This window comes from Somniosus microcephalus, chromosome 15 (assembly GCF_052327205.1).
Source record: "Somniosus microcephalus isolate GS21.2 chromosome 15, FLI_Smic_1.0, whole genome shotgun sequence".
NCBI lineage: Eukaryota > Metazoa > Chordata > Chondrichthyes > Squaliformes > Somniosidae > Somniosus > Somniosus microcephalus.
Genome location: NC_141001.1, coordinates 45,443,157 through 45,558,654, shown reverse-complemented (window position 1 = coordinate 45,558,654; position 115,498 = coordinate 45,443,157). Strand labels below are relative to the sequence as shown.

Genomic DNA, 115,498 nt, shown 5'->3' with positions numbered 1-115,498 from the left:
ATTGGGCAGAAACAACAAAAACCCAAAGCAAACTCAATTGCTACTTGGCCCTAAACAGACAATACAACATAGCTGATTACCTGACCATGGTAAAGGATAACAAACTAAGAAGAACCTTGACAAGGTACAGACTTAGCGAACATAGCCTAGCGATCGAAAAAGGCAGACACAGGCAGACCAGGCTGCCAAGAGAGGACAGGATATGCTCTCACTGCAGTCAGGGAGTGGTGGAGACAGAGATGCACTTCCTCACAGCTTGTGGAAAATATCAGGGCATCAGGGAGAATTTCTACCAAAAATTCTCACAAATATGCCCTGATTTCAGAAATCTGAATGACAACCAAAAACTCCCATTCCTACTGGGAGAGGAGAGAAGCTGTATAACACTGGCGGCACACTATGTTACAGCTTGCCATGAACAGAGGGACAACCAGTAAACTAAGAAAAGAATATATATAAACAATGCGAATGTATATTTATACACTCAGGGATATACCTGTTTATACACTGTATGAATAGAACTGTGTTTATGTGCTAAACCATAAATGTATTTTGATGCTTTGGCAACATAAGATGTAACTTATCATGCCAATAAAGCGATTTGAATTGTGAATTGTGAATTGTGATTCCAGGGACCCAGTGTTATTTGGACGACATCTTGGTCACGGGCGAAAATGACAGTGACCACCTCGCCAACTTGGAGAAGGTGCTCACCAGATTAAAGGAGTATGGGCTACGAGCTAATCGCCACAAGTGCGAGTTTTTCCAGAAACACATCTCGTATTGTGGCCACGTCATCGATGAAGAGGGGTTACATAAGTCCCCTGAAAAGATTGAGGCAGTAGTCAAGGCTCTAGCACCGGAAATTGTGTCACAACTGAGGTCGTTCCTCGGGCTGGTAAACTACTACCACAAGTTCTTACCAAATTTGTCCACGGTATTACACCCACTGAACACCCTACTGTGAACAGGGGTACCATGGAAGTGGGATGACGAACGTAGACGAGCTTTCCAGAAGTGTAAAGAATTGATCACATCAAAAGAGGTGTTGGCCCATTTCAACCCAGCACTACCAATTCGTTTGGCATGTGATGCATCACCCTATGGTATTGGAGCGGTGCTGTCGCACAAATTCCCAGACGGGTTGGAGAGGCCAGTAGCCTTTGCGTCTCGGTCACTAACCTCAGCCGAGCGCAACTACGCCCAGATTGACAGGGAGGCCCTCAGCCTAGTATGGGGAGTAAAAAAATTCAACCACTATCTGCATGGGCAGAAGTTCACCTTGCTGACTGACCACCAACCACTTGTCTCCATCTTTAATCCTAAGAAGGGCGTTCCAGTGATGACTGCACAACGGTTACAAAGATGGTCCCTGCAACACCAAAAACGATAAGTTCAAAATTTGTGGCGTTGGGCGGTCAGGTGCCAATGCAGTGCAGCGAAGGCAGCAGGATGCTGTGGTATAAGATACTGGCTAATGAGTTTTGGATGAGCTGAAGTTTTTGGTGGCTGTTCGGATGAGAGGTTGACCAGGAGTGTTGTTGGGAGTTCTCGAGACCGGCATTTACGCTAAATAGATATGTTGAAACAAGTTGTTCCGTCTCTCCTGAAGTACCGAGCCACGCTTTGGATCACCAGCCTCAAAAGTATTGGCGTACTCAGGAGCCTGGATGTCACATTTTGCCTGCATTTGCCCCGATCAAAGATGGCCGGCGGCGAGTGAGGCCGCCGTGGCTCTGGCCCTCGCCACGTGACGCGGGCGGCGGGAGCGCGAGGCGGAGGAACGAAGAGCGAGAGCGAGCGAGCTTGTGCTGGTCTCAGCTCACAGCACGGGCCGCCACCATGTCCTACAACTATGTCGTGACAGCGCAGAAGCCGACCGCCGTGAATGCTTGCATTACCGGTAAATATTCTCAACATGAAAAGAAGCGCGTCTGCTCATTTCGCCTGCCCGGCAAAGAAATTTGGGTTTTGGGGAACTGAATAGCGGCGGTTTCGGGCTGGCAGGGTCAGGCCTCAAGTAAGGCCTAGTCACAACATTCAACACACTTTCAGCAGGGAGTCATTGCAGCAACCTTTAGAGCAGTTATGCACAATTTATAGTTAATTGATTCAGCACTTGATATTTATGGGGCTTAATGTTAATTACAGTAATATGTTAATGTTAAAGGAGCATTCACTACATCAGAAAGTGTTTGGCAAACCGTTGTTTATTACTTAATTTACTTAACTGGAAGTTATTTATAAACATGTTGGGGGAAAAAATCTTGGCATGTAAAACTGTTGTGACAAAATCCTCAACAGACAAAAGGAAAAAAGGGCCAAATAGCTTTTCTTGAAGATGTTGCTTCCTTTAATTTTCCTTGTCTGAAAGCAAATTGAATAAATTATTAGTGTAGGCAGCTTCCTGTTATTTATCTCAGACACTTTTTCAAAAACTGAAGATAGTGTTCACAGTTGTAACAGTTAATTGTAATAAGAGCAGGGCAGCGAGGAGCTGAAATCAGGCTGATAATTTGCTTCTCAATTTTCTTCCCTTCTGAATGTGCTGACTATGGGTGGGTACTGTGCTGTGGATGCCAGTAGCCCTTCAGGCATAGAAACATAGAAGATAGGAGCAGGAGTAGGCCATTCGGCCCCTCGAACCTGCTCCGCCATTTAATGAGATCATGGCTGATCATCCAAATTCAGTACCCTGTCCCTGCTTTCTCCCCATACCCCTTGATCCCTTTAGCCTTTAAGAAATATATCCAACTCCTTCTTGAATATATTTAATGAATTGGCCTCAACTGCCTTCTGTGGTAGAGAATTCCACAGGTTCACCACTCTTTGGGTGAAGAAATTCCTGCTCATTTCTGTCCTAAATGGCTTACCCCTTATCCTTAGACTGTGACCCCTGGTTCTGGACTCCCCGACCATCGGGAACATCCTTCCTGCATCTAGTCTGTCCAGTCCTGTCAGAATTTTATAAGTTTCAATGAGATCCCCTCTCATTCTTCTGAACTCCAGCGAGTATAAGCCCAATCGACCCAATCTCTCCTCATACATCATTCCTGCCATCCCAGGTATCAGCCTGGTGAATCTTCGCTGAACCCCTTCCATGGCAAGAACATCCTTCCTCAGATAAGGCGACCAAAACTGCACACAATACTCAAGATGTGGTCTCACCAAGATCCTGTACAACTGCAGCAAGACATCCTTGCTCCTGTACTCAAACCCCCTCGCTAGGAAGGCCAACATACCATTTGCCGCCTTAACCGCCTGCTGCACCTGCATGCTTACCTTCAGCGACTGGTGCACAAGGACACCCAGGTCTCGTTGCACTTCCCCTTCTCCCAATCTATTGCCATTCAGATATTCTGCCTTCCTGTTTTTGCCACCAAAGTGGATAACCTCGCATTTATCCATGTTATATTGCATCTGCCATGCTTCTGCCCAATCGCCCAACTTGTCCAAATCATCCTAGAGTTTCTTGGCATCCTCCTCACAGCACACACGCCCACACAGCTTTGTGTCGTCTGCAAACTTGGAGGTATTACATCTAGTTCCCTTGTCCAGATCATTAATATATATTCTGAATAGCTGAGGTCCAAGGACCGATCCCTGAGGTACCCCACTAGTCACTGCCTGCCACTCGGAAAAAGACCCATTTATTCCAACTCTTTGCTTTCTGTCTGCCAACCAGTTCTCTACCCAAGTCAATACCTTGCCCCCAATCCCATGTGCCTTAACTTTACACGCTAATCTCTTATGTGGGACCTTATTGAAAGCCTTTTGAAAGTCCAAATACACCACATCCACTGGTTCTCCGTTATCTATTTTACTAGTTACATCCTCAAAAAATTCCAGTAGATTAGTCAAGCACGATTTACCTTTTGTAAATCCATGTTGACTTTGTCTGAATCTGTCACTGTTTTCCAAGTGCTCTGCTATTACATCTTTTATAACGGACTCTAGCATTTTCCCCACTACCGATGTCAGGCTTACCGGTCTGTAATTCCCTGTTTTATCTCTACCACCTTTTTGAATAGTGGGGTAACATTAGCCACCCTCCAATCCATGGGTACTGTTCCAGATTCCACCGAATGTGGGAAGATGATCAGCAATGCATCTACTATTTCTAGGGCCACTTCCTTAAGTACCCTTGGATGTAGATTATCAGGCCCTGGGGATTTATCGGCCTTCAATCCCATCAATTTCCCTAACACCATTTCCCTACAAATACTGATTTCTTTCAGTTCCTCCCTTTCATCAGACCCTATGTTCCCCGACATCTCTGGGAGGTTATTTGTGTCTTCCTTTGTGAAGACAGAACCAAAATATGTATTTAATTGGTCTGCCATTTCTTTGTTCCCCATTATAAATTCCCCTGATTCTGACTGCAAGGGACCTATGCTTGACTTCACCAATCTTTTTCTCTTCACATATCTATAAAAGCTTTTGCAGTCAGTTTTTATGTTCCCTGCAAGCTTACACTCTCATTCTATTTTCCCCTTCTTAATTAATCCCTTTGTCCTCCTTTGTTGAATCCTAAACTGCTCCCAATCCTCAGGTTTACTGCTTTTTCTGGCCAATTTATATGTCCTCTCCTTGGATCTTATGCTATCCCTAATTTCCCTTGTTAGCCACAGTTGAGTCACCTTTTTTGTTTTATTTTTATGCCAAACTGGGATGAACAAATTCTGTAGTTCATCCATGCGGTCTTTGAATGTTTGCCATTGCCTATCCACCGTCAACCCTTTGAGTGACATTCCCCAATCAATCCTACCCAACTCGCGCCTCAGACCATCGTAGTTTCCTTTATTTAAATTCAGGACCCTCGTCTCTGAGTCAATTACTTCACTCTCCATCTTAATGAAGAATTCTATCATATTATGTTCGCTCTGACCCAAGGGGCCTCGTACAACAAGATTGCTAATTAATCTTTTCTCATTACATAATACCCAGTCTAAGATGGCCTGATCTCTGGTTGGTTCCTCGACATATTGGTCCAGGAAACCATCCCGTAAGCACTCCAGGAATTCCTCCTCCACAGTATTGTTACTAATTTGGTTAGCCCAATCTGTATGCAGATTAAAGTCACCCATGATGACTGCTGTGCCCTTATTGCATGCTTCTCTAATTTCCCTTTTAATGCCATCCCCAACCTCCGCATTACTGTTTGGAGGTCTATATACCACTCCCACTAACGTTTTCTGCCCCTTGGTATTTCTCAGTTCTACCCATACAGATTCCACATCATCAGAGCTAATATCCTTCCTTACAATTGTGTTAATCCCTTCTTTAACCAGCAATGCTACCCCACCTCCCTTTCCTTTTTGCCTATCTTTCCTGAATATTGAATACCCCTGGATGTTGAGTTCCCAGCCTTGGCCACCCTGGAGCCATGTTCTGTAATCCCAATCAAATCCTATTTGTTTACCTCTATTTGCACAGCTAATTCATCCACCTTATTACGAATGCTCCTCGCATTAAGACACAAAGCCTTCAGGCTTGTTTTTTTAACGCTCTTAGACCTATTAGAATTATTATCTACTGTGGCCATGTTTGATCTAAACCGTTGATTTCTCTGACTGCCACTTTTGTTTTTCTCCTTCCTATCTTTTGCTTTTATCCTTGTTTCCCTTTCCTCTGTCTCCCTGCTCAGGTTCCCAACCCCCTGCCATTTTAGTTTAAACCCTCCTTCAGAGCACTAGCAAACACTCCCCCTAGGACATCGTTTAAGTAGGCATCTTTGCTGTCTGAGCCTATACAGTAGTGTCAGCAGACTATTGCACTGGGGTTTCATCACAGCCAAATCCAATCCTGTGCTCACCTAATATATTTCATCACCTGCGCATGCACACTTTCAAGCAGGGGGTCCCTGTGTAGTGCTGGAAAGTGGAAACCTTGACAGATTTTTTCCTTTAGCTTTGGGTACTGACCCTTTATTTATTCCTCCATTATTTTCACCTCTGAGGTGCTTCGGGACTTCTTATTATGTTGAAGGTGCTGTATAAATACAGGTTCTTGTGTAGATATTTATCTACAGAGCCACCAGAAATCTAATTTTAATACTTTGTTTTATTACAGGAATATTGAATAAATTTGTTTGGCAACTTCCAAATCATTTATGTGGAAATAGATGATGTTTTGAATAGCATTGAAGAGCCATATCATATTGCATAATGCTAATCTCCCAAAAATGATTCATGGCTTTCTGTGCCTTTTGTCATTCCTTCAAATTAAAAAGGTTTGTTGAACATTTTCATGAGGCTGCTGCCCTTTGGCTCAACCAGTTTGGCACATGTCTCATGTTAATTCTGTTATTTTCCATTATGAGATGCTCTCCTCTTCCACAGTTGTGAACAGGATCTCATTTGGAAAAAAAACTATCAAAGTGAGGAATTTCAGCATTGGGGAATGGATTGCACATTTTAGGCACTCATTATCGGTATCCAGGTTTCCCAGGTCAGGTATGGGTTGGATGCAAAGCTCCCTATACTCTTGCCCCAACCCAAACCTCAGAGGAGTGTCCCCTACTGTAACACTCAATTTCTTTCCCGCAGAAGTTATCCACTGACTTATTTGAGTGAGATTTCCAATTTACAGGAAACTTTGTTATATCCGGCACCGACGGGACCGAGCTGTTGCTGATCTATCAAAACTGCCGGACGTACAAAGTTAATGTTGAAGCATATGGAGGTTTTCATCTCCGTATCTGACAACAATCACTGTTGCTTAGCAACAGCTTGTAAACAGTCAGCCCGTACCTTGGAAGCGTCTCTAGCTTAGCAACAGCTTCAGAGAGACTTTCCAGAGCCCGACTGTTGAAAACAAAGCCACGAGAAGAAAAAAAACCTAACAAAACAGCTCCTGATTTCTGCCGGTAGATTGAGGTTCCCGGACATACAACCTCCGGATAAACCAAAGTTTCCTGTAGTGCCAAATTTTAGGGGCAGCTTGGGGTGAAATTCAGTCTGGGCTGCATTTGAACCCAAATTCCAGAGAGAAAAGGATAGTAGCACACCCCACTATACCTTCCAGGCCCCTCTTCATCCCTTTATTTCATCCAGTATACTTCCTCAAAAGAAAAAGCACAGCCTCAAATTTTATTTAAGTAACTCTGCTTAAAGTAAGTAGTTCCTCAAAAACTTTGCTTTTAAGGAAGCTGCAACTGGAACCAGGTAAAATAAAGATACATGATTGTAATATACACCATTCCCCAACGCAGGTTTAAAAAAAATGGAATCCTACTCGCAACTGTGGAGAAGGAGAGCATGTCATAATGGAAAGTAACACAGAATTAATGAGATGTGTGCCAAACTGGTTCATCCAAAGGGCAGTTTCCTCAGGAAAGTCTAAAACAAACCTATTTTAGTTTGGAGGAATGGCATACATACACATGATCGTTGTTGGGTCAAAATCCTGGATCTCCCTACCATTGTTCCTTGTAAGCTGCGCTTTGTTCTGCGTGACCTGTTTCTTTTAATGCGCAGTCCCTTTAAATTTCTGCGCATGTGTGGTGTTTACTGTGTTAAAGCCGGGGAACGGTCTGCACGGGACGTTTTAAATTACTGTGCGGCCGCACGCACCGCACCTTAGTGGGAGCATTGCTCCCTAATTAACGGCACTGGAAGTTAACTTCACCACATGGATTGCAGTGGTTCAAGAAGGCCCACCATCAAAGCCTTGAGGGCAACTAGGGATGGGCAATAAATGTTGGCCTTGCCAGTGACGCCCACTTCCTGAGAATGAATTTTAAAAAATCGTCCTGGTTACAGAACGCAACCGCAATTGTGATTTGCAGAAGAGTTCCTTCAGAAGTGTTTTATTATTAACCCACCTTTGCAGAGAGGACAGTAGGAAATTCCTTTCTCTAATTTTCTCCCCTCTTCTGAAAGCACTACATGATGCTGATGTACAGTTCTACAGCTGACAGCAGCCCTCTAGAACCTCATCCGCGTTAAGTGTTGCCCGGGTGGGTGAGGTGCATCACGGCTGAGTCTCAACTCTATCCTGTTCTTACATGCACACTTTCCAGCATGAGGTCAGGAATGGAAAGCTGCCTGATTTTCCACCCATCCCTATCATCGGGTCCTGAGGCCACTTATAGTGCCTCCATCTACTTGGCATTTTTATCACAATATCGTGTCTTTGACAGCTGATCTGAGACCAGTGGGGATTTTGATTATTAGTTGGATTAGACTACACTTTGCTACATTATAATAGTGACTGCAATTTCAAAGTACAGTACTTCATCGGCTGTGATTCTTTATTTCTTTTCTTGGACTGATGATATCTGAAAACAACTACTGTATGTTGTACAGGAAACTTTGTGCTATCCGGAGGTCAGGAATCCGGCACTCTCGAGCTACCGGCAAAACCGCGCTCTGAAAACCGCACCTCAGTAAATGTTGCCGGTTACAAGTCCGAGTCTCCAACAGTTGCCGAGTTCGTCAGTGGGGGTAGTTCTCCAAACTGCCACTACTCGGCCTCTTGGCGCTATCGGAAGTCGGAACACCTCAGAAACCCTGCATGTGGAGTCTCACTCTCCCATGCTGCCGGATAGCCTCTTCTGATCAGTCATTTTTCAGGGTTCCAGTACTGTGTTTCTACAACGTTGTTACAACTCATTGGGTTGAATTATGGAAATCCCAAAAGATCATCCAACCAAAAGGAAGAGAGTGGTGTTAACTTTAAAGCAGAAAATCGATATTTGTAAACGACTGGAATTGGGAGCGAAGCGTGTGCACATTGAATGAATTCAAAATCGGTTCGTCAACAATGTACGACATCAAAGCGCAGAAGGATAAGCTGCTCAAGTTTTATGCAAGCTCGGAGACACCTAACAGTGTAGAGAAACGGCACACGCTTCATAAGCCTAAGCTTGAAGAGCTGGATACCGTGCTTTATGAGTGGTTTTGTCTGAAGCGTTCAGAGGGTGTTCCGATTTCCGGACCCATGCTAATCGAGAAAGGGAAGGATTTCTATGCAAAGATGGAGCTCACTGAGAAGTGTGCTTTCTCTGATGGATGGCTATCGTGCTTCAAGACACGGCATGGGATACGACGACTCGATGTTTCTGGGGAGAAGAAATCAGCTGATCATGACGCCGCAGAAGAATACTGCGAATATTTCAATCAGATTGTGAAGCAACATAATTTGTCGCCAGCACAGATATATAATGCCGATGAAACTGGCTTATTTTGGAGGTGTTTGCCAGAATCAACACTTGCTGGGGCTAGTGAGGCTAATGCTGCAGGTTACAAGAAAAATAAGGATCATGTAACTGTGCTAACATGTGCGAACGCTGCAGGATCACACCGGGTTAAACTTCTCGTCATTGGGAAGTATAAAAATCCCCGTGCATTTAAGAATGTGAAGCACTTACCTGCTGAGTACAAATCTCAAACAAATGCTTGGATGGATAAGGAAATCTTTTCAAATTGGTTCCATCATACTTTTGTTCCATCTGTGAGGGGACATTTCCGTAGAATAGGGAAACCTGAAGATAGCAAATGCATTTTATTGCTTGATAATTGTAGAGCCCATCCGCATGAATCAAAGTTGGTTTCGGGAAATATTTTCACCATTTATTTGCCACCAAATGTAACTTCTCTCATACAACCCTTGGACCAGGGCATTATCCAAAATCTGAAGTGTCATTACAAGAAAGACTTCCTACGTAGACTGAGAAACCAAGATGACAGTACAGGTATACAAGCATTTCAGAAGGCATGCAATCTTAAAGATGCCATCTTTAATGTTGCATGTTCCTGGAAATTGGTGAAAGGTCACACTTTGAGACCAGTCTGGTGCAAATTGTTGCCTTCTGTAATGTTTGCTGAATGTTCTTCTTCAGAGGAGGAATTTCATGGGTTCAATCTTTGTCCGCGGAAGACTGCAGTAATGGAAATGGCTGACATGGTGAATGATGTAGGCCCAGCAAACCCTCTACGTCACCTCAGTGAATGTGATGTTCAGCAGTGGGTTGATGCAGATAGAGAAGTTGCTGTTGTGCATTCGCTAAGTGATGATGAAGTAATGGAGAATGTTTTGAATCCAAAGAAAAAAAAGGAGTGTGATGGAAACTGACGAGGATGAGATTTATGAAGTGAGAAAGGTTTCTTGGGCTGCAGAATATTTTGAAGGATTACTTATATTTGCTGAAAGCCATTCTTGCTATTCTGCCCAAGAAGTTATGCAGCTCCATGTTCTGCATTCCAACTTTCTACAAAAAAGGCAAGCGTCCACGAAGCAAGCAGACATCCGGGACATGTTTAAGAAACCTTCCAAAAGAGTTGGAGCAGTGGAAGTGCCTGAAGAATCTGTTGAAGTGCATGATCCTGATGACCCAGCTGGCATGGATATTCCTGATGAAATAGTTGTCTTGGAATAGGTGTACAGTCAACCACTGTACAGTACTTTATACTGTACTGTACAGTCGTTTAAGTTTTGGTGCACTGCACAGTCGTTTATAAGTTTTGTTTTACAGTACTGTTAAGTCGTTTATAAGTTTTGTTTTACTGTTAAGTTAATAGAGTTATGGATTACCATCAACTGGCAGTACTGTACTTAATCAAGCATCTTTCACCATCCATTTAACACAACATTCTGTAGGTGAGTACAGTACCCAATTACTGTATATTGCACATTTCTTGAATTTTAAATTTTTCTTTGTTAAAAATAGCCTGGGTAGATAACCCGCTCAGGCATCCGGAGCTTTTCAAAAAACGGCAGTAGCTCGGTCCCGTCGGTGCCGGATAGCACACAGTTTCCTGTAATCAATTAGTGGCAATTGTACTATCTAAATACACAGTTTATGCTTCTAAGCAAATTTAATCAGGTGGGCTATTTTACCTGGCATTGGGAGACATTATGCAACTCAGAATTATTTAGTTTAAGTTATTTCAGTATAGATAAACATGATTCAGTATAGATAAGTGTGAGATGGTGCATAAATTGGGTAGAGGAGCAAAGGGATCTAGGGGTACATATACACATCACTAAAAATAGCAACACTGGTTAATAAGGCCATTAAAAAAGGCAAACCAAGCACTGTGGTTCATTTCTAGAGGGATAGAATTGAAACTGTACACAGTTCTGGTCTCCATATTATAAAAAGCATATGGGGGCATTGGAGAAGGTACAAAAAAGATTCACATGGATGATACCAGAACGGGAAAGTTACAACTATCGCAAAAGACTGAACGGGCTGGGCCTCTTTTCATGGCAAGAAGGCTGAGGGGTGATCTGATGGAGATCTTTAAGATAATGAAAGGGTTTGATAGAGTAGAAGTGGAGAAAGTATTTCCAGTTGTGGGGAGACACCAAAACTAGAGGTCATAAATAGACCTGAATAAATCCAACAGGGAATTCAGGAGAAACTTCTTTACCCAAAGAGTGGTAAGAATGTGAACTCGCTACCACAAGGAGTAGTTGAGGCGAATAGCAAAGATGTATTTAATGGTAAGCTAGATAAGCACATGAGGGAGAAAGGAATAGAAGGGTATGCTTGAAGGGTGGGAGGAGGCTCGTGTGGAGCATAAACACCGGCATAGACCAGTTGGGCCGAATGGTTTGTTTCTGTGCTGCAGACTCGATGTAATCGCCTCAACAACTCAAAAGACAAAACAACTCCATGTGGTAGCGAGTTCTACTCTCTCTGAGAAGTTTCTCCTGAATTCCTTATTGGATTTGTTAGTGACTATCTTACATTTATGGCCCCTAGTTTTAGACTCCCACAAATGGAAACATCTTCTCTACGTCTACCCAATCAAACCCCTTCATAATTTTAAAGACCTCTTTTCAGGTCCCCTCCCAGTCTCTTTTCTAGAGAAACCGTGGCTCATGCCATACTGGACAGTGCACTTACTCATTAAGTCAACAAGGCTCCTGGACATCCGCATTTTTGTTGTGGATGTTCTTCTCATGGGGTATTGAAAATTTCACTGGTTGATTTCTTGATCACTCTTTACCTTCCCCAGAGCTTTTTAGTTGTGTAGCTTCCACTCACAGTGAATCAACTCTTACCTTCACAACCTTCCTTCTGGGTTCAGTTTATACTTCAAGCCTGATGAATATGATACAAAGGAAGTAATTTTTTTTCTAACGCTGTTTTCATTTTATTTTTGCGTGGACTATAAATGGGGAAATTAAAAAAAAAAAAAAATAGTATGGTTGGTCTTCAGCGTCTGGTCACCTTAATTGTTTTCAGTTTTGCTCATCATTCCATTGGGGAAAAAAAATTATCTTGATACCTGCCGTGGCTTTCTCATTATCAGGTTCACAGGGTGTGATGCCATGTCTGAAAAATTTGGTTTAAATTTGTGCCTTTTTGCCTTAGGTCACTTCACCTCAGCAGATGATCTGAACTTGCTGATCGCCAAGAACACCAGGTTGGAGATTTATGTTGTGACTCCGGAGGGTTTGCGCCCTGTCAAGGAAGTGGGCATGTATGGCAAGATAGCTGTAATGGAGCTCTTCCGACCGAAGGTAAGATATGCAATGATGTGTTGGGCTTCAGCAGCAATTTGCTCAGATGTGTGAAACAAGTTTTTTTTCCTATATATTCTGCCAATTCTTTCCCCTTCTGCCCCTCCCTTCCTGAAGGCGCTGGTGACCCTCTGGTATCTTGCTCAATTTAGCATTTTTCATGAGAATTTGGACAGTGAATGTTAGTAGGTTATTCAACGGTTGGTGGACATCACAACTCGGTCCAATCCTGTCCTCATTTGATGTCCATATGCACACTTCTAGCTGGAGTCAGTGAATAGTGATCAGGACTGGGAACACTGGTCGATTTCCCTTCATCCCCCATCCTCTCAAACCTGCGGTGCTGAAGCTACTTGCAGTGCCCCATTAATGCTCCCGTTCAACTAATTCGGCACAGGCAGGGAATTGATCCTGATCTCTGTGATCTTTATGAGTTATTGGGGAGCCCAAGTTCTTTTAAGTCAGATTTTTGTTTGAGCTGAGGGAAGAGGGTATAGGAAAATATTTCAGCTCATGTCAGACAGGAAGGCAGCGTTCAGTTTGATTGGAGCATGTGCCTTTCATACATGCTTGACACCAGGATGGTATATTCATTTTTATCTTTTTCGATTGTTTTGTAATTTTTTTCCTGACTTCAGGGAGTATTCACTCTCTTTGTATTTTGTCCTGTATTGCGGCCAGTGCCTGTGGAACCATACCCCATCAAGAGTCAGTGCCTTTACAAGAGGAGAGAAAATGGGAATATAATTTTCTTTTTTCCCCCCAATGGAATGATGAGCAAGACTGAAAAAAATTAAGGTGACCAGACTCTGAAGATCAACCAGCTCCCACTTTGAGGGTAACTCCGGAAGCCAAATCTGTGGAATGCAAATTAAATTGGACTGGTCTCCACATGAGTTGCTCTTGATTGAAATAGTGAACAAAGTGTAAATCTATGAAATAGTTCATTTACAGAGCCAATATGTTCTGTACTGGCTTGACTACGTAGAACCACTTGGTAAACTGTGGGGATGTGCAGAGTAGCAATTTGAAGTAATAAAGATTCTCAAATCAATTTGACAGACTGTGCTTGGAAGCAAAATGAACTATTAAGTAATTGTAGAATGTCAGCGCAGTATGAACATGTGTGTCTTGCTCCAGTCCATGGGCACAACTCAGACCCTGGCGAGCTGTTAAATGGCTGGAGTCAGTTGTATTATGTAAGTTTTTGTTTATGTATGCAGTTTCTTCCTCCTGCAGTACCTTTCCTAGTACTTGGTACTTCAAGTACAATAGCTTAGGTGGCACCTGGGCTTTGCTTTAACAAATTTTCTGCTCCCTTCTTCATGGCACAGCATGGCTATCTATTGACCTTCGCCCATGCCTTTGTTACCTCTAGACTTGACTATTCCAACGCATTCCTGGCTGGCCTCCCACATTCTACCCTACGTAAACTTGAGGTCATCCAAAACTCGGCTGCCCGTGTCCCAACTCGCACCAAGTCCCGTTCACCCATCACCCCTGTGCTCGCTGACCCCCATTGGCTCCTGATTAAGCAACGCCTCGATTTCAAAATTCTCCTCCTTGTTTTCAAATCCCTCCATGGCCTCGCCCCTCCCTACCTCTCTCCTCCTTTAGTCCCACTACCTCCTGAGATGTCTGTGTTCCTCTAATTCTGCCCTTGAGCATCCCTGATTATAATCGCTCAACCATCGGTAGCCGTGCCTTCAGCTGCCTAGGCTCTAAGCTCTGGATCTCCCTCGCTGAACCTCTCCGCCTTTCTACCTTTCTTTCCTCCTCTAAGATGCTCCTTAAAACCTACCTCTTTGACCAAGCTTTTGGTCATCTGCCCTAATTTCTTATGTGACTCGGTGTCAAATTTTTGGCTTATAACATTCCTGTGAAGTGCCTTGGGATGTTTTACTGCGTTAAAGGCGCTATATAAATACAAGAAGCTGTTGTTGTGTTCAATGGTTAATGGAGGGAAGGCAATTAGGTATTCCTGTGCTGTGTGAGTTAATGGTACATAATTACAAAATAATTAAAAATGGACTGTTGTTTCTGGGATGGGGGGTTGAAGAGTTTTATCCATGGAAACACTGACAATTTTGTATCTGTATTCAAACAGGGGGAAGGTAAGGACCTGCTTTTCATTCTGACAGCAAAATACAATGCCTGCATTCTGGAGTATAAACAGAATGGAGAAAACATCGATATCATCACACGGGCCCATGGAAACGTACAGGTAAAAGAAACTTTTATTTCTGTATCTTTAAAGGACAAGATGAACATGGGTGTACTGGAGTAATTTAAAAAAAAAAAAAAAACTTCTTAAATGCCCCTCGGCGGGATTAGGATTTGTTTCAGCATCTAAAGTTAATGCAGGATCAGCACAGCAGTTGCAGTGGATGTATCATTGGATGAGGATTCATGTCTATAGTTTTCAAAACAGTACAAATGTAATTCTTGTTTATCCCAGTGCTCCTTCCTTGGTCCCCTTTATTCATCATATATATGTTGCCCTTCTGTAACATCATCTGCAAGTGCAGGTTAACTTCCACATGTACACTAATGACGCCCAACTGTGTGTCTCAACTGCCATCATTGACTCCAGGGCTGTGGTTATACTATTTGACTGCCTGTCTGATATGAAGTTCTGGATGAGTTGAAATTTCTTACAGCTGAATGCCAGCTAAACCGAGGCCATCCTGTTTGGATTTGCTGATACCCACATGCATCTGGTGTTGATTTGATCAATATCCCTGCTTATTTGCTCATACTGAATCAGTGTTACATAACCTTGGTATTCTATTCAAATGTGCTTTATTGAAAAGTATTTCTCAGCCTATACAGGTAGGCTATCCTTTATCCGAAAACCTTGGGACCAGCTGTGTTTCGGTTTTCGGAATTTTTCGGATTTCAGAAGGTTTTCATCTCCGTATCTGGCAACAAACACTGTTGCTTAGCAACAGCTTGTAAACACTCGGGCCCTGCCTTGGAAGCGTCTCTGAAGCTGTTGCTAAGCTACAGAGACTCTTTCCACAGCCTGACTGTTTAAAAAAATGCTAGGGGAAGAAAAAAAATGCTAGGGGAAGAAAAATAACCTAACAAAACGGCTGCTGATTTCTGCCATTCGATCGAGGTTTCCGGCTCCCCCTGCTCCGTATCTGAATTCCTTGACTTGGCGGGGGTCTGGGGCTCGACCGCCGCCGCCAGTTGTGGGAAAGCCGGATATCGGCTGACTCCTACACTAAGCTAGCCCGCAAATCAGGTCGGTGTGGGGCGGGGGGGGGTGGAGAAAAGACTATCGGACGGGCCGCTGTATTGTTGGGTTCACTCTCCCGGTACCTCCTTCACACTGCCCGGCTCGGCCTGCAATCTCCTACCCAGGAGGGAACTCTGTGAACCTCTGCCCTGCTCACAAGGAAAGGCAGAGCTCCCGGACCACTCCTGTCATGTTTGGCGCCACTCGGGTCATGTCGTGCGCATGACTTACGCTCCACGAAAAAAACTTTCGGTTTTTAGAGGTTTTCGGTTTTCGGAAGTGCGGATAAAGGATAGTCTACCTGTATTGTAAAATTAAGTAGTCAGTTTGAAGCCATGAGAGTGAAATAAATAGGCCAGAAACACTCCGTGGACAGTCAGCAAAATTAACTGCCACGCAAGGTTAATATTTACATTGCAGTTTAGCACAGCAGACATGATTTTTTTAACAGCTCAAGGAGTGTTAAACATAAAACTACTGTAAAATCCACAGTATGTCATTGCTGCTGTTCACTTAACCATTTATGATTTAATAAATCTGTTTGGCCTAACCTAACCCACAATCAAGTGAAGTGTATATTCCACTACCTTTTAAAATAAAGATTGATCACATGAGTGTACGTCATATAACCAGTAAGCTGAAATACAATAAAAAGAAGTTTGCTGTTTGATCCCTGGACAGTTTACAAATTATATATGTATTGGGCATGCAAAGGGATGCTGTGGGCCCGAGAGAGTGAGGGCTGACTTATGAGAATGGTTTGAGATGCTGACCCCAATTTTTAAAATAAAAATGTAGACTAAAGACCCAAAAATGTACACCCCAACCTGCATCGTCTTCTGATTTGATGCTTCAACCCCATCCTCTGTTCAGCCATCAAAGCTGATCTTTCAGCCATTATGTACCCACCCTCTGGAATTTCTTCCAAAACAACTTTGTATTGCTACCTATTTCTCTATTTTGAAAAGCCTCCTAAAGTCTATCTATTTGACCTTGTTTTCTGCTCACCTGCCTAAATGCCCCTGTTCATGCTGGGCTTCCACCTCTGCCCTTGTAAACGGCAATTCTATGTAATGTTCTTCTATCTGATAAATGCTATAAATGAAAACAGAAAATGCTGCAAAACAATCAGCAGGTCAGCGAGTATTTGTGGAGAGAGAAACAAGAGTTAACGTTTCCGGTTGATGACCTTTCATCAGAACTTTCTGTACCAACTATGCCAGACATTTTAATAATAGTCATCCTCTTCAGCTCCCTGTACACTCTCTAACACCTGGTTGTCATTCTACAAATGATGCTAATATCCCTTTGATGTTCCTTTCAGGATCGTATCGGCCGCCCCTCTGAGACTGGAATCATAGGTATTGTGGACCCTGAGTGTCGCATGATAGGTCTCAGGCTGTATGATGGTCTCTTTAAAGTGATCCCACTGGACAGAGACAACAAAGAGTTGAAGGCGTTCAACATTCGTCTGGAAGAGCTGCATGTAATTGATGTGAAATTTCTGTTTGGCTGTCAGGTCCCAACCATTTGCTTTGTCTATCAGGTAAGCAGTCAGAGTTTGGAGAGGACTAGGAGATGCAGTGGGTTAGACACTAGCCTTTTACATCTATTGCAAAAAGCAAGTGTAACAACAGGAACACATGCAGCTGTGAGAATTTTTATATATAAGATATAGGAAAGCTACAAAAAGGAACATTTGAAAGGCAGAGTATTAGCAAGAAAAACAAAGGGCAATAAAAAGGCTTTCTTTCGGCACATTAGTAATAAGATAGGCTGACCAGATGTCCATTTTCAGGGGACAGTCCCCGGATTTGGGAAATGTGTTCCCCAGGCAAACAATGTCCCTGGAAGAGTCCCCGGCTTAGAAATCTTGTCCCCGATACTGAGTCTTGATTTTTTTATCAGTGCTAATGCACAGAAACCCGTTTCTCGGAGATTCCCGGCCCGTTTGAGTTCGGGAACGAATTCCTGGAACGGGTTGAAGGAAACATCAATCGCGGCCCTGCCTTCCTACAATGCGGTGCGGCTGAGAAAAGGCCCTATCTATATCTCCGGCTGCACTGTAGGGGATTAAGTCAGCTGATCAGTATTTCATCCAATGGTGACTGGCCGGAGGGTGGGACCTTCAAATGCATGGGAGAAGCCAAGGGAGTGGTGAGAGCTGGTGGGTGAGTGGATTTGATTTACTTTACCAGTTTACCTGTATGGTGCATCATGGTTTTTTTTATTGAATGAATAAGAGAAGGCAGGCTCTAAATTCTCCCACCGGGAAGAGGTTTGTCAATCTGAAACCTGAGACCGAGGGCGTTTCATGGAAAATCTCAGTCTGTTGGGAACAGATTTAAAATTTAGGGTATTCAGGGACGAGTAGATGGTACAGCACTATTGCTAGAACGCATGCAAGATTCGTGATTCGGTGTATCTAAGCTGAGCAGCTGTCTGCTGGTCCCGCACAGCCCGGGACCAGCTTTTCCGATGTGAAATTTCGCACATGCGCACCTGGAAAAAAAATTGCGGGGAATGCTGCCTGAGTGTCCCTGGATTTGGTTTTGAAAATATGGTCACCCTATAATAAGAGGATAGTCAGATAGTGCCCACAGCACAGGACCGATTTTCCTCCTAAGCTGTGCATCAGTCGGGAGGTCCTACGCAGGCTGCTCACCAGCTGCTGCCGCTGGAAAAGAAAGAGTGAGTTGCATTTATATAGTGCCTTTCACAACCACTGGATGTCTCAAAGCACTTTACAGCCAATTAAGTACTTTTTTTTTATTGTAGCTACTGTTGTAATGTGGGAAACGCAACAGCCAGTTTGCACACAGCAAGCTCCCACAAACAGCAATGTGATAATGACCAGATAATCTGTTTTTGTTATGTTGGTTGAGGGATAAATATTATCCAGGACACCGGGGCTAACTCCCCTGCTCTTCTTTGAAATAGTGCCATGGGATCTTTTACGTCCACCTGAGAGAGCAGACAAGGCCTCGGTTTAACATCTCATCTGAAAGACGGCACCTCCGACAGTGTAGCACTCCCGCAGCACTGCACTGGAGTGTCAACCTAGATTTATGTGTTCAAGTCCCTGGAGTGGGACTTGAACCCACAACCTCCTGACTCAGAGGTGAGCGTGCTACCCACTGAGCCACAGCTGACGCCGCACAGCTAATTTAAAGGGACCAGGCACCCAAAAAAAAATTAGAAGGAACATTGCACAGGACTGCCCTTAATTCAACACTGTTTGGCAGTCTTACTCAGAGATGGATTGGGTGGGAAATGGAAACAAAAGTGTCACATTGGTGCAGCTGGCAATGCTGTGCTGAGGTTAAGGTGAGGCAAGTTGTTGCAGCAGAGTAAACGGAGCTTTGCTTTGCATCTAACCTGTGCTGTACATGACGTTAAGAGTACTTGGCTAAAACAGGTACCTTGATTAGCATGAAACTTACTAAAAAAAAATAAAGTTATAAAATGCTGAGGTTTGCAATAACTTGTTTTTCACATTTTTGTAATTTTCTTCATTTTACTGACCGTTTGTTTTTGGTCCAGCATCCTATCGCAAGTTTAAAAAAAACACCTGACATTCTCATCCATTTGGTCCTAATGGTACCCGAGCCCTGTAGGTTCTGTTTTATTTACTGAGATTCCCTCCTCCCTGCACACACTTTCTAAGGTTGCCATGCATCAGTGGTGAGGCAAGCAGGTGACCTCATCCTGAGGCCTCTGGTGCTCCAGAACTCGCTGCAAGAATGTGCAGAAAAGCAGTGGATCCTTGTTTTTTTCTTTCTATCCCTTTCTGGAGCTGGATAGGTGCTTTGGTTTTGCTTGGCTCCTCCCCTGACAGTATGACCTTGGTCAAGAACTTTTTTCATGGGGACTTGCCAACTTATTGATCCACTTTAAGCTTCCTTTTTAAGCTTTCTACGCTCTCCCTTTTAGGATCCCCAGGGCCGTCATGTAAAGACCTACGAAGTGTCTTTGAGAGAGAAAGAATTCAACAAGGGACCCTGGAAGCAGGAAAATGTGGAGGCCGAGGCATCAATGGTCATTGCAGGTTGGTATCTCCCCTTTTTAAAAAAAAAGTGCTCTACTTTAATCATTTATGCTCAACAGGTTTGTGAAGTAAAAAGCAATGTGGCTGAGGTGCTAGTGATTTCTCCCAGATTACAATAACAGAGGACAAAACGTTAAAAGGATGCACTGCCCAACTTAACACTTGCTGCACTAAAACAACAGTTGACTTTACGTTCCTACCTTTTGATCTCCTTTTGTGAAGGCAATGACTTATTCTGGTGTTTGGTTCCAAGGTGCAGACAGTCATCAGATACCTAAGGCAAGTGACCATTCTTCATGTCGGAGTCTGAACAAATGGTGTCGTTAGCCTAGTCATCCACGAAGGGCATCACAACAAAGCCTGATCCTATTCTCAACTGATGGACATGCTCCTGCACTTTCTAGCAGGGGTCACCAAATAGCAATCAGAATGGCAGTCCTGGTTAATTTTTTTTGACTTTCATTAGCCAATTGAAGCACCTCTCTTATTGCCAGGTGGAGATCAGCTAACTCACTCGAGACCAGGGATCGAACATGTGACCCTCCTGGTCCATATGGCTTAGTATCAAATCAAACCGTGCATTTAACCACTAGCTCTTTTAACCAACTGCTTAAGTACAGTATTTATAAAGTTTTCTTACTCTTTGATCGTAGAGCTTCTCTGTATTTTACTGATTGGTACCTCATGCTCCCTTTTACAGCCACTGTGCTGTCAAGTTAACAAAATATTACCACTGCTGTTTAATTTTCTTCAATAGTTGAGTAGCCTTGCTCCCTGGCATCCTTAAGTGGTCAAACATAGAAACATAGGAACAGGAGTAGGCCATTCAATGAGATCATGGCTGATCATCCAAATTCAGTACCCTGTCCCTGCCTTCTCCCCATATCCCTTTAGCCCTAAGAAATATATCTAACTCCTTCTTGAAAATATTTAATGAATTGGCCTCCACTGCCTTCTGTGATAGAGAATTCTACAGGTTCACCACTCTCTGGGTGAAGGAATTCCTCCTCATCCCTGTCCTAAATGGCTTACTCCTTATCCTTATCCTTAGACTGTGACCCCTGGTTCTGGACTCCCCGACCATCGGGAACATCCTTCCTGCATCTAGTCTGTCTAGTCCTGTTAGAATTTTATAAGTTTCAATGAGATCCCCTCTCATTCTTCTAAACTCCAGCGAGTATAAGCCCAATCGACCCAATCTCTCCTCATCCGTCATTCCTGCCATCCCAGGTATCAGCCTGGTGAATCTTCGCTGCACTCCCTCCATGGCAAGACCATCCTTCATCAGATAAGGCGACCAAAACTGCACACAATACTCAAGATGTGGTCTCACCAAGGCCCTGTACAACTGCAGCAAGACATCCTTGTTCCTGTACTCGAACCCTCTCGCTACGAAGGCCAACGTACCATTTGCCTTCTTAACCGCCTGCTGCACCTGCATGCTTACCTTCAGCGACTGGTGCACAAGGACACCCAGGTCTCGTTGCACTTCCCCTTCTCCCAATCTATTGCCGTTCAGATAATAATCTGCCTTCCTGTTTTTGCCACCAAAGTGGATAACCTCGCATTTATCCACATTGGGCAGAAGCATGGCAGATGCAGTATAATCACCCAACCTGTCCAAATCATACTGGAGTTTCTCGGCATCCTCCTCACAGCACACACGCCCACCCAGCTTTGTGTCGTCTGCAAACTTGGAGATATTACATCTAGTTCCCTCGTCTAGATCATTAATATATATTGTGAATAGCTGGGGTCCTAGGACCGTTCCCTGCAGTACCCCACTAGTCACTGCCTACCACTCGGAAAAAGACCCGTTTATTCCAACTCTTTGCTTCCTGTCTGCCAACCAGTTCTCTATCCAAGTCAGTACCTTGCCCCCAATCCCATGTGCTTTAACTTTACACGCTAATCTCTTATGCGGGACCTTATCGAAAGCCTTCTGAAAGTCCAAATACACCACATCCACTGGTTCTCCCTTTTCTATTCTACCAGTTACATCCTCAAGTTAAACCAGACAATCTTGAATAAAAGTAAAAATGCAAAGAATAGTTGCATTGCAGTAATGGTTGATGGAGATGAGTTTTCTGTTCAGTTCCAGAACCATTTGGAGGAGCACTAATCATAGGCCAAGAGTCCATTACGTACCACAATGGAGACAAGTACCTGGCAATTGCACCGCCAGCTATCAAGGTAGGAAACATCAGCAGGGATTAGTGTGAAATAATGGAAAACCTTTTGAAAATTTAGTTGGTAATGTGCTCAGGTTCCTCAGTCACTTGAGCATGACTTGCCTACTCTCTTCCTGTTTTCAGTCTTAGACTATAGCACTATGGTCCTTCGCCATTCATTTAGGTTTCTTCATATAAAAACAACTGGCAACAGGAAGTAGGGCAGTGTTTCTGGCTGACTTTTTATTGCGGCAATGTAGACAATATAATCTATACTTCGAAAAGTACGGCAGCAATATTTGTTTGTTACCTGTCAGAACACATCCTTACAGCAGTCTTGCAGAGATCTGTCATGTTGGGTTTTCACCTCTATATTCAGTCCTTGCATGGCCCATATAATGGAGAAAGACCAGATGCTTCCAGGAGTTGCACTGATGTGGAAAGTGATCCAGAGGTGCCGGACTTCTCTTACCCCTTGCTCATTCTCTTTCTCGCCCCCCGCCCCCCCCCCCCCCCCCCCCCAAAAAAAAAAAACCCAACCCTGGCTCGGTGGTACTGCATGCTCTGCTGATGGGGAGCTTTCCAGCGCTTTGTCATTCTTGATTGCCTCTCAGTTTTTAACTGTCAGCTGTGGCTCAGTGGGTAGCACACTCGCCTGAGTCAGAAGGGTGTGGGTTCAAGTCCCACTCCAGGGACTTGAGCACATAAAGCTAGGCTGATACTCCAGTGCAGTCTTTCGGATGAGCTGTTAAAACGAGGCCCCGTCTGCTCTCAGGTGGTCGTAAAAGATCCTGTGGCACTATTTCGAAGAGGAGCAGGGGAGTTATCCCCGGTGTCCTGGCCAATATTTAGCCCTCAATCAACATAACAAAAATAGATTTTCTGGTCATTGTCACATTGGGAGCTTGCTGTGCAAATTGGCTGCTGCGCTTCCCACATTACAACAGTGACTACACTCCAAAAGTACTTAACTGCCTGTAAAGCACTTTGAGACGTCCGGTGGTCGTGAAAGGCGCTATATAAATGCAAGTCTTTCTTTCAATGGTAGCACTGTGGCCTCTGAGTCAGAAGGTTCAAGCCCCATAGACAAAATTTAGGCTGACATTTTCATGCATTATTAAGGGTGTGCTGCTCAAGGTGCCGTCTTTCGGATTAAATGTTAAGCCGAGATGTTAAATGTTAAGTCTGTTCAGGCGGACGTAGAAGAACCCATGATTTTAATCGAAGAACAAGATGTTCTCTGTGTCCTGGTCGCCATTTATGCTTCACCAGCATCACTGAAACCGATTAACTGATCATTTATCTCATTGTGTTTATGAAACTTTGCTGTGCACAAATTGGCTGCCACACTTGCCTACTACACAATAACCGTGACTACACTATAAAAGTTATTAATTGACTGTGAAACACTTAGGGACGTTCTGAGGATAAGAAAGGTGCTATATAAATGCAAGTTCTGTTTTTCTTGATAAGTGGAATAGAGTTTTTGGGATAGCAGTTGATTTTTTGGCTAAAACAGAAATGCAGTTGATAGCAAAGGCCATTATTAAAAAAAAATTATTTCAACACTTCAGGGATCTGGTGTCAAGGGACTTCACACAACAGCTTTGTGCCACCTTCAACTGCGGTGGAGACTGGTTATTTGAGCATTATGGCCTGAGTTAGTATATAATGTAGGATTAGGAACATGGGCTAAATATAGCTCAAGTACCCTGTGCATTTATACACTCGAACTGTGTCTCATTGCATCTGGAAGAGTGGATGTCACTTACAGACCCCACAACTTGCAAGGTTTTAAAAATTGTGAGCCATAATTCTGTGCTGTTACTGTTGGATGTTAGCCGAATGTTTTTCCTTTGGAAAAAAATATTTTGAAGACACATGCAGGTGCAATAAGTTCTAATAGTGGCGTGTAAAATTCTTTTAGTATATCTGTTTGAACTGTGGAAAACCCTTAGCGGCACAATTTTAGATTCTGCCCTTCCAAATGTAGTTTATGTCAGGAGAGAGCATTTTGAACTGTAGAATACTGTGAAGTACTGTTGGTTACAGGTCTGTCACTGATGGTAAGAGCAATTTGAGGTGTTGGATTGAACAGGAAAAGCATAATGCACAATATTAAATATTGGTTTAAGTTTGATATTTCTATATTGTATTGGGACCAATACGCTGTCACTAATGACAAGAGTGTTGGTGGGAATAATGCATTGCTCCTTAGACCACAGTTGAATAAGTTACATACTTGAATGGTCCCTTATTTCTAGTTTATTCTGAGGGTACTGGATAGGCAAATCTGAAGAATGTAAGCACATATGATATTTTCCTCATGGAACTTGGCACTTTATTTGATTCTAAACTCTGCATTGAATAATCACATTGTGAAACCAATGATATATAAATGTGCTAAGTTTGCATGTTGCTTCGCTCTCCTGATAGTTTACTGGGTAATGGCATTGCATGGTATGCAGTGCTAAGTCATAGAGCTCCAGATTTTATATTGATTTACCTGATCTCCGCTAAGGCTGTGACAGTTGATCTCATTGCCCTGATCTATTAAGGGAAAAAAATCAGCTACAGTTCCATTTTCTGATCACTGTCATGTTACCCTGCCTGTCGTTACCCTGCCTGTCAACACTCACCAAATTACACATGAAAATGGCCACTTGGGTGGTGTATTGGAGGGCTGATGGAGTCGATGGATCTGTACCTCACCATAGATCAGGTGAAGGAGAGAATATGGAAGCAAAAATGTATTGCTTAAAGAAATAAAAAAAGAAAGCCTGCATTTATATAGCACCTTTCACAATGTCGGGACTTCCCAAAGTGCTTTACAGCCAATTAAGTGTGAAGTGTAGTCACTGTTATGCAGGAAACGTGACAACCAATTTGCACACAGCAGGGTCCCACAAAACAGCAATGAGATAAATGACCAGATAATTTGCTTTTTAGTGATGATGGTTGAGGGATAATTATTGACCAGGACACTGGGAGAACTTCCCTGCTCTTCTTCGAATAGTGCAGTGGAATCTTTGGCCTCCACCTGAGAGGGCAGATAGAGCCTCAGTTTAATATCTCATCCGAAAGATGGCACCTCCGGCAGTGCAGCAGTCCCTCAGTACTGCACCTGCAGTTTTAATATGCTTGTGTGAAGTAATCCCCTTACAGAGAATGTGTCTTAATGGGATAAGCTACTTGAAGACATGCCAGTGTGTGCTATTCCCAAGTGTGAGGAAACTGTAATCATTGATATGGATTACAAGAATGCTATTTAGTCCTGCAGAAGAAAATATCTGTGTAAAACATTAAGTGTATGTAGTGAGGTCAATGCTGAGGGGTGCAGAATCAAAGACAAGCTATGGTTAACAGATTCACGTGGTTGAACAGCAATCAAATGCAACAGGAAAGAAATGTGATAAGATAACAAAAATAAGGAGGTACTGTATACTGATTTCATTAGCAAAATAAAAGGATCTTGTTAGTGAGAAATTCAGCTTAACAGTTATTGAAAAGGTGGTATTAATTTATTCTTATGGAATTGTTTTTAACTTTTGTTATAACCATGCAATGTAAAGACTTGTTGATTTGTCATGTAATAAAGGCTAGAAAAAGGTATAAAAGTAGCCAACTATACTGTGAATTTGAATTTGAAGGTAAAAGTAACCTGTATACTGAAAACAATATCACAGCTCCTCACTACAGGAAACTCTCGATTTACTGGCACCTAAAATAACCGGAAATCTCGGTTAACCGGCAAAATTCAGGAGTAGGTTCAGGTAAGTTTTACTTCATACTGTATTTGCCTTCCTCGATCTGTTGCTGTGCAAGGGTGTGGCTGCAGCTGTTGCTAAGCTACAGAGACGCTTGGAACTTGTGGCCATTGTTCTGCACCTGTTGCTAAGCAACAAGGTTTGTTGCTTTATACGGAGCTCTCAGCTCTCCGTATCTTTTACTATAGCTCTCGATTATCTGGAATTTTTGATGAACTGGCACCACGTCGGTGCCGGATAAAAAAGAGTTTCCTGTAATTCCCATTCACTGAAGTAGCTGCCTTTTGAGATATAAGTGGAAATAAATTGCTGCTGACAAATCGCTGGTTTGTTTAGGAAAGGTATGGCCTTCAAGTGTTGTGTTTGTTATTTTGAATGTGAATAGGTTCTAATTGTCTTTTTTCCCCCACTTCCTGCCAGCAAAGCACAATTGTTTGCCACAACCGCGTGGATCCCAATGGTTCACGGTACCTGCTGGGAGATATGGAGGGACGTCTGTTTATGCTGTTACTTGAGAGGGAGGAACAAATGGATGGGAACATCACTGTCAAAGATCTCCGTGTAGAACTGCTAGGAGAGGTCAGCACTGTAGAACTACAACTTTAATGAACTTTTGTAGGCATGTGACTATTTGTCTGATATAAAAGCCTAGAAATTGCTGTTGATGTTAGCAATTTAACGTGCTTAAATGACATTGCTCTGCTATTTTAGCAAAGACTTAACGCATTTAAAATAAATGGGTTAATGCCCGCATTAAAATAGCTGATGATAAAAAGTCGAATGAACATGTTGAGCATTCACCATCTAATACTTGCCGACTAATTTATAGGCTTAAATGTTTTAAGGGAAATCAGTAGATCCTAGTTCTTGTACTAATTATTTTGTTATAATAATCATACTGTTATGTCGGAAAGTTTTTTTTTTATTGACTGGAGCTAGGTACCTATGTATCCAGACCTGATGGTGGCCATCACACCCACCAACTTTATGGGTTTTTTATGCTGCAGCACGCAAAACTTTTTATCTTTCTGGGTAGCTCTATTCTCGGGAGCACCATATGAATTTAGAATGAATAGCTTGGTTCACTGTCTGATATTAACCTCATACTAATGTCCTAAATCTCAACTGTCCTTCACAGACATCTATTGCAGAATGTTTGACATACTTGGATAATGGAGTCGTATTTGTTGGGGCTCGTCTTGGAGACTCGCAGCTTGTCAAAGTAAGTAATTTAATCACAGCCTGCCACAGTTGCACATATTTTACACATATGACACATTATTAACTTGGCCTGCATCCTGATGACACAACATGCTACTGGACTCCTAAGAACATAAGTAGGAGCAGGAGTAGGCCATACGACCCATTGAGCCTGCTCCACCATTCGGTAAGATCATGGCTGAACTTCTAAATCAATTCCACTTTCCTGCCCTTTCCCCATGTCCCTTGATTCTCTTAGTGCCCAAAAATCTATCAGTCTCAGTCTTGAATATACTCATCGACTGAGCATTCACAGCCCTCTGGGTAGAGAATTCCAAAGATTCACAACCCTCTGAATGAAGAAATTTCTCCTCATCTCAGTCCTAAGTGGCCGAGCCCTTATCTTGAGACCAAGACCCCTAGTTTTCGACTCTCCAGCCGCAGGAAACAGCCTCTCGGCATCTACCCTGTCAAGCCCTCGAAGAACTTTATATGTTTCAATGAGATCACCTTTCATTCTTCAGAGAATATAGGCCCATTCTACTCAATTTCTCATTGGACAGCCCTCATCCCAGGAATCAATCTAGTGAGACTGCGTTGCACCCCCTCTTAAGTCAAATATATAATCCTTCCTTAGACCAAAACTATACACAGTACTCCAGGTGTTGTCTCACCAAAGCCCTATATAATTGCAGCAAGACATCCTTACTCTTGTACTGCAACCCCTTGCAGTAAATGCTAACATACTATTTGCCTTCCCAGTTGCTTGCCTGCATGTTAACTTTCTGTGATTTGTGTACAACACCCAAATGCCTCTGAATACCAACATTTGCTAGTCTCTTTTTTAAAAAAAAAAGAAGCCTGCTTTTCTATTCTTCCTACTAAAGTGGATAATTTCACACTTCCCTACATTATACTCCATCTGCCACCTTGCCCAATCACTTAACTGGTCTATATCCCTTTGCAGCCTCTGTGTCCTCCTTGCAGCTTACTTTCCCACCTAGTTTTGCATCATCAGCAAAGTTGAATATATTCCACTCGGTCCTCTCATCTAAGTCATTGATATAAATTGTAAATAGCTGAGGCCCAAGCACTGATCTTTGCGGCACTCCACTAGTTACACCGTGCCATCCCGAAAATGACCCGTTTGTTCCTACTCTCTTTTCTGTCCCTGAACCAATCTTCAGTCCATGCTAATATGTTGCCCGCAATCCAAGAGTCCTAATCTTGTGTAACAACCTCTTGTGTGGCACCTTATCGGATGCCTTCTGAAAATCCAAATATACTACATCCACTGGTTCCCCTTAGCTACCTTGCTAGTTATACCTTCAAAAAACTCTGCCTAATCATAGTGATTTTCCAAATACCTTGTTACCACATCTTTAATAATAGATTCCAGCATTTTCCCTACTATTGATGTCATGCTAACTGAGCTATAGTTCCCTGTTTTCTCACTTCCCTCCTTTCTTGAAAAACGGAGCTTAATTTGCTACCTTCCACGGGGACCTTTCTAGAACCTGGGGAATTCTGGAAGATCAAAACCAATGCATCCACTATCTCTGCAGCCACCTCTTTTAAAACCCTAGGGTGCAGGCTTTCTGGTCATGGGGACTTGTCAGCTATTAGTCCCATTAATTTTTCCGGCATTTTTTCTTTACTAATATTAATTATTTTAAGTTCCTCACACTCATTAGACCCTTGGTTCCCTACAATTTGTATGTTTTTTGTGTCTTCTACTGTGAGAACAGATACAAAATATTTGTTTAACGTCTCTGGTATTTCCTTATTCCCCATTATAATTCCTCCTATCTCTGCCTCTAAGAGACCCACGTTTACTTTCACTAATCTCTTCCTTTTTACACACTTGTAAAAGCTCTTACAATCTGTTTTTATATTTCTTGCTAGTTTACTCTCATTCTATTTTCTCCCTCTATCAATTTCTTGGTCATCCTTTGCTGATTTTTAAAACCCTCCCAATCCTCAGGCTTACTACTCTTTTTGGCAACACTGTAAGCTGCTTCTTTTAATCTAATACTACCTTTAACTTCTCTAGTTAGCCATCGCTGTACCACTTTTCTAGTGGAGTTTTTATTCCTCAAGGGAATGTATATTCGTTAAGAATTATTTCTTTAAATGTTTTCCATTGCTTATCTGCTGTCACATCTTTTAATTTAATTTCCCAATCTACCTCGTCCAACTCGCCCCCCCATACCTCCGTAATTGGCTTTGTTTAAATTTAAGACCCGAGTTTCAGATTTAACAGCGTCACTCTCAAACTCAATATGAAATTCTATCATATTATCACTCTTTCCCCAGAGGATCCTTTACTATAAGATTACTAATTAACCCTGTCTCATTACACAATACTAGATCTAAAATAGCCTGTTCCCTAGTTGGTTCCTCGACATATTATTCTAGAAAACTGTCTCGAATGCATTCCATGAGCCTGTCCTCCAAGCTACTTTTGCCAATTTGATTTGCCCAGTCTGTATGAAGATTAAAGTTCCCAGAAATTATTGCATTACCCTTGTTACATGCTCCTCTAATTTCCTGATTTATACTCTGTCCAACACTATGATTATTGTTGGGGGGCCTATAAACTACTCCCACCAGTGTTTTCTGCCCTTTGTTATTTCTTCGCTCCACCCACACTGATTCTACATTCTGATTTTTCTGGGCTAAGATCCTTTCTCTCTACTGCCTTTATTGTCAGTGCTACCCCACCTCTTTTTCAATTTGTCCTATCTTTTTTAATAACTGGCATGGAGTGGATGTCCCATTGTAGCAAGTTTGTAGTCTTGCATCTCTGCGGTAGGGGTGAAGTAAGAGGCTCTACTTGCATATCTCCCTGCAGCCAGTCCAAAAGTAACATTGGAAGAGGCCTGGGGTGAGGTTGCTTCTCTCCATTCTTTGGGAATGATGTGACATAGGAAGAGGAAAAAAATTACATTACCAGCAACATTACTCGTGGAAGTCACCAATATGTTGTTTTGTTACATATATTTTGAGTTTTTCTACATCTAAGTTTTCCTGTGTAGCATTCTGTTTCCCTGATGATTTTTTAAAATTTCTGTCCTCTTTTGAGTCTTCCTGCTGAGAGCACTGGCTCCCAGGTCTCTGCTATTGAGAGATGCCTGATACTGACCTAGCATGACTGGCCCCCTGATTTTAACTTTTCCCCCCTATGAATAGGTGGGTTTTTGGCACCTGCTGATGGGACAACTGAAATTGGGGATGTAATTGTGTGGAAAATGTTGGGCATAGACCTGAATCCAAGAATTCCTAGTGCTGTGGAATGTTTCGCACCTGGTTTATGGAGCACTATGGCTTCAAGGGTACTCCGTGATGTGCAATGGATTTAAGTGGTTATAGCTGACTTTCAGTGAACCTGTGGTCGTGGACCATGTGGGAAGCTTCAGCAGATACTAAAACATGAGTAAGTGGGGTTTTTGAGATGCACAAAATTCATTTGTTCTACAGTACCTTTTAACTAGTGCATTTCAGAAATACAACCACAGGCCAATGTTAAGTTTACTTGCTCAGTGTATTGAACATGCAAATCAAAGTGGCATACAACAGCTTAACAAAAATTGTTCAGTTTTAAATCTGTGGTGTCTTTGTTGCAGCTAAACGTGGATAGTAATGAGCAGGGGTCCTATGTTGCTGGCATGGAAACCTTCACCAATTTAGGCCCTATTGTGGACATGTGTGTAGTGGATCTGGAAAGACAAGGACAGGGCCAGGTAAGCTGGAGGGTTTCTATCTACCATTCATTACTCTTCTCAGGTCTGTGGTTGGCTGTTTTGTGATTTGAGGGTGGGGTGAGCTGATTTTCTGTTCATCATTATTATACACTTTTTCCACAGTGTTGCAGTTGTAAAGTTTTTTGCATGACATTTACCTGGAGTGTACATTGCTGTTAAAAGTCTGTCAATATGATTATGCCTATTGGTACAGTAATTTTACAAGCTTGAGGATCAGGATGGGCATGGGATGTGGAGGAGTAGTTGGTCAGAGGTGCTGAAGGTTATCCTAATTTTTCTGAGGTGACGGTTTGGTTGGATCCCGATGGTTGTGCCCAGAAACTAGTCATGATGTTTTTTCTGTCTTTCTTGTATTAGTCTGTCTTCCCTTTGCAGGAGTGTGTTGTGGGGTTGGTTTTGCTCATTTGCTACTCAAGACCTGATGGTATTGGAACATGATAAGTCCTGAGAAATGATTCCTGCAGCTGGAGGCTGAGAGTGTGCTGCTGTTCGATATTCTCAGTGAGCTTGCTGATCTCAATTGAGAAAGGTCACCGGCAACAATTGGCCTCATTATCCCTGGGCTAGGGAGGGAAAAAGTTAAATCTTCAAGAAAACTACAAAGGGAGGCATGCTTCTACTATGAAAATTAAGAGCAATTTACTTGCAAGATGCTAGTTACACACAAATAAATGTAGTTAAATGTTTGAAAGAAAATCAGCCAATGTTTCCAACCCATGCAAGCAAATGTGTGGGTGGACATTGGATGAAGATGAGATTGGGTTTGCCTGTGAAGTCCTCCATAGTCAAGTAGCTTACCAGCACTCACTGTTAAGGCTCAAACACGAAGAACGGCCATTTTGATGAGATATAGGAATGCAGCAAGAATGAAGATAGGGATTAGGCTAAAAACTGCCTGTTAACTACCTGTTAACAGGCAGTTAATTGGCACTAATCCCCTTCCCGCCTCGGGGAGGCGGGTCCCAGTGCGGGTCGGGTACCCGCCTCCTTTGAAACTGCCAAGGGGGTGGGATGGGTTCGTGCCCCCCGATTTCGGGATTTTAATCCCCCACGTGTCTCCAATCCCGCCTCCACGGCCCAATGAAAATCCTGCCCAAAGTCTTGGCGACTTCAAACTTCAAGCAGTGAAACTGCACCTGAAACACAGTGTTCCGGCCTTTTGGTCATAACTCTGGGTTTTGCAGGAATGTTGTATGTGCATTTGACTGATCATGTAATCTTTCCCTGTTCATGCAGCTGGTTACTTGTTCAGGAGCATTTAAAGAAGGCTCACTGAGAATAATCCGGAATGGAATTGGGATCCATGAACATGCTAGCATTGATCTTCCTGGTATTAAGGGTATGTACTCCAAAAAAATAAAAATCACTGAATAAAAGGTGTAAAGTTTTTTTTACTAAGATTGAACACCTGTTTTATAAACGGTTCAGTGATATATTAGGATTTTATCCAGGTGTTTGAAAGTTTTGAAATGATTTTGATTCACAGTCTTGCTTGCTTTGCAACTCCTATACCCACCCAAAATGGACAAGCTGTTGTCCAATATTCTGTCTCTGACATCTTAATTAATCTTGTGGATTTTAATTGTATCCAAGGCATGGATGTAACTGATAAACTCTGAAGTAATTTTTTTTCTTCCCTTTTTGGAAGGTGCAGACTCTGGTTGGGGTGTAGCTCCACAAGCGCTTAGCAGTCCTCTGCTTGTTTAAACAACCATTTTTTGTGAATGATCAGTCTGGATCAAGACACTCTGGCTGTTTCTTTCTGTCACTATTCCAAGTGCATTGAGGCCAATCTTTTCGGCCCAACTGCTGCCATGGCTGAGACCAGCTCATCCAGCAAATTTCAGGGATCTTAGATGGGTGTGATCCTTTGGTCTGTTTGGCGTAATACCACAACACACGGTGCACTTACCCTCTAAGCACTAGTGAGGTGGGAGGGTGGTGTGTGAGGTCTTTAATTGATTAAATAGGAAAGTTCTAAGGATCTGATTAACTTCAGTGACCAGCTGGTGGAAAACTCTTGGTAGAAGTTAATTTTTTTAAGATTTTGCAGTGTACATCCCCAAAGTTAGATAACTTCCAAATTTGTTATTCCTACAACCAGTTGTAAGGGTGTCACTCACTGTCTAAGCTCACACATGAAGAATGGGCACTTGTTGAGGTATCAGAGGCCATTTGAAACTGTGCACCAGCTAGAGTCAATTACTTGAGAGAAAGGGAGAAAATTAGGAAAAAGGAATTTGTGCCCTCTTGTTTTCCTGACTCCGTAATATTGCACAATGGTACTTTTTTGATGGTGCTAGGAATCACTGAGGGAGTGCGGCATTATTGGAGGTGCTGTCCTTCAGATTGGACGCTGAATCGCAGCCCGGTCTGCCTGTTTTGGTTATTCAGGTGGTATTAAAGATCCGGTGGTACTATTTCAAGATGAGCAAGGTGCTCTCCTCCTGTCTTGCTCAACATTCCTGTCTCAACGAAAAGCACCAAAAAACAGATTAAATAATCATTTATCTCACTGCTGTTTGTGGGATTTTGTTCTGTGCACAACAGCTGCTCTGGTTTGCCTTGATTATTTGTGAAGCGCTTTGAGATGTTTATGAAACACATGATATGGTACTTTACAATGTAAATCTTTCACCTCCCGATTGTTCTGTCCCTTCTCAGGTCTGTGGCCACTGCGTTCCGATTCCACTCGTGATACTGATGATATGTTGGTACTCTCATTTGTTGGACAGACTCGGTAAGGAGCTGTTTCATAACTGCTTTATTTTCTTATTTTGGACATTTTCTTCTGCTTTCATATTTCTGGCATTATCAAATACAAACTTGTGCCTGTGGTTAGTTGGAAAAGTGACTAGTTTATTTTGTAACGAGTTTAGAATGAGAGGTTTCATTGTGAATGTTTCTGTGAGGAAAGCTGTGCCACTTTGGAGTTGAACCCTGTCCTCGGCCTCTTGCACTGTTCCAATGAAGCTCAACGTAAGCTCGAGGAACAGCACCTCATCTTTCGATTAGGCACTTTACAGCCTTCTGGACTCAACATCGAGTTTAACAATTTCAGACCATAATCTCTGCCCCTATCTCTTTTTTCCATTTTGTTTTTTTCTCTCTCACATGGCAGCTGTCGATCATTCTGCCATTGCCATTTACACTTCATCTAGAGCCATCTTTTGTTTCTTTACTTGTCCCATTCCCATCTCCTTTTGCCTTGCACCATCATCCCTTTTGTCTCTTAATCTCTCCTGCCTTCCATCCTATCACAGACCTTCCCTTTTGTTCTTTCCTTCCCCCCCCCCCCCCTTTCCCTGCCCCTACACTTGCTTAAAAACCTGTTCCATCTCCAGCTTTTTCCAGTTCTGACAAAGGGTCATCAACCTGAAACGTTAACTCTGTTTCTCTGTCCACAAATGCTGCCTGACCTCCTGTGCATTTTCTGTTTTTATTTTGTATAAGCACGGAGCTAGGCAGTGAATGAGTTGGAGCATGTTTGGTAAAAATAAGTTTTTTTCTACTGATGTCTTGCATTCTCATTAGATTTATATGATCAGTGATTAAGTATTTGGTTTTCAACTGGGGCAGGAGGTTTCCTAGTCTGCATCTTCCTCACCCTCATTATCACTCTCCTGAGTCATAACTTGCTGATCTAGTAGTCTCTTTGAACAGAGGACTCCACTTAAGTGGGCCCCAATCTACCCAGGAATCTGAGAGTATTGGAGTAGCCAAAAGGGAGAGGACTTGGAGGGGGAAATTTAACTGATGAAGCTGACTGAATTTTTACTAACTGATGTGTGTTGTCACTGCAGTGTGCTGATGCTTAATGGGGAGGAGGTGGAGGAGACTGAAATGCCAGGATTTGTTGACGACCAACAAACCTTCTACTGTGGGAATGTGGCCCGTCAGCAGCTCATTCAGGTGAGAGGCGCTCTGGGTGTAACATTTATTTGTCATGTGCAAACATGTTTTACCTCAGGATCCTATAAATCTGGGGAACCCTCTCCTAACTTCTCATGGGCAGTATTAGTTACCCAAAGGAAACATAAGAACATAAGAAATAGGAGCAGGAATAGGCCACTTGGCTCCCTCAAGCCTGCTCCGCCATTCAATAAGATCATGGCTGATCTTGGGCTCAAACCCACTTCCCTGCCCGCTCCCCATAACCCTTCACTCCCTTATCTTGCAAAAATCTGTCTATCTCCAGTTTAAATGTATTTAGTGACCCAGCCTCCACGGCTCTCTGGGGTAGAGAATTCCACAGATTTACGACCCTCTGAGAGAAGAAATTCTTCCTCATCTCAGTTCTAAAAGGGCGACCCTTCATTCTGAAACTATGCCCCCGAGTTCTAGGTTTCCCCACGAGGGGAAACATCATCTCTGCATCTGCCTTGTCGAGCCCCCTCAGTATCATATGTTTCAATAAGATCACCTCTTATTCTTCTAAATTCTAATGAGTATAGGCTCAACCTTTCCTCATAAGTCAACCCCCCTCATCTCTGGAATTAACCTCGTGAATTGTCTCTGAACTGCCTCGAATGTAAGTATAACCTTCCTTAAATAAGGAGACCAAAACTGTACGCAGTACTCAAGGTGTGGTCTCACCAATACCCTGTACAGTTGTAGCAGGCCTTCCCTGCTTTTATACTCCAACCCCCTTGAAATAAAGGCCAACATTCCATTTGCCTTTTTGATTACTTGCTGCACCTGCACGCTAACTTTTTGTGTTTCATGCACAAAGACCCCCAGGTCCCTCTGAACTGTAGCATTTTGTAATCTCTCTCTATTTAAAAAATAATTTGCTTTTTTATTTTTCCTGCCAAAGTGGATAACCTTGCACTTTCCCACATTATACTCCATCTGCCAAATGTTTGCCCACTCACTTAGCCTATCTATATCCCTTTGCAGGTTCTTTGAGTCCTCTGCACAACTTGCTTTCCCACCCATCTTTGTATCATCCGCAAACTTGGCTACATTACACTCGGTCCCTTCATCCAAGTCATTAATGTAGATTGTAAATAGTTGGGGCCCCAGCACCGATCCCTGTGGCACCCCACTAGTTACCGTTTGCCAACCGGAAAATTACCCATTTATCCCGACTCTCTACTTTCTGTTAGTTAGCCAATTCTCTATCCATGCTAATATATTACCCCCAACTCCGTGAGCTCTTATCTTATGCAGTAACCTTTTATGTGGCACCTTATCGAATGCCTTCTGGAAATCCAAATACACCACATCCACTGGCTCACCTTTATCTACCCTGCTCGTTACATCCTCAAAGAACTCCAGCAAATTTGTTAAACATGATTTCCCTTTCATAAAACCATGCTGACTCTGCTTGACTGCATTATAATTTTCCAAATGCCCTGCTACTGCTTCCTTAATGAAGGACTCCAGCATTTTCCCAACAACAGATGTTAGGCTAACTGGTCTATAGTTTCCTGCTTTCTGTCTCCCTCTCTTAAATAGGGGTGTTACATTTGTGGTTTTCCAATCCGCTGGGACCTCCAGAGTCCAGGGAATTTTGGTATATTGCAACCAATGCATCCACTATCTCTGCAGCCACTTCTTTTAAGACCCTGGAATGCAGGCCATCCGGTCCAGGGGACTTGTCGTCTTTTAGTCCCATTATTTTACCAAGTACTTTTTCCTTGGTGATAGTGATTGTCTTTAGTTCCCCCCCTCCCTGTGGCCCCTTGATTATTCATTATTGGGATGTTGTTAGTGTCTTCTACCGTGAAGACAGATACAAAATATTTGTTCAGAGTCTCTGCCATTTCCGTGCTGTCATTGCAGACTTTTAAATTTTTAAAATTAATATATAGCAACAGAATATGGTAATAAGTACGGACCGGGGTCAAACAAGGCTGTGTCATCGCATCAACGCTCCTCTCGATCTTCCTTGCGGCAATGCTCCATCTCATCCTCAGTAAGCTCCCCACTGGAGTGGAGCTAATTTACAGAATAAACAAGAAACTGTTCAACCTCCGTCGCCTCCAGTCCAGATCCAAGGTCGTCCCATCCTCTGAGGTCGAATTACGGTATGCAGACGACGCTTGCATCTGCGCACACTCGGAGGTCGAACTCCAAACCATCGTTAACAGCTTCACCGAAGCGTACGAGAGCATGGGCCTTACACTAAACATCTGTAAGACAACGGTCCTCCACCAACCTGCCCCCGCAACACAGTACTGCCCCCCCGATTATCAAAATCCACGACAAGGCCTTGGACAAGGTGGACCACTTTCCATACCTCGGGAGCCTACTGTCAACAAGGGCAGACGTCGATGACGAAGTCCAACACCGCCTTCAGTGTGCCAGTGTCGCATGAGGAAGAGTGTGTTTGAAGACCAGGACCTCAAACCCGGCACCAAGCTCATGGTCTACAGAGCAGTAGTAATACCCGCCCTCCTGTATGCCTCAGAGACATGGACCATGTACAGCAGGCACCTCAAAGCACTGGAGAGGTACCACCAACGCTGCCTCCACAAGATCCTGAAAATCCATTGGCAGGGTAGGTGCACCAACGTCCGTGTTCTCGCTCAGGCCAACATCCCCAGCATCGAAGCTTTGACCACGCTCAGTCAGCTCCGATGGACGGGTCACATCGTCTGCATGCCCGATATGAGACTCCCAAAACAAGCGCTCTACTTGGAGCTCCGACACAGCAAGCGAGCCCCAGGTGGGCAGAGGAAATGCTTCAAGGACAGCCTCAAAGCCTCCTTGGAAAAAGTGCAACATCCCCACTGACACCTGGGAATCCCTGGCCCAAGACCGCACAAAATGGAGGAGAAGCATCCGGGAAGGCACCGAATACCTCGAGTCTCTTCGCTGGGAGCAAGCGCAAGGAGCGCACATCAACCCAAGCACCCCACCCACCCGTCCCTTCAACCACTGTCTGCCCCACCTGTGACAGAGACTGTAGGTCCCGCATTGGACTCATCAGTCACCTGAGAACGCATTTTTAAGGTGGAAACATGTCCTCCTCGGTTCCGAGGGACTGCCTAAGAAAGAAGAAGTAGTAACCAAATACAGTCAAACATAGAAATCTAATGCCACATGACCCCATAGGACCCCAGTTTGAAATCCTGTGCCTGAAGGTTTTATGTAACCAGAGGGTACTGCATAATGACCATTCCATAACACCTATCTGCCTTATTCTAATTTATTTATTGCTAATCCTGTAGTACTAGTTTGGATAAAACCTTCTCTGAATATGTGTGGTGCTTCCTGTAAAAAGGGAAAATGATGTGGAAAATTGTCCAGGTATGCCCTGTCAGAAAAAGCAGGACAAATCTAAACCAGCCAATGACTGCCCTATCAGCCTACTCCCAATGATCAGCAAAGTGATGGGAGGAATGGTCAACAACGCTATCAAGTGGCACTAAGTCACCAATAATGTGCTCACTGATGCTCAGTTTGTTTTTCCACCAAGATTACTCGGCTACACACCTCATTACAGCCTTGGTCCAAACATGGATATAAGACCTGAATTCCAGCAATAAGGCAGGAATGACTGCCCTTGACATCAAGGCAGCATTTGACCAATGTGTGGCACCAAGGAGTCCTAGTAAAACTCAGGTCAATTGTGATAGGGGGAAAGCTTTCCAATGGCCAGAGTCATACTGAGCACAAAAAGGAAAATGGTTGTGGTTGTTGGAGACCAATCATCTCAGTCCCAGGACATCGCTGCAGGAGTTCCTCAGGGATGCTACCTCGGCCCAATTATCTTCAGCTGCTTCATCTTCTCATGACCGTCTCTATCATAAGGATCAGGAGTGCAGCTGTTTACTGATAATTGTACAATGTTCAGCTCCATTCAGAAACACTCATAAAGAAGCAGTCAGTGCCTGCATGCCGCAAGGCCTGGTCAAGGTGGCTTCCTTTTGCATTAGATTGGTTTGAAAGATATTTAATTTTCCATTTGTATTATCACTAACCTCACCTAATAGGGTTGCCCAATTGGCCTGATTTAAATCCTCTGCCATTTTTGCAAATTTAACCCTCTTGAAAGCATTACATTTTTGGCAATTTTGTATGACTGATCACGTTGAATCTAATGTTGTGCCACTGTTGCCCAGGTGTTTTCCCACAGAGGTTTGATACTACATCAGGGTCATTACTAAAGACTAAATCAAGTATGCAATTACTTCTAATCTCCTAATTTAAATGCAGTGTTAGAAAACAGCAATTTATAATGTCTACAAATCTTTCACTTGACCTGTACTCAATGCTCGAGGGTTCACCATTGGACCATTGAATGCTTGGGAAATTAAAGCCCCGCATTATGTAAATGTTACTCAACTCCGATACTTCAGTAATTTGTGTCCAAATTTGGGTCTTTTGGCCCTTTCCTCCTCCTCAAAATTCTTGTGTATTTTACATGGTAGTTTTAATCTGTCTGAGACTGAGTAGTCAGCTTGTATCCCCTATGTACAATTCATTGTTCAATGCCAAGAGTCAGTTGTAACATTTATGTAGAGTTTAGTGCCTTCCAAGTGCTAATAACTGTTACGCTATGCAGATAACGTCTGGTTCGGTGCGACTGGTCAGCCAAGAGCCCAAGTCACTGGTTAGTGAGTGGAAGGAACCAAATGGAAAGAATATCAGTGTCGCATCCTGTAATAACAGTCAGGTGGTGGTGGCAGTGGGTCGTGTGTTGTATTACCTGGAGATCCACCCGAAAGAACTCAAACAAATCAGGTAATCAACCAATTGTAATGGTGACCTTTGACTTCCTTCTCCATTTCACACCAGCCATCCTGTGACCCCTCAATTTAAAATTGTCAATTAGTGACAAATTGGAGGGGTGGCAGTTTTATGCTGTGGCCTATACACATTAAAGAAAGAGAGATTTTGCATTTATATAGCGCCTTTCACGGCCTCAGGATGTCCTAAAGCACTTTACAGCCAATTAATTACTTGCGAAGTTTAGTCACTAGGCAAACGTGGCGGCCAATTTTCTCACAGCAAGGTTCCACAAACACACTGAGAATAAATGACCAACTAATCTGATTTGGAGTTGATTGAGTGATAAATATTGTCCAGGACATTTTGGAAACTCCCTTTCTTTTCTTCAAGTAGTGTTATCGGATCTTTTACATGTACAACAACAACAACTTGTATTTATTTAGTGCCTTTAACGTAGTAAAACGTCCCAAGGCGCCTCACAGGAGTATTAAAAGCCAAAAAATTTGACACCGAGCCACATAAGGAGAAATTAGGGCAGGTGACCAAAAGCTTGGTCAAAGAGGTAGGTTTTAAGGAGCGTCTTAAAGGAGGATAGAGAGGTGGAGAAGTTTAGGGAGGGAATTTCAGAGCATAGGGCCGAGGCAACGGAAGGCACGGCCACCAATGGTTGAGCGACTATAATCAGGGATGCTCAAGGGCAGAATTAGAGGAGCGCAGATATCTGTGGGGTGGGATGGGGGGATGCTGAAGGAGATTACAGAGATAGGAAGGGGCGAGGCCATGGAGAGATTTGAAAACCAGGATGAGAATTTTGAAATCGAGGCGTTGCTTAACCGGGAGCCAATGTAGGTCAGCGAGCACAGGGGTGATGGGTGAACGGGACTTGGTGCAAGTTAGGACACGGGCAGCCAAATTTTGGATGACCTCAAGTTTACGTAGGGTAGAATGTGGAAGGCCAGCCAGGAGTGCGTTGGAATAGTCAAATCTAGACTTAATAAAGGCATGGATGAGAGTTTCAGCAGTGGATGAGCTGAGGCAAGGGCGGAGACGGGCGATGTTACGGAAGTGGAAATAGGCGGTCTTAGTTATGCTGCGGATATGTGGTCAGAAGCTCGTTTCAGGGTCAAATATGACTCCAAGGTTGCGAACAGTGTGGTTCAGCCTCAGACAGATATTAGGGAGAGGGGTGGAGTCAGTGGCTAGGGAACGGAGTTTGTGGCGGGGACCGAAAACAATGGCTTCGGTCTTCCCAATATTTAATTGAAGAAAAGTTCTGCTCATCCAGAACTGTATGTCGGACAAGCAGTCTGACAATTTAGAGACCGCGGAGGGGTCAAGGGTAGTGAGGTAGAGCTGGGTGTCGTCAGCGTACATGTGGAAACTGACGCTGTGTTTTCGGATGATGTCGCCAAGGGGACCAAAGATAGATCCTTGGGGGGACACCAGAGGTAACGATGTGGGAGTGGGAAGAGAAGTCATTGAAGGTGATTCTCTGGCTATGATTAGATAGATAAGAATGGAACCAGGCGAGTGCAGTCCCTCCCAGCTGGACGACGGTGGAGAGGCATTGGAGGAGGATGGAGTGGTCAACCGTGTCAAAGGCTGCAGACAAGTCAAGAAGGACGAGGAGGGATAGTTTACCTTTGTCACAGTCACAAAGGATGTCAAGGGCAGATAGGGCCCTGGTTTAATGTCTCATCTGAAAGTGAGAGTGCAGCATGTCCTCAGTAATACACTGAGATGTTGGCTTAAATTGTGTGCTCAAGGCTTGGAGTGGAGCTTGAACTTGTGACTTTCTGATCAAGAGCTTAGACTTAGTGACTACAGTGGAACTGGGTAAACTTCTATAGATCACTTAGAATGAAAGTCTGTTTATTGCATCATTCGAAGAGTGAGTTAAAGCCAGTTTCCCTCTGCACAGCCCAATTCCACCCCATCCGCCAAACCCAGTAACATTCATGACTTTTTACTTCCTAACATCAGATGGACAATTGCATTGACCTTAAACATGCAGCTTCAAAGAAGAAAGCAGAACTTTATAATATGCTTTAATAAAGTATTTAAACAATTTAAAAGAAAAGTGAGCGGCGTAGCATTCAAGGCCACTGTTCCGCATATGGACAGGTTGGGTGGTCTGCTTAGCTTTCTAATTTGAAGTTTCACAGACGACTTGTGGTAGTGTCGGAGAAGGTAGATTTACTGAGGGAAGACATGGATTCCTGACATGGAAGGAGACTTCTTAACTTGACAAAAAAACACCCTAAACCCATACTATTTATCTTAACAATTAAAAAACTTTCCTATTTCTGACTATATATCTTGAGTTCGGAGCAGTCTTTTACGAACAACAGTGGAAATTGACCAACTACGTTTTTAAAATTCCACCAGCTTTATAGAGATGGAGCATGAAGTGGCCTGCCTGGATATCACTCCACTGGCTGAGGGCAGCAGTATGTCGCCCCTATGCTCTGTGGGGCTTTGGACAGATATTTCGGCTCGGATCCTCAAACTACCATCATTTGAAACCCTGCATAAAGAGATGCTCGGAGGAGGTAAGAGAGAGGCAGCGTAACTTTCAACACTTGAATTTATTGAAGTTTTACTTGGGTTTCTTTAATATTTTATGATCCTCACCATTTTAAAAACTCTCATTCTAAACACATTACCCATTTGTTATTGTAGGTAAGGACACCTTGAAAGGAATTATAATTCCTCCAATTGTTGTATTTTATAACATACCATGAAGAAATCAAGGGAAAATATTAATATTTAAAGTTATGGTTTGGAAAAACTCTTGTTTAAAATAAAGACTAGTAATCTGGCTTTTGTGCATTACAGATTTATATTATACCTGACTTTTTGTCAACTTAGCATTGTATCTGGCAACATTGGGCTTGTCTTGATGAAACCATCTCTGTGGCTGAGTACAAGTATTTGTTTTAATCACGTGCTGATTCTTGTACCTAATTGTGAGAAAATGTGAGCTAGGAAGACAACAGCATAACTTCTGACTCACCATGAACAAAGCCATAAGAGATCATCTACTGTTCAGAAAATTTCAAGCACCCATCATTGCGTTTTACGGAGTGCGTGATGACCATAGTTTCATGCTTGAGAAGTACAAGGTTTCCTGTGAGAGCGGTACACAGTCCTTAAAGTGCCTATGTTTAAAATTAATTACAGCTATAATGTATCTTCATTGTGGATAAAATCTTTTACTGTGTTAGATCACAGAGTGAAGTTTTATTCTTAGATTTCTGACTTTGACAACAGTCAAAATAAAACTTTGTATTTTTGGCTTGACCTTTGCACAAAAAGGTGAGCGAAATATACTGGGAATGAGAATACTGTCTTTCTATTCCAGAACTCTGGTAATAATGTCTCCACTATACTGTTAATCTGCATTCTTTCATGTTCATATATGCACAGAATGTCACTGTTGCAAAATTGAAATGAACCAAAAATAAGTAGCTAACAAAATGCAGACTTTGAAGGGGGTCTGTGATCTGTACGTTGAAGTCTTAAAAAAAAACACAATGTTTTAGCATGGTTTAATGTCGATATTATGTATTTTTTTCTGTTTGGTGTAATTATAACTAGTCCTAGTTTACTGTTGGTTGTCTCTGAAGTGTAACTTCCTACTCAATTTCCTGCTGTTCCTATTTTTGCAGAGATCATTCCACGGTCCATCTTGATGACGACATTTGAAGGCAGCCATTACCTGCTGTGCGCACTGGGTGATGGTGCTCTCTTTTACTTCGGACTTGAAATAGAAACAGGTATAGTAATAATAGCTCCATACACCGGCAAATGTGACTGCACAGCTATGTGTGTTGTCTGGTAACAGTAGAAAGGTATCATTTAATGTCCTGACCTTTAGCTGATTATTTACTGGATAGGGTTTGACATCTTTACATCAGGATATAACATCATAGTGACATTGCCTTTATAGATAGTCATACTGCATTAAAATTGCTTTAAAAATAAATATGTCATTTTAAGAAAGGATTTAAGTTTATATTTGTGGTTTCGTTATATGGTAGGTTCCTGATTTCAGGCAGCAAGGAGTGAAATCTTGTGCCAACATGAAGAGCTTTTTTTACTTGCAAGACTTGTTCGAAAAATTGAAGCCCATGGGATTAAAGAGGCAGTGGCTGCGTGGATATGAAATTGGCTACGGGACAGAAAGCAGAGAGTAGTGGTGTTATTTTTCAGACTGGAGGGAATGGTGTTCCCCAGGGGTCGGTGTTGGGACCACTACTCTTTTTGTTATATATGAATGGCCTGGACTTGGGTATATAGGGCATAACTTCAAAGTTTGCAGATGACTCGGAAATGTAGTAAACAGTGAGGAGGATAATAACAGACTTCAGGAAGACATAGACAAAATTTTCAGGGCTATGGGGAAAGTGCAGGGGGGTGTGGGACTAATTGGATAGCTCTGTCAAAAACCGATACAGGCACAATGGGCCAAAGGGCCTCCGTCCATGCTGTATGATTCTATGTGGAGGGAACATTGAAAGGCAATCCATCAGTAAATGGTGCTTGACATGCTGATGCAAGTAGACTCAGCTTTTGCTTCACTGGATTGCAACATTACATTTCAAAATGCATTGAAAAGTTCCATATCAGGCTCTGCCTATGGATAAAAACTTAATGAAAGTGTCAGCATTTACCTGCAGTACTTCTTGTCTGTAAATGGAGCTGTAAATGGTTTTTCCACTGTCTAATATCACACAATGTTAGCTGTTAAAACATCAGCCAAATGGTATTTTGACAGCATATATCACAAAAAGGTTGAACAACCTGCATATTCTATTCATACAGTCTGGCTTTATTCATTGAGTGACATTGTGGAATGCACTAACTTTGTCTCAGACAACAGCCATGTTGGTCTAGGTAGGTATACCAGGTTTGTTTAGTAGTTTGTAAATAAAAATCGAGCTTTTTAGAAGGTTTTCTTTTGCCCCTGACAGCACCCCCATGACTGACTACAAGCTAAATCCCATCTCTCTGATGTAACACCTTCTGCTACTCTTCATGAATGGTATCCAGTGGCCCTGGTGGACCTGTCAGTAGCCCAGTCACTTGACTCTGGGCGCTTCTCTCACAGCTGGCCCCTGTGATTACCGCTCCAATTGCTACCGCCCACTTGCCAGGCAAGGCCTGCGATCGCAAACCTGTTTCCCAGCCACCCACCTGTTGTACCAGTTTTCCGCCAAAGCACTCACATGATAGATATAGATATATTGATACAGATAGTGTAGGAAATGTAACTGGCAACAGAACTACAGGAAACTTTGTGATATCCGGCACTGATGGGACCGGCGTGTTGCCGATCTATCAAAACTGCCAGACATACAAAGTTAATGTTGAAGCATACGGAGGTTTTCATCTCCGTATCTGACAACAAACACTGTTGCTTAGCAACAGCTTCTAAAGAGTCGGCTGCAGCTGCAAGCGTCTCTAGCTGAAGCTGTTGCTATAGCTACAGACCTTGCAGTGCCTGACTGGGGGGGAAAAAAAGAACGAGAACTAAAAAAAACCTTATAGAAAACGGCTCCTGATTTTTGCCGTTAGATCGAGTATTCCGGACATACAACCTCCGGATAAACCAAAGTTTCCTGTACAATGCTGATAACAGTTAAAGGCAGCCAAGAGAAACCAAATTACAAAAATTGGCCCTGGTGATTAAAGACAATAATATAAGACAATTGTGCATCCCCAATTTCTTTTGCCCCACCATTGGCAGCCGTGCCTACAGCTGTCTTGGCCCTAAGCTCTGGCCTTCTCTCCCTAAACCTCTCTGCCTCCTTGAAGATGCTCCTTAAAACCTACCCTTAAACAAAGCTTTTGGTCACCTGTCCTAATGTCTCCTTCTTTGGCTCGGTATCAATTTTGTCTGATTATGCGCCTGTGAAACACCTTAGGACATTTTACTACGTTAGGCACTATATAAATTCAAGTTGTTCTAAAATTCCTTCAATTGTAAGAGATTGTATCACTACACTGGGACAAAGAATCTGTGACCTATCTTTTTACCAACGAGCAGGATTTTGAGTGTTTTCAATATATTACTAGTGGATTTTCCATGGCATTGCTTGCAGTAAGCCATGCGATGTAGTGTTTGATCAGGACAAGAGTGTTACACCATGTAATGCAGAATATAAGGGAGCTGTGTCCCTTTTAAAGGCAACCAAGTCTAACTACTGTTAAGTAAACAGAAACTCCGGTTATTCAGAGTTTAATTCTTGTTCAGTCAGGGACCTTACAAATTAAGAGTTTTGGATCCAAATTACTATCACCTAGCATTAAGTAACCAACTTACAAAGTTTGTTTTGTGCCTGCAATAAAGTGTGACATTTGGAGTGCGATATCAGACATGCTGACGCACATTTTTAAAATCGATCTCCAGTGACATTATTCACAGTGACTCAAAGAATACGTTATTTTACAACAATAGAGGTATGTGTCATGTAGGGCATAACATCAAGAACACTGATTTACAGTAACTGCATAGCTCAATTCCATTTTTATTATATAGTATTCTGGGATTTTTGCCAGTGCCTGGGGGATGGAATTCCACAGCCCCTGTGAAAATTTAGATTTTACATACTAATCGATCTTCAATGCGTAGCACACACCATGAGTAGTCTCCAGTTGAAACAAGGCTAGAGACCAGAGGACAGTTGGACCATTGCACAGAGAAGTTACTCAGTCCCCAATTTAAAGTCATACACTCTGTCCTTATTATAATTCCATTAAAAATTCCTATGTCCTCATTTATAATAGAAACTGTGAACTTGCCACACTCCAATTCTAACCGCCCACTAGCAATGGTGATCGCAGGGCTTTACGTGTGGGGGTGGAAAAGAGAAACCAGATGGCTGGACAGTACTCAGTACTTCCAAAGGAATGCTGTATGGGGGCATGCCAGGAAAGCGGCTCATGGGTTTTGGCGGGGGGGGGGGTGGGAACGGGGGGAGGGGTGGGAAGAGAAAGAGAGCTGTGAGTGGGGAGTGTCGACCAGATGTACTACAGCCATGGGGCTAAAACAAGTACCCAGAAACAGACAAACCCAATTATGCTGATGATTATGGTTGTTGATATGAAAGTGGGAGAGTTGTGTTGTAGCTGCTGCATAACAAAAACCGCTGTGCTTAGAAAGGGGTTAAAACAAAAGGCTATTCACACATAGGCCTTCAAAGGGTAGGTTTTAAGGAGCATCTTCAAGGAGGAGAGAGGTTTAGGGAGAGAAGGCCAGATTAGGGCCGAGACAGCTGAAGGCACAGCCAGCAATGGTGGGGCGAAAGAAGTTGGGGATGTACAATTGTCTTATTATTGTCTTTAATTACCAGGACCAATTTTTGTAATTTGGTTTCCCTTGGCTGCCTTTAACTGTTATCAGCATTGTAGTTCTGTTGCCAGTTACATTTCCTACACTATTTGTATCAATATATCTGTTTGTCATGTCATGTAACACATTTCTAAGAATCTGAAAGCATACTGTATGTTTATCTCTGCGATTTGCATTTAAATGCAGCCCAAAGGCATTAAGATGGTTGCCAGCTATGATGGTGCAGAATCTGAGTTTGGGTAGATCTGAACCCAGCAAAAAAAAGCTAAACAAAGTTCACCATGTCACTGGGTCATAGAGAGCTGACATAAGAAATGTAACTGTCACACTGGTGCAATAGAGGATGCTCTTGAGATTGGCAGTTAAGATACATTGTTGAGACAGTTGGGAGATCTGATTCAGAAATGCTTGATGCTGACTTTGCATGCCAAAAGTTGAACTGTTCTATTCCTACCAGTGACCTCCCTCTCCCTTGAGTCTAAACCACAGAAACTATTAAAACAAATAAAATTGCAGTAAAAAAGTAAAGAACTCAATGGTTGAATGCACTAAGTGTGGAACTGACTGATACAGTTTCCGGTTTTATTTCTGATCTCTGCTGAATTAGCTGAACTGAGCTGGGGTAACATTAAAGATGCTAAATTAAGTGTCTGTCCATGGGCTAGTGAGGAGAAAAATTGCCCAGGTTTCCTGCTTCTGATCACTATCCAGGGACCTCTGCTGAAAAGTGCTTGTGTGTAGACATGATCAGGCTCAGCCATGATCCCACTTGGTCAAATAGCCTGCAAGCACTCTGTCTTGGTTCACCTATGCAGAACGGTCATTTGTGTAAGGTACCAGAGGGTAGCGGATGCCTTTGGAACTGTACCCCAACATGAGCCGTGTCCTTAAGGAGAGGGGAGAAAATTGGAACAGGGAAAAAATAATAAAATTAATTCTAATTATATATGTTACTGATGGCAAAAAACTAATGTTTTTATCTTGTATTTTTAATTAGGTTTGCTGAGTGACCGTAAGAAAGTCACACTGGGAACCCAGCCAACAGTGCTGCGAACCTTCAGATCTTTGTCCACCACAAATGTCTTTGCCTGTTCTGACCGCCCCACGGTCATTTACAGCAGCAATCACAAGCTGGTCTTCTCGAATGTTAACCTCAAGGAAGTAAACTACATGTGTCCTCTTAACTCCGAGGGATACCCTGATAGGTTAGTGGTGAATTAACACAGTCTCCGGAGGGTGGAGACACTCAAAAGGTTGATTCCTTTACTGAAGGCAATTTTCTGATTTCATTGAACCTAATTGTTGTACATGGGGATTTCTATGTATTATATTTGGATTTGATCTTGCATTTGCTAAAATTCATCCGTGCTCTGTCACCTCCAATCTTGACTTCTGCAATGTTCTTCTCACTGGCTTCCCCAGCTTCACACTGCACAAACACAAACTTGTCCAAAACTCCACTGCCTGAATCATATCCTGATCACTAACACTTGTCCTACTGACCTCCACTAGCTCCCCATCCTCGGAACAGATTGGCATCAAAAACCTTGTTGTAATTTACAAAATTTTTCATAGCCTCATCCCACTCTAACTCTGATCTCCTTCAGTTTTTTGTCTTGGTCCACAGCCTCTGCTCCTCTAACTCTGGCTTACTCCGCATCCCATTTCTCCTCTGCTTTATTACTGGTGGAAGAGGCTTTAGCTACCAGGGCATTACACCAATGTTCCTGTTAAGCTGCACAGCCATGCAGCAGTCTGGAGTTCCCGTGCAGGTCGCTCAATAGCTTCTAAATAGAAAAAAACGCGCATGCGTGGAAATTTTAATGGGCCACACAGCCAGTTAAAGGGGCTGTGCACCCCTCCCCCCCCCCAAAAAAAAAATTAGAGGGAACATTGCGTTACACCCTGAAATTGTCTTTCTAAAGCCCTACAGCTTGAATCTTCTCCAAGCTGTTAATCACCTTCACTTACTCCTGTTTGGCTATCATTTTCCCCTTGTGAAGCTCCTTAGGATATAGTGGTACTTTAAAGGTGCTATACAAGTGCAGATCTTGTAAATAAATTGGGTAAAAAGGGGGATTTTGTGCCACACACTGTAGAAAAGTGCTTTACCAGTTCTGGAGCCTCGACTCTAATCCAGCCCAACTGATATGATTTTTAAAAAAAAATCAATCTCAACGACTGCAACACTCCTAAAAGAAATGAATTGGGTCAGTCTGAACTCCATTCCCAGTAGGTGCAACCACACAGCTCTAGTCTCAGGTGCAGGTTTTTAAGTTTCAGGTCTGCTCAATATTCTTATTTGTTGGTTTCACAGCTAATCAGTTTTGTCCATTTGAACTGAGAAGGTTGTGGGTTCAAGGGCCTGAGCACATAATCCAGACCGACACTTCAGTGCAGCATTGAGGCTCAGTTCTGAGGGGTTGGTATTTCAGGTGGGTGTTAAGATTCCATGATGCTATTTGAAAAAGAGAGTGGTCTCTCAATGTTCTGGCCAAAGTTCCTCCCTTGGCCAACATCACCAAAAAAGTGCTGTGCACAAATTGAGTGCTGTTTCCCTACATAAGTCGCTACACCTCAGTATGTATTTGTATGTGAAACGCTCTTGCATCTATTATCTATCTGCTAATCTACCGGTGATCTCTTGCTTTCTCACTCAGGTTTGCCATGCCCCTTTGGTATCATCAAAAAACTTTAATATAATTTCATTTGCACTTGTGTTCAAATCGTTTATGTAAATGTTAATAAGAGATCCGAGCCCAGGTCCATGGGGCACATCACTACCCAAAACCTGTCGATCCAAAAAGCACCCATTTACCCCTACGGTTTGGGGGTATCTGGGCCTCCTAATGTTTATACTTTTAGCGCTACTGACTTTTTAATAGTTTCCTTCTGAATATTTATCTCCAGTAGTAGCTCATCCAGATCCAGGTAGTCCTACAGTCCCATTGCTATGTGAAAACTGAGGCAAAATACTTGTCTCTGCCAATTCCTCACTCTCAAGTACAAGGTTCCCCCCTCCCCTTCATCTCTTAAGTGGTCACACTTCTCCTTTGATTATCCTTTTGCTTCTTGTACATATAAAAGCTCTTCCCAGTTCTCCTTATTTTGACTATCAGTCTTATTTCATACTTCCTCTTCGACTTGCTAATTTCTCATGTTGATTTTATAATCATATAATCATAAAATACAGCACAGAAAGAGACCATTTGGCCCATCATGCCTTTTTTCCCCTTGAAGTACTTATCCAATTCCCTTTTGAATGTTACTATTGGATCTGCTTCCACCACCCTTTTAGGCAGTGCATTCCAGATCACAGCCATACTTTTTTTATTTTGGTCTTAAATGCATGGTACAGCAATAACCATGACATGGCAATAAAGACATTAGCAGCACAAATAACAAACTGAAGTTAAACTTTACACTTTGGGGTTGATTAGTGTTAGTGGGCTCATTAGTAAAATATGTCTCTCAAGGTTTTGTGTCTCAAAAATTCAGGAGGATAATGAGGCCCCAATAAATAAATCAGGAAGTCTTTGTTAGAGGTGACTCTGAGCGACCAAAGTGTCTCTGCACTCTTGCTATTCACCACCTAATCATTGTTTTAACCATTGTGATTGTTTTCTGATTGTGTCTTGTTGCTCTGTCTTACAGCTTGGCCTTGGCCAACAACAGCACTTTAACCATAGGAACCATTGACGAGATTCAGAAACTACACATCCGGACGGTGCCCCTTAATGAGTCTCCAAAGTAAGTGTTCCTCATCAACTGTGCTTCTCACCAGAAGCAAATATTAAATTGTTTCAAGATGTTGACTGTGTGTACAGTATTAAATATTGTAATTGCTTTGTGTGCCGTTATGTGGGACTTGGCGTACAGACTGCATTGCAGATAGCAACTCTGATAAATCTTATTTTAGAGCTAGTCAGCTTGTTACACCATTTGGAAGACTTTTTAAAAACAAATTGTTCTGTATTAATCATAGGTCCATTAAGACTATGCAGAGTACACATAACTGCTTGAGGAGCTTCTCTGTCTCAAATGGTGACTTATCACATCTTGAAAATACCTATTTCTGAGAATATTTTAATTAGGGATGGGACGGTAAAGTACAATCCCCAAACATACTAATTTTTTCCATGGAGCTAGTTTGACGTTTTGATTCTATGATTTTGTGGTTTGGAAGTGAACATTTAAAACAAATTTAAACTGGATTTCCAGCATTTATAGCTTCTCCTTTTTATTAAATTATGGATTATGAGTTTGGGGCTTATTGATAACTGCACAGCAGTTTTGTTGATGAGGCTAGATACTGTCTTTTAATTTCCCCGCAGCTTTGAGATCCCCACTATGGTATCATCAGGGCATTGTATGCAAAGAAAGAATGAAATTCATATAAAAATACTTGTTTGTGGTGTACCTGTTCACCTATTTGTTTTTTGAGACCCAGTGTATTGATGCAAAACTGCCAGTGATCTTGATGCACATTTAATGCACAAATCTGAAGGTTGCAGACTGTTCCAATTAAATATTTAGTGGAAAATTGCAGTTGATATTTCACTTGGTCTACTCTGGTTACAGTTATTAATGACACTCGGGGAAGCCAATCTAGGATGTTCCTAATGAAGCTTTGCTTGTATCTGGGCAGCAGTATGACTAATGCATATTGCCACATTGGGTTTTCAAGGAAATATGGGAACATGATTCTGTTACTCATTATTGTCAACCTGCTAAAAAGAATTTGCACCTGTTGGTATTCTCAGCTGCTCTCCAGAGTAAGCACTGGTTGTTTAGTTATAGTTATAAGATGCCTGTCATAAACCCTGAAGTGTTTTGATTCAAAGTGTTACTGAGTTTAGATTATATGGTCTCTTTTTTTAAACAGTAGTTATGTATTGAAACCATTTAGATGCACAAGTCTGTCATCAAAGTGTATTTGAAAATGACCTTTATTTTATCTGTGCATTCTATGGTTGGACCAAAGATGACCTTTGCTTTGAATTAGCTACTTCAAGAGATGGGCCCAGGTTTGAAGAGATTAAAAGCCTTTCACGTAGTAGCAAATGAGCACATCTTTGTAGAAGTCAATACTTCCCTTTTCAGAAATAAAATGCAGAGTGCAGTATAACAAAATATTTAGCATGAAAAATCTCACCCAGCACTTACTGGTGACTGCTGTTCATTCAGGGAAGGTTAACCCCTTCACCAGACCCACCTGCACCTGAGTTTCCACCAGGTGTTTCCAGGAAAGCAGTAGTTAAAATAACAGCCTAATATGCAAACACACTGTTCATTGCTAACCCATACGGATCAGAAGGTCTTAGCTTAAGATTCCTAGTCTGTGGTTAGTTAACTGGTTACAGCTGAGCAGCACTTGGGATACTACAGTTAGCCTCAGCGTGCTACAGTTGACCTCAGCATCTTGGGCTAGGGGGATAAAAAAAATATTCAGCCAGGGTTCTGTTCGCTATCCAGTGGCTCCTGCGGGAAAATGGAACAGGTTCAATCTCGACTGCGATGCCCATTGTGCTGGAATAGCCCGCAAACACATGGAAGAATGATTATTAAGGTGTGGTTCAGTGGGCAAGTGCTGCCTGTGGCATTATACCCATCAAAAGCCAGCATGGTCAAGAGCAGAAGGGAGAAAGCTGGCACATTATTTTTGGTTCAGCACCTGCCTTTTTTGTATCAATATACTGTCAGGTTTGACAGCCTTTGCAAACTTTGCTGCTATTTTTTTTAATCAAAAAACTTTAAAGTTACTGGACAACTCACAAACTAGGATTTCTGGGAATAGAAAGAATTTTATTTTATTGTGCATCTAAATGGTTTCAATGTGAATTCTAGTGATGCAGAATAAAAACAGGAAATACTGAAAATGCTCAGCAGGCCAGTCAGCAGCTAAGAGAAAAGGCAGGTTAACATTTTGGCTGAGCTTCCTCACAACTATTTTGTTGGAAATATCTCCAAACAACACCACACTTTCATCATTTTCTGTCTTTATGTAGGGTATGGTGAGCCTCTTCTGTAATATTTAAGCAATATTATCCCTGGTTTTTTTTGTCTTTTAATACTCGTGAAGTGCTTTGGGATGTTTTACTACGTTAAAGGCACTATATAAATGCTGCTGGTTGTTGTTGTGGAGTCCAGCAGGCTGTAATTGAGGGTGGCCTGTCTAATCAGAAGGATGAGCAAGAATCATGGGTTTTGATGCTTGTGCAGTATAGGATGATGGGTAACTGGCAACCAGTTGCAAGACAGTAATTCAGTTGAGTGCTTATGTAATGTATCAGAACAAAACTTAGTGTTTATGAATGCAACTAGCAGTGAGGGGCTTCATATCTGTCGTAAACTCATTGCTGGACCTCATTTACAATTTTTTTAATGACTTGAGTGTGAATTTTTGTGCTTGGCATCATGAGGGTTTTTAGTGCTGTGGAATAGAATACTTTCAATTTCGGGCGCAGTCTCCGCATCAAGCACTCCCGGGTTAGGTACAATTTATTTAACTCCCTCTACTCCAACAATGTGCTTGTCCGACCTGTGGCCTCTAAATGATAGTACCATTTTAATACTGAATCGGGAAAATTTATGTCACCAATGGCAACTGAATTTAGATTGCCCACGCTTCACAGTGTCTAATCTTTAGTTTCTTTGATTAAAAAGTGAACTGAATTTAATTTTAATTCTGCATTGGGTGTACTGAGCATTGGGGAGAAAGTGATGTAGAAGAAAGGATAGTAAAGGTAGGAGTGACAGAAAATGTCAATGGAAATGGCATCACATTGCTAGTATATTTTGTTCATTAAATTTAGGGCAATGTCTTATGCATGATATACTGTTTGTAAGGGTTGCAATGAAATTTGCTTTACCTTAGTTTGTGCTTTGTTAGCGTTTCTTAATCTTGTTGTGCAGGAGAATCTGTTACCAAGAGGCGTCGCAGTGCTTTGGCCTGGTAAGCAGCAGAGTGGAAGTGTTGGACCCCAGTGGAGGAACCACCGTCCTGAGACCAAGTGCTAGCACACAGGTAAAGCCTTAAGCTTTTAGACACAAGTCCTTTTTTAAAACAAAGATGTTGTACATTTATATGTTATCTTTAATGTAGAGAAATGTCTCAAGGTGGTTCACATGAGAAGAGGAGCAGGCATCAAACCTTTGTGAGGGTCTGGCGAAGTGACCAAAAACTTGGTCGCAGAGATGAGCTTTGTAACAGTCTAAAGGTGGGGATGGAGGTGGAGGGTGTGGAGAGGGGGTTCCAAAGAATAGGGTCAAGGCAGCTGAAGGCTCTTCCACCAAAAGTGGAGGGGAGGATGAACAAGGAGCCAGAGTCAGTGGACCGGAAGGTGCAAGGGGGGACATGAAGTTGCACAGTTATAGGAGTGGAGCCGTGAAGCGTTTTTTAGACAAGGTCAAGATTTTAAGTTTGATCTGTTAGGGGCCAGGGAGCTAATGTCGGTCATTGAGGATTAGGAAGATGGGTGAGTGGAGCTTACTGCAGGACAGGATACAGGCAGCAGAAATTGGGTGATTTGTAGTTTGTGGCGATTGGAAGGACATTGGAGAAATCAAGTCTAGAGGTGAAAAAGGTATAGGTTAGGGTTTCTGTGGTACTGGAGATGAGTTGGGGATGGGTAATATAATGTTGCAGGGGTGGCAGTGGATAGGATATAGGGTTTGAAGCTCAACTCTAGGTCAAAGGGAATGCTGAGGTTATGTGCATCTGGATCAGCCAGAGCGAGCAGCCAGGAAGAGGTTGATAGAGGCAAGGGTTTGGAGTTTTTTGACAAAAGCTTTGGTCTTCCCAATGTTGAAAATTTGGAAATTATGCCTCATCCACAACTTGGTGTCAGAGAGGCAGTCCAACAGCATGGAGGTGGTCTAAGGGAGAGGTGGAGATTATCTTTAGTCGATGGATGTGCCACTGAAGAGCAGCATGTAGTTGAGAAAGAGGAAGGGCCCAATCATGGATCTGGAGGTGACCATGGGGAAAGCATTACTGGAAATGCACTAGCTGTGTTGTGACAGGTAGGAGTGGAACGACACAAGGGTTTCACTGCAGTGGACCATGGAGGAAAGCTGGAGGAGGACTGTACATTAGACAGTGTTGAATGCTGCGGAGTGGTCAAGGAAGGTTAAAGCAGCATGGTCGCAGTCAAAGGATTTCATTGGTGCATTTGATCAGAATGGTCTTGGTGCTTTGGGCACAATCGAAACCAGGCTGAAGGGAGTTGTGGGAGAGGTGATCACACAGCTTCGAGATGATGGTATGTTCAAGGACATGGGTCAAGCTTTTTTGTGGAAGGAGTGGCGTTGATTTGAAAGGAAGAGAGATGGTGCCTAGACAGAGTGAACATTAACAATGTCGGTGAGCACTGGGGCCAGGAAAAGTAACTGAGTTTCCAGGAATTCCAGCTAGACTAGTTGTGCACCAGATGGGCTTAGGTCTATGACCCTTTGACATAAATGTGGAAAGATGAACGTTGTACTAGGGTGAACAAGGGCTGTAAGGTGGTGAGTGACTTGGTAGGGACAAGGATATCAAATGGAGCAGTGGTGTGATGATGTGTTGAAGCTCCAAGGAGGAAGGCTTGGGAGTTGAGAGTGTGAATCGGGGCAGGGAGATGGGGACAGATTTTTCCAGGGAGAAGAATAGTGGAACAGGGAGATGTGGATGGTAAGGGAGATGATGAAGTGGCCAGAGATGATCATATCAAGACTTCAGAGGTTGTGATGCCATTTGAGTTGGCAAGATCAAAGGGCAAGCCATGCGTAGCAGTGGGGGAATTGATCTGAAGGGTGAGGTTGTGAGAGGACCGAAAGACAGAAATCAAGGAAGAGGGAGAAGGGGAATTAAGGTGGAAGTTGAAGTCTAGAATTGCGCAGTGCACTGCCTGAAGGAGATCGCTGCAAAGAAATTGCCAAGGAACTAGGGTCATTAGACAACAAGAATTTTCATTGAAAGATAGGAAGGGATGGATGTGTGAAGTGCTTGAATGAGAAAAAAGTACCCTAGGAGTAAGGAGAGATCCTGAGATGGAACTTATAGCCTCACCATTGTGATTTGTGTGGGGCATATGGTAAAACATGCACCCTGGTGGGGAGTCTTTGATGAGGGAGAAGGAGTCACCAACTGTACGACTGGTTTCTGTCAGTGCCAGGATGTCAATTGATTCATCCATGAAGAGATCATGGTGGTGAGGGGCTGTCTTGTGACGGAGTGAATGTTCTGGAGTGTGATAGTGGGTTGGCAGTTAATGACACACTAAGGAAGTTTGGGGGGTGGCAGCGGGAAGTGATGCGATTAACCCCTGCCAATGATCTGGGCAGATGATCACCAGGAGCATGGTATGAGGCTATTGGGATTGCTACAGTGGCAGAGCCTGTGACTAGCAGTGCTGTGGGCATGGTGGAGGATGCCAAGGGTGGAGCAAAGGGAGGGAGTGGGCTTGTTAAGAGACAAACCTGGGCTGACAACAGGAGAATAGCTTGACTGGTGAATAGGATTGGATGGGTTAGGGAGCCAAGTGAGACACGTGAGAATCGAAAGGGAGTTGGAAACAGGCAGAGGTGGGGGAGGAAGAGAGAGTTTGGGGGGTGGCTTGGGGGGCAGTGATCCAGGCAAAACGTGATTTCTGAGAATAATGAGTTATTTCATATATTCAATATATTTTAGATTTTTGCCGATTTTTTTTCTTTTTTGTCCACCCTTGTCACCGCCTCCACCTGAATGCATTGACACCTTGCTGCCATTTTCTCATGCCCATTCCTCATCCAGGAGCCTAGACAATGAGCATCTACTGACTATTCAATCATAGGGGGCACCACAGCCAAGCCCAATTCTATTCTCACCAAACCTGTGAGTGGGAAATGACCGTCGGTGTGCGATTATACAGACTGGAAAAGAAGGAGATTTGCCAGGAATTATTCAACCTGGGACTTTATGCTGTCTCCATCTCACTACATTCAGCAATCACAACTCGCATACACTTTATTTGTTAGTACAAACCAAAGAAATGTATACATCTGTTAACATTTTTGGTTTGGGCAGAAATGATTTGACCAGTTTATTTGATTGACTGAACAAACTGTGTCTGCTGTAAGTAAAATGCATCATGTTGGCCATTGATGTAACTTTTAGTGCTAATTCTAGTATTGTTGGCACAACTTTCTCGATCAATATGTCTCCAGTCCAACAAGGAAGGACGCAGTGTTAGATCTGGTTCTGAGAAATGAAGTAGGGCAAGTTGTGTGTATTACAGTAGGAGATCATCTCGCTTACAGGGACCACAACATAATTCGGTTTAGAGTAATTATAGAAAGAGACCAGAAAATATCAAAGGTAAAAATGCTCAATGGGGAAGAGCTAATTTCAGTGATTTAAGAAGGGACCTAGCACCGGTCGATTGGAAAAAGGTAAAGTAGTAACACAGCAATGGAAGGCATTCAGGGAAGAGATAGTTCAGGTAAAAACTAGGCATATTCAGGTAAGAACTAGGAAGATTATGGAAAGTACAGGAGGAAATTGAAAAGGTTAATACAAGAGACAGAGGTTACAAGAAAACATTAGCAGGCAACATTAAATTGAACCCTAAAACTTTTTGTAAACATATAAAGTGTAAGCTTGCTAGTGAAAAAGTTTGGCCTATTAAGGATCCAAAGGGAAATCTTCATGTCGAGGCAGAGGACATGGCAAAAGTATTAAATGAGTACTTTGCATCTGTCTTCAAAAAGGATGATGTGAAGGTTACACTAAAAGAGGAGAGGGAAGTTATGGATAGTAATAAATAGAGAAGACTTACTAAAAGATTAGCATTACTGAAAGTTGGTTAGTCACCTGGTCCAGATGGAATACATCCTAGGTTGCTGAAAGAACCGAAGGTAGAAATAGCAGAGGCATTGGTCACAATCTTTCAATCCTCATTGGATACAGGAGTAGTGCCGGAGGACTGGAGGGTTGCTAATGTTATACCACTATTCAAGAAAGGGGAAACTACAGGCCAGTCAACCTAATCTCGATGGTGGAGAAGTTATTGGAAACCATTATCGGGGACAAAATAAACTTTCATTTGGAAAGGCATGGGTTAATCAAGGCATTTGTTAAAGGCAAATTATGTCTGACTAACTTGATTGAATTCTTTGATGTAACATAGAAGGTTGATCAAGGTAGTGTAATAGATGTTGCAGATATGAACTTTTGCGAGGCATTCGACAAAGTGCCACACAGGAGGCTTGTTAAGAAGATCGAAGCCCATGGAATTAAGGGGAAAGTGGTGGTATGGATACGGAATTGGCCAGTGGCAGGAAGCAGAGGGTGGTGGTGGATGGATGTTTTTCAGACTGGGAGGTGGTTTGCAATAGTGTTCCACAAGTGTCAGTTTTGGGTCCATTACTCCAATTTTTATAAAAACCTAAACTCGGGAGCAGTATTATAAAGTTTTCAGATGATACGAAACTTGGCAACATGGTAGGTAGTGATGAGGATAGTTGTAGACTTCAGAATGACATAGACAGGATGGTGAAGTGGGCAGAAGCATGGAATTCAATGCGGAGAAGTGTGAAGTGATACACTTTGCGAGGACTAATATGGAAAGACAGTATACTATAAATGGCACGATTTTGAAAAGTGTAAATTAGCAGTGTAGGACTTATCCTATCACACCTCCTAGAGTGGATGTTAAAGTGGGGTTCGTGGACTTGAATCTGCCTTAACAGAAACACACGGACACACTATCTCTGAGATTATCTTTATTTAACCACTAATACACGGATTAAATAAGAAAACACAACAAGACCTGTCCTGGCGTCTTCAAGTGCCCCGGTTGGCCAGACCGACAATCACTCAAAGTCTGTTGAATCTTTAGATGTCTTCTTTCCATTAGACTAAGACCCATCTGTCCCAGCCGACTGGAGTGCAGTAGCAGGTGTTGAGTTCTTATATTCTTTGTGTCCACACTTCCTGTGTGATTTTCACATGCACATCTCAATGATTGATTCCTTCAGGCATCCCTATACCCCTTATTATTCATGGTTGGTTCACAGCTTAGTGGGGTCACCTCATAATGCTTGTTACTTGCTGATGCTCAGTGGTTTCTTATCTCAAAACTGTACCAGTCAGTTCTTCTGATTCCACAGCAACCCAAGATTTCTTCTTGGTTACCAGCTGCCTTTGTCTGACAGATAATGCCTGTTAATGTTCCTCTATATGCCTGTTTCTCAGCTTGCAGTTAATGTGGTTTAGCCATCATTAAAGTTCTTGTTAGGGATTTTTAAAACCGATTTTCCCTTCAGCAGAGAGACCTTGGTGTTCATGTACATAAATCCTTAAAAGGTGGCAGGGCAAGTTGATAAGGTGGTTAAAAAAGCATATGGGTTACTTGGGTTTATAAATAGAGGCATATAATATAAAAGCAAAGAGATCATGCTAGAACTTTATAAATTGCGCATTTTAAAAGAATCTCGGGAAGAGATAGCAGAGGTACTATTACACATTTAATTAGTAGCTAGAAAAAGATGTAGTGCCAAATAACTGGTGGATAGTGAACGTTATACCTATATTTAAGAAAGGAGATAGAACATGTCCAGGAACTTATAGACCAGTCAGCTTAACATCGGTAGTAGGAAAAATAATGGAATCCCTACTTATCGAGAAAATAGTAAAACATCTAGAAACCAAGATTTCAAAAGGGAAAGTTTTGCTTGACCAGATGTTCCAATACAGCTACAACACTGGCATCTATCCGATAATGTGGAAAACTGCCCAGCTATGTCGCGTCCACAAAAAGCAGGACAAATCCAATCCGGCCAATTACTGCCCCATCAGTCTACTCTCAATCATCAGCAGCAAAGTGATGGAAGATGTCGTTGACAGTACTATCAAATGGCACTTACTCACCAATAACCTGCTCACTAATGCACAGTTTGGATTCCATCAGGACCATTTGGCTCCTGACCTCATTGCAGCCTTGGTCCAAACATAGACAAAGGAGCTGAATTCCAGAGGTGAGGTGAGAGTGACTGCCTTTTGACATCAAGGCAGCATTTGACAGAGTGTGGCATCAAGGAGCCCTAGTAAAACTGAAGTCAATGGGAATCAGGGGACTCTCCACTGGCTGGAGTCATACCTAGCACAAAGGAAAATGGTTGTTGTGGTTGGAGGTCAATCATCACAGCCCCTGGACATCGCTGCAGGAATTCCTCAGGGCAGTGTCCTAGGCCCAACCATCTTCAGCTGCTTCATCAATGACCTTCCCTCCAACATATGGTCAGAAATGGGGATGTTCGCTGATGACTGCAGTATTGAGTGCCATTCACAACTCCTCAGATAATGAAGCAGTCCATGCCTGCATGCAACAGGACCTGGACGACGTTCAGGCTTGGGCTGATAAGTGGCAGGTAACATTCGCGCCACACAAGTGCTAGGCAATGACTATCTCCAACAAGCGAGAGTCTAACCACCGCCCCTTGATATTCAACAGCATTACCAACGCCGAATCCCCCACCATCAACATCCCGAGGGTTACCATTGACCAGAAACTTAACTGGACCAGCCACATAAATACTGTGGCAACAAGAGCAGGTCAGAGTGTCTCACCTCCTGACTCCCTAAAGCCTTTCCACCATCTACAAGGCACTAGTCAGGAGTGTGATGGAATACTCTCCACTTGCTTGGATGAGTGCAGCTCCAACAACACTTAAGATGCTCGACACCATCCAGGACAAAGCAGCCCTCTTGATTGGCACCCCATCCACCACCTTACACATTCACTCCCTCCACCGTGGCTGCAGTATGTACCATCTACAAGATGCACTGCAGCAACTCGCCAAGGCTTCTTCGGCAGCGCCTCCCAAACCGGCAACCTCTTCCACCGAGAAGGACAAGGGCAGCAGGCACATGAGAACACCACCATCTCCAAGTTCCCCTACAAGTCATACACCATCCTGACTTGGAAATATATCGCCGATCCTTCATCATCGCTGGGTCAGAATCCCGGAACTTCCTACCGAACAGCACTGTGGGAGTACCTTCACCACATGGACTGCAGCGGTTCAAGAAGGCGGCTCACCACCACCTTCTCGAGGGCAATTAGGGATGGGCAATAAATGCTGGCCTTGCCAGTGACGCCCACTTCCCATGAGCGAATAAAAAAAAAAAAAAACAACCTCATTGAATTATTTGAAGAAGTAACAGAGTAGACAAGGGTAATTCAATAGATGTAATATATCTAGATTTCCAAAAGACCTTCGATAAGATACCACATAATAGACTAACGAATAAAGTCAGAGCATGCAGAGTCGGGACAAGTAGCAGAATGGATAGCTAACTGGCTGCAAGACAGAAAGCAGAGAGTAGGGGTAAATGGGTAGTTATTCAGATTGGCAGAAGGTGGGAAGTGGGGTTCCACAAGGATCAGTGCTGGGACCACTGTTGTTCACAATTTATATTACCGATTTACGACTTTGGAATCAAAAATAAGATTTCTAAATTTGCGGAGGACACCAAATTGGGAAGGCTAGTCAACGCTGAGGAGGACTGCAACAAATTACAAGAAGGCATTAATAAACATGCAGAATGGGCATATAATTGGCAAATTAATTTCAACATGGATAAGTGTGAGATATTATATTTTGGTAAGAATAAGGAGGGCACATATTACTTGGAAACTAAGAATCTCAATGGGGTAGAGGAGCAAAGTGATCTGGGAGTACAAATACACAAATCACTGAAAGTTGTGATGCAGGTCAGTAAGGCCATAACAAAAGCAACCCAAGTACTAGGGTTTTTTTCTAGAGTGATAGAATTGAAAAGTACAGAAGTTATGCTAAACTTGTAACGACCCTTGGTTAGACCACACCTGGAGTACTATGTACAGTTCTAGTCGCCATATTGCAAAAAGGATATAGAGGTCTGGAGAGGGTTTAAAAAAGACTTACAAGGATGATACCAGAACTATGAGGTTATACCTGTCAGGAAAGGATGAACAGGCTGTGTCTCTTTTCTCTTGAAAAGAGAAGGCTGAGGGGGGACCTAATAGAGGTCTTTAAAATTATGAAAGGTTTTGATAGAGTAGACACAGAGAGTGTTTCCACTTGTGGGGAAGAGCAAATTAAGAGACCATCAATATAAGATAGTCACCAAGAAAGCTAGGTCTCAAACTAGTTTCCTGAACTTAAATAAAGGTAATTACAAAGGTATGAAGGCATACTTGGTTAAAGTGGACTGGGAAAATATATTACAAGGTAAGACTGTAGAAAAACAGTGGCAAACATTTAAGGAGATATTTCATAACTCTCAGCAAAGATATATTCCAGTGAGTAAGAAAGACTCTTGAGAAGGATGAACCATCCATGGCTAACTAAGGAAGTGAAGGATGGTATCAAATTGAAAACAAAGGCATACAATGTTGCGAAGAATAGTGGCCAGAGGATTGGGAATTTTTTTTAAAAACCAGCAAAGGACGAATAAAAAAATGATAGAGAGAGAAGATGGCTTATGAGAGTAAGCTAGCAAGAAATATAAAAACAGACAGTAAGAGCTTCTACAGGTATATAAAAAGGAAGAGTAGCTAAAGTAAATGTTGGTCCCCTAGAGGATGAGTCTGGGGAATTAATAATGGGAAACAGGGAAATGGCAGAGACTTTGAACAAATATTTTGTATCGGTCTTCACAGTAGAAGACACTAAAAGCATCCCAGTAATGGATAGTCAAGGGGCTATTGGGATAGGGGGGGGGGGACTTAAAACAACCACTATTACTAGAGGAAAAAGTACTAAGCAAACTAATGGGACTAAAGGTGGATAAGTCCCCTGGACCCGATGGCATGCATTCTAGGGTCTTAAAAGAGGTGGCTGCAGAGATAGTGGATGCATTGGTTGTAATCTAACAAAATTCCCTGGATTCTGGAGAGGTCCCAGTGGACTGGAAAGCCGCAAATGTAACGCCCCTATTTAAGAAAGGAGGGAGACAGAAAGCAAGCAACTATAGACCAGTTAGCCTAACATCTGTCATTGGGAAAATGCTGGAGTCCATCATAAAGGAAGTGGTAGCAGGACATTTAGAAAATCAAAATATAGTCAAGCAGAATCAGCATCGTTTTATGAAAGGGTTTGACAAATTTGCTGGAGTTCTTTGAGGATGTTACGAGCAGAGTGGATAAAGAGGAACCAGTAGATGTTGTGTATTTGGATTTCCAGCAGGCATTCGATAAGGTGCCACATAAAAGGTTACTGCACAAGATAAGAGCTCACAGGGTTGGGGGTAATATATTAGCATGGATAGAGGATTGGCTAACTAACAGAAAACAAAGAGTCGGGATAAATGGGTCATTTTCAGGTTGGCAAACTGTATCTAGTGGGGTGCCACAGGGATCAGTGCTGGGGCCTCAACTATTTACAATCTATATTAATGACTTGGATGAAGGGACCGAGTGTAATGTAGCCAAATTTGCTGCTGATACAAAGATAGGTGGGAAAACAAATTGTGTGGCGGACGCAAAGAATCTCCAAAGGGATATAGATAGGCTAAATGAGTGGGCAAAAATCTGGCAGATGGAGTATAATGTGGGAAAATGTGAGGGTATCCACTTTGGTAGGAAAAATAAAAAAGCAAATTATTATTTAAATAAGGAGAGATTACAAAATGCTAAGGACAGAGGGATCTGGGGGTCCTTGTACATGAATCACAAAAGTTAGCGTACAGGAAGTAATTAGGAAGGCAAATGGAATGTTGGCCTTTATTGCAAAGGGAATGGAGTATAAAAGTAGGGAAGTCCTGTTACAACTGTACAGGGTGTTGGTGAGACCACACCTGGAGTACTGTGTACAGTTTTTGGTCTCCTTTATTTAAGGAAGGATATAGTTGCATTGGAGGCAGCTCAGAGAAGGTTCACGAGGTTGATTCCGGAGATGAAGGGGTTGTCTTATGAAGAAAGGTTGGGCCTATACTCATTGGAGTTTAGAAGAATGAGAGGGGATCTTATTGAAACATACAAGATTCTGAAGGGGCTTGACAGAGTAGATGTAGAGAGGATGTTTCCCCTCATGGGGGAATCGAGGACTAGGGGGCATAATTTCAGAATAAGTGGGCACCCATTTAAAACGGAAATGAGAAGGAATTTCTTTGATGGTCGTGAATCTTTGGAATTCTCTTCCCCAGAGAGCTGTGGAGGCTGGGTCATTGAATATATTTAAGGTGGAGATAGACAGATTTTTGAATGGTAAAGGAGTCGAGGGTTATGGGGAGCAGGCAGGGAAGTGGAGTTGAGGCCAAGATCAGATCTGCCGTGATCTTATTGAATGGCGGAGCAGGCTCGAGGGGCCAAATGACCTACTCCGGCTCCTACATCTTATGTTGTGTAAATCAAATAGGGAATTCAGAAGAAACTTCTTTACCCAGAGAGTGGTGAGAATGTGGAACTCACTGACACACGGAGTAGTTGAGGCGAATAGTATAGATGCATTTAAGGGGAAGCTAGATAAGCATATGAGAGAGAAGGGAATAGAGGGTTATGCTGATGAGGAATGGTGGGAGGAGGCTCAAGTGATGCATTAACGCCGGCATGGACTGGCTGGGCCGAATGGCCTGTTTCTGTGCTGTATATTCTATGTAATTCTATGGTTAGGCCTCAGCTGGAGTATTGTGGACAATTCTTGGCTCCAGACTTCAGGAAAGATGTAAAGGCCTTAGACGGGGTACAGAGGAGTTTTACCAGGGTTAAAGGACTTCAGTTATGAGGAGAGGTTGGAAAGGTTAGGACTGTTCTCCTTGGAACAGAGATGGTTAAGAGGTGACCTAATAGAGGTTTTCAAGATGATCAGAGGTTTAGATAGTGTAGATAGAGAAAAACTCTTCCCTCTGGCGAGTGGATCAATAACCAGAGGTCATAGATTTAAAATCATTAGCAAAAGATCTAGAGGGGAGATGAGAATTGTTTTCTCACAGTTTTCGGGATCTGGAACGCTCTACCTGAAAAGGTGGTGGAAGCTGATTTCCTAAATAACTTTAAAAGGGAGTTTGACAAGTACTTGAGGATGAGGAACTTAGGGTTACGGACAAAAAGCAGTGATGTGGGACTAAACATAAGTGCTTTTTCAAAGAGCCAGCACCAGCAACGAATGGCGGCCTCCTGTGCTGTAAGTTTCTATGATTCTATGAACATTTTGGTGCTTCAGTGAGCTGCCAGAATGTCAGTGTGCTTCCAACCAGAGGGAGCGGTTTGTGTGCAGCATCTTTTAACACCCGTTAAAGCAAACCAATTGAAAAACGAACAAAATAATTTTCTGGATATGATTTGAATTGTCAGTACCCTTACTCGCACAAAAAGAATTACTTGAGCCTGTGCTGCTATGCTACGTGCCTTTCGTGAAGGATGCAAAGTGTTTGATGCTCGTTAACATTTCTTCCCCAAGGCCTCTAACCCAATCAATATCTTGTTCGAAGACCACTCAAGAATGCTGCAAGATGTGCATCAAGGAGTGACGGGGCACAGGTCTGTTCCTATAGTTCTCCAAACAGAGAGCACCTCATTTCAATCACGTGACCATTGTCAAGTGGAGACCAGTTACTTCCCTGAAGGAAGAGGGAAACAAAAACATAGGACCAATAGTTGCATTGCGTATTTATATTTAAATAGGGTACTTTCTCTCACTTAATGGAAGCTCAGATAACTATAATCTGTTAATAGTGTTCCCTTACCGCCATTAACTGTAGAGCAAGTAAAAGCGAAGTGATGGCACTGAATTGCAGCTCATTCAGAATCCTGCAGCCGACCATGAATGGAGTTCAGAGGCATGTTTAGCAGCAAGTCTGCCAAAGGTCACAGGTGCTGGGGAGGCAATCCACAATGGTCCCAGGGACCATGGCTGTAATGAATACCACTGTTCAAAAGTATTAATATAAATGCACATTGATAATATGTTAAAGATAGCAAAGGTCTCTAGCTAGGAATGTCCTATGTTGCTGCTTCATTGTCATGCTTTACTGAACTATTCTTTGTTTCCCCCTCAGGCTCTTTCTACCAGTGTCAGCTCCAGTAAACTTTTCCCAAGTAGTACTTCACAGCATGAGAGCTCATTTGGGGATGAAGTGGAAGTCCACAATCTACTAATCATAGATCAGCATACATTTGAAGGTAAAGGTTACCTCTCACATAGTCAGCAGTTTGTCTGGAGTTTCACCAATCTCAACAAACTTTCAGCATGTTCCCATTTCAACCAACTATAAATGCTGTCAACACTCCTGTTGTATTTTATTTCTTTCAAAGTTGTTTACAGAAACACAGTTGTCTGCCAAATACTTGAGAGTATAGCTATTTTAGGGCCTTGTTCTGGATTATTTCTTTCTTTCTTCGTTCCATTATAACATTTTACAGAACGAATTATTACTTGTGTTACGTGCCTCTGCTCTTTGCAACATGTAGCATTTGTCAGGAGAAACGAGAGGCACCCACAATCTGACTGATTATATGAACACGGTGATAAGGACCAGCTATGATGCAGGAGAATCCTATTAGTCTTGCGTCTGTTATCCTGCTGTTTGTTTAGCAACCAAAAGAAAGACAGACTTGCATTTATATAGCGCCTTTCATGACGTCAGGTCGTCCCAAAGCACTTTACAATCAATTAAGTACTTTTCAAGTGTAGTCACTGTTGTAATGTACCAAAATTAATGCTACAGGACTCCAGCCATGTAAGTTATACCTCGCCCAAAAAATGACTAATGATGACTTTGCATTGCTAGTGCAAGCAAGCACTGAGTGCGAGGTCAGCAGAGAGTGCTGTGAGTTTGGGTAAGTGTGAGAGTTCTTTAATTGTTATTTCTCTTTAAATCATTCTTGATAAGATTACTTAAGCAGTTTAAGTAAAGGGGAAAAGTTAAGTATTTGGGATTCTGTTGGTTTAAGAGTAAAACAAGGTTACACTGCAGTAGGAGTAAATTGGCACAGCAGGCAGTGAAAACCAGTTTTCTAACCAATCAGCAGGGGTGACTCATTTGGCTGTAAACAAACAAACAGTATAAAAAGACCATTGCTAGTGCGAGGTCAGCAGAGAGTGCTGTGAGTTAGGGTAAGTGGGGTGTTAGGTGCTCTTTTCAAACTTTAACTCTGTGGGTTGCAGTTAATAAGGCCTTTCTGGTGCAGAGTGACTGTTGGTGAACCATTTAACTGGTGTAATTAGAGGGATTGATTTAATTTAAATCCAATAAATTAAAGGGGATACTAGCATCTATAATTGGGCAGAGGGTGTCCATAACTGATGTGCCTTCAATAACCACAAAACTAGAAGTTATAGACTTTAACAAGTTGGCTTTTAATCACTAAGATCAGAGCTAACATCTCAACACACTGACTGGCTCACAGGAATGAGTCATACAGATCCTGGGATCTTTAAGTAAGAGAAGTCGGGGCGGAGCCAAGAGCCAAGACCTGGAACCTTCCAGGTTAGTCAGGGAAGAGGAAGTGAAACTATACACCGTGTGGGGGAGGGTAATATACATGAGTGCAAAACGAATACAGGCAAGACAAGCAGATTTCATTACAATAATTAACAATAAAAAATTTAATTAATTACATTGAATGGAGCAGGTGATGTGTTACTGTTGCGAGATGTGGGAGCCGGTGAACCCCATTGAGGCTCACGGTGATTACATCTGTGACAAGTGTCTGCTGCTACAGGAACTCCAGCTCCGTGTTGATGAGCTGGAGTCTGAGCTTCAGACACTGCGACACATCAGGGAGGGGGAGAAGTTCCTGGACTCTGTGTTTCAGGAGATGGTCACACCTATGAAGTTAATTAATTCAGATGTAGCCCATGGTCAGGGACAGGACGGTGTGACTACGAGTGAGGCAGGTACGGGGATCCAGGAGGTAGTGTTGGAGGAGCCGCAGCCCTTGCTCTTGTCCAACAGGTTTGAGGTTCTTACTCCCTGTGGGGACAGGAGCAGGGACTGCAGGGAGGATGAGCAACCTGGCCACAGCACTGTGGAACGGGGGGCCATTCAAGAGTGGGGAGTAAATAGAAATGTTGTGGTAGGGGATAGTATTATTAGGGGGATAGATAGAGTTCTCTGCAGCCGAGAGCGAGAGTCCCGTAGGCTGTGTTGCCTACCCGGTGCCAGGGTTAAGGACATCTCCTCTGGGCTGGAAAGAAACTTGCAGTAGGAGGGGGTGGATCCAGTTGTCGTGGTCCATGTTGGTACAAACAACAGATAGGACTAGGAAGCCGGTTCTGTTAAAGGAGTATGAGCAGCTAGGGGTCAAATTAAAAAACAGAACCTCAAGGGTAATAATCCCTTATTACCTGAGCCACGAGCGAATTTGGCTAGGACAAATAAAATTAGAGAGTTAAATGCATGGCTCAAAGACTGGTGTGGGAGAAATGGGTTTTGCTTCCTGGGACACTGGCACCAGTACTGGGGCAGGAGGGAGCTGTTCCGTTGGGACGGGCTTCACTTGGCCGGTGCTGGGGCTAGAGTCCTGGCGGATCATATAACTAGGGCTGTAGAGAGGGCTTTAAACTAACTAGTGGGGGGGAGGTTCCTAGAGAGCAAATAATAAAAATGACAACAGAGAAGGTCATAGACTTAGGTAGCAGTGGGGAAATTAAAAACCAGAGCGTGTCAGGAAGGGGCAGAAGGTATGGAGTAAAAGGTAAAGTAATAAAAAGGGCAAAAGCAGGAACTAAGTGTCACAAAACATCTTTGAAAGTTCTCTATCTGAATGCACGTAGCATTCGTAACAAAATAGACGAGTTAATGGCACAAATATTTACATATGGGTATGATCTTGTGGCCATTACAGAAACATGGCTGCAGGGTGACAATGCCTGGGAATTAAACATACCAGGTTATTTAACGATCAGGAAGGACAGGCAGGAAGGAAGGGGAGGTGGGGTGGCTATGTTAATAAAGGAAGGAATCACTGTAATACCGAGAAATGATATTGGGTCAAAAGATCAGGATAATGAAACAGTTTGGGTGGAGATAAGGAATAATAAGGGGAAAAAAACACTAGTGGGCGTAGTCTATAGGCCTCCGAACAGTTGCAACTTTGTTGGACGGAGTATCAATCAGGAAATAGTTGAGGCTTGTAATAAGGGAACATCTATAATTATGGGGGATTTTAACTATCATATTGGACAAATCAAATTGGGCAGGGCTGCCTTGAGGATGAGTTCATTGAGTGTATTAGGGATGGGTTTCTTGAGCAGTATGTAACTGAACCGACCAGGGGGCAAGCAACCTTAGATCTGGTCCTGTGTAACGAGACAGGATTAATTAAAAATGTCCTAGTAAAGGATCCCCTTGGAATGAGTGACCATAACATGGTTGAATTCCATATTCAATTAGAGGGTGAGAAGGTTGGATCTCAAACAAGCGTGCTAAGCTTGAATAAAGGAGACTATGAAGGTATGAGAGCGGAATTGAATAGAGTGGATTGGGAAAATAGGTTAAAGGTTAAGACGATACATGATTAGTGGTGTACATTTAAGGAGTTATTTTACAACTTCCAAAAAATATATATTCCACTGAGAAGAAAAGGGTGTAAAAGAAAAGACAGCCATCCGTGGCTAAGTAAAGAAATTAAGGATAGTATTCGACTAAAAACAAGGGCATATAAGGTAGCCAAATCTAGTGGGAGGATAGAGGATTGGGAAAACTTTAAAAGACAGCAAAAAATAACAAAAAGATTAATTAAGAAAGGGAAGATAGATTATGAAAGTAAATTAGCAAAAAATATAAAAACAGATAGTAAGAGTTTTTATAGTTATATAAAAAGAAAAAGGGTGGCCAAAGTAAATGTTGGTCCCTTAGAGGATGAGACCGGGAAATTAATGGTGGGAAATATGGAGATGGCAAAAAACACTGAATGAATATTTTGTATCAGTCTTTACAGTAGAGGACACCAAGAATATCCCAACACTGGACAAACAGGGGGCTATGGGGGGAGGAGCTAAACACGATCAAAATCACTAAGGAAGTGGTACTCGGTAAAATAATGGGACTCAAGGCGGATAAATCACCTGGCCTTGATGGCTTACATCCTAGGGTCTTGAGGGAAGTGGCGGTAGGGATTGTGGATGCATTGGTAATTTTCCCAAACTCCCTGGACTCGGCAAAGGTCCCGGCAGACTGGAAAACTGCTAATGTAACACCCTTATTTAAAAAGGGCAGTAGACAGAAGGCTGGAAACGATAGACCTGTTAGCCTAACATCTGTGGTAGGTAAAATATTGGAGTCCATTATTAAGGAGACAGTAACAGGACATTTGGATAATCATAATTTAATAGGACAAAGTCAGCATGGTTTTATGAAGGGGAAGTCATGTTTGACAAATTTGCTGGCGTTCTTTGAGGAAGTAACATATAGGGTGGATAAAGGGGAACCAGTGGACGTAGTGTATTTAGACTTCCAAAAGGCATTTGACAAGGTGCCACACAAGATTATTGCTTAAGATAAAAAATCACGGGATTGGGGGTAATATTCTGGCATGGATAGAGGATCGGCTATCTAACAGAAGGCAGAGAGTTGGGATAAATGGTTCATTCTCAGACTGGCAATCAGTAACTAGTGGTGTTCCGCAGGGGTCAGTGCTGGGTCCCCAACTCTTTACAATCTATATTAACGATTTGGAGGAGGGGACCGAGTGTAACATATCAAAGTTTGCAGATGATACTAAGATGGGGGGGAAAGTAGTGAGTGAGGAGGACATAAAAAACCTGCAAGGGGACATAGACAGGCTAAGTAAGTGGGCAGAGATTTGGCAGATGGAATACAATACTGGAAAGTGTGAGGTTATGCACTTTGGCAGGAAAAATCGTAGAGCAAGTTATTATCTTAATGGCAAGAAACTGGAAAGTACTGAAGTACAAAGGGATCTGGGGGTCCTGGTGCACGAAACTCAAAAGGTTAGTATACAGGTGCAGCAAGTGATTAAGGCGGCCAATGGAATGTTGGCTTTCATTGCTAGGGGGATAGAATATAAAAATAGGGAGGTATTGCTTCAGTTGTACAAGGTATTGGTGAGACCGCACCTGGAATACTGCATACAGTTTTGGTGTCCATACTTAAGAAAAGACATACTTGCTCTCGAGTCAGTACAAAGAAGGTTCACTCGGTTAATCCCAGGGATGAGGGGATGGACATATGAGGAGAGGTTGAGTAGATTGGGACTCTACTCATTGGAGTTCAGAAGAATGAGAGGCGATCTTATTGAAACATATAAGATTGTGAAGGGGTTGGATCGGGTGGATGCGGGGAGGATGTTCCAGATGATGGGTGAAACTAGAACTAGGGGGCATAGTCTTAGAATAAGGGGCTGCTCTTTCAAAACTGAGATGAGGAGGAACTACTTCACTCAGAGGGTGGTAGGTCCATGGAATATGCTGCCCCAAAAAGCTGTAGAAGCTACATCATTACATAAATTTAAAACAGAAATAGACAGTTTCCTAGAAGTAAAGGGAATTAAGGGTTACGGGGAGCGGGCAGGAATTTGGACATGAGTCTAGGTTCGGATCGGTCATGGCCCTGTGGGTAGCGGAGCGGGCCCAGGGGCCGTGTGTCTAATTCTGTTAGATTCAGGAGATGGTTCTGTGATAGTAGATTGGTGGTTAGGATCAGATCAGCCATGATCTTATTGAATGGCGGAGCAGGCTCGAGGGGCCGATTGGCCTACTCCTGCTTCAATTTCTTATGTTCTTATGACTTCGGTGTAAGTATCTACCAAGCTGTAAAATTCCCTCAATTAATTGTGATTTTATGAATTGTTCCCCTTCGTTCCATCACCGTTGGATACTTGTATATAAACTATCCCTCCTCATCCTTCTTGACTTGTCTGCAGCCTTTGACACGGTTGACCACTCCATCCTTCTCTGACATCTCTCCACCGTCGTCCAGCTGGGTGGGACTTCACTCGTCTGGTTCCATTCTTATTTATAATTGTAGCCAGAGAATCACCTGCAACGGCTTCTCTTCCCGCTCCTGCATCATTACCTCTGGTGTCCCCCAAGGATCGATCCTTGGCCCCGTCTTGTTTCTCATCTACATGTTGCCCCTTGGTGACATCCATCCGAAAACGCAGCATCAGTTTCCACATGTACGCTGACGACACCCAGCTCTACCTCACTACCAGTTCTCTCAACCCCTCCACAGTCTCTAAATTGTCAGACTGCTTCTCCGACATCCAATTCTGGATGAGCAGAAATTTTCTCCAATTAAATATTGGGAAGACCGAAGCCATTGTTTTCGGTCCCCGCCACAAACTCCATTCCCTAGCCACTGACTCCATCCCTCTCCCTGAACCACACTGTTCGCAACCTTGGTGTTATATTTGACCCTGAAATGAGCTTGCAACCACATATCCACAGCATAACTAAGATCGCCTATTTCCACCTCCGTAACGTCGCCCATCTCCGCCCTTGCCTCCGCTCATCCGCTGCTGAAACCCTCATCCATGCCTTTGTTACCTCTAGACTTGACTATTCCAATGCACTCCCGGCTGGCTTCCCATGTTCTACCCTACGTAAACTTGAGGTCAACAAAAACTCGGCTGCCCATGTCCTAACTCGCATCAAGTCCCGTTCACCCATCACCCCTGTGCTCGCTGACCTACATTGGCTCCCGGTTAAACAACACCTCGATTTCAAAATTCTCATCCTTGTTTTCAAATCCCTCCATGGCCTTACCCCTCCTACCTCTCTAATCTCCTTCAACCCCACAACGCCGCCCCCCCCCCCCCCCCCCCGAGATATCTGCGCTCCTCTAATTCTGCCCTCTTGAGCATCCCTGATTATAATCTCTCAACCATTGGTGGCCGTGCCTTCTGTTGCCTGGGCCGTAAGCTCTGGAATTCCCTGCCTAAACCTCTCTGCCTCTTTCCTCCTTTCCGACGCTCCTTAAAACCTACCTCTGTGACCAAGCTTTTGGTCATTGGCGCTAATTCCTCCTTATGTGGCTCGGTGTCACATTTTTTTGTCTTTTCATACTCCTGTGAAGTGCCTTGGGATGTTTTACTATGTTGAAGGTGCTATGTAAATACTTGTTGTTGTTGTCTCTCTACCGGACTTCACCCACAAGAGTTCCTCGCTGGAATTTTTTTGTTGTTGCTGTTCTTGTTTTGTAAGTTTTTTGTCTACAGGCTCTGTCGTGAAACCCTGTAATATTGATTTCAGGGAGTTAGTGTTTAGCAGGCATTCTGGAGTGGCATCAGAAGAATACCTTTGTGTTCCGTCTACTGAACGTAGGATTTTTTTTAACCTACCCTCCAGTTCTTCATCCAGTTTTCTCCCCTAATGTCTGGAAGGGTGTGATTAGCCCCATTTTTTAAATTCTCATTTTGGCCAGCCCTCAGGAAGCACAGTAAAGAATCACTTCTTTCTTGCAGGAAGGCAGAGAATATCAGGAAAGCGCACTGTACACTGTCATTGATAGAGCAATAGATAGAAACTTACCTGCCTGTCTTCTAACCAAGAATGGTGTATGGATCAGGAGGGTCAAAGGGGAAGAGAAAATAAAATACAAGGGTGTGACGAGATCAAACTCATTTGCTGGTAATTTTTTTATGTAGAGTGAATTTTCTCATTCACCTTGTGCAATTATCTGTTCAAGTTAATTTGAGATACCGTTGGAATTTTCACAGAAATCACAGAAACCCCACAGTGCAGATAGAGGCCATTTCGGCCCATCGAGCCTGCACCGACACATATCCCACCCGATCCCCGTAACCCCTACACCAACACATATCCCACCCTATCCCCGTAACCCCACGAATTTAATCCCCCTAACACTAAGGGTCAATTTATCATAGCCAATCAACCTAACCCGCACATCTTTGGACTGTGGGAGGAAACCGGAGCACCCGGAGGAAACCCACGCAAACACGGAGAGAATGTGCAAACTCCACACACAGTCACCCGAGGCCGGATTCGAACCCGGGTCCCTGGCGCTGTGAGGCAACAGTGCTAACCACTATGCCATTTTATACAGTCCCTTCCATCTATTCACCTATCTGACCGTAATGTACATACACTGGTTGGATAGTCCACTGTCGAAGCAATGTTCTACTCCAGTAGTCTATTTTGGGGGCTGAGGACAGAATAAAATGAGAATTATGTGTACTTTTTTGCCCTCTTCTTCTGAATGTGCTGAATCTTGCAGGAATTGGTTCCAGGGATGTTGGCCAAGCTCTGGTCCCTCACCTATGTGGCCTCAACATTGACTCCGGACCCCATGAAAACTCATGGCATCAGGTCAAACATGGGCATGGAAATCCCCTGCTGATTGCCACCTAACGCCCTCCCTCAGCTGATGAATCAGTACTCTTCCATGTTGAATACCATTTGGAAGAAGCACTGAGGGTAGCAAGGGCACAGAACATACTCTGGGTGGGGGACTTCAATATCCATCACCAGGAGTGGCTTGGTAGAACCACGACTGACCAAGCTGGCTGAGTCCTGAAGGACATAGCTGCCAGACTGGGCCTGCGACAGGTGGTGAGAACCAACACGAGGGAACAACCTACTTGACCTTTTCCTCGCCAACCTACCTGTAGCAGATGCATCTGTCTGACAGTATTGGTAGGAGTGACTACCACACAGTTCTTGTGAAGAGGAAGTCCCATCTTCGCACTGAGGACACCCTCCATCATTTTGTGTGGCACTACCACTGTGCTAAATGGGATAGATTCAGAACAGATCTAGCAGCTCAAAACTGGGCATTCATGAGGCACTGTGGACTATCAGCAGCAGCAGAATTGTAACCACAATCTGTAACCTCATGGTCCAGCATATCCCTCCCTCTACCATTACCATCAAGCCAGGGGACCAGCTCTAGTTCAATGAGGAGTGTAGAAGAGCATGCCAGGAGCAGCACCAAACTTACTAAAAATGAGGTGTTAACCTGGTGAAGCTACAACACAGGACTACATGCATGCAAAACAGCAGAAGCAGCATGCTTTTGACAGAGCTAAGCGATTCCACAACCAATGGATCAGATCAAAGCTTTGCAGTCTTGCCACATCCAGTCGTGAATGGTGGTGAACAATTAAACAACTAACAGGAGGAGGGGGCTCCATGAACATCCCCATCTTCAATTATGGCGGAGCACAGCATGTGAGTACAAAAGACAAAGCTGAAGCGTTTGCAACCATCTTCAGCCAGAAGGGCTGAGCTGATGATCTATCTCGACCTCCTTCTGAGGTACTCACTATCACAGATGGCAGTCTTCAGCCAATTCAATTCACTCCAGTTGATATCAAGAAATGGCTGAGCGCACTGGATACAACAAAGGCTATGGGCCCCGACAACACCCCGGCTGTCGTGCTGAAGACTTGTGCTCCAGAACTAGCTGCGCCTCTAGCCAAGTTGTTCCAACACTGCCATGTACCCGACAAAGTGGAAAATTACACTGTCCTGTCCATAAAAAGCAGGACAAATCCAATCCGGCCAACTACCGCCCCATCAGCCTACTCTCAATCATCAGTGCTGGAAGTTGGAAATATATCGTCGTTCCTTCATCGCCACTGGTTCAAAATCCTGGAACTCCCTCCCGAACAGCACTGTGGGAGTACCTTCACCACATGGACTGCAGTGGCTCAAGAAGGCGGCTCACCACCATCTTCTCAAGGGCAATTAGGGATGGGCAATAAATGTTGGCCTTGCCAACGACGCCCAGATCCCATGAACGAATAAAAAAAAATATATATTTTTAATGAACAAGTCCATGCCCACATGCAGCAAGAGCTGAACAGCATTCAGGCTTGAGCTGATAAATGGCAAGTAACATTCACACCACACAAGTGCCAGGCAATGACCATCTCCAACAAGAGAGTCTAGCCACCTCCCCTTGACATTCAACGGGATTACCATTGCCAAATCCCCCACCATCAACATCCTGGGGGGGGTCACCATTGACCATAAACTTAATTGGACCAACCACATAAATACTGTGGCTACAAGAGCAGGTCAGAGGCTGGATATTCTGCGGTGAGTGTCTCACCGCCTGACTCCTCAAAGGCTTTCCACCATCTACAAGGCATAAGTCAGGAGTGTGATGGAATACTCTCCACTTGCCTGGATGAGTGCAGCTCCAACAACACTCAAGAAGTTCGACACCATCCGGGACAAAGCAGCCCGCTTGATTGGCACCCCATCCACCACCTTAAATATTCACTCCCTCCACCACCAGCGCAGCGTGGCTGCAGTGTGTACCATCTACAAGATGCACTGCAGCAACTCGCCAAGGCTTCTTCGGCAGCACCTCCCAAACCCGCGACCTCTACCACCTAGAAAGACAAGGCAGCAGGTGCATGGGAAGACCACCACTTGCAAGTTCCCTCTGCTCTCCCCGCCCTCCATCCTAACTTGGAAATATATCGCTGTTCCTTCACCGCTGGGTCAAAATCCTGGAACTCCTTCCCTAACGGCACTGTGGGAGTACCTTCACCTCCCGGACTGCAGCGGTTCAAAAAGGTTGCTTACCACCACCTTCTCGAGGGCAGTTGGGGATGGGCAATAAATGCTGGCCTTGCCGGCGACTTCCACATCCCATGAAGGAATAAAAAAAATGTTGGAAGCTAAACAGTTAGCATTGATGGGCTGTATGACCATGAGGATTAGCACAGCAGACCCTGATTCTGTCTTCACTCAACTACATTTACACTTTCCAGCAGAAATCCGTGGAATAGCGATCAAGAGCATGAGTGCTGACTGATTTTTGTTTTCTGTCTCCAGTGGCAGTAATGCCCATTGTAGCACCATGACTCCTGCCCTTGTTGCGATCAAACACCTTTATGGATCTCTGTTGGTGTTTTATTCTGTGTAGACTTGTTCTTTAACCAGGTTGTGTGTTCAGATGCCCTATGATTTTAACAATGGCTTTGTCTTTTGTTTTCAGTTCTTCATGCTCACCAGTTCCTTCAGAATGAGTATGCACTAAGTATTGTGTCCTGCAAGTTGGGCAAAGATCCCAATACTTACTTTATTGTAGGCACAGCAATGGTTTATCCTGAAGAAGCAGAACCAAAACAGGGACGAATTATTGTGTTCCAGTACTCTGACGGTAGGTCAAGTGTTCAGCTTGTCAACTAATTTCTGTCTAGTCCAGTTACTGATCCCTTTTGGTTTGGTTTTCCTCCAGTCCCCAAACCCAATCCCGCCCACAAGTGCAGATGGTGGTGTTGATCTGTTACTCTGAGAGGTAATGGTACTGTTACGAACCCACAGAGTTCCTCCTGTACAATTACCGAGGGTTACTGAACCATCAAATTTCATCTGTACTATGGCTGTGACGCACGGACCCATCGAGTTCCCTGACTTGTAGAGTTATTTCTATCTTATCGATGAAGTAATGACCCAATCTTTCAACTATGCAGATTTAGGAATAAATCCAGAACTCATCTGGAACTGCATCTTTGTTGTTCCCTATTCCAGACGTAGTAGATTTTATATCGATATTGCCTTTTCTCTTGCTCCCTTCTCTCTCCTGCAGTATAGTTGGAGCAGACCTGGTGCCAGTAGTCAGAAGTGCAGATACAGTTATAGGATTCAGACCACTCGATGCTCTGTTCCTCTAGGCTACCCACACCCTTCTCAATTGATTCTGTTTTTAAAACACCAGAAATTATATTATTTTAACGAACATTGTTTCATTCAACAGGTAAACTTCAGACAGTAGCAGAAAAAGAAGTAAAAGGTGCCGTATATTCCATGGTAGAGTTCAATGGCAAGTTGCTGGCAAGCATCAATAGCACGGTACATAAGTCGATAAGACTCTCATAACCTTTCTTTGCTGGGGTGGCAGGGAGTCTGCCTGTTTAGAATGGTCTTTTTGTGAGCATAAATTGTTCTGTGGTGTGGCTATTGTAGTGTTTCTATGTGAAAATTGGGGTAAGAGTGAAAGTTTTTTTTCCCTATTTATGTTAGAAATGTACATGCTTTGCTCTTCCCCTTCTAATGGGTCTCCTATTGCTGCACATAATCCCTCACAAAGCTTTCTGTTGACACTAGAGGGTGTGCAACTGTGCTTTGGGTTACCGTGTGCGTATTTTTACATTTTTTTGTTTCCTGGGGTGGAGAAAAGAAGAATTAAAGCCTTAGTTCCACTTGGTTTCAGAATGCGAGCTATGCAGTCAAAACCAGTTCCGCCACTCCATGGGGTTTTGTCTCCAGTTAAATTTCACAATACGAGAATGCAATTACTAACTTAACCAATTAAATCTAGGCCTGTAACTATTCAAAATTAATTAAATAAAATTTATATGCTTTTTCTGTGATGGTACCTTAAAAAGCACATACTTGCAGATATATAGATTGAGAATTACGCAGTTCAGTACACTTGAGTGATATAAATAAGTAATACTGTACTTGCATTTATATCACATTGAAACATCTTGACTCACTTCACAATGAAGCACTTTTGGAGTACTCCTGTGGAGGGTAAACACCAACATGGACTGATTGGTACGAATTGCCTGTTTCTGTGTTGTAATTCTAGGAGTGCAGTGACTAGGGAAACATCTTAGAAAATAGCAATGACATGAACGACCAATTATTGCAATTGGCCGGGTGGGAAATATTGAGCAGGACCCTGGCAGAATTCCCTGCTCCTCTTCAAGTAGTGCCATGGGATCTTTAAATTCTACCTGAATAACTGAAATGATTGGATAGGAGCTTAGTTTAATGGCAATACCAATGTAATTAGAAACTTCAATGCTGTTGCCAAGTTTTGTGTGTGTGTGTGTTACATAGAAACATAGAAGATAGAAGCAGGAGTAGGCCATTCGGCCCCTCGAGCCTGTTCCGCCATTTAATGAGATCATGGCTGATCATCCAAATTCAGTACCCTGTCCCTGCTTTATCCCCATATCCCTTTAGCCTTGAGAAATATATCTAACTCCTTCTTGAATATATTTAATGAATTGGCCTCAACTGCCTTCTGTGGTAGAGAATTCCACAGGTTCACCACTCTCTGGGTGAAGAAATTCCTCCTTATCTCAGTCCTAAATGGCTGACCTCTGGTTCTGGACTCCCCTGCCATCGGGAACATCCTTCCTGCATCTAATCTGTCTAGTCCTGTTAGAATTTCATAAGTTTCAATGAGATCCCCTCTCATTCTTCTAAACTCTAGCGAATACAAGCCCAATCGACCCAATCTCTCTCCATACGTCATTCCTGCCATCCCAGGTATCAGTCTAGTGAATCTTCGCTGCACTCCCTCCATGGCAAGAACATCCTTCCTCAGATAAGGCGACCAAAACTGCACACAATACTCAAGGTGTGGTCTCACCAAGGCCCAGTACAACTGCAGCAAGACATCCTTGCTCCTGTACTCGAATCCTCTCACTATGAAGGCCAACATACCATTTGCCTTCTCAACCGCCTGCTGCACCTGCATGCTTCCCTTCAGTGGCTGGTGCACAAGGACACCCAAGTCTCGTTGCACTTCCCCTTTTCCCAATCTATTGCCATTCAGATAATCCTGTTTTTGCCACCAAAGTGGATAACCTCGCATTTATCCACATTATACTGCATCTGCCCAATTACCCAACGTGTCCAAATCATACTGGAGTTTCTCTGCATCCTCCTCACAGCACACACACCCACCCAGCTTTGTGTCGTCTGCAAACTTGGCCAATGGAATGTTGGCTTTTATTGCTAGGGGGTTGGAATATAAAAACAGGGAGGTATTGTGAAGGGGCTTGATCGGGTGGATGCGGTGAGGATGTTCCCAATGATGGGTGAAACTAGAATTAGGGGGCATAATCTTAAAATAAGGGGCTGCTCATTCAAAACTGAGATGAGGAGAAACTTCTTCACTCAGAGGGTGGTAGGTTTGTGGAATTTGCTGCCCCAGAAAGCTGTGGAAGCTACATCATTAAATAAATTTAAAACAGAAATAGATAGTTTCCTAGAAGTAAAGGGAATTAAGGGTTACGGGGAGCGGGCAGGAAATTGGACATGAGTCTAGGTTCGGAATGGTCATGGCCCTGTGGGCAGTGGAGTGGGCCCAGGGGCCGTGTAGCCTTGTTCTGCTCCTACTGTGTTCTAATTCTGTGTTAGATTTCAGGAGATGGTTTTATTCCTGTTCCTGGCTGGGGTGGAGATCGCCTTTACAGAAGGTAAGTACTGTAGAAAATATAGGGACAGAGTGATCTCCTGGAAGAATTTCGATCGCCTAGATGGGTCGGAGAGGAATTTCCCAGATTTTTTTCTCCCAAATTGGCCATTGGGTCTTTATCTGGTTTTTCGCCTCTCCCGGGAGATCACATGGGTTCGGGTGGATGCAGAGTGATAGAAGATTTGAGGTTAGGATCAGATCAGCCATGATCTTATTGAATGGTGGAGCAGGCTCGAGGGGCCGATTGGCCTACTCCTGCTCCTATTTCTTATGTTCTTATATTACATCTAGTTCCCTCGTCTAGATCATTTATTTATATATATATTGTGAATAACTGGGGTCCTAGCACCAACCCCTGCGGTACCCCACTAGTCACTGCCTGCCACTCGGAAAAAGACCCGTTTATTCCAACTCTTTGCTTCCTGTCTGCCAACCAGTTCTCTATCCAAGTCAGTACCTTACCCCCAATCCCATGTGCTTTAACTTTGCACGCTAATCTCTTAGGTGGGACCTTATCGAAAGCCTTCTGAAAGTCCAAATACACCACATCCACTGGTTCTCCCTTATCTATTCTACCAGTTACATCCTCAAAAAATTCCAGTAGATTAGTCAAGCATGATTTACCTTTTGTAAATCCATGTTGACTTTGTCCGATCCTGTCACTGTTTTCCAAGTGCTCTGCTATTACATCTTTTATAATGGACTCTAGCATTTTCCCCACTACCGATGTCAGGCTTACTGGTCTGTAATTATAGTGGGGTTACATTAGCTACCCTCCAATCCATGGGAACTGTTCCAGAGTCTATAGGTGTTATAGGTACTAATAGGTGAAAAAAAAAATTACACTTTCAACTAATGCGATTTTTCTCTTGCTCTTCATTCACCACCTCAAATTTCTCCCATCACCGTCAGTGACAGACCTGTAATCACAATTACTTCACCCTAGCATCATACAGCTCCAAAATGTTCACTCCAGACACAACCCAATTTTGGAAAGATGTAATCTATAATTGTACCACTGTGTGTTCTTCATAGAATGAAAATTCACACACCCATCATTACACTTCACTGAAATCCTAGTGGCAGCTTGCTTGTCTCATCACTTTAAGTTTATTTTTATCAGGTGGATGGGACCGGATGTCAGCATATTTACTCAGTATTCTACACTAGATATGACGAAGTAATAGTGTGATTTTCACTCTAGGTGCGATTATATGAATGGACTGCTGAAAAAGAGCTACGCACAGAGTGTAACCACTATAATAATATCATGGCACTCTACCTGAAAACAAAGGGAGACTTCATCCTGGTGGGAGACTTGATGCGCTCAGTGCTGCTTCTTGCATATAAACCAATGGAAGGGAATTTTGAAGAGGTACAGTGCGACTTGAGTTTACATTACATTTTACTTTGCTTTTTCCAGTTTCCTGCTGCTCTGAAAGAATGAACTGATGTTGGTCCATCATGTGCAGGCCTAGAAATGAGTGTTAGATGTTCATCCATGGAGGACGTCACAACAGAATTTGGTCCTATCCTTACCTAAAATTTACATGCACACTTTTGAGTAGGGGATCACTGATGAGGAGTGGGAACCTTGGTTCATTTATTTTTCCCCACTTTCCCTAACCTGGGGGTGCTGAGACCAGTTTTGACACCCCCAACTGTTGCCTTGATCTAGATCAGCTAACTGGGCTCCTAGCAGGAGTCAAACCTGGGACCTGCTGATATGTATGGCTCAGTGTAATGTTGGCCACTAACTGAGATGTGTTTTTTAAACTTTTGCTTCAGAGATCCCAGTCACCTCCGATCTGGTCTACTTATCTCAAACTGAAACTGCTTGTACTGCAAAAGGTTCTGCTCACACACACACTCACACACTACCGGAAATTGTCCGCACAATGTATCTTGAATGTGTTCTTTGATGCTGCTTTTCAGGCAGCAGGGTGGGAGGGATCACAACTTTGATAGTATGTCATTAAGGACTCTCTTCATTCCTATCTTCTCTCTGTCCCATGATAGCCAGTCAAGAAAGCACCAGAGTTAAAAAGATTTGGGGATTGCGTAGCATAGCACATTGATTTATGGATAGACAGTACCTTTACTAAAACTTATTTAGCATATTGGTACAAAAGCAAAATACTGCGGATGCTGGAAATCTGAAATAAAAACAGATAACGCTGGAAATACTGAGCAGGTCAGGCGGCATCTATGGAGAGAGAAACCGAGTTAATGTTTCGAAAGTTCATCAACCTGAAACGTTAACTCTGTTTCTCTCTCCACACATGCTGCCTGACCTGCTGAGTATTTCCAGCATTTTCTGTTTTTATTTCCAATACAACTGGTGATGCTCTTAATTCATCATCTGATGTTTTTCCCTCTACTTATTACTCCCAGTAACAGACCTGTAACCACCATTGATTCACCTTGGTGTTATACAGTTCAAAATGCTCTCTCCAGTCACAGCCCATGTTTGGAAGGACAGAACGTTTAATTGCACAGCTGCATTTTTTTTCAGAGTTTAGTAGGGTATATAGTGGAAAGTTATTCATGCTTACATTGTGTTAACTATCCACAAGAATAATTGTAGATAATGGGAGACCCATGGAATTTCAGGTCGCAAGTGTTTTGTTTGTTTCAGGACATGGTCTTCCTGCCAGCAAGACCAGCGCTGCTACAACAGCTGATTAATTAGCTGCTCTGTTGGCTCACAGCTTCCCTCCCAGATGTGGATCAGATTGTAAAGAGCTGGGCAAAAGTGCTGCTCTTCCCCTCCCCCTCTCTCTCTTCCCCCCACCTCCATGACAGTCAATTTATGCTTCAGGCAGACTCTGGATTGATTTTAAAGTGGACATAATTGCTGGAGGTGAGTGCAGACTGCCTATAATATGCACTCCTATAGCCAAGGACTAGTTGGCTAGCTTTTTCAAATTTATGCCAGATCTGTCTGCTGGAGTTGTGAGCCCGCAAGGTCAGATGTTGCAGCGCCAGCTGATTGCGCTTGTAGAATTATGGATGTGAGTGTTGCGGAGCAGGGTAACAAAAGGCAGAGTAATTAGCATATGAACATTTTGAGTACACTTGCTTTTCTGCCAGATTCAAATGTCTGCTGTAGGTGGGTCCCGTCCATTATGGTGGATTGTTTGAAATTTCACGCCCACAATTACACTTCACTAACATCTATGACTGACTGAACCTCCATGATCATGATGCTTTGGCTGAGATCAGGCAAACACTTTGTGTCTGCGTAGAAGTATGTGGTTCATATCCCTCCTTCTCCACACTCCCCAGCTGTACAACAAAATGTTGCTCTTAAAAGCAGAGAAATGTGAAGCAAGCACTTAAGCCACTCCTGGGCCAGAGTTGCACTGAAATCGTGGGTATTGGACTGGTATTTGGTTAGAGGGTTGTTTTGAGTCCTGTCACTTTTCAACCAAAATAATTCTCCCTAACCTGCCTTCACCTTTGCAAAAGAAAGAACTATTTATAGCACCTTTCATGTCCTCAAGGTATTCCAACACACTTCAGCTAATTTGAAATACTTTTGAAGTGTAGTCACTTTTATTTTGTGGGCAAATGTGACAGCCAATTTGTGCACAGGAAAGTCCAACAAATGGCACTGAGGTAAATGACCAGTTAATGTCTTATTTGGTGATGGTGGTTTAGAGATAAATGTTGTCCAGGAGATTGGAAGAATTGCTGTCAGTTGGGTTCAAGTGGACAGTGCCTCGGTTTAACGTCTCATCGATGGTACTAGAAACACAAGTATCTGTCTAATATTTGTATTGGTATATTAATGAAAGAGAGACTTTAAAATTGATTTTGTTGCTTTATTTTTACACAAGATTGCCCGAGACTTCAACCCTAATTGGATGAGTGCTGTCGAGATACTAGATGACGATAATTTTCTGGGTGCGGAAAACTCCTTCAACTTATTTGTATGTCAGAAAGACAGGTGAGCAGGTTCTGTGAAATTCACTCCGCTCCTGTACATACTGTGTATGTATGTCCCCTTTAAACCTTTTAACCCATTGTATGGCAAGCATACTTTGGCATTGGACCCAGGGCCATCAGATGAAATATAAAAGAATGCTCTTGTAGGGTGAATACCCAGCTAGTTTTGAACCAGACAGACCAGTTTTGGGGTGTCAATGTTAGGCAACTTTGAGAATTGAAAGTCAAATCTAAAAATGCAGTTTCTGTTGTTTAATTTAGAAAATGGTTGTACAGATTTGTTTTACATTCAGGATGTAGGAGCTGACCACTTTGCAAATGTGCACAATGATATCTTACACCGACGCTTGAATTCTACCGATACTTCCTCGGAATTTTCAACTCTCTGGTCCTCACTCAACCTCGGACTTCTTATCACGTGCTACCCTGCCACTATTAGAACATAAGCACGGCCATTTCCGATCACTTCCTCACCTCCATCACCATTGATCTCTCTCTACCTGCCTCCAGCATCACTCTGATTCTGTTTCTAAGAAAAAAAAACCTCGGTTCTTGATCCAGCAGGTTAAATAGTTGTTTTGATAATCAGTAACAAGTAGAATCTACAAGCTCTGATATTTATCTTTGGAACCAGAAGACGAGCCACTGGGCTGTCAGTATATTTTGTTCATCAAACCCATAAGAATCATTTCCGTTCCTGAAAGAAGTTATTTATTCCATGTTTTAAGTATATTGGTCACATTTTTTTAATTTCATACATTTTATTCTGAATTACATGTTTTTGTTGGTTTTTTTTTGTTTTGCAATATATTTTTGTATTTTCACCCTCTTACCTGCTGTCAGTACATCTGCACAGGGCACGAAGATTTTATTTGAGAGATTATAGTTGCAAATTCACATTCTGTGGAAGGAACACATGCCCTGCCCCTCTCCCCCCACCCCCTGCCCCAGGCTGGCGCTAAACCTAAGGCTGGAGTTGCAGAAACTTGCTGTACTGCTTCATTTCAAGGTGAGCTTCCTCCATCGCATCCATTGGGCTACCAAGATCAATTGTTCCACTTCAAACATCGCTGTTTCCCACTTGCACCTTTTCTTCACAATGCTGATAAAACTCTAATATATGCTTGTATCATCTTGAGACTCAACTTCTCAAACATTTTCCCAGCCAACCTTCCCACCTTTACCTTCCTCAAATTACAGCTCCTTTAGAATCCCCTCGCCCCTGTCATTGCCAAGCTCCACTGGCTTCCCATACCCCAGTGAATTGGATTCCAAATGTCTCAATGACCTTTTCTATTGACCCTCTGTTCCTCCTACACGCCACCATCAGTGACCATGCCTTCTGCCACTATATCCCTGCCTTCAAGAAATTCCAACAATTTAATGCCTCTCTTCTAAAAACCTAAAAATAGTCATCGACCCTGCTTTAGGCACCTCCCTTAACCTTTCAGTTTTTGTCTCCTGCTGAGTGTTGAATATTTTCCTAACCGTGTAGTGTGTTCTGAGATAGAAACATAGGAACATGAGTAGGCCATTCAGCCCCTCGAGCCTGCTCCGCCGTTCAAATGAGATCATGGCTGATCTGTGACCTAACTCCATATACCCGCCTTTGGCCCATATCCCTTTAATACCTTTGGTTAACAGAAAGCTATCATTCGCCGATTTAAAATTAACAACTGATCTAGCATCAATTGCCGTTTGCGGAAGAGCTCCGAACTTCTACCGCCCTTTTTGTGTAGAAGTGTTTCCTAATTTCACTCATGAAAGGTCTGGCTCTATTTTATAGACTATGCCCCCTATTTCTAGAATCCCCAACCAGTGGAAATAGTTTCTCTCTATCTACCCTATATGTTACCCTGTCTTTCTCTGTGTGATGAGCACTTTAGAAATGCAAGTTGTATACTGGAGCTGCAGTGAGCTCTACCACATCTCTGCCCATAAAATGAAAGGTGTTTGAATTGTACTTGCAGCAATAGTTTGTTTCTGTTTTCAGTGCGGCTACTACAGATGAGGAAAGGCAGCACCTCCAAGAAGTGGGGCTGTTCCACCTCGGCGAGTTTGTCAATGTGTTCTGTCATGGATCTCTGGTAATGCAGAATCTTGGCGAGACCTCCACACCTACACTGGGTTCGGTGCTGTTTGGCACAGTCAACGGCATGATTGGTGAGTTTGTACAGGAAGATTGAAGGTCAGCTGAGCCGCACAAAAGCGGCCGTAGACTCTTTTCCTGCAACAGCAACAGCTTGTGTTTATATAGCGTCTTTAACACAGTGAAACGTTCCAAGGCGCTTCACAGGAACATTATCAAACAAAATTTGACACCAAGCTACAAAAAGGGATATTAGGACAGATGACCAAAAGAGGTAGGTCTTGAGCGTCTTAAAGAGGAGACAGAGAGGTAGTGAGGCGGAGAGGTTTAGGGAGGGAATTCCAGAGTTTATGGCCAAGGCCATACAAAAATGCAAAAAATAGCACCGATGCTGGCAAATGGGAAAGATACAAAGAACAGCAAAGAGTTACAAAACAGATAGTAAGAGCTATGAAAAGAAACTTGCAAGAGATATCAATCAATACAAAGAATTTTTACAATTACATTAGGAAAAAGAGGGTAGTCAGGAGCAATGTTGGCTCCTTAAAAACTGAAAACGGTGATAGTGTCAATGATAAGGAAATGGCGGACATGTTGAATAATTACTTTGCGTCAGTATTTACAGTAGATGCTAGCATGCTGCAAATCCCAAGGAAACTTAACATTGAATCGGTGACAGGAACTCAATAAAATTAATGTAAGTAAAATAACAGTAATGAAGAAAATAATGGCACTAAAGAGTGACAAATACCCAGGATCAGATGGTTTCCATCCCAGGGTTTTAACAGAAGTAGGTGAGCACATTGCAGATACCCTAACTATAATCTTCCAAAGTTCTCGATTCAGGAACTGTTCCTTTAGATTGGAAGATTGCGCATGTCACTCTGCTGTTTAAGAATGGCGAGAGAGGGAAACCAGGGAATTATAGACCAGTTAGTCTAACATCTGTTGTCGGGAAATTGCTAGAGTCTATAATTAAGGATAGGTTGACTGAATACCTCACAAATTTTCAGTTGATCAGAGAGAGCCAGCATGGATTTGTGAAAGGTAGGTCTTGCCTGACGAACCCGATTGAATTTTTTGAGGAGGTGACTAAAGTAGTGGACAGGGGGATGTCTATGGATATTATTTATATGGACTTCCAGAAGGCATTTGATAAAGTCCCACATAAGAGCCTGTTAAGGTAGAAGCCCATGGAATTGAGGGCAAATTATTGACCTGGTTAGGAAATTGACTGAGAACGGTAGGAAACAGAGAGTAGGGATAATGGGCAGCTACTCTAATTGGCAGGATGTGACTAGTGGTGTCCCGCAGGGATCTGTGTTGGGGCCTCAACTATTCACTATTTATTAACGACTTAGGTTGATGGCATAGAAAGTTATATATCCAGATTTGCCGATGACACAAAGATAGGCGGCATTGGAGGCAGTGTAGATGAAAGCATAAAATTACAAAGGGGTATTAATAGATTAAATGAATGGACAAAACTGGCAAATGGATTTCAATGTAGGCAAATGTGAGGTCATCCACTTTGGACTTAAAAAGGATAGAACAGGGTACTTTCTAAATGGTGAAAAGCTTAAAAACAGTGGAGGTTCAAAGAGACTTGGGGATCCAGGTACATAGATCATTAAAATGACATGAACAGGTACAGAAAATAATTTTTAAAAGGCTAATGGAACATTGGCTTTTCTATCTAGAGGTCTAGAATACAAGGGGGTAGAAGTTATGCTGCAGTTATACAAAACCCTGGTTAAAACACACCTGGAGTACTATGACCAGTTCTGGGCACCACACCTTAGGAAAGATATATTGGCCTTGGAGGGAGTGCAATGTAGGTTTACCAGAATGATACCCGGACTTCAAGGGTTAAGTTACGAGGAGAGATTACACAAATTAGGGTAATATTCCCTAGAATTTAGACGGTTAAGGGGCGATCTGATCAAAGTTTTCAAGATATTAAGGGGAACAGATAAGGTAGAGAGAGAGAGAAACTATTTCTGCTGGTTGGGGATTCTAGGACTAGGAGGCATAGTCTAAAAATTAGAGCCAGACCCCTCGGGAGTGAAATTAGGAAACACTTTTACACACAGGGTGATCGACGTTTGGAAAACTCTTCCGCAAAAGGCAGTTGGTGCTAGATCAATTGTTAATTTTAAATTGGAGATTGGCTTTTGTTAACCAAAGGTATTAAGGGATATGGGCCAAAGGTGGGTATATGGAGTTAGGTTAGCCATGATCTCATTGAATAGCAGAACAGGCTTGAGGGGCTGAATGGCCTACTCCTGTTCCTCTGTTCCAAGGCAGCTGAAAACACGGCCGCCAATGGTGGAGCAATTAAAATAGGGAATGTGCAAATGACCAGAATTGGAGGAGCACAGAAATCTCGGAGGGTTCTGGGCTGGAGGAGGTTACAGAGATAGGGAGGGGTGAGGCCATGGAGAGATTTGAAAACCAGAATGAGATTTTAAAATTCAGGCTTTGCTGGACCGGGAGCCATTGTAGGTCAGCGAGCACGGGTGATGGGTGAACGGAACTTGGTACGAGTTAGGATATGGGCAGCAGAGTTTTGGATGAGCTCAAGTTTATGGAGGATGGAAGCTAGGAGAGTGTTGGAATAGCCAAGTCTGGAGGTAACATTGGCATAGATGAGGGTTTCAGCAGCAGATGAGCTGAGGCAGGGTCGGAGTCGTGTGATGTTACGGAAATGGAAGTAGGCAGTCTTGGTGATGGCGCGGATAAGTGGTCGGAAGCTCCATCTCGGGGTCAAATACGACACCAAGGTTGCGAATGGTCTGGTTCAGCCTCAGACAGTTGCCAGGAGAGGGATGGAATTGTTGGTCAGGGAATGGAGTTTGTGGCGGGGACCGAAGATAATGGCTTCGGTCTTCCCAAAATTTAGTTAGATGAAATGTCTGCTCATCTAGTACTGGATGTCGGACAAGCAGTCTGACAATTTAGAGATGGTGGCGGGGCCGAGAGAGGTGGTGGTGAGGTAGAGCTGGGTGTTGTCTGCATACATGTCGAACCTGACGTGCTTTCGGATGATGTTGCCAAGGTGTAGCATATAGATGAGAAATAGGAGTGGTGGGGGGGTCCAAGGTTGGATCCTTGGGGGGACTCGAGGTAACGATGCAGGAGTGGGAGGAGAACTCTTTGCAGGTGATTCTCTGGCTACGACTAGATAGATAAAAATGGAACCAGGCGAGTGCAGTCCCACCCAGCTGGATGACAGATGAGAGGCACTGAAGGATGATGGTCAAAGGCTGCAGACCAGTCGAGAAGGACGTGGAGGAAGAGTTTACCATGGTCCCAGTTACATAGGATGTCTTTTGTGACTTTAAGATCCGTTTCAGTACTGTGGTGGGGTGGAAACCTGATGGGAGGGATTCAAATATGGAGTTCCGGGAAAGATGGGCATGGATTTGGGAGGCGACAGCACTCTGCAAGCTGCCCTGATGGGCCAGTAAGTAATTGCAACAATTTGACTACGAATAAACCATACAGACCAGAAAGTCAAAGTTTCCATCCCCAGTGTGTGCTGAGCAATGTTCCCCTGAATTTTTGTTTTGGGTGTGCGGTCCCTTTAACGGGCTGAGTGGCCCATTCAGAAATTTCGCACGCAAAATCGCCCATTGAGAATCCGGTAAGCAGCCTGCGTGGGACAGCCAGGCAGCTGCGCAGCTTAGCGGGAACGTTGGCGCTGAGTTAGCTTATCTCGTGCATTGTGGTGGTTAGAGCCAGCAACACAATCCAAATGCAGAATGATGGTCATTTGTAATTTTAATGGATTTTCTGGCTTGTTGCCTCTCCGCCATCAAGTTTTACCATTCAGGGGTCCACTTTACTCTCCAACAAAGCACTCTCTCTTTTCACGGACTTTGACCCCACTGTTTTTTCTTCCCATTTGGTTCACAGATCATCTTCTGCCACTGAATATCAGTACAATCTTGCCATAATTTAATCCTGAATGGTTAAGAATTGATGCAAAAGAAATGATAAATTGCTGATATCACTTGGTTTCCCTGGATCAGATCATTTGCATAGTCATTCACAGCTGTAAATGCAGATTTGGATATTTGTGCAGAAGTAACTAGCAGCAGGATTAGAAAGTTTCAATTTGGGTGAAATTTAAAGGAATGTTGACTGTTAAAGGGAAGTGGGAGAATAGGGACAAATATTTTACCTTTAGAAAGGTTCAAAAGGTATTTATACTTAGACAGCCCAAGGCAACCCAATATGGAGGCAAATTATGCATTCAGGGGGCTGAGTGGCTCAGCAGCCCACCCTTCGTAGCTGACAAAATGGACATAATACTGTCTGAAGTGGTTGTGGAAAAGGTTGTGCTCTTTAGAAATCCAGGGTACCCACCCTCTAGGAAAGCAGTGCAGCATGCCTGGAATAAGCCAACGGTAAGGGCTAAAGTGAACTTCACAGTTATTAACACTGCTATGCCCGTGCAGCAGTGTGGATGCAGATCAGATTCCAGCAGGCAGCATGAGACTGCCACTGCTTGTGAGGTGACGGAGCTAACCCACATAGAGTTTTTAGCTAAGTGAATCTCTGCTGCTGTTGGTGGGACGGCTAGTAGGCACAGTCCTTGTGTACTGAAAAATTAAGCTGCCTGACATTCTTCTCAGAAAAGCTTGGGTATGAGGGAATTTCCAATGGAAAACTCAATGTGCCACTATAAGAGCTGCAGGGGCAAAAAAAATTATCAAAACAATTAGCGCAAAGTCTCCTATAAGTGGGAGCAGACAAAACAAAATCAGAAAAGACTGAAGAATAATGCCTCTCAGTCTCAGCAGGGTCAATACTGCAATTTCATTGCTTTTTAGAAAAAACTCTTAATGTAAGCAGTCTTATTTTGCATGTTTGGTTACCTCATTTACTGTTTTACAGGTTTGGTTATCTCATTGACTCTTGTTTTACAGGTTTGGTTACCTCATTGTCTGAGAGTTGGTATAACTTCCTTTTGGAAGTCCAAAATCGACTGAATAAAGTTATCAAAAGCGTGGGCAAGATTGAGCATTCGTTATATCCTTTCCGTGAAGTCATCTCTTGACATGAGATTGATGGTTTTATTAAAGGGGAAAGAATGCATTCCCAGCTGTTACTAATTCCGCCCCGAATCTGGCGTTCAGCAGCTCTAGATTCACTTACAGGGCGATCTCAAATTATGGAACCTGTAGGATTTTTATCTGCTTCAGGATACACAGGACACTTCACTACTGATGTCGCCACCACAGCGGCCAAGCAGTAAAGAGACCTGACCGGGCACATCTGTTACAGGTAAAAATTTAACCTTGTTAAAGAAAGCTTTCAATCAAGACTTTGAGATCGGTATATTTTTCAGTACAGAGGAGGGGAGTAGTTTGAAAAAATGTATATGTATTTTCCCTGCTCCTTAAGTGTCTCTTAAAAGGCTGAGGGAAGTTATTGTACTGTCATTAAGTATGGATACAGCCCTAATCATCTGTATGGTCGAAGACAACTGTTAACTAGAAAGCCTTGTTTGAAAAGTCCATTGGCTACATATATAATTTGCAGTTCTTTGAATGTTTTTCTAAATACATTCTCTCTAAGGTCTTTCTGCTTTTCTTCAAACCTTTGTGGACAGAGTTGGAGTATAAATTCCAAAGTTTGCTCCACATACACTCGATGAGCATGAGGAATCACTTATTCAAATTTGTTACGGTGCTGTCAGGCTGTGAACACTTCATAAAACATTAGTTTCCTATGGAAAACAGATGAGCTGCTCTGTGATGTTCATGAAAACTAATGCCACCTGGGTTCTTGCACTTTCACTAATCTTTACTCTGAGTCTCTATGAAATTGTGCACCAGAGCCGTCGGGATTAAAGGATGTGTTTTTTATTATTCAGTCCTGGGGTGTGGGCATCGCTGGCAACACCCACATTAATTGCCCTCGAGAAGGTGGTGATGAGTCGCACCGCTGCAGTCCTTGTGGTGAAGGTACCCTCACATTGCTGTTAGGTAGGGAGTTCCAGGATTTTAACCCAGCGACAATGAAGGATCGGCGATATACTTCCAAGTCAGGATAGTGTGACTTGGAGGGGAACTTGCAGGTGATGGTCTTCCCGTGCGCCTGCTGCCCTTGTCCTTTTAGATGGTAGAGGTCGTGGGTTTGGGAGGTGCTGCCGAAGAAGCCGTGGCAAGTTGCTGCAGTGCATCTTGTAGATGGTACACACTGGAGCCACGGTACGCCGGTGGTGGAGGGAGTGAATGTTTAAGGTGGTGGTTGGGATGCCAATTAAGCGGGCTGCTTTGTCCTGAATGGTGTTGAACTTCTTGAGTGTTGTTGGAGCTGCACTCATCCAGGCAAGTGGAGAGTATTCCATCACACTCCTGACTTGTGCCTTGTAGATGGTGGAAAGGCTTTGGGGAGTCAGGAGGCGAGACACTTGCCGCAGAATACCCGGCCTCTGACCTGCTGTTGTAGTTACAGTATTTATGTGGCTGGCCCAGTTAAGTTTCTGGTCAATGGTGACCCCTAGGATGTTGATGGTGGGGGACTCGGCGATGGTAATACCGTTGAATGTCATGGGGAGGTGGTTAGACTCTCACTTGTTAGAGATAGTCATTGCCTGGCACTTGTGTGGTGTGAATGTTACTTGCCACTTATCAGCCCAAGTCTGAATGTCATCCAGATTTTGCTGCATTCGGGATTGGACTGCTTCATTATCTGAAGAGTTGTGAAGGGAGCTGAACACTGCAATCATCAGCGAACATCCCCACTTCTGACCTTTATGATGGAGCGAAGAGATAGGTGGGCATTGTTAGTTTTCCTGCTCCTGTATGTTCTGTGTGTAAAGCAGATCTAATGTGGCCTGTCTTTGCTGTTTTATGCTAACTGTTCAAAAGAATTCTTCCTTGACTTTTCTCTACCTGGAGATCATTTCACTCCGAGAGGAAGACTGAACCTGCTGCAGGATTCATAGATGGAGACCTTATTGAGAGCTTCTTGGATCTCAGCCGACCTAAAATGCAGGAAGTGGCTGCAGGCTTACAGGTAATGTGTAACTAATTAAACATGATATCTTTGCAGACAAGGTAAATTTTTAAAAGCTGTTTTAATACTCACATTCTTAATTGCTGGATTGGCCAAAGCATGTTGTCACTTCATCGTGTGCTTCAGATCCATCATAACAGCTCCATTCCACATGATAAACCAATCGCCAAATAGAAAAATTTTCACGAATCCAATCTTCAAAAGTACCTGCCTGTAATGAGAAATTCCTCACACATAGCCAGAGGAGACATCACTACTTCATTTCACTTTTTCCAGATATAACAAGATTATCCCACAGCATATTAACATGCAGGGAGATATACGGGATACATTGGGAGTGCCATTTCCACTTGGGTGATGGCACAAACACAACTGCAACATACAGCGGCAAGAGAAATTGTAATAATGGGACATGCTTGTTCTATACCAAGTTGTTGAGGGTAGCAGACTGATTCTGGCTGTCTCCAGAATGACCTGTTCATCTTCCATTTTCCCAGAATAGAGAAGGTGCTCATCCTTTGTTATTTATTGCTGATTTACAATGGAAATTGCCGATGTAAACTTGTTACGCTGTAATAACACCCTCCCTGACACTAGTAGTGCTGCAGTGTCTCCACTGGCAGGAGAGTGTAATTACAACATGACAAGTTTATATCAGCAGTTTGAATTATAAATGTGAATATAAGAATTTAGAATAAAAAAAGTTGACAGGAAGTGCACACAAATTTAAGATATTTAATGTATTAATATATAGAGTGTGTGGTCACTTGTGTGAATATTTTTCATCAACACATGGCACACTGACAGTTGCAATCGCTGTAGTCATAAGATCTGACCAAAGAAAGAAGATACATCACATCTATCAACAGATAAAGATGAAACCGTGTATTTTACAAGCAGTAATTTATGTCAGACAGCGATTTAAAATCTGTAATTCAATTTAATGGTTTAGACTACAATTATAAAATGATTAGACTTCGATCTTACAGCTTGTAATTTTTTCATGAACCCCAACGAGCAACACATCATGTATATTCCTCTGCAAGCCATCTGTGGAAATATCATGGTCTGAGGATAAACTCAAAATTAAGAGCATAAACCCTGGAAGAAGAAAAGTATATTTAGCTCATCAGGCTTGTTCTTTCAAACTTATCATGGACATTGCCTCACCCTTTTAATTTCCTGAGGGAAGGTACTGCATAGTTACTCCCTGACTCCCAAAGATAACGAGGCAAAACTCCAGAATATTCTCTGTCCTCTCATTTCCATTAATAACCCCTGGTCTCCTCCTTTCCACAGATGACACAACTGTCTTCAACAGTAGAGAAACCATTATGTCTGTGCATTATTTGGCTGTCTCATTCTGTACCTGTGTCCAACCAGCAATCTCATCCCCAGGCAAATATTTAGCTAACTCCTTTTTGAAGGAGTTTCAGTAACATGACATTGCTGCTTTTGCTGAGGATCTGTTCTGACCTGTTTAGAGTCTGTTGCTCATTAGGGGCTTGTGGGTTTGAGTTGTCAACTGGCAGGCAAGTCTTCTGCTCTGCAATTGCTGCTTCTTTCTCGGTTATTCTATAGTTGGGTGTTTTTACCACGGGTGAAGCTTGGATAGTTCATGAGATGTTGGGCATAAAGACTTACATGACTGCTTTTATTTTCAGATTGATGACGGAAGTGGGATGAAAAGAGAAGCAACCGTAGATGATCTGATAAAAATTGTCGAAGAGTTGACCAGAATACATTAGCTGAGCACTGGGGTTGTGCTGTGAGTTTATCAGTGATAATGCTGGTATTATCGGAGGGTTGCAGTGAATCCTTTGTAAACAATAAAAACAGCTATAGAGCATCCATGAAATGAACCAATAATGCCTGGGACATAAAGCCTCTTCACTCATAGCTGTGTTTCATCACTCTGTCCTGAGCTGCTGAGTTAGGACATCTTTGTTCATATGGAAGGGAACTCCAGGGAAGGCTGACCAAAATTACATTTCCCTTAGTGTCTGCCACTACACATGGCCAAAAATTAAATGTAAAATTACCGACAGAAGATGTTATTTTTTAATTTGCCAACCGTCATCCCATGTGATGCATTATTGTTTTTGGAGCAATGGAATAGGCAGAAACGCCAAGTAATGATGTGGGACTGTTGGACATCAAGTCAAAGGCCACTCAACTTTAGTCCTGAGCTAAGTGCTCAGTGCAAATACATTTATTTTAAGCATCTGCTATGCTCCCAGTGACTGTCCTTTTAAACTTAGTTCCTGCAGAGAGGCAGTAGGATCTTACAGTTTTATTTACAGACATTGACTTTTCACTGCTGGGACTTGGGTTTGAATCCAGTTCACATTGAAGATTCCTCTCTCTCTCTGAGTAAGTGTCCTACCAGAATTGAATTTGAGCTAGTCTGAAGCCAGTTCTTAGTGCTGTTTTTGTTGAACTGTGGTCAGTTTTATGCTGTGGATCCACAGTCCCCAAGCCAAGTTGACAAATGAGGTGGCTGGTGTGGGAAATGAAAAAATGCAATGCAGTAGGGGGTATTTTTCTGAAATTAAGGTTAAGGCACATTGTTGAGACAGTGCAGAAGCAGCTTTACTTTTAATTTAACTTGTGCTATATCTGACCAGAGTACCTGGTGTTGATGCTGGATGCTTAAAATGGAAAATAGTTCCATTCCTCAGCGTTAACCAACAACTTAATACGTAAAAAATGTAAATTAATTAAAAGTTATTTGCGCACATGCAGCACTATAGTTGGGGACTGCTGGACTCTGTGCCCAACACTCATGCATTGGCATGTCACTTTTTGCCACTATGAAAATGAGCATGGGTGACCTGGGACAGCTGTTGGAAAATTCAACAAAATACCTTCTGCATTTTCTTTTTGAGCACCCCCGGGGTTCTTAAGGAACTTCTATTGGTGATATTTCCATGTCCAAGCACCAGTGTCAAAGTATTTGTAAAGAACAGCAGTAAGTGATTATAACTGTCACTTTAGTATGTCTTAAAATGACAGCATAATTACAGGGCTCAAAATAACTAGCATAACATGGCAAAATTGCACTGTAGAATGGGCATACATTTCCCCCACTCCAGCTGCTGCACTTAGGTTTGGACCACTGATGGCGCTGTGCAACCTACAGTCAATGCCTGAAAGTGGCGATGGCCAATTAAACAAGATTTAAAATAATCCATTAGCTGTCTAATGGGTTGTAATTATGCATTGTAGTAATGCTAATGAGATATAATTTCTGCATTGCATTGATGCGAGTCAATGTTAAATGTTATTTTGAGTCCTGCCATTTTTTTTAGGGGGTGGAGAATAGGGGTTGGTTTAGCATGGTTTGATTTCATAACTCAAATTTACACAGTCTACCTTTTAAAGTCTATCCTACATATATGTCATTTATGGGAAAAAGAAAACAAAACTGAATGCTGAAATGAAAATAACAAAAATGCTGGAAATACACAGCATGTTTGTCAGCATCTGAGAGAATAAAAGTTAGTTAACGCATTGGGTGGGACTCTCCGTAAAACCCAGTTCTGGCGATTTGAGTTCTGATGATCCCCTTACCCAAGAAGCTGCATTTATGATTTAATTTATTTTTAAACACTAGAAAGCGGTTAAGCAGAAATCCACCCCCTCCCCACTCAACAAAAACACTGGCTTTAAAGTGGCAGCAATAACCATAGCATATTCTTGCATGTGGGCTGATATTTTGGTTTAAAAAAACTTGTTCATTAAAGTAGGAGATGATCTGATGGTTGCTCTTATTTGCAGCTGTTTCTAGAGCCTGTTTTGAACTCGGGGGCCCCATATCCCTTGAGCGGGAATCACTGAAGATGGTATGCGGACAGTGCATAGTACAGTATTGTGTACCTATTTCCTTTGGTTTATAGAAAGAGTCCCCTTCATATTACTTGGAAGAAAATGTTAATTCTTCCCATTGTGGCTGTTTAAAAAAAAAAAAAAAAATTAAAAAAAAATGGTGTCCTTTTTTGTAGGCTGAAAATAAAACTGCTTTATAAATAATGAACAAATGTGAACTGTGCTCGAACCTTTTAATGAATGTTTGTTATTTTCTTCAATAAATTTCAGTTTCAAAGTGTACAAAGTGTAATTTTAATCTGTGTCCATGGGGGACTTGATAGTTCTGTGGGGTTAGATACTGGGACCTGGGTTCAAACCTGACAACTGTGATGAAAGGTTCCTCCCTCTGGCAGTAAGGATCCTGTGTGCACTAGCAGTGACAGTCTTAATCCAGTTTCTAGTGGGCATGGACCTACATCACAAACTACTCTTAATAAATGGCACTATATTGATAAGTCAGAGAAGCCACGGGATGAGTGATTTGGGAAATGGAAAAACGTCACCGATGCAAGAGGAATACTTTGAGGTTGAGCTGAGGGAATTTTACTCTGCATCTAACCATTCCAAAACTGACCTGGGAGTGCTTGATGCTGACACTGGGTGCCCAGAATGGAAGTTGTTCCATGCCCCAAACCTCAACATCCCTCACCTTTTATAGGCTCAAAATTTATAAAAATAAATTTTGTTCATTATAAAATATGGTATGGTAGCTAAATCACTATAACCTACAGTTTTGTTGAATTAGTGTGCCATATCACAGAGTAGTATGCTGCATGTTTGGGAATGATTTTCCACAAGTTACTGATCTCAGGCGTGGGTGGGTGAGGGTGCTACTGAATGGGGATTTCTCCCCATGAGGAAGGAGTCTTAACAGGTTTGGCAGAAAGTTTTCAATCATGTCTATACCCCAGTGCCTGGCTGAAGTGCAGAAAGAAATTCAGTCTCACCAGGTGTGCTAAGGTAGGAAATCTCAGTTTCAATTGCGCAGAACATGACCCATACCTTAATACAAAAGCAAAATACTGCGGATGCTGGAAATCTGAAATAAAAACAGAAAATGCTGGAAATACTCAGCAGGTCAGGCAGCATCTATGGAGAGAGAAACAGAGTTAACGTTTCAGGTCGATGACCCTTCATCAGAACAGTTCTGACAAAGGGTCATTGACCTGAAACGTTAACTCTGTTTCTCTCTCCACAGATGCTGCCTGACCTGCTGTGTATTTCCAGCATTTTCTGTTTTTATGACCCATACCTTGCCTCCCCAATCTGTCAGTTCCTTGGAAACTTCCCATGGTTGCCCACTAGCGGGGAAGACATTGCTATCACTCCTTTGCTTACACTCTTTAAAAACTTCTGTCCCTGAGGTTAGCTTTCATTTATTGTAGCAGTATAATGCTAGTTACTGTCATACCGACTGATCAGAGGCTAATACATGGCAACAGTGGGAAAGCCCTTTTGCCAATGATGGTTTGTCTCATCTACACTTCGTGCAGATGAAGACTAGCTATTACATTTTCCTCCACTAACCACAATTGGCAAATACTCTCCAGCTCCATTGCTAATTTTCTAAGTATCGTTACGAGCTTTATGTAAGTTTTTACACTTCAATTTGTGTGCTTCAGGCACTCTCATAAACTGAGATGTATGTTTTGCAGTATCACAGTCCATATTAAGGGGTGATGTAATTGAGGTGTTTAAGATGATTAAAGGATTTGATAGAATAGCTGGAGAGAAACTCTGCTGGTGGGTGGAGTCCAGAACAAGGGGGCATAACCTTAAAATTAGAGCTCGGCTTATCAGGAAGCACTTCTTCACAAAGGGTAGTGAAAATCTAGAACTCTCTCCCCAGAAGCTGTTGAAGCTAGGTCAACTGGAAATTTCAAAACTGACATTGATTGTTCAAGTGTACATCGGTGCAGTTTCCCCTTTTCCACCAACTCATGCTTATGCAATCTTTCCTTCTTGAGCTTACAGCATTCTTTAACTTCCTGTGCAGACACTCATTTTCTTCATGATTGCATTGGGTTTTGTTCCTCCTTCAATCTACGGCGCATCTTTGAAGACTCCAGTTGAAGCACTTTTAATGGGCAAGCACATGCTTTGTCCTTTCCTCCATAGACAAATGCGCATATTCCAGCTTGTGATCCACATTTTCCACACCCTTAGTACCCATTTTTTATGTACTGCTGTTTGCTTATGGTAGGTTACTCGGACTTAAAATCATAGGACCTCCAGCCTCCAATGGCCCACCCAGCCTTTTATCCCATCATCAATATTTTTATAACTAATAAAAGTGTTCAAAGAAAAATATTTTTAAAATATTATTTTGTAATGCCCCTATTATTTTTCTCCTGGATTGCTTATGGCAGTGTCCTGGATGTTAATTCCTAGAGACTCCAGGGCAATTTCTAAATTAATCAAAAATCCCTTCTAGGCCAAATAGGTTAAAAAAAAAAGCCTCAAACATGGCAACAATTAAAAATTCAATTTGAGGGATGAAAACTGGAGATGACTTCACGTAATTTTCAATTTTAGCAACAGATTGATCGTCGTCATCTTTCAGATGAGACGTTAAACCGAGGCCCTGTCTGCCCCCTCAGGTGGACGTAAAAGATGCAATGGCATTATTTTGAAGAGGAACAGGGAAGTTATTCCAGTGTCCTGGCAGATATCCCATAACCAGCATTACTAAAACATTTTATCTGGTCGTTTATCACATTGCTGTTTGTGGGATCTTGCTGGGTGCAAATTGGCTGCTGTGTGTCCTACATTACAACAGTGACCACTTCAAAAAGGGAGAGGCTTATTGAAAAAATGTTTAAATAACAGAAATATGGCATCCAATGTATTTTTGTCATTTGACCCATAGCAACACCGACCATCACGAAAATGTATATTTAACAATTAATGTTTTACTGGCAGCTCAGGCCACGAGCAACACTACACGGCAGCAGGTAAATCTCAGCACCCCTTCCCTCCCCGCTACTGACTAACTCCATGGCGGAGCCCAAAGCCTTAAGATTAGTTGGGGTCAGGGCAGAATCCCACGCTGCTGAAGACACCTCAAATCCACAAAGCGGAAGATCCGGGATACAAAATCTTTAATGACTTGAAGCAAGACAAGTTTTTCCGGATCATCTTCAAACAGGGATCCCTGGAAGAGTGCCAATCTTTGCAGAGGGTTGCCCACACACACAAAAACCGCTGACCTGAAGGTCACCATTTACCCTATCCTCACCCCAAGTGATGCAGAGCAGCTGAAATTCTTTGTGAAGTTAAAGCTAACATGGTGTTTGCTGGAGTTCATTACTTTGCCAGTGGTGACAAAAAGAACGAAAGAAAACAGCATTTTTTCTTTTAAGTTTATGAACAAGTTGATTTGACAGAAACCACCATTTCAGAAGCAAAAACACATTTTAAAGAGAAAATGGCTAACGGAGGCAATGTAAAACATTCAGTGGCAATGTGCAACGGGAACAGTCAAAGTTTACTGAGTGATCCATGAATTAAGCAGCACTTGACAGGTATGGCAAAAGACCTCGGACATCCATTTCTGGAAACCATCGATCCTGACGGGAGGGAATCCGAGGAGCTCGCCTTCCAGGGTAAATGCAAGTGCTTTGTATTGAAACAGGATATGCAGAGCTGATGAAGACATGCATGGTGTGTCATTAATTCTTTTAAAAACGTATTACTTGCAATTAACTTTTAAAAATGATAGTAATTGTATCAAATATATTAAAACATGTACACGTAGAGGCTCCAAATTTGCTCGTGTCGCAATCCCGGTAGTTACGCCGGAATTTGCGGGGTCACTGGGAGGACACCTTGTTTGGACGGGGCAGATGTGCACGAGCACATCTTGTGCCAATGAAAACTGCAGCCTTGCTCTCTCCGAGTCCGGTACTGCTCTGATCGACCCTGAGGAAAGGCGCGGATCCATCTTTCTTTAAACTGCTTCCTTTTTGGGGCTGGACCCCTCTGTTGGGGCCAACATGCGTCGTTTTGGAGGCCAGTTTGTCTCCACTGATTGGGCATACCAAGCTTCACTAATACCCTGGATCCCCTTCCAGGCTCAGAAGCAGGAACTGCTGCCTTCCAAAGTCTCCAACCCTGGAAGGGATGGATGGAAGTTCCACCCCTTAGAAGCCAATGTGGAAATGGCAGAGATTTAACATAACCGGCTCTGTGCCATTTGCCACTGCAGCCTGATGGTTCTGTAAAACTTAATTCCATTAATTACCCTGGCAAATGGATCACTGCATAATAGAGAGAATTTTGTCTGTACTTTTTATATATTTGAGATTTATCTTTGAACTAAGACTTAAAAGGAACTTTGTCCAGTTACTCCATCTTTGTAGTCACAAACATGTTGTTGAATCCTTTCTTGCCATGGTGCCTAGCTTGTTTACATGCTAGAATCTCTTAAATTCTCTCCAGATAACAGAGGAAACCAAGGCTCTGCCTACTGGTTCCAGTGGTTAGGTGATTAGTAAAGATCTCATGGGACAATTGGAAGAAAAGCAGGGACTGCTCCCAGTGTCCTGGTCAACATTTGTCCTTCAGTCAACACCACCAAAAAAAGTTACTGTGTTGCGGCTGCCGCGGAACACGAATGGAGGCCGAACCGATCTGAGGAACACATGGCTTTTATTACATTCTCTTGAGAGATGGCTGCCCCAACTCCTCTCTCTGCTAAACCTGAAAACAGACTGAGGGCGACACCCGCGCTTTTGAGTACACACTGAGGGCGACGCCTGCTCCTTTGTCATGCCTTAAAGGCAGCATGCTTCTTAAAGGCAAGGTGCCCGATTTATTGTCCACGGACGGAAAAGTGGATTGCGCCCGTTTAGGTGGCGATCCGCCACACAGCTCCCCCCCAGAATCCGCTTAGGAGGTGTGGACGAGACGGTGCGGCGGTCTGATGGGCCGGCCGGAGCGGCTCTTGTAGGACGCCGGTGGACGTGGAGCAGCCGGGTGTACTGGCTTGAGGGCAGGTCGGCTGCGTGGCGGTGGACGAGCTACTGGGGCCTGCTCACCGGGCTCCGAGTGTGCTGGCTTGAGTCGGTCAACCGACACTTTTTCAGTCCTGTCGCCCACTTGTAGGTCGAAAAATTTGTCCCCAGCCTGTAGCACTTTGTAGGGCCCGTCGTACGGGGGTTGAAGGGGTCCGCGGTGGGCATCGTGCCGGACGAAAACGAACCGTGCCTGGTGCAGGCTTAGCGGGACGTGTGAGGTGGATTTGCCGTGCCGGGCAATGGGCACCGGGGCGAACTGTAGCGCCGGTGAGGCGAAGTCGTGGCGTTGCTGGTCGGCTGACCAGGGTGTCGTGGCGGTGGGCAGGAACTCGCCGGGTACGCGCAGCGGCTGGCCGTACACGAGCTCTGCTGCCGATGCGTGGAGGTCTTCTTTAACCGCGGAGCGCAAGCCGAGGAGGACCCACGGGAGTCGGTCGGTCCAGGCGCCGTCCTGGAGGCTGGCTCGAAGAGATGCCTTCAAGGATCTGTGGAACCGCTCACACAGTCCGTTGGCTTGGGGGTGGTACGCTGTGGTGCGGTGAATGGTCACCCCGAGATTGCGTGCGATGGCGGTCCAGAGTTCAGAGGTAAATTGCGGACCTCTGTCCGACGTCATGTCGGAGGGGACGCCGAACCGTGCGACCCAGGTGCTGACGAAGGCTCTGGCGATGTCGGCGGTGGTGGTAGAGGTCAGTGGAATTGCCTCGGGCCAGCGCGTGGTGCGGTCGACGATCGTCAGCAAGTGCGTGTGGCCTTGCGACGGCGGCAGGGGCCCGACGATGTCCACGTGGATGTGGTCGAATCTACGTGAAGGGACAGTGAACTCCTCGAGGGGTGCTTTCGTGTGTTGCTGCACCTTGGCCCGTTGGCAGGCTAGGCAGGAGTTGGCCCAAGTACGCACATCCTTGCGAAGGCCGCGCCAGACAAAGCGGTTGGCTACCAATTTGATGGATGCGCGGGCGCCGGGGTGGGAGAGGTTGTGGAGAATCTCGAATACCCGGCGGCGCCAGGACGCTGGGACGACGGGCCGAGGTTGAGATAGGGATATGTCGCACTTGACCGTGACTGCGGTCGGGCCGCAGGCGACGTCAGCCAGGCGTAGCCCTGGTAGGTTGGTAGGTGCGGAGAGCAGATCAGGGTCCATGAGCTGGTCTGCTGCGAGTTGAGCGTAGTCGACTGCCAGGTGTGCGGCGTGGATGGCGGGGCGGGAGAGGCAGTCAGCTACCACGTTGTCTCGGCCGGAGACGTGTTGGATGTCCATGGTGAACTCGGACACTGCCGCGATCTGGCGCTGCTGCCTGGCGGACCAGGGGTCGGTTGTCTTTGCCATTGCGAATGTCAGGGGTTTGTGGTCGACAAACGCAGTGAAGGGGTGGCCCTCCAGCAAAAACCGAAAATGGCGGACCGCCAGGTACAGCGCGAGGAGCTCGCGGTCGAAGGTGCTGTACTTGACCTCCGGGGGGCGTAGTTGGCGGCTGAAGAAGGCAAGTGGTTGCCAGGTGCCGTCGACCCACTGCTCGTACACGGCGCCGACCGTGTGGTCGGAGGCGTCCGTGGTGAGCGCTACTCTGGCATTGGGCCGTGGGTGCGCGAGCAGGGTGGCGTCGGCGAGCGTGGTCTTGGTGGAGTTGAAGGCGGCTGATACGTCTGCCGTCCATTCGACCGCCATCTTGCCGCTCCTGCCCCGGAGGGCTTCATACAGGGGCCTCATGAGGGACGCCGCTTTGGGGATGAAGCGATTGTAGAAATTCACCATCCCGAGGAACTCCTGGAGTCCTTTGATGGTGGTGGGGCGGGGAAATTGCTGGACGGCCTGCACCTTGGTGGGCAGGGGAATGGCCCCAACATGGGTGATGTGGTGGCCGAGGAAGTCGATCTTGTCCAGGCCGAACTGGCACTTGGCTGGGCTGAGGATGAGCCCGTGGTCGCTGAGGCGCCCGAACAGGATGCGAAGGTGTTCGAGGTGTTCCTGCTTGGAGGAACTGGTTACCAGGATGTCGTCCAGGTAGACGAACAGGAACTTCAGGTCCCGAAGGACCGAGTCCATGAGCCGTTGGAATGCCTGGGCCGCATTTTTGAGGCCGAAGGGCATCCGCAGGAACTCGAAAAGCCCGAAGGGGGTGATTACGGCCGTCTTGGGGACGTCCGCGGGGTGGACGGGGACTTGGTGGTAGCCGCGCACCAGGTCGACTTTGGAAAAGACTGAGCGGCCGGCCAGTCTAGCCGAGAAGTCCTGAATGTGCGGCACGGGGTACCGATCAGGGGTGGTGGCATCGTTGAGGCGGCGCCAACCCCCGCCTGGTTTGGGGGCGATGTGGAGTGGGGAGGCCCAGGGACTGTTGGAGCGGCGGATGATGCCGAGCTGTTCCATAGTGGCAAACTCGGTCCGCGCGATCTCCAGTTTGGCCGGGTCCAGCCTGCGGGCGTGGGCGTACACTGGGGGGCCTGTGGTGGGGATGAAGTGTTCCACCCTGTGTTTGGTGACCTCCGTGGAGAAGGTCGGGTTGGTGAGGGCCGGGAATTCGGCCAGGAGTGCCGAGTGGTCATCCGTGGCCCGGGCGTGGCACTGTGACGCCATGTCGGCGGGTTGACGGGGGGCCATGGCGCCCAGGATGGGGGACATGGTGTTCATGTCCACGAGGCGGTGTCGAGGGATGTCTACCAGTAGGCCGTGGGCGCACAGGAAGTCTGCGCCGATGAGAGGGGAGAGTACCTTGGCAGTGATGAACTCCCATCGGTAGCGGCGACCAGCGAGGTCGAGGGTGACTGTGCGGGTGCCGTACGTCCGGATGTCCGAGCTGTTAGCGGCAGCCAGCGCCTGTCCTCGTTCGCCCTTTTGGATGTCGAGGGCGGAGGCCGGGATGATGCTGTGCTGAGCTCCAGTGTCGCACAGGAACCGGCGGCCGGTTTTGTCATCCGTGACGTACAGCAGGGAGCCCGCGTGGCCCACGGCCATCGCGGGGGCTGGTACGGGGGCGGACTTGAAGGAGCAGGGAGGTGTGCACCGTTGTGCCCTGACGCCGAACCGTGCGTGGTAGTAACAGTAGCCCGGGTTTGTGGGGCGCGAAGGCCCCGTGGGCCCCGTGGCTGGGCCTTGTGGCCACGTGGTGGCCGGTGAGGGGCGCGCCCAGGCTGTGGCTGCCAGGTCCGGAGCGACGTCGCGGCTGGAGTGAGCGGACAGCAGCTTGTCGGCCTCGTCGGCCAGGGCTTCTAGGTTCGTGAGGCCGGACGCCACGATCGCTGGGCGGATGCTGGGAGGTAGCTGGCGGATGAACAGCGTGCGGAAGAGGGACCCGGGTGGGCTCTCATCGGTGAGTGAGAGCATGTGGGAGAGGAGGTCTGATGGTGAGGCGTCACCGAGGCCTGGAAGGTCGAGAAGGCGGCAGTTTCGCTGGTATGTCGAGGTCGTAAATTTTTTAAGGAGCGTGGCCTTAAGATGTGCATACTTGCCCTCCTCTGGTGAGTTCTGCAGCGCTATCCAGACCTTCGTGACTGTGGAGCTACCGAGTGATGCGACGAGGTAGTCATACTTCGTCCCATCTGTGGTGATGTGTTGCAGCCGGAATCGGGACTCAGCTTGGAGGAACCAGGCTTCGGGCTGGTTTTCCCAAAACTCCGGCAGTTTCACGGAAACTGCGTTCGTGTCCGCCATTGCAGTGCTTGGAATACGTTCTGAGCGTCGGGGTCACCAATGTTGCGGCTGCCACAGAACACGAATGGAGGCCGAACCGATCTGAGGAACACATGGCTTTTATTACATTCTCTTGAGAGATGGCTGCCCCAGCTCCTCTCTCTGCTAAACCCGAAAACAGACTGAGGGCGACACCCGCGCTTTTGAGTACACACTGAGGGCGACGCCCGCTCCTTTGTCATGCCTTAAAGGCAGCATGCTTCTTAAAGGCAAGGTGCCCGATTTATTGTCCACGGACGGAAAAGTGGATTGCGCCCGTTTAGGTGGCGATCCGCCACAACTGCTCATTTATCTCATTATTGTGGCGAGATGTTGCTGGTGGAAAAAAAGCTGCTATGTTTGCCTACATAATAACAGTAACTACACTCCAGAAAGTAAATAATTGTGTGAAGTGCTTTGTGTATTTTTAATTTATAAATAACAAGCATTCTTTATCTATTCTAATTATTTCTGAATGATTTAATTCTGTGAGTTTCATTTCAAGCTGCTTGGCTTCTTTGATTTTAATGAAGGAACTGTTATGGTCAGATTTTCTGGGACATTGAATGCATTCTTTTTAAGAGGAGATGGAGGAGGGGTATTTTCAGGTATAACTATTGGTACAGTCAGCCTGGACCATTTATGAGGGATAGCTGGCAGGAAGTGGGGGCGTGCTTGCTGCTCCATGTGTAAGGGGCGGTTCTGTGGGTGATGCAGTGATGGAGTGCCTGCTATCCTGGATTCAAGGCTCCTTTCTGATACATTATCCAATATGGTTCTGAAGAAAACCCTGTGAGATGAAGGCAGTTGATCTTGTTCACTGGAATGCTTGAATTTTTTTCGTAGGCATGTAAAGTGTGATTGGTTTTCTAACATCAGACCATTGTTGCTTTTTTTATTAAGAGGTAGAAGGAAGTTGTCCCACTCTGATTTTGTTTTAATTTCATCAGTTCTGAAAGGTTTTATCTGTGAGCCATTCACATCTGTGACCCTAAAGTTCAGATCATGCAAAACATTTTCTCTGTTGTACCCATCTCTCAAGGATAAGTTTTCCATTTTTCTGTAAAGTTTCTCAGACTCTAAAGGTTTGACATCACTCCAAGGTAGCAAAGAAGATTTCAGATTTTCTTGAGGTATGCAGTCACTCCTGTGCCTGAGTCTATTTACATTGGGTCCAAATTCTTCCTTGTGTGTCCATAACTGTTGCTTTGAAGCTTCGATGTGCATAACTTGTCTTTGTTGAAGATCTTCTCCCAGAAGTCTGATTCCTCCCTTAAACTCAGTACCTCTGTTGAGATTTTTTCTTTCTGAAATGCCAACCATTCCTATGGGGTTTATGGTGCCTAGAGATCTGACCTTCAGTGCACATTGTTTCGGGTTCAACACTGGGCTCCTCTCATTTTGAAGCACCTCAGCTAAAGAAAGTTGGGGTCGAGTGGTTTCAGCAGGCTTCACGGCAGATTGATCGAAAAGTGAGCCCAGAGGGTTCTTGCATCTTTTCCAATCAGTTTTTTTCACTTTAGCTCCCTTGCAATCGGCGACTTTTGGGAAAGTAGATCCTCCTTTCCAAAGATCATCATGAATAAAGCTCTCAGCTCTCCAGTCCTCCTCAGAACTACTGCGATATATTTGGGATCGTAGTTGGCTCATATTAAGAAAACAAACATTCTTGTTATTTCTGTCAGTGTTATATGTAAAGTTGTCCTTAATTGTTCCAATTGAATCCAGCAGTGAGATTTTCCAAAAGATTTTTTTCTTGAAGCTTGAACCTATTTAAAAAAAAATTAATTTAATTTTCCATGTAACTGAAGGGTTGATCAAAGATAAAATTCAACTGAGTCTGGCGAGATGATAATTGGTGTACAGGGCACTGACTGGGAGACACGGGTTTGATTTCTCTATAACTGCAAGTTGATGATTTTGGTAAGGTCATCGGGCATAATACAGGGTTGAGGCATGGTTTCTCATCAGCAAGAGGGAGAGAAATCACCCTACCTAGTTATACTTACACACTTCTAACTACTGAAGCAGTGTGACATTAGTGATATCTGCAGAACATTAACTCACTATAGCGAAAAATATCCTGAAAAAATAAAAATAAATTTGAAGCCCCTACTATGATCAGGAACATACGCCTAGCCATATAGTTGAGAATAAACACAGTCCTAGAAGGTAACTTATCATTAGCAAAACTGCTTCTTGTTATAAACCTTGGGACTGTTACTTATGGTAAGAATAGGCATTAGAGAACATTCTAGCAAACCCTTTGCTCATACCACAAACATCATTTTTAACTACATCCTGTGATTTCGGGATGATTTTTAAAAAATCTTTGCCTCTGCTGTGCAATTAGTTTTTATCCAAACCTCTAATTAAGCAAAACAGTTGCTTTTTATCTGTGTGGGCATGAAACGTACTGATCACAGCACTGGTAATAAAAAGAAGTTATCATTTCAAAATACCATAACAACAAACATAATTACGAGCCTGATTTTTTGTATAAAGTGGAAACAAAATGAGGCAGGTTCTGGAGGATTAAGTAGTTATTTCACTATATATATAAGATATATCAAGGTTTTCCTCTGCATCTTGCATCTATAATACTTCAATAGTTTTTGAATTGTTAGATTCCATCAAACTCTATGAAGTTATGAGGCTGGTAATTACACTGAACAATGTTTTGTGTGATCTCTTAATGTGATTATATCAAACTCCTTTCTCTAATTCAACAGCGCTGTTAACCTATTTCTATTACACTATAACAACTATGGGGGTAATTGTAATCCCTCCTCCCCAAGAAGGGCAGGAGAGGGTCGGGGGGAAGGGGGGGTTAAATCGGTAAATATGTGAAACCTGACCCCAACCCATTACAAACACGCATACTTCCGGTTTAATGGCAGTGCGTTTGAGGATGTTCGAGTATCCCGCTCTGGAGAAGCAGATCCGTGATTATAATATTTAAATGAGGCTTCGTTCCTTAGATTTTGGCGGCCGTTTAAAATTAATGCTGGCCAGCCAGGTTTTCCGGGGCTTGGGAAACCCGGCAGCTGAAGGGAGCCGGGAGCTGCCAGAACCAGCAGGTAATTGCTTTTTAAGCACTGCTTATAGGGTCAGCAGGAGCAGGATTGCTTCTCCTGGCCCCTCAAGCAAATCTTCTGCCGCAATCTTCCGATCCCTCTCACGATTTTCCGAGCCCCTGCAATCTGCCAACCCCCGCGATCAGCTGACCCCCCCACGATCTGTCGATTCCCCTCACTATGTCCCAATCTTTCCCTCACTCACTCCATCCCTCCTCTCTGTCACACACCGAGTCCCCTCACCAAGCCCCAATCTTCTCCAATTGCCGGGGACCGTCCCCAACAAAAGGGAAAATCATGCTTGACCAACCTCACTGAATTTTTGGAAGAGGTAACAGAGAGAAAGTAGAGAATGGTAATGCAGTAGATGTAATTTATCTAGGTTTTCAAAAGGCCTTCGATAAGGTACCCCATAAGAGACTGATGAACAAGGTCAGAGAATGCGGAGTCAGGGGACAAGTAGCAGAATGGATAGCTAGCTGGCTTCAAGACAGAAAGCAGAGAGTAGGGGTAAAAGGTAGCTATTCACAGTGGCAGAAGGTGGCACCACTGTTGTTCACAATTTACATTAACAATTTAGACTTTGGAATCAAAAACACAATTTCTAAATTTGCGGATGACACCAAATTGGAGGGGATAGTCAATACTGAGGAGCACTGCAACAAATTACAAGAGGACATAATGAAGTTCAACACAGATAAATGTGAGGTATTACATTTTGGTAGGAAGAATAGGGAGGTCACTTATTACTTGGAGGATGCGAGTCTAGGTGGGGTAGAGGTACAAAGGGATCTCGGAGTACAAATACACAAATTATTAAAAGTTGCGACACAGGTTAGCAAGGCCATAAAAAAGGCAAACCAAGCACTAGGGTTTATTTCTAGAGGTATAGAATTGAAAAGTAGGGAAGTTATGCTAAACCTGTATCGAACCTTGGTTAGACCACACTTACATTATTGTGTGCAGTTCTGGTCGCCATATTATAAAAAGGATATAGAGGCACTGGAGAGGGTGCAGAGAAGATTTACAAGGATGATACCAGAAATTCAAGGGTATACATATATGAGGAAAGAATGAACAGGCTGGGTCTCTTTACTCTTGAAAAAAGAAGGCTGAAGGGTGACCTAATAGAGGTCTTTAAAATTATGCAGGTTTTGATAGAGTGGATACAGAGAGAATGTTTCCACTTGTGGGGAAGAGCATAACTAGAGGCCATCAATATAAGATAGTCACCAAGAAATCCAATAGGGAATTCAGAAGAAACTTCTTTACCCAAAAAGTGGTGAGAATGTGGAACTTGCTACCACAGGGAGTGGTTGAAGCAAAAAGTATAGATGCATTTAAGGGGAGGCTAGACAAACATATGAGGGAGAAGGGAATAGAAGGTTATGCTGATAGATTTAGATGAGGAGAGACAGGAGGAGGCTCGAGTGGAGCATAAATGCCGGCATGGACTGGTTGGGCTGAATGGCCTGTTTCTGTGCTGTATATCCTATGTAATCTTATGAACTTGGCCTCTTAATTATATGCATTGCTCAGGAATATAACTAGGAAAGGAAATACATATTATAAATACACATGGTCCCCGATGGCTTAGGTATTGAGTAGCTAAGGCATACAGATCAGAGAGATCCTAATTTCCATCTCTGGGCTATGGTAAATTAGACGATTTGGTGGTGGTCAGAGCACTTCTGATTGCCCTGCAGTGACCCCTACTTTCCCTACTTGAAATGTACCACTGTGAGCATTGGCTGATGATAAATCTATTGGCAGTGACTAGCTAGGTTCACATATACTTGAAATCCTATAGAGTAACTGGTGCCTGTTGAACCATACCCCAGGAAGCAGTCAGTGGCACATGGGTGGTGATACCTTACCCCTCAATGAAACCTCCTTGCCTGAGTATACTTTTCACCATCTGCCCCACCAAAACTTCTCATCACCAAATCATACACTGGTCTCTCCCACTACTCCTCTGGGACTTTCGCCTCCTTTGAGCGCCTCACCTTGTTCTACCTTTCTCACCTTTCCTTTACAATCCTGTGTCTACCACTCCCCAAGTTTCTCAGTGAGATATCCTCCCTCCTTTTGTCCCTTAGCCTCTTTCACTAAGCGATTCCTCATCTTTGGTGATTTTAATCTTCATCTCAGCTCCCTTTGCCCTCGCTCCTCTGAATTCATTGACCTCCTGCCCTCCTTAAAAACCTCTCCCTCCATATAATCCCTGCAACCAATATTCCCCCTAAGGTGTGCAGCCACACACCAATCAGGAGGTCCTGCGCAGGCCGCTCACCAGCTGCTGCCGCTGGAAGATACCACGCACGAGCGGCCGCACAGCAAATTTAATGGGCCACGCACTTAGACTGCAAATTAGAAACAACAGTGCCTGCAATCCATACTCACGGCCATCCCCTTGACCTTGCCATCTCCCATGGCTTCTCCACTCCTATGGTCTCTGTCCTTGCAAACTACCACCCCATCTGTCATAGACACGGCCAGCTTCAAACATTTCCTGATATCCCTCACCACCCACATCCCCCTACCCACTTCCAACCCCACTTCCTCTGTATCTTTCCCCAAATCACTTACAACTACACTTTCTAAATCCCAACTGCCTAGCCTTTGGTCTTCAATTCAACTTGTGCAGCAGTCAATCTGCTCATGTCCATCTTTGATGCCCTTGTTCCTAGCAAAGCCTTTACACTTTTCCATCCTGGTTGATTCCCCTGGTATAGTCCCCATCTTTGTTCCCTCAAGTCTAAGGGATGCAGATTTGAGCGTATCAGATACATAACTGATTGAGCTATCAGTTGCCATAATTGGCTGGATCACATCGCTATTGAGCTGCACTCTCCTCTGCTAAAACTGCACACTACTTCAGGAAAAAGAAATAAAATGGTCTTTCTATGCTGGACAAGGATAAGCTGGCTCCATGGTTTAAGTTGGAGACCTCCTCATATCTATGCCAGACATTGTACTAATGTCAAGTTTGAACAAAATGGAACCCATCAGATTTGACGCTTCTTTTGTCTCACTTGTTTTGTTAATACTTTTATTTTAAGTTGTTTTTTCACCTTTCCCCAGTTGATTCTCCCTGCACCATACTTAGTGAGAGGACTGCTATCACACAGCCGGACTTCTGCAAACATTACTTTGAAACATGCATTGAAACTGGTAAGGTGCACTTATTTGGAGTGAGATTCATTTATTTTGGTTTAAAAATCTAACCTATTTTCCTAAATCTTGCTCTGAAATGTAAACACTTCTCCATTTAATTAAATGGGTTTGTCTCACTTATTTTGTCTATCTTACACATAACAGTAGTGCAAGAAAGCACCTGGGAGTGACTCTTTTTTGAGAGAAACAGCTGCAAAATACTTGGTGTCTCCCCACAGCAAAGTGGAAACTCAACCGAATGCAAAATTATATGAACCTATATCCCATCACTACTGTCACCAATGGTGATGCATCAGTATTGGCGTGCCATCTCATTAAGTCATCACACCAATTTATCTCCTTCCCTATATCCCAGTCTCTCTCTTCCTGTGCTGTTGTCTCTTTCTCTGACTTTATTTTCATCTGATAGACCCTTTCTCTTTCTCACTTTCTTTCTATCTAGCTTGGTCCCGCCCTGCTTTCTTCGCTGTTCTCTGGATCTACAATTACACTTCTGCTGTTACTCTGATTTATGTCTGATCCTTCTCTTTTTAACTTATATTTCTTGAAGATATTTAAAAAGACTTCTTCCTTTGTTTGTTTCCTTCCATTTCCTTTCCTCAGTTTTTTTCACTTTTTTTCCTTTCTCCCTTATCTTTTGCTAATTTTCCATTTTCATTTCCTGATTTTCATCTCTATCTTTGTATCGGTTTCCAGGTGTTAATGGTGTTTTTTTCTTGAAGATACATTGCAATAGATAATAAGGCAAATGCACAAAAGCACTTTTCAGTGCCTTACCTGTGTTCTCATCTATCATACAAAAGGCAGCATGGGGAGCAAGAAATTGTTGTGTGTAGAAAGGTTCCAGGTCGTTTGAATGAACGTGAGCAGTATGATTTTATTTGCCTACGAGAGCATCACTTCCAGTTTTATTTCTAAATGTCAAACACGCTGGGCTTTATATAGGCTGGAGGATTAAAAAAACACGAGCAATGCTTTCATCCTGTCCATCCAACCAAATGGCTGCTTGTAAATGTCTGGGGACAGCTGGCCCTCAGGTTAAAGAGATAGTCTTATTTTTTATTTGGCCTCTAAATTTAGTCACTGACGGTCTTGTAAAATTGAGGGTCTGAAAGTACATCTTGTAAATAACTAACTATTGAAATGTGAAACTTTTTTTTTAGCCTTTTTCCTGCTAAAATTGGTATTTTGGTGACATTTTATCTATCTGTATTTGACAGCCATCAGGTGTTAATATGGACTTAAAAAGGGCGGGTATTAATGCACTACTCTTTAGCATCTGGGACCTAAGTTCAAATCCAGCCCAGATGGCGAGGATGACCTTTTCCTCTCTCATGCTACTTAATGAAATAAATCTGATTAGTCTTAATTTAGTTGCTGTTAGTGCCAATATGTGATAAATTAATCTAACAGCAATCTTTCTCAGAGAGCCTGGTTGGTATGATAAACGGAAATATTGCATTGGCGCAGTAGTGCCCTTTTTGAGGTAGGAGTTAGGACGCATTGTTCAGGCATCATAAAAACAACTTTACTCTGCACTAACTTATTCTGCACCTGATTTAGGAGTGCTTAATGCTGATACACTGCACAGAAAGTGGAAAAGTGCTTCATTCCATCACCTTGATCTTTTCTGTTCCTAACAGTGAATACCTGGGAATGAGTTATAGGCTCTTTAAAAAAATTGCTGAAAATTTGTGCTTAGCGAATAAGGGAAATTGAACAATTTTCCATCCTAGGGTCGATTTTCACTGCCTGGGCTCGCCTGGTATTAATGGCCTCAAAGTGGGGTCGATAGCCTTACTGCCCCATTAATACCAGTGATGCAGCCGGCTCCATTTTAAAAGGGACTGACCATCAGGTGTCCAAAGTGCCTGCCTGTTTCAGGCGATAGGCCTCTTTTAATATGGAAATCTGGATTCTATGATGTAAGTAGGACCTCAATTGCTGTATTAGGTAGGAACTGGTCAGAGCCTGCGCAGTGCATGGGCGATGGAAGAGAAGAGGTCCACTAAAAATAAGTGTCGAATTATTTTTGTGAACCCCAGTGTTGACATCAAAGTCTAGAAATTACTTTTTATGCTAAAACTTAACTGAATATCGTTTATGTCTCCTGGCATAATTAAGCATGCTGGTGAGGAAGTGATTTTACTGTTTAACTTGCTTGTCCTATATTGTGCTATAACAGAACATCCAATGGAGCATGAGGATAAATTATCATTGACAGTATCCTTAAACAGTGTTAAGCAGTCATTTAAATCCCTGAAGTAGCACATGGGAGTCCACTACAGCTGTTTACTAAGCAATTTTCCTGCAGAATGATGGCTAAGAGGCTAAGGAAATCCTGCTTTGATGACTTGGCACTGGGAACACTGCTTGACGTACAGAGAAAAAGGATATATGGAAGGGAATCACCACCACTCCCTTCCTCTCCCCCCCAGAGGTATGTGATGCAGGGGGCATGGGAAGATATTGCTGAAAGGATCATTGCTGTTTCCTGAACCTGCAGGGCCAGGTAGGATATAAAGACATGGCAGATCTCAAGAATTAGGCTCAGGTAAACCAACACTCATGTTGTGCTCAACAAACATCTGTCATAAACAGACATGCAAGACATTCAACCCTATCAAACTTAAACAGGCTTACCATTAAGAAGATGTTAACCAGTGCAATACTGGCATGAGAGAACCAGGGTCATGAATGCTTTGCATAAATGGGGATAGTTATGTAGGATATAATTAGGAAGTGCACAAGTCAACCTATGTTACAGCAAGAATAACAAAATTAGGTCTACACAGGAATTCATGCAAATCGGTCTAACAGGGTGATGCTTTTTAATTTTAAGAATCCAGACTGTCACTGAAGCTGTACAGTTGCATGACATTGTCAGCTGTCATTACTCTATGTACTTTCCATATCTTAATACTATTCTTCCACTTGCAGGCCAAGATTTACATGTCGAGTGTGAAATATATGTTTCAGATAATGCCAAAGGAAATATTAGGATTGTTTGAACATCTATTAATATCTTTGATGTTCAAGCAGTTCCAACATGACACCACAACCACACAATTGAAAGTGTCATTTAACTGTTGAGGTTGAGCACTTCGTGATTGGTACAGGAGAACGTTATGTGAACCCTCTTCTGTCAGCTGTATATGCAGCATAAGGTGCAGGGCCATTGCTATGTACCCTTCAACATGTGGCACAAAATTATTGCTGTATATCCAACACCTGCTACAGGGTTATTGCTTATACCCCTCAACACAAAGTACAGGGTCATTACTATATACACCTCAGTACATGGCACAGCATCTCGTGAAGTGGTGCACCGATAACAACCTGGCCCTTAACATCAAGAAAACCAAAGAAATCATTGTGGACTTCAGGAAGTCTAAAGGCGGAAGTCACACCCCCATCCACATCAATGGGGCTGTGGTGGAAAGGGTGGACAGCTTTAAGTTCCTCGGAGTCCACATCACGGAAGACCTCTCCTGGTCCCTCAATACCTCCTCTCTGGTGAAGAAGGCCCAGCAGCGCCTATATTTCCTAAGGAAGCTGAAGGGATGTAACCTGTCACCCCTGATCCTCTCTAACTTCTACCGCTGCACAATAGAGAGCATCCTGATGAACTGTATCACAGTATGGTATGGCAGCTGTAGCTACTATGACCGGAAAGCCCTGCAGCAGGTAGTCAAAACTGCCCAACGCATTACCGGCACCCGGCTACCGACCATAGAGCACATATACCAGAAACGCTGTTTACGGAGGTCACGGACCATCATCAAAGACCCTACCCAC

At 43.5% G+C, this 115,498-nt stretch overlaps 1 protein-coding gene across 1 annotated transcript; it reads left to right on the top strand.

The window, feature by feature from the left end:
- The first annotated feature begins 1,761 nt into the window (after positions 1–1,761).
- ddb1 (damage-specific DNA binding protein 1) lies at positions 1,762–97,002 on the top strand. The gene is made up of 27 exons (XM_086007727.1): positions 1,762–1,903; positions 12,329–12,477; positions 14,585–14,701; positions 17,046–17,267; positions 19,655–19,769; positions 21,865–21,962; positions 26,128–26,286; positions 26,846–26,929; positions 30,534–30,650; positions 31,908–32,010; positions 33,336–33,411; positions 34,475–34,583; positions 39,187–39,365; positions 41,742–41,905; positions 43,025–43,132; positions 47,708–47,915; positions 50,365–50,460; positions 53,626–53,737; positions 65,714–65,837; positions 76,595–76,759; positions 77,357–77,451; positions 81,021–81,191; positions 83,659–83,768; positions 85,761–85,930; positions 90,791–90,893; positions 92,765–92,888; positions 94,553–97,002. The coding sequence occupies exons 1-27, from the start codon at positions 1,843–1,845 to the stop codon at positions 94,634–94,636; spliced, it is 3,423 nt and encodes a 1,140-aa protein (XP_085863853.1). The 5' UTR covers positions 1,762–1,842; the 3' UTR covers positions 94,637–97,002.
- The last annotated feature ends 18,496 nt before the right edge of the window (positions 97,003–115,498 follow it).

Excerpts from the sequence above, each read along its gene's own strand:
- ddb1 (XM_086007727.1), top strand. The coding sequence starts at position 1,843 with ATGTCCTACAACTATGTCGTGACAGCGCAGAAGCCGACCGCCGTGAAT. Across the intron at positions 21,963-26,127 it reads TTGCACCGCCAGCTATCAAG|CAAAGCACAATTGTTTGCCA; the intron begins GTAGGAAACATC and ends ACTTCCTGCCAG. Across the intron at positions 85,931-90,790 it reads CACAGTCAACGGCATGATTG|GTTTGGTTACCTCATTGTCT; the intron begins GTGAGTTTGTAC and ends CTTGTTTTACAG.